This window comes from Saimiri boliviensis, chromosome 4 (assembly GCF_048565385.1).
Source record: "Saimiri boliviensis isolate mSaiBol1 chromosome 4, mSaiBol1.pri, whole genome shotgun sequence".
NCBI lineage: Eukaryota > Metazoa > Chordata > Mammalia > Primates > Cebidae > Saimiri > Saimiri boliviensis.
This window is the reverse complement of record NC_133452.1, coordinates 20,538,559-20,668,779: the sequence shown is the minus strand read 5'-3', so window position 1 is coordinate 20,668,779 and position 130,221 is coordinate 20,538,559. Positions and strand designations below refer to the sequence as shown.

General features: G+C 37.1%; 2 protein-coding genes and 1 pseudogene across 6 annotated transcripts; 2 read left to right on the top strand and 1 right to left on the bottom strand.

Annotated features, from left to right (window-relative positions):
- The first annotated feature begins 33,894 nt into the window (after window positions 1-33,894).
- Window positions 33,895-125,780, top strand: TAB2 (TGF-beta activated kinase 1 (MAP3K7) binding protein 2). Of its 5 annotated transcripts, none has more exons than XM_039467587.2 (8): window positions 33,895-34,295; window positions 59,045-59,193; window positions 79,675-79,865; window positions 88,102-89,602; window positions 112,274-112,434; window positions 112,644-112,737; window positions 113,767-113,847; window positions 123,820-125,780. In XM_039467587.2, the coding sequence occupies exons 3-8, from the start codon at window positions 79,764-79,766 to the stop codon at window positions 123,960-123,962; spliced, it is 2,082 nt and encodes a 693-aa protein (XP_039323521.1). In that variant the 5' UTR covers window positions 33,895-34,295; window positions 59,045-59,193; window positions 79,675-79,763; the 3' UTR covers window positions 123,963-125,780. The 5 variants fall into 5 exon arrangements, with proteins under 5 accessions (XP_039323521.1, XP_074253397.1, XP_074253398.1 ...); XM_074397295.1 differs by lacking the exon at window positions 33,895-34,295 and adding an exon at window positions 66,719-75,972 and having other exon boundaries at window positions 42,587-59,193; XM_074397296.1 differs by lacking the exon at window positions 59,045-59,193.
- Window positions 108,378-109,798, bottom strand: LOC104650174 (GA-binding protein alpha chain pseudogene; annotated as a pseudogene).
- LOC101040559 (small ubiquitin-related modifier 2) lies at window positions 113,854-115,439 on the top strand. Its single transcript, XM_074397299.1, is given in 3 exon segments — window positions 113,854-115,196; window positions 115,199-115,342; window positions 115,345-115,439. Coding segments are annotated over 3 exon segments (336 nt in total). The 5' UTR covers window positions 113,854-115,099.
- Window positions 125,781-130,221: the final 4,441 nt, after the last annotated feature.

Genomic DNA, 130,221 nt, shown 5'->3' with positions numbered 1-130,221 from the left:
ACAACTAATAAATCACAAAGTGGGGACAAAGAATGTCATTTGATGGTATAGAAGAAACTACAACAGGGACCAGGCATGGTGACTCACACCTCTTATCCCAGAACTGTGGGAGGCCAAGGCAGGCAGATCGCCTGAGGTCAGGAGTTCAAGAGCAGCCTGGCCAACACGGTGAAACCCCATCTCTACGAAAGATACAAAAATTGACCAGGCATGGTGGTGCATGCATGCAATCCCAGCTATTCAGGAGGCTGAGGCAGGAGAATCACTTGAACCAGGAGGCAGAATTTGCAATGAGCCAAGATTACTCCATTGTACTCCAGCCCAGGTGACAAGAACAAAACTCTGTCTTAAAAAAAAAAAAAAGATATTACAAGAAGAAACAACTTAAGGAGAAGTGGTGACTTTTGGGGAATAATACTAGAGTTGAATAGGGGTGGGTAGGGGACTCTGACTTATAACTATGCGTGTGTATTACTTTTGATTTTTTAAAAAACATTTTAAAAGTATAATAAAAATGACTAAAATCAGTGGGGCGCATAGTTCAAGATTTCAGGACACAAATTATGACAGTCTTGTCGGTGTGTTAACAGTAGGTGCTACCCACCAATGATTAACTGCAACATCCTTCCCTTCCATTTGGTTTCCTCAAACTTACACTCCTTTGCCAGCACGTACACCTAAAATGCAAACTGACCCATACATCTTCTGTTTCTAGAGCATTTAGTAGCCTCCTGTGGCCCAAAGCAGAAAACCAATGCTCTTCAACACAGGGTTTCAAAGCATCACACCTCTCCTGTGAAGTTTCTCACCATTCTCTGCATCCCACTGGCTTTGTGCTGCGGCAACACCAAAATGCTTTATCCCCCCACACAGCCAGCCCGAGTGCCTCTTGCCAGTCTCTCCCCTCTGACCTGTATCCATTCTTCAAGACTGGTCCAATGGGTGACTTCCACCACCGGGAACCAATCTCAGACTTTCCCAAGGCTGGCTGGGTGCCTCTCCTGTCTTTCCCATAATTCCCAATGAATATTTCCATCACAGTCCCAACCATGTTATAGAGTGTTCTGTGTCTAGAACCCCACTAAAAGGTAAGTTTCTCGAAGTCAATCTTGGTATCCACAGTGCCTATCATGAGGACATATTAGGTGCTCAATAAGAGCTTTTTTAGTTAGTTCTGATCATGCTTATCAGGACTAAGAGGAGGTTGCATCTAATAAAAAATTAGATCTAATTTTCACTCTAAGTAAATTCATAGCTACCACAGAATGATCTCTTTACACGCATATACACGCACACACACACACACACACACACACACACACACACCCAAGAATATAAACAATGTATCCCAACTCATGGACAGTTGCCTGAGGGGCATGATCTAAAATGTTACTGGAAAGTTCCTCTTAGTCCAACATACCTTATTTATCCATCTAGCTGCTATACTGCTAGAAAAGCTACCCTAAATTAACATCTAAAGAACTGCCTCTGTAAGCTTTTAATTTTTAAATACAAGTAGCCCTGCGATTGGTTAAGTTGAATTATTGTCACTCTCTCCTTGGTGTGGTTTCTCCACGTCCATCATCCCAACACCTAATGTCCACAGAGCCAGCAGCCTCTAGGATAACAACCTCAGAGGTGCTGCAAGGAGCAGGAGAGCACTGTTTTGGAATCTGGGGCACCATCACCTAGAAATGAAAGATGTACCTGCTACATACACATGCTTTAGGATCACATGGTTTGATTTCTGTTCAGCCAGGGCGGGTTATTTTACCTCTCTAAGTCGTGTTTTTCAGAGGCTACATTCTCCTGGTTTGTTGGAGGACTAAATGATGTCATCTCCTTTGAGTTCTTCAAAAGGCTATGGGTTAGTCTCCCAGGAAATGTCAGTTATTATCCACAGTACCCTAATGGGCAGACCAAAAGCAGGGGACCCCTGGGGGTAAAGAGAGAAAGTTAGAGGACATCAAAGACAGCCCTCAAATACTTCCCAATTGTGCCTGGAGCTTGAAGTCTTGTATATTTAACTCAGCCTTCCTTTACAGGGTAGTGGTCTCCCATATCATCCAGAGGTAGGACTAAGCCCATCCTATACAAAGTGATCTACCTCCTCCTCAGCTTTTTTTACATTTCTGCTTGTTGCCCCACCTAATTCTGCAAAATCTGGAAGCAACAAGGAAGCCTTCCACCACATGAGGTGTGAAAGACAGAGATGGTTCTGAAACTTGTGTGTTATTTACATACGCTCTTTGTCACAGATAACCACGTACTAGGTACACTGAGTGACTTCTCCAAACATGTGGTTAAGGAAGGCCTATAAGGCAGAAAAACCCCTTCTATACCTCAACCTGGTTGCCCATGGCTTCAGGTGAAAGTGATTGGGGTAGGTGGACAAACTAACTTGCTTGTAAATCTTAAATTAATGGTTTTCAGACCCAGGCATGCATCAGAACCACCTGAAAGACCTGTTAAAACATGGATTGCTGGCACCTCCCTGGATTTCTGATTCATGAGGTCATGGGGCCTGAGAATTTGCATTTCTAGGAAGTTCCCAGGTGATGCATCTACTGCTGGTCTGAGAAGGCTCATGAAGTTTAAAACAACTACATTTTAGTTTTATTTTCAGAGAAAGAAAGGGACCACAACATATTTTATAAATTGAGTGTTTCTTTAAAATAAGATATTGTTCTAAAAAAACGAGGTATACACTACCAAAAAAGTCTCTTTTTATCAATAAGTAGTTCCAATCAAGTTTTTCAAACTTAATTACACCCTGCTATTTCATTGTTATTAATGACACAGTCTTAAGATTTGAGAGTTGGAAGAAATTCCAGTTGGTATCAATGGACTTCCATATGCAGTATATGCACAGAACTTGAAAAACTATTTTCAAATATTATTGATATGGTGCACATTACTATTCAAGCTGTTACTGTAGATCTAAGACAACTATTTTCTTTTTATGGTAATTGAATTTTTCTAGGTTACTCGCAATACTTGATATTATTCTACTTTGCTTCTTCAGACACGATGAGAAAAGCATTTTTTAAATCTCTTTTAAATTAAAGCCAGAGAGCCCATCATCTTTTGAAGCACTTCCACAGGCGAGAACTGGTTCAATCTTTTTGGAGATAACTTTACCAATATGTATCATAACCCCTAAAAGGTTTCAGACATTTTGATTCATAAATTCATCTTCCAGAAACCAGTCTGGAGGGAATAATCTGACAGAAGGTTTACGCAAAAAAACTGCATTATTTATAACGGCAAAACCTGTAGACTCAATTATCACAGTAGGGGATTTATTGAGTAAGCTATGATTCATACATACATTGACATATTTAGCAGCTCTTAAAAATGAAGAACTTTTAGTAGCATGAGAAAATACTTATAATATTAAGGGGTGGGGAGGAGGTTTAAAAAAAATAGATATTGGCTGGGCATAGTAGCTCATGCCTGTAATCCCAGCACTTTGGGAGGCTGAGGCAGGTGGATCACCTGAGGTTAGAAGTTCAAGCCCAGCCTGGCCAACATGGCGAAACCCTGTTTCTACTAAAAAATGTAAAAGTTAGCCAAGTGTGGTGGCAGACGCCTGTAATCCCAGCTACTCGGCAGGCTCAGGCAGGAGAATCGCTTGAACCCAGGAGGCAGAGGTTGCAGTGAGCCAACATGGAGCCACTGCACTCCAACGTGGGTGACAAAGCGAGACTCCATCTCAAAAAAAAAAAAAAGAATGTAGATATTGTTTAACTTCAACTATGTAACCATAAAAAGCGTAGACTGAAAAAAGACTCAAAGCAAAACCCAACATACTGACCTGAGTCAACAGATGAAAGGAGTGAGGATAGGTGAGTTTTGTTTGCTTCTTTATATTTTTCTACATTGAGCATGTATTACTTTTATAACAGAGAAACAATAAGCACGGTTTTAAAAACAAATAGATTAAGCTGGAGAAAGCCCTGAACTATGTACATTTATGTCCAAACTAGAAATGCTTCCAGAAATATTAAATGGGTAGAAATAATAAGCTCACCCTACACATAAAGTTGCAAGATAATACAACAAGCAAACTTTGTTTTACGTTTTTTTTGGGGGGGGCGTTTAAGAAAGTATTAGGAAATTGGGACTTTCTCAAATGGTCAGTGAATTCTGCTTTTTAAAAGTTGTTGTAAAGGCATTTCTTTAAATGCAAACTTCTGATGTGTATATTAACTTCCTAGCCAGCAGACAAAACACAGGGCCAACTCTCAGTCAGCTTGTTACTGAACTTGCTTTCAATGTGGTACTGTGCCTAGTTTTATTTTTTATATGTGTTAAAAATAAAGACATTGTACATGCTTAAACTGCCACATATCACTATTCTCTGGGGAGAGAAATTCAGGAAAAGGCAGGTTAGTACTGCACATTTGCTCAAGTGGGTTCATAAATAAAAGCCCTGAGCACCTATACATTGGGGCATGTTATTTATAAGGAGGTGTTAAGCATTAATCTCAATATGGCAAAACTTCACTAAATCGTTTCTCACTATATAGTATTTGGAGTTTTGATTCAATCCTTAAAAAGTGAAATGTTTAAGATCAATCCCAAAATTATGTTAAGGAAATAATTAAATTATGGTTATGATTTGTTAGAACTTTTTTTTTTTTTTTTTTTTTTGAGATGGAGTCTCACTGTCGCCAGGCTGGAGGGCAATGGCATCATCTCGGCTTACTGCAACCTTCACTTCCAGGGTTCAAGCGATTCTCCTGCCTCAGCCTCCCGAGTAGCTGGGACTATAGGCGCGTGTCACCATGCCCAGCTAATTTTTGTATTTTTAGTAGAGATGGGGTTTCAGCGTGTTAGCCAGGATGGTCTGGGTCTCCCAACCTCATGATCCACCGGCCGCAGCCTCCTAAAGTGCTGGGATTACAGGCGTGAGCCACTGTGCCTGGCTGATTTGTTCCATTTTTAAACACATAAGCAATAAAGAAATAACAAGTATTTTTAAGCCTATACTATAGGCCTAGTACTATGCAAACTACCTTATGCAGACTATCTTATAAATGCTCAAATCATTTTACAAAGTGGTAGAACCTGAGGTGCAAATATCCCAGTAAAATGGTCCTTGCGTCACTCAGTCCCCACACCATGATCTGCTTGGTAGAGTAGATGTTATCATGGTTCTCTCTGCCTTTCCATTCGCCTCAATGCAAAATAGCAGAGAACAGAGTTACACGTGCACAGAAACTATGGGCCTCCTGCCCCTTCGAAGACTCTACACCCCTCCAGGCAACGGCAGCAAGCAGACATGGCTCCTCTGCGGCCCCACATCCTGTCACCAGCTCATTGTCTCTGGTCCTGCCCATCTCCCGGGCCCTAGAGCCATGAATGATAAGTGAGGGGCATGGGTCACTGTCACAACATCAGGAAAAGGGCCTTTTCCTCTTTGTTCCCCAGAACCTCACCAACCCCAACTATGGCAGAAAAAGTAAGTCCAATTAGTGAAAAGCTTACTTCCAGAACACTTCTCAAATAATGCAATTATACTGTGAATGAAGGAACTTGAAGTATACTTTATAAGTATTAACAATAACTGATATCAGGACTTACAGGATGTCTTATCGTATTCCGATGAGTCACTTGAACTAACATTAGTTCTTTGTAAGACTGCACACAAATAGCTTTATTTCAAGGCCATGGGTTCCCTGCTTCTGCTCTTGCCCTTCAACACAAGGATCAGAGTGATTCTTTCCTGGGTTCAAGCGATTCTCTTGCCTCCACCTCTGGAAGAGCTGGGACTACAGATGTGCGCAACCATACCCAGCTAATTTTTTTGTATTTTTAGTAGAGATGGAGTTTCGCTATGTTGGCCAGACTGGTCTCAAACTCCTAGCCTCAAGTGATTCACCCACTCAGACTCCCAAAGTACTGAGATTCCAGATGTGAGCCACCATGCCCAGCCAAAGTGATTCTTTTTAAAAGATAGATCACATATCTGCCCAAAACCATCCAATGGCCTCCATCTAGCTCAAAATAAAAGGCAAAATCAGGCAGACTGCAGTGACTCATGCCTGTAATCCCAGAATTTTGGGAGGCCAGGGCAGGAGGATTGCTTGAGCCCAAGGGGAATAAGGTCATAGTGAACTAAGTTCATGCCACTGCACTCCAGTCTGAGTGAAAGAGCAAGACCCTGTCTCTTAAAAAAAAAGGGCCAAAGTCCTTACCATGGCCTAAAGGCCCTCCTTGATCACTGGGGAGACCTTTAAAGCCAGAGAAAGTGAGTCAGGGCCTGGGCTTGAGTCCTTGAAAAGCTCCACAGGTGTTTCCTACATGCAGCCATGTGGAGAATCACAGTCCTGCCTGACCTGACCTCATTTTCCAACTCTCTCCTCGCCCAGTCCACTCCAGCCACTGGGCCCCTGGCTGGGCCTGTGCCTGGAAACTACACACCTCGCTGCTGTTGATGAAAAGAGTCAAACTCTGTAAAATATTTGAGAAGATTTATTCTGAGCCAAAGAAGAATAACCAATGGCCCGTGACACAACTCTCAGGAGGTCCTGAGAACACGTGCCCAAGTTTGTTGGGCTACAACTTGGTTTTATACATTTTAGGAAGACATAAGACATCAATCAATACCTGTAAGATGTACATTGGTTCTGTCTGGAAAGAAGGAACGACTGAAAGCATGTGGGGTGGGGGGGGCACAGTGGAGGGTAGGGAGTTCCAGGTCATAGGTGGGTGGCAGTTATTATCTAAAGACCTGGAATCAATAGAAAGGAATGTCTGGGCTGTGGGTAAGGGATTGTGGAGACCAAGATTTTATCATGCAGGTGAAGCCTCCAGGTAGCAGGCTTCAGAGAGAATAGATTGTAAATGTTTCTTATTAGACTTAAAAAGAGTCTGCCCTGTCAGTCTTAAGTGCTCTGTGTTGATGTTTATGCTGGTCAGCTGTGAGGCAGGTCTAACTTCCGCTTCCCATCATGGCCTGAACTAGTTTTTCAGGTTAACTTTGGAATGTCCTTGTCTGAGAGGAGAAGTCCATTCAGAGGGTGGAGGGGCTTCGAATTGCACGTCTGGCTTACACTGCTTTTGCAGGAATCTGTGACTCAGCCCTCACTCTTGCATGTCTTTGCTCAAACATTGCCTTTTCAGAGGATGCTTATCTAACCACCCTCTGCGCCCTTCACCGCTCATATGTTCTCTATTTCCCCCGTTTTTCTCAATAACAATTATCATCCTATAGATTTACTAATTTTTAATTATATTTTATGTCCCACTCGACTTCACTAGAATGTAAACTCCACAAAGGCAGAAATCCTTGTCCCTTTTGCTGTCCTATACATCCCAAGAGTCTAGAAGAGTGTATGATATTTAAGCTGGGCATGGTGGCTCACACCTGTAATCCCAGCACTTTAAGAGTCCAAAGTGGATAGATTGCTTGAGCTCAGGAATTTGAAACCAGCCTGGACAACATGGCAAGATCCTGTCTCTACTAAAAATACAAAAAAAAAAAAAAAAAAAAAAAAAGCCAGGTGTAGTAGTGCACACCTGTGGTCCCAGCTACTTAGCAGGCTCAGGTGGGAGGATGGGCTGAACCTGGGAGGTGGAGGTTGCAGTGAGCTAAGATTGTACCACTGCACTCCAGCCTGGGCAACAGGAAACCCTGTCTCAAGAAAAAAAAAAAAAAAGAGTATGTGGTATTTAGCAGGGACCAAATAACTTGCTGTAGAACAAATGAATGATTTAAGTTTCTTCACCTTCTTTACATTAATAATTTACAGGGTAAACCCTATTTTCATAGCTAGAACAAAGGTATACTTCACTTTACTCCCTGTCTGACATTTATCACAAAGTACAAAATAATGGGATGTAAATTGAAAAGCTTTTCTTCTATTTGGGGGTTTTGTTCCGATTTGTTAAAATCAAACACAAGCTCTGAGTTCCTGCTTTATGCAGAACACCACATAGTGAACTCTTGTGTATTCGGAATGACTGGGGATAATATACTCTGGAATCTGAAAATGAGGACATACGTTTAAAATTCAAGGTTGCTGAATTTCAAAAAATTGGACTATAGCATGAAACTCAGTTACATTTTCTTTGATTATTCAGAAAACACCCCAGAATTTTCCTGTGACTGGATGTCATCATTAGAAATATTATTTTAAGCCAAGCACGGTGGTGCCTGCCTGTAGTCCCAGCTACTCTAGAAGCTGAGGTGAGAGGATCGCTTGAGCACAGGAGACCATATTTGATGCCAAAGTTAGTGCAGACACATGATCGGCCAAGGCCAGGCTGGAATTTGAGCAGATCAAACTCTCACCCTGAGCTGGGCACAATTGTTCACACCCCTCTTTATAAATGAGAAACTTTATAAAGGGGTAATTCCAATACCTTGGGAGGCCGAGGCAGACAGATCAATTGAGGTCAGGAGTTTGATATTAACCTGGCCAACATGGCAAAACCCCATCTCTACTAAAAATACAAAAATTAGCCAGACATAGTGGTGGGTGCCTGTAATCCCAGCTACTCCAGAGGCTGAGGCAGGAGAATCGCTTGAATCCGGGAGGTGGAGGTTGCAGTGAGCTGAGATCACACCACTGCACTCCAGCCTGGGTGACAGAGTGTGACCCTGTCTCACTGTCTCAGTAGTAGGATCACACCTGTAAACGGCCACTACACTCCACCCTGGGCAACATAGCGAGATCCTATCTCTAAAAAAAAAAATCCATATATATTATTTTAGATTTCTAGATGAATGGGTGCTAATCACAGTGATGTTACTGGTCATGTGAATAGCAGAAGACATGGTACCAACCCTTGAAGGTTTATAGTCTAGCTATGAAGACAGATCATAAGAACTAAATAATTAGAAAAGTTATAAGGCAACATACCAATGAACATTCATGAAAATTTTTGCAAATTAAGATCTAAACGAGAAAGTTTATAAAGGGGTAATCTTAGAAGCCTTCTAGAGATGTGATCAGGGACTGGGTTTTGCAGAATGTAAGTATAAAAATATTAAGCAGATTGAATCACTAGATGGAAGCATGATGCCTCTAATAGTACAATGCTCTGTAAAGAGTAAATGGTTTAGTACATGTTTTACAACAAAAACGGATTCCCCTCATTTTCCAGTGCCTTGGAGCATCAAAAAAAAAAAAAAAAAAAAAAAAAAAAAAAAACCTCTTTCATTATTGGTGTGCAGGTGAACTGAACAAGTCAAGATAAAAAGCACAATTTTAGAATGAGTGATTGATGCAACTAAAATTATTAGTAAGCAACAGATTGGCTCTAAAGTAACAAGTTTAAACAATGAGACTATGCCAGCAAGCATTTCTAGAATTTCTCCTTACTTTGAAAAAGATAATAAAATCAACTTTGAAGAAGGAAATTTTAAAAAATTGTTTTGAATGGAAGAAAAACCAGTCATTAAATTTTATTTTTGAAAAAACACTAAACTACATTGTTGACAGTATTCAAATAGGTAAATTAAGGAGCATAAAAATGACATATAAAGAAATACAACATATTTTTTATTTGTAACAAAAGCACCCCTAAAGTTTCTAAAATCAATGTACTGTACCTTAATCAAGCAACAGTGAGCTTTCTCTGGAGTTTTTTCATAGCTAACCATATGACCTATTTCTTTAATGTTCTTAATCTTAATTAAATTCCTTGGTTTTCATTAATAAAAGTACCATATAAGCTAAGCTAATTATAAATGTTTTTATTGTTACTCAATATATGAGTAGTAAATTAAAATTCTTTGGCCAGATGAACAAATTAATTTCTCCAGGTACATATCTTCACTAGTTTTCCTGATTGAAATGTTGGCAAGTTGGGAGTTTCCCACTAAGATTTGCTTCCCATGAAAAGAACCATGTGAACTACAGAAATTGCCTTTTCAGGCCAGGCTTCATAACTTCAGGCTTTCAGTTAGAGGGGCCCAATAATGGCAATACATTAGAAAACTTCTGATTTCTTCTTTTTAGAATTGGTGAGAGAGAAATTTGGGGGAAAGTGTAAATGGAATTATTTCATTTTTTTAAAAATCACTGAGTGGCCGGGCGCGGTGGCTCACTCCTATAATCCCAGCACTTTGGGAGGCCAAGGCGGGCAGATCACGAGGTCAAGAGATCAAGACCATCCTGGTCAACATGGTGAAACCCCGTCTCTACTAAAAATACAAAAATTAGCTGGGCATGGTGGCGCACGCCTGTAGTCCCAGCTACTCGGGAGGCTGAGGCAGGAGAATTGCCTGAACCCAGTAGGCAGAGGTTGCGGTGAGCCGAGATCACGCCATTGCACTCCAGCCTGGGTAACAAGAGCGAAGCTCCGTCTCAAAAAACAAACAAACAAACAAACAAAATCACTGAGTATAAAATGTTCTGAAATTTTTTCTTCTTTGTTATACAGTATAAATTTGTTTTACATAAATCTACCATTTCATTCAGGATGATTAGCAATCTACCTCTTTTAACCTTGAGAGAAGGCTGGAAACTGCAATTGAAATTTTTCTCTTTTTGGGTCATCTCCAGTAAGCTGTCATTAATTCACTTCTTCTCTGTGTTGCTGTTGTTTATTTGCTTGGGTTTTTTTTATTTCAAAATAGAACTGGTCTCAGATGCAGCTGTCCTGGCTTGTTTGAATCTTTGCACATTCCAATACCATTTTCCGCTGGAATGTTGAATTTAATGAATGAAAGGCCAGATGTTCCAGGTACATTCAGCCTGGGTAGAGAAGGGCATAAATGACAGAGTCCCGATACTTTTTCAGGTGGTTAACAAATTAGCATTTGTGTTAACTCTTCAAAAATATCTCCCCCTAAATGTGAACATAATATGTTCTGTTCAAGTGAAATGTTCATCTTCCAAAATGCTCTTGGATCACTTCACAGATCATATGACCTCATTTACATCATCTGATAATATGAAAATAACCATCAAAGAAGTGGCTATTCTGCTATAACATAATAACCATGAAACCTCAATTGATCCAATATATAATGTTATGAAAAATTTGTTTCAATAGTAAAAAAGTAGAGATTAAAGAGTGTCAAATACTCAGTAGCAAAGTTCTTTTCTCTGAACAAAATTAATGGAAGGTTTTGAAGGTTACAAGTGAAGAGCTAAAAAACCTAAGCACTGCTGTATAAAGCTAGTATCTGATTATATCTCGCTTTGCTAGAGAGAAATGGCCTTTATTTTCTTTTAGTCAGTAGCGATGTTAGCTTGCTGGGGCTGCTATGGCACAATACCACAGACTGGGGTCACTTAAACAACAGAAATGTATTTTCTCATGGTCCTGGAGGCTGGAAGTCTGAGATCAAGGTGTAGGTAGGGTTGATTCCTACTGAAGGCTTTGGGGAAAGGGTGTGTTCCAGACCTCACTCCTTGGCTTGTAGACGGCGTCTTCTCCCTGTGTCTTCACATGGTCTTCCCTCTGTGCCCATTAGTGTTCAAATTTTTTCTTCTCAGGACACCAGTCATATTGCATTGGGGTCTATTTTAATGGCCTCGTTTTAACTTTACCCCTTTAAAGATCCTATCTTTAAATAGAGTCACATTCTGAGATACTGAGGCTTAGGACTTCAACCTATGAATTTTGGAGGAACACAACTTAGCCTATAGCACTAGAATATACTTTGAGCATCTCCTCTTTTCATAAGCAAAGTAAAACAGCTGCTTTGGTTAAGTTACAGCTCCTTCCTCGTATCTAATTCCATGGTCATGTATAGTTTGGAATCACTTTATAACCACCAGCACACCATGTAGTATAAATTATGTTTCCCAAACAAATGGATTACTTTATGAACAGCTGTCATTAAATTGAATGCCATAGGAAGATACCTACAAACTGGGTTCTGGTGCAAATTCTCCCACTTGCCAACTTTGTGACTCCACTTCTTTGAACTTTAGTTTTCCTCAAAGAATTGTGACAATCAAATAAAATCATTATTCTAAGAGTGCCTTGAAAAACCATAAAAGGTTATGAAAACATAAGGCTGTTAAAACATTTTTAGTGTAAAATCTAACCGAGATAAAGAAAAAGACACAGTCATATCGTTTTCTTTCTTCTTTCCAGTCATTATACTTTCATATTTCCTTCTCACCTGACTGTACTGCCAAAATCTCCCATACAAAGTTGAATAGCGTTTTCATCATGAATGAAGTTTAGGTGTACACCTAAAACAGGCCCAAGAGCCTCTGGAAGAATTTGTGAGAGACCTGATTTCTTTCATAAATGTTTAGTAGAGCTGCCAGTGAAGCTATCTAGGCCTTTACTTGGTCCCATTATCACTCCTTTGAAGATAATCTGTCTTTTTTTCTGTACTAAGACTTTTTTTGTCATTGGTTTTCTGCTGTTTCACTGCAGTGGGTTGGTTCTAAGTAGGGATTTTTTTGTTGTTGTTTGTTTTTGTTTGTTTGTTTTACCTGGCTTGAGATTCATTGGGGATCTGTAATCTGTGAATTGGTATCATGAAAGATACCATGAAAGGCTGGAAAATTCTCAGCCATTATTTCTTTAAATATTACCTTTTCCCATTGTCTCTGTCCCCTCCTTCTGGAACTCCAGTTAAACCTATGTTAGATCTTCATACAGTTCTTTTATGTTTATAATCCTCTTTCATATTGTTTCTATATGATTTTTCCAGAATCATTTCTTCTGATCTGCTTTATAGTTTGCTGATTTCATCTTTAGTTGCCTCTAATGTTAAAATCATCTGCTAAGCTCAAAACTTTGAGTTATGATTTTAATGTGCTTTTGGTAGTTACATTTGATTATTTCAAATGTGTCATATTTACTCTTCTCAGTTAGCACTTATCTTTGCTCCTGGTTATCTTTTTTTTTTTTTTTGACACAGAGTCTCGTTCTGTCACCCAGGCTGGAGTGCAGTGGCAAGATCTAGGCTCACTACAACCTCTGCCTCCAGGTTTCAAGCAGTTCTCCTGCCTCAGCCTCCTGAGTAGCTGGAACTATAGGCATGTGACAATATGCCCAGCTCTTTTTTATTATTATTATTTTTAGTAGAGATGGGGTTTCACCATGTTGGCCAGGCTGGTCTCGAACTCCTAACCTCGTGATCTACCCACCACGGCCTCCAAAAGTGCTGGCATTATTGAGCCACTGCTCCTGAACATGACTGGTTATCTTTGATGCATTACACATGCATTTTTAAAGGATTTATAGGAATAATTTGAGGCTTATGGTGAAGGAACTTTGCTTGAGAAAGGATCTGTGCTTGCTCCTGCCCGTGAGGGTCAAAGGCAATTCAAACTGACTAGGGGATTTGAACAAAGCTGGTTGTCTCGCTTGTGCTTCACCCCCAGGTTGCAACCCTTTGAAGTCTCAGCTTATTGTGAGAGGCATCACTGGTTCAAACCCCACTCTGAGCAAGCTCTGGACTTTGGTTTTTGTCTTTCAGGTCCTCAAGCCTGTCAAATGAGGGTTCTAATATTAAACAATTATAAGATGACCTCAATGCAAAAATGACTTCTTTCTCCATTTCTCTCTGGGTTCTCATTTTCCGTCCATGTTTGGCCTTAAAAATGTCTTACTGTCTTGTCATTTCTTCCATATTTCAAGAAATTTTTTAAAATGTTATTTGCAGACTTTTTAGTTGTCTTCCACTGGGGGAAGGAGAAGGGAAATTGATTTGAGTAATTTAGATTAACATTACTGTAAACAGAAAATTCTCACATAAGTTACTATTAAAGAAAATGAGGCCGGGCACGGTGGCTCACGCCTGTAATCCCAGCACTTAGGGAGGCCGAGGCGGGCAGATCACGAGGTCAAGAGATCAAGACCATCCTGGTCAACATGGTGAAACCCAGTCTCTACTAAAAATACAAAAATTAGCTGGGCATGGTGGCGCATGCCTGTAGTCCAGCTACTTGGGAGGCTGAGGCAGGAGAATTGCTTGAACCCAGGAGACGGAGGTTGTGGTGAGCTGAGATCACGCCATTGCACTCCAGCCTGGGTAACAAGAATGAAACTCTGTCTCAAAAAAAAAAAAAAAAAAAAGAATGGTTCGAAAGATTTAACAAGATATAAACACATAAATAATGATGTGGGTGAGGAAGAGAAACTCAAACTTTTTAGTTCATACCCTGCTGCATTTAATTTTTTTCAATTAGCATGTTAAATTTATGTAATTTTAAAATATATATATATGTATATATATATACACATACATACACGCACACACACACATATATGTATATGTATATATATATATATATATACACATACTTTTTTTCTTTTTTCTTTTTTTTTTTTTTTGAGATTGGGTCGTGTTCTATCGTCCAACCTGGAGTGCAGTGGCATGATCATAGCTCACTGCAGCCTTGAACTCCTAGGGTCAAATGATCCTCCCAGTTCAGTCTGCTGAGTAGCTAGAACTATTGGGGTATGCCACTACACCTGAACAATTCTTTTTATTTTTAATTTTTGGGGAGACAAGGTCTCACCATGTTGCCCAGGCTGATCTCAAACTCCTGGCCTCAAGTGGTCCTCCCACCTCTGCCTCCCAAAGTGCTGGTATTACAAATGTGAGCTACCATGCCTGGCCTTAAACCAATGTATGTTTTAATGAAGGATCACTTTTTAAAATAATTTATGATGTTCATGAAGTATTGATATGTCTGCTGCTTAGTATTTTTCTTATTATACTACAGGTTTCCTATTTGCTAAAAAATATTTTATTCTCTGGGACAATACATTTGATTATGAAAATGAAAATTCTGAACAATTACTTTATCTTTCACAGTATCATTATAAATTTAGTCTGTTTTGCCTAAAAAGTAGAGTTAGCAATTTAACGTACTCAAAGCATCCATTACTAAATCATAATTTAATTGAAAGAAATTAAGCAATCTTAAAGGATTTCAGGATTATATTCAAGCTACTATAGCATTTTGGACAAAGAAAAAATAAAAATAAAATCAGAAAACATTATTTCAATCAAGACGCCACTATTCGCCTGGCATGTGGCTCAGTCAAGTGTAATTACAGCATGTTGGGAGGCCAAGGTGGGCAATTGCTTGAATCTGGAATTTGAGACCAGCCTGGGCAATATAAGGAGACCCCATCTCTACAAAAAATTAACCAGGTGTGGTGGTGCACACTGAGTAGCCCCAGCTACTCAGGAGGCTGAGGTGGGAGACTTGCTTGAGCTGGAGAGGTCAAGGCTGCAGTGAGCCGTGATCACACCACGATGACAGAAAGAGACACTGTCTCAACAACAACCAAAAAAAGACTCCATTATTTACTACACCTGTGACCTAGAAGAGTCATTTAACCTCTTTGGACTTCAGGGTTTTTTTTTTTTTAAATAAATTGGAGATTATAGTATTTGCTCTTTAAGTTTATTCTGAGGAAGAATTAGAATGTAAGAGACATTTTATAAAATCTAAGACACACGCATGCACACACACACAAAGAAATGTTAATTTTTCTTATTTCAGACACTAATTCTATAAAATGATATTATATTCTCCCACTTGACAGAACCTGTTTGAAAATTTTGAAGATAATCTCAGCTAAAGGGATTAATTCCATAACAGGCTAACTACATTCCTTCTGCTTGTGTTAATTTTGAATTAAAAACGAGCTTATCTCTATTATTCCTATCAACCACAACTTTTCACTTGGGGATTTGCTTAAAGAATCTTTTTCATGCTAAATGAACATGGGAGTTATTTTTCTTCCTTGATTGCACAACTATTAACATTTTTATGTATTTCATATATAGCAGAAAATGAAAGTATTACAGTGGAAGAGAAAAACTATGTGAAGAATCTGTCTGATTTTAGTGGAAAATTTTCACAGTACAGCATTGGCTTGAAATATTTAATTCTGGTCAAGAGACTATAGGAATTACATCAGTGTCTATTGGTCTCTGGTCTTACCAGCAGCCATTATAATTCACATGAGGGGCCGGGTGCAGTGGCTCATGCCTGTAATCGCAACACTTTGGTAGGCTGAGGCAGGCAGATCACTTGAGGCCAGGAGTTTGAAACCAGCCTGGCCAACATGGCGAAATTCCGTCTCTACTAAAAATACAACAATTAGCCAGGCATGGTGGCACGGGCCTGTACTCCCAGCTACTCAGGAGGCTGAGGCAGGAGAATAACTTGAACCCAGGAGGCAGAGGTTGTAGTGAGCTGAGATTGTTTCACTGCACTCCAGCCTGGGTGACAGAGAGAGACACTGTCTCAAAAAATAATAGCAATAATAATTCACATCAGAAAGAAAGTGAATATACCTGATAATGTGGTATAAATTAGGGGGAACCTATTCTATCCTGTACTTAGGTATTTGTTAGGTTAAAATGAAGCTAAATAGCCGGGCGCGGTGGCTCAAGCCTGTAATCCCAGCACTTTGGGAGGCCGAGGCGGGTGGATCACGAGGTCGAGAGATCAAGACCATCCTGGTCAACATGGTGAAACCCCGTCTCTACTAAAAATACAAAAAATTAGCTGGGCATGGTGGCACGTGCCTGTAATCCCAGCTACTCAGGAGGCTGAGGCAGGAGAATTGCTTGAACCCAGGAGGCGGAGGTTGCGGTGAGCCGAGATCACGCCATTGCACTCCAGCCTGGGTAACAAGAGCGAAACACCGTCTCAAAAAAAAAAAAAAAAAAAAAAAAATGAAGCTAAATAAAGCTAGATAAACTGGATAAAATTTTCACTATACCAGGGGCAGGGCTCATACCTATAATCTCAACACTGGGAGGCAGAGGTGGGAGAATCACCTTAGGCCAAAAGTTCGAAACTGGCCTGGGCAACGTAGCAGTTTTACAAACAATTTTTTTTTTTTTATTAATTGGCATGGCAGTGCATACTTGTAGCCCCAGCTACTTAGGAGGCTGAAGCAGGAGGATCCCTTGAGCCCAGGAATTTGAAGTTACAGTAAGTGCCACTGCACTCTGGGCAACAGAACTAAAATCTGTCTCTAAAAGAGGAAAATATTTTTAAATTTTACTAAATAGAGACTTCTGGATAAATTTAGAAATATATCTTTTTTCTTATTATTTTTGAAGAATTTTCACTTCTATGTATTAACAATATAAGAACAGTATCTTGTATAGGACTAGGAAGATGGTAAACTAAAGATAGAGTCTGTAATCCTGGTGAATCCAGGTAAGGGATCCATCCCAAAATATCTACATATCGTTAACAGTTATTCTGATTTTAAAAAAAATTTAAAGTCCTTATTTGTATGTTTGATTCTAATAAAAGTAAAATAGACCAGAGTGGTTTGATTAATCAGATGTGTTTGCTGAATTGTGGGTGTGAGGTTGACAGAGTCTGATAATTTTGGTTGTAGAGCTGGTGCTCAATAACTCTGACCTTGAGCAAGTCACATCAGTTTCTGCAGAGAAAAAATAATGGTGTTAAGTGAAAAAGTCTTTAAAATCCCCTCCAGTTGTCAAATTACACAGTTCTGTGAGGTATTTTAAAATTTAATATTGGACTGAAAATGACTCTTCGGGATCATTCTCTTTCCTTCAGCCTTTTCCTGATTTAGTGTTAATCCTTGAGCATAGCTTAGTGTTATGCAACATAACCTTTTGTCAGTCATGGGTTAGGAACCATCTTTTTCCCCACCCTCACCCTCACCCTCTTCCCCAGCACACACCTTCCACTGTGGTTAAAAGAAAGACCCAATGTCAGACTGGGGAAATTCACCCTAAGGAGGCAGTGGCAGGGAAGAGTAGGCTGAAGACCAGGAGAGCATTGAGGATAAAAGGAATCAATACCAATGATCACTGGATGCAACTTAGCAAAAATGAACCTATGTGCAAATTGAAATTGCTGTATTAGGTGCCATGCCATTCAGAGGTTGGGGAGTTTTGCTGTGGGATAACCCTGGTAGAATTTGGATGATGACAGGAGGCCATCTTCCTTCTCACCATTGGAATTATCATGAACTAGACTAATAGGCAGAGGTCCACATTGGGATGGCTGGAGCCACATCTCTGCAGAAGAGTGGAGGCTCTTGGTTGGGTGGTCAGCAACCACTGAATATTTCCAGGGACAAATCCCTCTCACTTAGGACAATCAAAAACAGAAGGCACACCGAGGAGCCAGCAGTTACAGAATTTCGCCTCAAGGGACATTTGGGTTCTCTCTCCACCAATAGACAATAAAGGGGGAGCTAGAACAATGCTAGAAGAAAACTGGAAAGCCTGCTAGTCAAGCAATGGGTGCTTGGGGCCATTATAAAATGGAGTATTAAGGGAATGATAATCTTATCTCTACATGGAGATTGTTGAAGCCTGCATATCATATGTAGATTACATTTTCAACTATAAAAATGTCTTTTTTTTTTTTTTTTTTTTGAGATGGAGTTTCGCTCTTGTTACCCAGGCTGGAGTGCAATGGCGGGATCTCGGCTCACCGCAACCTCCACTTCCTGGGTTCAGGCAATTGTCCTGCTTCAGCCTCCTGAGTAGCTGGGATTACAGGCACGTGCCACCATGCCCAGCTAATTTTTTTGTATTTTTAGTAGAGACGGGGTTTCACCGTGTTGACCAGGATGGTCTTGATCTCCTGACCTCGTGATCCACCCGCCTCAACCTCCCAAAGTGCTGGGATTACAGACTTGAGCCACCGCGCCCGGCTATAAAAATGTCTTAATGTGAAGGCCAGCAGGAAGTTAATAAGAAAATGAAATCATTATTTCTGTACATTACACATATACATTCATCAAGAAAGCATGATTGGGAGAAATAACAATTCATCCTTGTAGGTCCTAACTCAATGACTACCAGGTCACATTTTTAAATCCTTTTGCTTGTTTGTTTCATTCATGTAAAAGTTGTTTCGTATCACAAGAACTGTATTTTCATTTGAAGTTTCCATATAATATTTCATCTTCAGTCATGTACATTGTGACTAAGAGCTCTAGGTATTCAACCACTACTTTTTGGCAAACACTATTTTACTATTTACGTATATACACATATATTATGATCATATATATTTATATTTTGTATTTATGTGTGTACACATATTTATATATGTGTTTATATATGTATAAATATACACAAATACATGTGTATATATGTGTGTACACACACAAATACATAAGCATACATAAATATATATATGATCATAATTTTCTAGCATTTGGGCAAATGATAGTATCTGCTCCTCAGTCTATCTTGGACATATTTTATGATTATATACATACACAAACATAAATACAAAATATGAATATACATATATGATCATAATCTATGTGTATACATGTAAATAGTAAAATAGTGTTTGTTGAAAAGTAGTGGTTGAATACCTAGAGCTCTTCTTAGTCACAATGTGTATGACTAAAGATGAAATATTCTGTGGAAACTTCAAATGAAGATATAGTTCGTGTGATATGAAACAACTTTTACATGAATGAAACAAAAGGATTTAAAAACATAAACTGATGTATATACACACACACAAATACATAAGCATAGAAAATATATAAATATATAAGCATATAACATTATACATTAGCAAATATATAAGCATATAACTGCATATATACACTTTAACCTGAAAAGGCATATATCAAAATGTTAACAGTGGGTAATTCTAGACTTAGACTTACTTATAAGTTTTATCTTCTTTCAGTTCATTTTCCAGGTTTTCCATAATATCTGTGTATTATTTGTGAAGCATAAATATTTATTGGAACCCTATATATGAATATTTTATGGCTTGGAAAGATGGTCCTAATAAAAGGTAGTTAATTCGTAGTGCACTTCCAATTACAGGAAGTATAATTGCCCAAAGGCCTCTGCTGCTGTTCTTCAAAAATCTGTCCCTGTATTTGTGCCAAGTTACTACTGGACTGCAGTTACTATTGCAGTCCCATTCTTGGGAAATGTAGACTCTTCTGATGGTGGAGGGAGTCCACATCTCCCAGTCCTTTTACTGAAGAATTCCTCAAGGCCTTGCTGAACTTTCTCTGCACTACATGGCAGTCCAGGATATTATCAAACATCCTCATCTCTCTTTGCTTCACTTGGGGTCAGACTTATTTCCCCATTCAATTGATCTATCCATCTATCTATCTTCTAGCCTTTCCCCACTTTGTCTCACAGATTCTTATCTTATCAGGGGTCCCCAACTTCTAAGTCACAGATCAGTACCAGTCTGGGGGCTGTTAGGAACCAGGCTGCACAGCAGGAAGAGAGAGGCAGGTAAACAGTGAAGCCTCATCTGTATTTACAGCTACTCTCCATTGCTCCTATTACCTCCTGAGCTCTGCCTCCTGTCAGGTCAGCAGTAGCCTTAGATTCTCACAGGAGCATGAACCCCATTGTGAACTGTGAATGCAAGAATCTAGGTTATGCACTCCCTATGAGAATCTAATGCCTTATGATCTGTCACTGTCTCCCATCACCTCCAGATAGGATTGTCTGGGGTTGATGAGAGACTGTCTACTTACAGAAAACCAAGCTCAGGGCTCCCACTGATTTCTACTGATTCTACATTACGGTGAGTTGTATAATTATTTCATTATATATTACGATGTAATCATAATAGAAATAAATGTAATGCTCTTGTGGCCTTGGCACAATAAATGTAATGCTCTTGAATCATCCCAAAATCATCCTTTCCACTGTCCCATGGTCTATGGAAAAACTGTCTTCCACAAAACCTGTCCCTAGTGCTAAAAATGTTGAGGACCACTGCATCTAATCGTGTCTTGATGTCTGATACTCAGAGAAGATGAAATAACACAGGCTACAAGAAGGATAGCCCATTATTATATTTTGGTTGCAAAAATGTATATGTGTGTGTGTTCACATTATATATTTATATATATAAACACACATATATCTATGTATGTTTACAAATAGAAGAAAATGCAAAAGAGTGGCTTTCTCTTGATAGCATAATTATAGGTAAATTTTGACTTGATCTGTATTTTGTTGAAGTTCTACAATAAATATGTATTATTAAGCAATAAAAAAGTAAACTTTTACATGTTATTGATTTCGCTCAATCCACAACAGATTTATTTGTACCTAACTTTCCATTTTACTGGACTATTTAAAGAATCAATATATTCATTTACTTCTTCACTGAAACATTCGCTATGCCTACTATGGATGAGGTCCTGTGCAAGGGGCCACGGCAGATGGAAAGGTAAAGGTGAATCAGTGAAGTCAGGAAAGCAGGGCTCTAAATGGAGATGAGTGGTACGTGCCTCGAGGGAGGTGCAAAGCCAGTGCTGCAGCTTCAAAAGATGAAAAGAGAGCATCTTTCTGGAGGACCGGCAAGAATAAGTGCAGAGGTGGCATTTCAACTAGACACTGAAGGAACAGGAAACTTTCTTTTTAATTTGGAATTTTGTTTAAACAACCTCCGCAGTTTGGATCACAGCTTAGGAGTGCTTTAGAGTTTGAGGCTGAATTTGTTCATTCTCTCCTCATATCGTTCACGGCACTGGCTACCCCACTTTCTCACCCACTAACTTTCTCCCAGTGGGGTCTCCTTGTGATCCCTGTCCTGAACCTGAATCAGGGAATCATTATCTACGGTTAGGATACTCTTGATTTTATGGCCACCTGGTGTGGTTTCCTCAAATTCTTTTCTAGGTTTAAAAGCAATCTCCTTATTATTAGAGATGCTTTTCATTTTTGTAGAGATCACATCTCCATGTCTACTCATCGACAGGCAGCCCAGTTTCCTGCTTGCTCTTCCTATTCCTTCAGTAACAAAAGTCTGTGAATTCCATCTGAAAGCATCTGCTTTAGTTGGATCAGTCTGTTTCTTGAGCTTCCGAAGTGAGAGACATCCGGGCTCACCAGAAGAAGACATGTTACGGAGCAGGTCCTATTGTGATAGGTAGAAGTAGAAGAAATTTCTACCTAGGCAGACACAATGGCCAGAGCCTAGGTCCTGACACTCTGCCTTCACTTCACAAAGCAGTTGGCTTTACAAATATGCTACACACATCTGATTTCTCTGTGGAAAATAGCATCAGTATGCCATTTTCAGGATTGCCTATCATTTTATCTAAAGGACTAGAATCATTTGTTTAAAAGTGGCTTAGCACAGTCCTCTCACAGTATCCTCAGAGGATTAGTTCCAAGAATACCTCCACCTCCAGCCCCCATGGACACCGAAATCCTCAATTGCTCAAGTCTCTTAATGACATAGTATTTTCTTATCACCTACACACATCCTCCCATATATTTTAAATCATCTCTAGATTATTTATAATCTATGATTTACGGTAGCAAATACAACATAAATGCTACCTACTGTATTTTTACTTGCAGTAGTTTTTATTATTGTATTGTTACTTTTTATTGCTTTGTTATTGTTATTTTTATCGTGTATTTTCCATCCACAATTGGTTGGATCTGTGGATGTGGAACTCACAGATACAGACGGCGACTGTATCGCAGTCTTCCCAAGTTTGGAAACATCACTTGGAAAATGTTTTAAATTGTTTTGTCGTGGATGGAATGTCTTTCTTCCTGTCCATATGCCTGACTGATATATTGATTATTAGTATAAGTGGGATAGAGCCGGGGTAGGAGTGTGCCTTTTTAACATAATCTAGTGTCAAATTCTGCTACATAAGCCTATGTTACTTGGCTCACCACAAGCTTAAAATCAAAATCCTGCATTAGCGTGTCACTTTGAATGCATTTCCTTTTTCAAAGGGCCCTACCCAAATCTCACAAGATTGTTCAGACTCAGGAACTATTAAACATATAAAAGCACCTCCTAATTACTTCCTTATCTCAAATGACCTGCCTGTTCTTTGCTGTTAATAGATGAGTTGTTAGTAACTAAAAATCCTGACATTATCACATGGAAAGAAAAGTAGTTCGAAGAAAAAAAAAAATAGAACACAAAGTTCTTCAGTGAAATGCTGACTTTGAGAGTAACATAGACAAAGCAGTTATTCATAAATCTGAGGTAATATTCTTTTCACTTTTATTTAAAGAAATGCTATAGTAGCTGAAACTGGAGTCTACAAATGTTTCCTTCACATGTCATTTTTTCCTCCAATTCAGATACACAGACTTATGATTAGAAAGTTCTTCAGAATGCATAAGATTTTCCATTTTACAATAGCAAGTATTTTCACATTTATTTTGGAAAAGAAATGTTTAGAAAATGTTGTGAATTTTGCTAGTTGGTAAAGCAATGATGAGGCCTAGGAACATGAAGATGACCAACACCTCTCCTTTGTCCCACCTTTAAGCATCACCACAATCACAGTTTGTTTTCCTTTTTTTGTTATTCGTGTGCAAATTTTGTTCCAAGGGAAGTAAAATGAAGGGAAAGAAGTGGGTGGGCTGTTCTACAGTGCTGTACAATTTGGACTGAAGAGTCTTGTTGAAAACTTGTTATGTGGCCAGGCATGGTGTTTCACGCCTGTAATCCCAGCACTTTGGGAGGCCAAGGAGGGAGGATCACTTGAGGTCAGGAGTTCGAGACCAGCCTGACCAACATGGCAAAACCTGTCTCTGCTAAAAATACAAAAATTAGCCGTATGTGGTGGTGCAGGCCTGTAGTCCCAGATACTTGGGAAGCTGAGACAGGAAAATCACTTGAACCCGGGAGCTGGAGGTTGCAGTGAGCAGAGATCATGCCACTGCACTCCAGCCTGGGTGACAGAGTGAGACTTTATCTCAAAAAAGAAAACTTACTGTGTGCTGGGCATCATGCCCCTGCTGGGTTCACCAGGGCAGGAAAGTTGGAGGTGGGGATGGGGACAGGGAAACGGCATGTACAGAGATATAAATACAGGAAAGGCCATGCTAAGTTTATTGTCTTACTTTGTAGTTAGTAAACTTTTGAAAATAAGAACTCCTTTTTAATCTGTGTTTTAAAATGTGGGTCTCCACACGACAGTAATTGTCTTTTTGTCTACTTCGTTTTTGAAACTTGGGTCCTATATAAAATTATAGATTCCTTACAGTCACCCCATAGTCCCCAAAGGCTGCCCCTCCTGCAGCCCCAGATCTGGAGCTGAGATATCCTTGTTGTCTGTTCATGGATGGGTACTGTTGTGAGTCACAGAACATTTCTATTGCAGATATGATCAGCATTAGGCCCCCAAGTCACACAAAAGACTGGGTTGAATTGGGGACTTTTTCTGCCACCTTAGTACAGTTGCAAAGCCAAGAGAACTCTATGGCCAGATAACAGGGCAAATAAGATGACATTCAAACAGGATGGGAGAAGGGTGACCAGGACAAGGGAAGTAGTTCTCTTGCACCCTAAAGCCTACTATTTGGGGAAATTTATGAAGCTTGGGGAAATGTAAGGCCAACAGCAAACCAAGGAAGACATGAAATCCTCATTTATCTTCCATCCTACCACACCCCCACCCTAGCCAAGGAACCTATTTCAGAAAGGTCAGTGCTGCTCAGATTTTTTTTGTCTGCTGCCCTCTCAAGATTTCTTTTTCTTCAATACTTTTAACTGTTGTGGAAATGAGGTCAGTACTCTGTGATTGTCATTTTGTTCCAAATTCTTGAAATATTTTATTATTTACAAAGGTTTCCCTACTGACTTAGGACAGGAAAAAATATGAATGTGTAAAACCTGAGAGTCCGAATAATAAAAATTTCAGTTATCATGGCTTTGGTTAAACCAAAGTTATTCCCAGAGAGTTTTTCAGAAATATTTAAGGAACAACTTTTGAATAATTTTATTTTGACATATTAGTAATGTGGTCATTGCTAAAAATTCAGAAAATACCACCAAAAAGGTAGAAAGAATAAAACAAAGATTTTACCACTCCAAAGCACTCTGTCATGTTTGAGAATCTATCTCTCCAGACTTTTTTCTATACATACCCACATTCAGACATATACCCACATTTTTTAAATGGGATTACAGTATTTTTGACAATCTGCCAGGAAATCTACCTCCTTCACATATTATATTATGACCATTTTTCATGTCAATGTATATAGATCTACATTCTTTTTAATCACTATATCTTATTCTATTGTACCAATGCACCATAATTTAACTTGTTACCTATTAAGATGTATTAAGCTTATTTTCTTTTTCTTTTTTTTTTTTTAACTATTATAAGGAATGTTGAGGTAAGCATCCTTTGACATACATCTTCAAATATACATCCAATTATTTCTTCTTAGGAGTGGAAGAGGTCAAACAGTTTGCATATTTAAAATTCCAATACATGTTGTCAAACAGCCTTGCAGGCGGCTTACACTTTTTATACACCCATTCCCAGGATACAAGAATGCCTGTCTCCACCATGCCAACACTGAAGTTTTTCTTTTAAAAAAAACTTTACCATTAATAAACAAAGAAATATATATTATTAGTTTTGTTAGAGTGAAATTGACTACATAGATTGAATTTATTTTCCCTATGTTTTTAAACAATAGTGATTTTTAAAAAAATTCTCTATGCCCTGTGTGTTTTTTCTCTTTTATGATTTTTAATAACCTTTTGTGTATTAAGAATATTAACTCTTATTTTCTGTAGACTATAAATTCCACGAGGGCCAGACCATCTCTTTCATCATCGTATATATAACCAGCCTCTAGCGTAACGCCTGACCCAGAACAGACCCTAAAAAAATATTTGTGGAATGACTGACTTTGCTCCTCATACATGCTCTAAGTTTATTTTCCCCATTTGCTGTATTTCATCTTATTTTTTATTTTTTCCCTTCCAAAAGTTTTTAAACTTTATGTAGTAAAAATCTATCCAGATACTCTTTTGTGATAGATGACATTTAAGTCATATAGTTAACATTTCAAGGTTATGACAATAATAGTGACAAATATAAAGAATTAGAGGCAATGTAAGCAAAAAATGTTTTAAAAAGCAACAAATATTTATGTGATACTTCATGTGCAAAGCACTTTTACAAACCCTTTACATATGTTCATTCATTTAATCCTTGTAACAAGCCTTTTGTGTAGTCAAGTATGTTGTATCAATGTCTCCCCACCCCCAACACCAATTATTCCTCTTCAGAAAAAAATGGTCTAGCTATTTTTCTTCATTGATTTCATTAATTTTTATAGATAATGTGTTTACATTTTACACATTACATTGATTTCATTAATTTTGATATGTAATGTGTTTACATTTTACACATTATATAAGTCAGAAATAGGAAAGGGGATGAAATGAGATCTGTCTCTCCTTTATCTTAGTTACCCATTTCCCTTCCCAGTACACTGCGTGTGTGTGTGTGTGTGTGTGTGTGTGTGTGTGTGTGTGTATTTTTCTTTCTTTACACCATTCATAGCACTCAATACACATTGTTCTGCAACCTGATTATTATATTTCACTTAATAAAATATTCAGGTGCTTTTAAAATCATTTTGTCAACTTTTGACTGTGACAGTTAAATTTATAAACGTGGGGCAGGGCATGGTGGCTCGCCCTGAAATCCCAGCACTTTGAGAGGCTGAGCTGTGCTGACTGCTTGAGCCCAGGAGTTTGAGAACAGTCTGAGCAACATGTTGAAACCTTGTCTCTACCAAAAATACAAAAAAAATAGCCAGGCATGATAGCAGGCACCTGTGGTCCCAGACACTCAGGAGGCTAAGGGAGAAGGATGGCTTGAGCCTGGGAGGCAGAGGTTGCAGGGCAGGGAGATTATGCCACTGCACTCCAGCTTGAATGAGAGTGCGACCCCATCTCAAAACAAAAACAAAAAACATAAATGTGGGGGCAATTTTCATCCTTAAAATATTAAAACTTTCTATTCAAGTAGATGTTATTTCTATTTCTCTCCAGCTTTCTTTCAGTAGGCTTTTTAGATTTCTTCTTATAAATCCTATATTTTTCTTAAGTTTACTTCTGAGTAGTTTCTCTAGTTTGTTTTCTTAATCTTGATGTGATAGGTTGGAAAATAATATATTGTTTTAAAAAAAAAGAACTAAGAAAAAAGCGGAAAAAAAGAAAAAAACTTGCATTTATGTAATTACCAAGGAGGCTGAAGTCTTTTGTACGTTTATCCACCATTTGCATTCTCTGGAAGTTGAGCCTGTCATTCTTCTACATCTGAATGACAGAGAAGGCTCAAGAAGGTCCCCAAAGAACTAAAATCATTGTACAATACATTAAAAAAAAATCTAACTCATCATTCCCATCAAAAGCAGTATCTCTACGTTACTTCATTGTTTTTGTTAATAGAATAACAATTCTTCCTTATTCGGGCTCAAAATCAATAGTCTTCTTTGATATCTTTTTCCCTCGCCCCGTATTTTCCTTCATTTGCCTAAAGTAATAAAAAGAAAAAAATCTACCATGGAAATTTTTCTTGCTTCTCACTCTTTTTATTGCCACAAGTGTGTTTGGTTCCTCATACCTTTGCCTAGTGATGATTGACACCATGGTCTCCCCACTGCCTTGCTCTTCCTTCTCTACCTCGATAGAGGATAGATCAAGCGTAGATCTAATTATGTTCCCTCGTTCGTTAAACTTGAATGATACACCACCACCCACCAAATTTAGTTCCCACTGCTACCTGCATTGTCTTGTCTCCCACCACTATCCTACATTTTTCCTACAGTTCTGCATAATCAACTACTTCATGTTCCCTAAATATGCTCTATTTTTTTTGTCTGATCTTTTTTCCAACTATCACAGACACTGGAAATGCCCTCCTACTTTTCCCGTCAGTTGAAATTTCACCTCTGCTTCAATGTTCATCTGGAATATCATCTCCAATAACCCTCTCCTGTGGTCTCTCAGAACTCCCAGAGTAACCTAATTTCTCTTAAACTCCCTACCCATTTTATTATTGCCATTTACAGTTGTTCGAAAATTGTTAAAGCATGGAGAATATGTCTTGCATGATGGTATGGTGAAAGGACCCAACGTTTGGGGTCAGAAGATATATTCAAAGACCCACTGTTCATTTACTAGTTGTTTTAGATTATACGTCACTTAACCTCTTAAACCTACCTATCTTTAGTTGTGAATTGGTGGTAGTAGCAGTAATGATACCACTATCAATGCTAGTGGTAGTAACTAGTTTATAATTAGTAAATAGTATATGCCCCAAATTCTTATCACATTTGTGCTTTATACCCATTTATCAATATGCCATGTTCTACATGAGACAGTAGCAATATTTTCTAAGGTCTTATATTGGAATTTAGTTTCAAAAATGGAAAACATCATTGTTGGCCAATTGGGAAGATAACAGAATTTTTAAAGAATAGTTTGATAGCCATCCAAAGGTGAGGAAGAATCTTAAATATATTCAGCACCCAAGTTCAGCTTAAGGACAGGTGATGTTATGACAGATTGTAAATAACTGCCAATTATCCTGACCAAAACCATTCTGAATGAAACATATCGTTATGAAAAAGACTATGTCATGAAAGGAAGAGGCAGAGATGAGAAGACAGCTCATTCCAATTCTGTCTGTTTTCAAGTCTAGTCCTAAAGCAAAGGGTAACTGAGTAGGCGAACAAGACTGTTGATTTCTCATGGACCTCACTGTTAGTATTCTCTGAAATAAAATTTTTAATCATTCATAACAACTTCAGGTGCTTCTCCCTACAGTAGCATCACAACACATACATATCACATTTTGTGCACATAAGAGCATGCGCACATAAATTACCTCATTTATTTTAGAGAAATAAGACAAAAATGGATGAATGACATTCTTCCTTCATGTCACGTCTGTTGATATCGTCTTTCCATGTGTTTTTATTTTTGTGTATCTATTTATTTATTTACTGAGAGAGAGTTTCACTTGTCACCTAGGTTGGAGTGCAGTGGCATGATCTTGGCTCACTGCAACCTCAGCCTCCCGGGTTCAAGCAATTCTTGTGCCTCAACCTCCTGAGTATCTGGGATTACAGGTGTGTGTCATCACATCTGGCTAATTTTTGTACTCTTTTGTAGAGACAGGGTTTTGCCACGTTGGCCAGGCTGGCCTCGAAACTTCTGATCTTAAGTGATCCACCTGCCTCAGCCTCCCAAAGCTGGGATTATAGGCATGAGCCATCATGCCCAGCCTCCACGTGTTTTGAAACTCCTTCCTAAGATTCTTTGCTTTTCACATATTTGAGAGGATGGAGGCCACCACAACCTCTCTACCACTGGGTGAAAAATTCTGTGTATCGATCACGTACAACGCAGTGTCTTGAAGTGCATACCTTGTGGAATGACTGAATTGTGCTAATTTATTTTCTGGTGAGAACACTTAAAATCTTCTCTCCGATTTTCAAGAATACAATATTTTTAATCACTGCAGTCACCATGTTGCATAATAATTCTTTTAAATTATTTCTCTCATTTAACTGAAATTTTGTTAACTGTTATCTCATCTTTGTACTCTCAATCTTTCATCTTACTTTGAATTTTACTCCAAGCCTAAAACCATGGCAAGGGCTTCTTGTTTCCTGACTAAACAGATCATTTTTAGCCTTACAGTTCCATCAGATTACCACCCTCTGTCTTTGCCACCTAATATTTTAAAATATATGTAGATTTTCTACTTTTCTTTTCTTTCTTTCTTTCTTTCTTTTTTTTTTTTTTTTTTTTTTTTTTTTTTGAGATAGGGTCTCACTCTGTCACCCAGGCTGGAATGCAGTGGCACAATCACGGCTCACTGCAGTCTTAAACTCCTGGGGTCAGATCCGCCCACCTCAGCCTCACGAGATCCTCCCGCCTTGGCCTCTCTCCCCGCAGCTCCTAACACTGTCGGCCTTCCTGAAACTCCGTCTGTTGCCCTGGATCTCTGTACAATACATGGCCCAGGTCTGCCTAGCTCTCTGACCATGCCTTTTCCATTTCCATCTCTCCCTCCAGGGTTGTGTTGTGGGCCCTCACCCTTCCTCTCCTTTGGAAATCTCATGGCTTTATTTATTTTCTTTCTGCAGATGACTTCCAATGTACATCCCCAAGTTTGATCTTCACTCCGAACTCCAGTCCCATCTTTTCATCTGCTGGTCGTATTCAGCTATACATCTGGACTATTACAAAAATCACCTTCTTTCCTCCCATAACTTCTTCCCTCCTCTTGTTCCCTAGTCATCTTACTCAAACCCTCAGAGTCATCTTTAACTCTTACTTCTCCATCTTTGACTCCTTGACATTTGTTCCACCAAGGAGACGAGCGACTGATTCAGGAAAAAGCATGCAATTCAACTATGGCCTAGAATATGAGAGAGGAAGGGAAGGGAATTGAGTCAGGAAGAATGGGGAGCGGTTCCGGGAAACATTTTCCCTCTCTTGAGATGATCTCTCTTTTTCTGAACATTATGGTTTGGATGCTTGGAATGGCCACTACCATCTTCCATCTTGTTATTAACCAGACAATGATCCCTGCACCCAAGATAGCAAAGCAGAGATGGAAAGGGCCTGGTCCTTGATGATGTTATTGAGTTCCCGAATCTTTCAGACCTGGAGTCTATGCTACTTTGGAATTTCCAAATTTGTGAGATGTGAAATTCTTTATTAAGCCATTACAGATTGGGATTTAAATTTAAAGTTAAATACATGAAATAGACCACACAATACCAACTCTCCATTATCTCTCATTTGGGTTATTACAGTGCTATCTGGTCTTTGTGCCTTCAAACCTAATCTATTTCATATACCTGCTAGATTATCCTTCCTAAAGAACTATTTGTTCATGTTGTCTTGTCCAAAGACCTTTTATAAACTTCCTATTGCCTAGAGAACCGTCCAGGCTCAGCAGCTCAGCATTTGTGGCTTTATACAGCCCTACCCTCCTTTACCTACCTCCTGTTACAGGTACACAGACTGAAGTGCTGTCTCCCATAGATCTCTCTCTTTTTTCTGCTATGTTCATGTTTTCTCTGCCTAGAAAAATCTTGCTTCACTTTCACCTGTATATATGCAATCTTCTTGTAACTGTCCCACTTCCACCCTGTGCAAAGTAATCCCTCTTCCCCTAAGTTTCAATGGTGTTTATTGCCAGCTACCTTGTATCAGTGCTATTTATATAGAGCAGTCTGTTCTACTACAAGCCCTGTTCCATAGAACAGATGGAACACATGGTTTATTGAGCACTTTAAATGTGGCTAGTGCAGCTGAGGGCCTGAATTTTAATTTTGTTTAATTTGAATTCAAACAGCCTCAGGTAGCAAGTGGCTACTGTATCAGGACCATACTAGACTAAAAAGCTCTTGAATGTAGTATATCTTTTACCTTTTTCCTGTAATAACTACAGAAAGCACCCGAAAGCCAGTTTTGTTTTTCCTTCTTTTCTCCAGTCTTGAAAATAAAAGACACAGAATATTTACTGAATCAATAAATACAGAAATTACATTTATCAAATACACAAGGACTCCTATTTTTGTCCCAAATTCAAATAGATTAAATAAGGAAGAAGAAAAAGCTGAACGACCAAAATTCCGGTTAGTTACTCAGAAACAGATGGACAGTTCCATTGTAAAAGGATTTATCATCTCTCTGTCTCATATACCTCCTCGTAGTGCGGTATAGGAACTCTCTGAGGTTTAAAGCTCTTGGGTTTCAAAAAAGAAAAAACAAAACTGTTTACTTGGCAATAATTTCATGTTTACTAAAAAACTGCAAGAACAGTACAGAAACATCCAGATCCACCAAATTTTAGTTTTTTTATTTTAAAAATAACCCAGATTCAACACCAAGTTTTAAATTGTATCAATCTCTTCTTCCTGTATATGTGCATAACATACACGAGAAATGTGTGTGTGTGTGTGTGTGTACATGTATATTTTATTTTTTCTGAATCATTTGGGAGAAAATCACATATATCATGTTCTTTCACCCCTTAATATTTCAGTGTGTTTTCTTATAAACAAGGATATTCTCATGCAAACATATTCAGGAAATTTAACATTGATATAATTATTCAATCTACAGTCCATATTCCAATTTCATCAATTATCCCAATAATGCCCTATATAATGTTTTTCTCCTCCAGTAAAGGATCCAGTTCAGGGTCACATATTGGATTTTGTTGCCACGTCTTTAGTTTCTTTTAGTCTGCGGTCTTTGTCTTTTGTGACATTGACAATGATTTAAGAATACAGGCTAGTTATTTTATATTTTATTTTATTTTCCTCTACTTAGGTTTGTCTGACGCCTCCCCATGACTAGATAGATCTAAGTTAAAATTCTTCACTGCTGGTGAAAGGATATATTTGTTATACATACCTTCTCTGCCCCACACTGGTTTTTGAACTTGACCTACTCATAAGGCTATAAAGCATTATATTTCTATTAAAATATGTACATGTACATCCCATAAATTTTTTTTAAATTTGCATAAAATACATAATCCTACCATTTCAAAAGCAATTGTTGGCTCTGTGCTTTATAATGGTTTCAAAGAGAAGTGAAATTTACTTAATGGATTCAATCTAAAATTATTTAATCAACTATTTTATCATTGAGTATGGAAATAATTCCTCAGAGAACTGCTATAAAGTATTAAAGTTTAATGATTTCTTATTGCCAGTGAATAAAAGTAGAATCTTTCCAATTTTGTAAATCCTAATCTACTTTTACTTCTCTTGATATCACTAATGGAGAGAAAATAATGAAATTCTGATATTGTAAATCATAAGCACTTGCAGCTTTTGGTGGCAAAGTATTTCAATTGGTGCTATAGCCTAGATTTCAGGTATTTTTAAAGGATGAGTGAAAAAAAGGAAATGGGGAGAAAGAACTTTGTGGGGGAACGCTCTACTACTTAAAAGATGCTTAAAAAAAATCTCACTGTAGCTATACCGCTTATACTAGAAATAAAAGAATAAAAATGGTCCTTTAGGATTTTTCTCGGGAGTAAGGATTGCTTCAAGGAAGAAACTGGCAGGGATATGGACATTTTGGACAGGGGCAGAAAAATGCCCTAGTGTTTTGGGCACCATGAAAGCGCTAGAATTTTTAAATAAATATTTTACATTGTGAGAAATGTCTGAGTGTTAAACACGTTTTTTTCTCCCCCTAGGGGAAAACTAAACAAGTCTCTTAAGGAGACAGAAACTTTAAAGTCCCTTCTCCCCACAAAGCTAAAGTGTCTTTGGCTCTGTTTCTAGGACTTCTAGGAAAGTGCAATTAAAATAAAATCGAAGCAAAGAAACCCTCGCAGCATTTAGATTTATTTTCCCCCCGAACTGCTCAAGAAAAGTCAGAAGCGGCCACTTTTTCGCGTCTACAAGCTGCCAGCTGCGCGGCTCCCAAGACGTCTCCCGCTCGGGTCCCTCCGTTAGCCCGCGGCCTCGGTGCGGTCCGGCTCCAAGGGGGTGTGTCCCGGCCCGCAGCGCCCCGGCGCCGGCCTCCGCCGCGGGCCCACCTGCTCCCCTCGGCCGCCGCAGCGCCCCGGGGTCCCGCCAGGTCCTCGGACCCCACGAGCGCGGCGCCGCCGGCCGTCCGGCAGGTCCTGCCACCCGCTTCCGGACCCGGGCAGCCCCTCCGCGAAGTGCGGCTGGGACTCGAGCTCAGTTCCTTTCTTCCCTCAACTCAAACTGCTAGCGGCCCCCGTGGCGGGGGGTGGGACCCGCACCCCACCCCCAAGGATGGGGGCCCGGTCGAGCAAAGGGGTCGGAGCCCTCCCCGTGCTGCCGGCACCGGCGTCCCCTCGCACCGCCAGGCGGCGGCCCGCGTCCTCCCTCCAGCCCTCGCAAGACGGGCATCGAGACTGCGAATGTCGGGGGAGGGGTGCGGGGCGGAGGAAGAGCATCCCCCGGCCGCTGCCGTCGCCGCCGCCGCCGGCCGCTCCCCAGCGGCTCTGCCGGGGGAGGCCTCGTCACAGCCGCCGCCTCAGCCGCGGCCGCAGATCTCGCGGTGTTTGCCGGCCGCCGCGCCGCCATATTGTGTGACAGTATTTTGATTTGGACTGGGCTGGCGGAGCCGCGGCGAGAGCGAGCGAGAGCGAGCGAGAGCTGGGGGGGTGGGGGGAGGGCAGGCGAGCGCGAGGGGGGTGGGGGCAGAGGGAGGTGGGGAGGCCGAGCGGGCCGCAGCGGAGGATCGGGGAGCGGCGACGCCGCCCAGCCTTCGTTTTTGATCTGCTGCAGCCGCCGGTTGGGCGACCCAGCCCGACCCCCTCCCCTCCCCCTCAGCCACGAGCGGCGGCGGCGGCGGCGGCCGGAGGGAGTTGGCGGCGGCGGGCGAGCGGAGGGGGCTGAGCGGGGACGGAGGGAGGGTTGAGGTGTCCCCCCTGCCGGGTGGAACCGGAGGCGGCGGCGGCGCTGGCGGTGGCCGCGGTGGCGGAGGCGGCGGCGGCGACGGTGGAGACGGCTGCCCTAGTGGGAGAGGCGGCGGCGGCGGCGGCCGAGGAGGAGGAGGGGGAAGCGGCGGCGGCGAAGGGTAAGCGGACAGCGCTGCGGGGCCTCGGCGGGATCCCCCGCCCGGCTCTCCCCTCATCGCCCCGCACCCCACTCCGTCTGGAAGGGGCTCTGCCGCCTCGCGAGGCCCGTGCGGGGCGCCCGCTTCTAACTCGCACTCTTTTTCCCTCCGCCTCTTTCCTTCCCCCTGTGGCGAGGCGGAGAGGGAGGCCCCCCAACTCCCCCAGTCCGGCGGGGGTGGGGAGCCTCGGGCCAGGCCTGGGCAGCGGGGCGTCCGTGCAGGGGGGAGGGGGAGCCCCATTGGAGTCGAGCGCCGGGGAGAGCCCCGAGTGGGGGAGGGCGCCAGGGGCTGGGGAGGGCCCCTCCCTGCACCGGCGCCCCCGACCCGCCCCCAGGCATGTGTGAGGCGGGGGCGGGGGAGGAAAATCTCCTTTTGGGGAGCCGAGGTCTGGTTAAAGATGACTTTGGGGCGGGGGTTTTGGGGAGAGACACAGGTCAGTTATGTGGGGGTCAGGCGGAGCGGGGGGGAGAACATCGTTTCCTTGCCGATCTTGGTTTTCTGCAGCCGTCTTTGAAGTGGGGGGCAAGCCCTGCTTTGAGTATGTGTCCCCTTAGAACTCACTGGATGTTTCCAGTTTTCTGTCCCGTCAGCCTCAAACCCTACGATTTTGGTTGGGGCAGGGAGGCTGCAAGGGTCTCTTGGCGTTGCTGAGCAGGTGGCAGGTGGATCTTTCTGTTGCTGATGCTGTGGGATGTTCAGGCAGAGTTGTACACCGAAGTGTCAGAGACCGTGTGAGTTTGTATTTATGTGTTTGACCATGTCTCATTCCATATATAGTATATTTGAGATGTTAGGGTTCCATTCTTCAAGTCAGCTTAATTGTTGTGGAGGAATTCTTCAAATGTTTCTGATAAGAGGAGTTTCCAGGAGAGTGGAGGGAATTTGCAGCTTCACAGGGGTTTCTCCGTAGTTCATGAAATTCAGGCCCCCAGTGCAGGCTGTTGAGTGCCTTTATTCATTGGAAAGTTCTTGAATACTAAGATCGTATTCAGAGCAACTGTACGGCAATATAACTTTGCATCCATTTTGTCTGTTTTAGGTAAGTTTGTAAAGTGTCGAATTTTGGGGTCCGTTTGATGCACATTTGGGGAATTTTGTTTCCACTTTAGCGTAAAGATTATAATGATCATTACGCAGTTGCAGATTTGGCCGGGAATTTTGGTGGACATAGAATAGGGTATTTGCTTTCCGGTTTTTTTCACTTCTGCTTACCACGCTCTTCATACAGTAGCAGAGAATTGACACCTTTTCATAAATATCTTTAAATTCTTTGTAACAATGAAGCGACGATTTTAAACTTCGACGATTTTAAACTTTAAAATTTGAAACCATGGCAGTTTCTAATAAAGGAAGACTTGCTTTTCTTTTATTGTATGCTTTGGCTGAGCATTTTAATTAGAAACAATGGGAAGAATTGTTAGGCAAATGAGCTCTAGGCTAATAGAGTACAGTTAGTTTAAGGATTCTACAGCTTTTAAAAAACATGTATGGAACGAATATGTTGAAGGATGGTACTGTCAATGTGTTAACAGGAAATAGAACAAAAATTCCAGTGATTCAGAACTTCTGTTTGGGTTTTTCCCCCATAAGTCTATAATCAGTTTCTAACAGAGGGTGCTTAAGTTTTAAGTCTTTCAAGAATCAAACTGAAAGTTGAATATGTCAGTTATAGATAAATAAGTCCCTGAGTGTACTCCATTTTTTTTTTCTCTTTCTCTTGTGTGCATGGGATGACTTTTCCTGAGTTTAAAAGTATTTTCTTAAGGACACCCGACGAAATGCTACTGTTTAACTGTCTATAGTGAACTGTCTCATAGTAGAACCTGTGCTTTAGTGACTCACTAAGAAGATGATCAGAACCTACTTTCTGAAAAATAAATTTTAACCTAATCCTATTTGATTAAAATTATACCTACACTTGGTCCTTTATTTAGTGGAAAAAAGGTGCTTGCCTTCAGCTAAGGGTATTACTAAGACTGAAATATAGTTATTTATTTATTTATTATTACTATTTTGAGGCAGTCTCGCTCTGTTGCCCGGGCTGGAGTGCAGTGTGATGCTGTCTTGGCTCACTGCAACCTCCGCCTACCGGGTTCCAGCAGTGCTTCTGCCCTAGCCTCCCTAGTAGCTGGAATTGCAGGCGCTCACCACCACACCCGGCTAATTTTTGTATTTTTAGTAGAGATGGGGTTTCACCATGTTGGTCAGTCTGGTCTCAAACTCCTGACCACAGGTAATCCACCTGCATCAGCCTCCCAAAGTGCTATTACACCTAATGAAATGAGGAGGTTTTTAAACTCTGCAATTATGTAGGCAGACCCCTATTTAGGTTATTACTGAGAATTGCTTCATTAGCATTATTAACGTCTTACACTTGGGTAAATGTTTTATGACATTCGTGTCTTGGTGAAATAAAAGTTTATTCTACTTCCATAATTTCCCCAGTAAGGAAAATTTCTTTTCACAAAATATTGTTTAGAATGAAATGCACATATACGTATCTGTGAACCTACTGCATTTTGAAAAATACGTATAATGTAAGCTGTTTTACTTTATGAGTTACATGCAAAAAAATTCCTTGAGGAATGTCTGTTTTCTAAAACAGCATTTTTTTGACTTAGATAAACAGATCAAGACTAAAAGTTTATTTTTTATCATCATACTTTAGAAGAGAATTTTTGCCTCGTTATAGATGTTTTGGGGAAAAGTTCCTGATAATCTTTACAATATGTAAAGTTTATAAATTAAACTGTAATTCAAAAATCAAAATTTAATTCCATTATATCTCTGGCCAGGTTCCCGTGACCCAGAGAACACTAGTAGCACTTCTCCTTTGTTTCACTTATGTCATCTTTATTTGATCTAAGATTGGGTCTCTTTAGAGTAGAAGGATTATGAGGTAATAATAGAGGCACATGTGAAGATTGGGCAAAACAGTAATAAGGAGGAGGAGAGACAGAAGATAAGACGCTAGTAGAGAATTAGATGAGCAGTTGTAGGCAGCTAGGAATGTGGAGATGTGGGTAGCGGTGGCTGCCAAGCACAGGAAGATGATCATGCTGAGTTGTATGAAGGAGATTGTCTCTGAACCATTTCATAGGTTCTGACACTCTGTGTATGTCATCTTATTTAAAACCCTCTGTATTAAAATGAGAAGGATTTGGAGACATTGAAGTTATATCAAATTTAAATGTACGCATGTTCATATGTATTTCCGCCAGCTGATATTTCCAAAAGACTTATTAAACATTTTGTTTCTTGTGATTCTGGTCCTAAAAAATCAAGGATGCGGCTTACTTAGGAAGCTAAAATCTAAACCTGAGTAAGTACTCTTAGGAGTTAAACTTTTTATGTTTTCTTTAATCACTAAAGTTGACTAATCTTGATAAAACTAAAGAGTTCGAGATTGGCAGGAGAGTGCTATCTTTTTCTTAGTATCCCATCTCTCAAAACAGCCTGTGTGCTAGTTAGTGGTACTTTACCTACATTCAGTCAGCCTCCTAGGATAAGAAAAAGATGCCAGAATAATGATAACACAGCTACTATATTGAGGTTATGTGTTTCACTTAGATTTTCACTTGGATTTTTATTGACTCATTTTATAGAATATGCTTGCTTGCTTTCCTGTTCCTTAGAAAAGGAGCGCGCACAGTGAGAAGCGTTAGCTGAAAAGTGATGTTTCAGGACATACAAGTCAGAATTATCACAAAGTAAATTGCATATGGTTTTTTGTTTTGTTTTGTTTTTGTTTCTGTTTTTTTTGTTTTGTTTTGTTTTGTTTTTTTAACAGTCTCGTTCTGTATCCCAGACTGGAGTGCAGTGGCGCAGTCTCGGCTCACTGCAACCTCCGCTTCCCGGGTCCTAGTTCAAGCAATTCTCCTGCTTCAGCCTCTTGAGTAGCTGGGATTACAGGCGCTCACCACCATGCCCAGCTAATTTTTGTATTTGTAGTAGAAATGGGGTTTCACCATGTTGGCCAGGCTGGTCTTGAACTCCTGACCTGGTGATCCGCCCACCTTGGCCTCCCAAAGTGCTGGGATTACAGGTGTGAGCCACCGCATCCAGCCAATTGTGTATGTTTATATTAATAAAAGATGTCTATGAAAATTTTGGCACTTAAAAGTGCATTTGTTCAAAATTTAATTTACATACACCCCCTTACCTTTATGCTTCATAAATGAGGCTTTGCTGAGAATATGACTTTTTGATTTGCCTTATTCATTTTTAATTTTATTTCATTTCTAATCATGTATTCCAGTTCAGATTATGGTACCCAGGGAGTGACAGCCTACATAATAAAGAGAAAGGAACTACTATTTATTGAGTGCCTACTGTGTGCCAAGTTTTTCTTTATTTCAAAAAAATTTATTGAGCACTTATTATGTGCTAGGGACTCTTCCAGATGCTGGAGGTGCCGTATTGAAGAACAGACAAAAATAGCTGTTTTCATATAGTTTACATTTAGTGGTGAAAGACTTAATAAATGAGTGCAATGTAATATGCTTGGGAAGAAAAAGTACTGTGCAGGAAAAAACAGAAAAGGGAATTATGGAGTGAACCTTGCTTACTGATTTTTTAAAAATCTCTGTAATGTGTATTATCCTTGATTTCAAAAAGCAAAACCTATCCTATACATAAAATTTTTCCTCTAAGAATACACTTCAGATTTCAGAACACGATTGTGTTTGTGCTTGAGTTATAGAGTTTCAACAGCTATTTTCTATTGTTAGTACTTCAGAAAGCTGTTTTATGACTGGGTAGAAATTGGAATTTTGAATCCTGGTTTTACCACTTAATAGTTTTGGGACTAGATTTGAGATGGTTACAATTTGTTAGTTTCTCTGAGCTCGTTCTGTGTAAATGGATACAATATCTTTTTTTGGTGAAGGAACATTGTGTCATAGCTTGTTGAGTAGGTTGATGAGCTAGATTTCAACATTTTAACCAGTAAACAACAAATATTGTACAAAATTCCAGTTCAAGTAAATACTTGTAAAACAGTACAGTGCCTGGCACATAGTAAGTATAGAGTAAATGTTTGCTTTTGTCCTTATTTTACTTGTTAATTCAAAGATTCTATTATATGAAGTATTAAGGAAAGTTTTTACAAAGATAAGATAACTCAAATTGTGAATGAGATTTTTGAGGGAAAAGTGGAATAACCATGCAAGTTGCAATACTTATTTTTAGATTGGAAGATCTACGAAACAGCATCTCAAGGGCAGAGCATGTCTTCCTTTCAGTCTTTACTTCACAGTATTTTCAGTGGTTGGCCTGTAGTTAAGAGCTCAAGAATTACTATGTGTTAAATGTTGAGTGGTTCTTAGTGATAATTTTTCTGTAAATTACAGCTCTTTTTGTAGTTAAACTCCTGAGTCTGAAAGGTGGCTGCACTGGAATCTCTACTTTTAATTCTAAGCACTGATTAAGATATTATTATGCAAAGTCTTTTAAATGCTGTTTTTTGAATCTAGCCAAAAATTCAAAAAATATTCTAGAAATTGAGAGAAAGAAATCAATTATTGGTAGCTAGATTAGTCTTCATTAATTAACTATTTCTATGATGTTGGCATCAAAGTGAAAAAGTAATACAGCAGTTTTTTAAAGAGTAGAAGAAAATTCATGAATAGTTATTTGCTCAACTGTTAAAGAACAGGTTTATCTTATCTTTTGAATATTATTTCAATGAAAGTGTAGATTTGTCCTGGCATTTGGATTAAATAGCTTGGTCATTTACTTACATTTCTGTGATAACAGGAAATGTTGATGTTTTCATTAGAAAGTGAAAACATCCCACCACCATCTCACCTCCCATCTTCATAGTAACCATTCTTTAGATGCTTATACCTTAGTACAAGTCAACTTTTTCCTGTTTTGTTGGAAGTTGCCCTCTACCTAAAGAATAATAATTTTCGCTTCAAACTTAAAGTCTTCTGACAAGTTCTGAGGCTTTTAGTAATTTACCCAAAATATTTCTTGGATTTTTAAAAAGTTCCTCACAAAGCATGTATAGTCTTCTACTGTCTATTCAAATATGAACAAATAGGATGAAAAGTATTTCATTCTAGTATTTGATATGCCACAGTCTATTTTGGAAATGAGATAGAAATACTTACAACTGAGTATTTTATACTCTTGTAATTTCTTTGTTTGCTTGTTTTGAACGTTAACAGTCTACTACAGGAAAGAAATAATTCCTACAAGGTATCAGTTTAAGTGGCTTCCGAGAGGAAGTCTGATTTACCTACAAACAAGTACAACAGAAAAGAGCAGTATAAGAATTTGTAGTATTTTAATTGTTTTGTTAAAAGAAAATGGAATTCTTATTTCACTTAAGAAGAAAAACAAAAACCGGCCTAGTACCAGTGTTCCTAGTACAAGTCGCAGAAGCCAGTTAATAAAGTAGAGGTTGGAAAAGTCCTGCAGAGAGAGAGAGAGAAGCAGCAAGAATATCGGACTGGGGATTTAAGCAGAGATTTTGGTGGAAATATGTGAATGCCTATTGTTATTAATAGAATTGTCTAAAATAATCCATTGAAGTGTGTGTGAAAAAGTAATTTTTGATCTGTAAATTTTTGTTCCCCAGTTTATTAGCCATCATCTGAATCATTAAATATTATTAATATTATTTTGAATTTTCACTTACAGTTTTACTCTTATATTGCTATTAAGGAAAATTGTTTTTGACCTTTAATATCTTAATGCTTATTTTTTTAATGTTAGCAAAATTGAACACATCACAAGTTTGCTTCCTGTCAGTTTGCCAGTGAAGCAAGCCGAACATACTGCTTGATTCATCACTATAGAGCCAGTGGCAGTTAGGGAAGTGACTTTCCATTCCTCATCAATGAGAGAAAATACTTGCTAATGCAGATGAAAGCTTGAACTCAGCAACTTGACCTTGCAAAACATTGTTCTCAGGCCAGGCAAGTTTTGGTTAGTCAGAGAAATCAACCAAAGCAATAATTCTGATGTGAACTGAGGCCACAAGGGTAGAAGAGACTTTACCTGGTTTTAAACTGGAAAATACTGCTTCTTTTTTTTTTAAGAGTGCAGTGACACAATCATAGCTCACTGCAGTCTCAAACTCCTGGGCACAAGCCTTCCTCCCACCTCAGCCTCCCGAGTAGCTGGAACTACAAACGTGTGCCACTGTGCCTAGTTGATTTTAAAAAACTGTTTGTAGAGACAGGATCTCACTTTGTTGCCCAGACTAGGAAAATACTACTTTTGATTTTGAGTTGATCTCTTGTTAGTTTGTCAGCTGCTTGGCCTCCACCACTTTAACTAAAATTAATTTTACCATGTTCAGAGTCAGTGAAGTGTAATAAGAAATGTTCTGGGCTTTAAAATCAGATGAGCCCAAGTTCAAATCTGAATTATCTTGCTGACTATAGCTATGTGGTCTTAGATATCACTTGTATTCTTTGAGCCAAGGAGTTTTCTTTAGAAAAATACATATAGTAATACCTGCCTTACATAGAACAAGGTAAATTCTTGTTCTAGTTACATTAGGATATGTAGCTTAAATAATGGGAAGTAATTTTACATGTGGAATTTTGCTTTGTTAGATTTTTTCTTCAGGGTATCTATCCACTTCATTTTTCTTCAACAAATAGAATGAAAAAGAATTTCTATATTATTTAATTTACTATAACTTGTTAGACCAAGGGTGAAATAAACAAAACATCACCATTGTTTTTTAACTACAGAATAAACATGCAGATAATTCTTTGTATTTTTCTTGCCTGTGCTGCATTTTCAATTAGAAGATCTATAATTTAGTTCTTTTGTAGGAAAAGCATTAGAAAATTGGTATGGATAAGATTTTGAAACCATGTCAAATAATGAAGTTCAATATAATACTACAAAACTTGTGCCACTTTATCTTTGTAAAATGATCTTTGTACTTTTATATTTCTTTTTTTAAGACAGTGTCTCACTCTGTTGCCCAGGCTGGAGTGCAGTAGCACAGCTCACTGAAGCCTCGACCTCCCAGTCTCAAGCAATCCTCCCACCTCACCCTTCCAAGTAGCTGCGATTACAGATGTGCACCACAACGCTCAGCTTACTTTTTATTTTTTTGTAGAGACGTGGTCTTCATATTTTGCTTAGGCTGCTCTCGAGCTCCTAGGCTCAAGCAATCATCTTGCCTTGGCCTGCCACCAAAGTGTTGGGATTACAAATGTGAGCTACCACACCCAGCCTGTTTTAACAGCACTTACAGCAGTGGATTTATATTTTGGTAATAAGTTATCTGTATTACTGTAGTACCAGAAAGAATAAACAAATGGTGTTATTATCTTTTAAAATATTACTTATACAAATAGCATTCAATACTGATTATTACAGCAAAATATTCTACAACAGTTACACTGGTTTATTCAATAGATTAAGAAAAATTTTTATCCTGGATGACAAAGCAAGTCCCCATCTCAAAAAAAAAACAGTTTAAAAAACTCATTGTGTTTTATTAAGTTCATAGGCTTAGAACATTCTATAAGGTATATACCTGAAATCTCTTAGCCTAGAGGTAATAAATACCCTTTAGTCTTAGACATGTGCAGTTTTTGTGCAATCTGTAAAATAAAACCAGAAGCACAAATAGTGAGGAGATCCAACCATTAATCATAGGATAAATGACATGTTATTATGGTAGAAAGAATTTTAAGGTACATATTGGTCTTTTTAGCCGTGTTTTTTTAGAGCTGTTTTTAGCTTTTGCTGTTGCAAAAGTCAACATGTAGTGTGAAGTATTATGCACAGAAGTTTGATTTTTGTTTTGATCAAATACCATTATTTAGAAAACCTAACATTTTCAAGTCTTTTTGATGGGTCACTTAGTATCAGTAATAATTAGATCAGCAAATTAATTTTGCCTTTTTGTAGTTAGCAAGAGTTTATTTTCAGCAAAGTTAATAATTGCATAAAAATTTAAGTGGGAAAAACTGCCCTTTCAACATTAATATTCAGATCTATGGCATAAAGCGTATTATATAGATATTTGCATTCATATTCTTGACATTCTATGGACTATTTTGTCTTTTATGCTTTTCTTTTAAACTAGCCTTTCCTGAGTGTAGGTTTCTTTTAGTGTTAAGTCATCATTATAAAATACAGGCAAGAAGATGGTTGTTTTTTTAAAAATTTAGGACAGAATAAACATTCCATTTAATTCATTGAGCTCAAATTGTGGCATAGTTGCTTGGTTAATTTTATTTATTGTTTTGTTATTTATTTAGAAATGGAAGTTTTGTTATGTTGCCCAGGCTGGTCTTGATTCTTAGGCCCAAGCCATTCTCTTGCCTCATCTTTCCAAGTAGGTAGGAGTATGACATGCCACTGAGCCTGGCAACTTGGTTAATTTTTAAAAGACAATTAGTGACCTGATAAACATGAGCATCTGCTCTTCAGAAGTTAAGCAGCTCTATGTTGCCGATGTACATAGGTGTCACAGTTGTTACTAGAATTGTGAGAAAATATGCTCAAGGAAACATCCAAGGGATCCATGTCAAAAGTTGCTAGAAATACAGACATTTTATGATTTGAGGTGAGAGTAACTGTTACTGTTTACTCTGTGTGATTAGCATGTACCTGAATTGTACTTGACCAAAGTACTCTTTGCCCACCTTGTGATGATTTTACAGGGCATGGAAAAATAAGCACATGGAAATGGGGATTTCAGAAGAAAATTTCCACTTCCGCATAGGGCGATTCTGCTTTTTGGCATATAAATGTGCATTGACACATATTGAATGCCCTTTGAGATTTGTCTAGCTAAGGTAATTAGCCTGCATGAGGCATACTAATTCTCTTCATGAGATTTTTTTTCCCCTCATGAACAGTGGCATACATTTAAAAGATGGCAGAGCCATTGCTTTAATTTAAATGGGACAAGAAGTACTCTTTTTTTTTAGACAGAGTTTCACTCGTTACCCAGGCTGGAGTGCAATGGCGTGATCTCGGCTCACCGCAACCTCCGCCTCCTGGGTTCAGGCAGTTCTCCTGCCTCAGCCTCCTGAGTAGCTGGGATTACAGGCATGTGCCACCATGCCCAGCTAATTTTTTGTATCTTTAATAGAGACGGGGTTTCACCATGTTGACCAGGATGGTCTCGATCTCTTGACCTCGTGATCCACCCGCCTCGGCCTCCCAAAGTGCTGGGATTACAGGCTTGAGCCACCACACCCAGCCAAGAAGTACTCTTGTTGAAGGTAACTGGTTCATGGGAAGTTTGAAGTGGTCATCTTAAACAAACCAAGCTATCAGTACATCAACTTTTATAGACTATCGTGATTAAAAAAAAATTAAAACTCCATAGAGTATGTTTCATATGCCCTCTGTGACATGCCTGTGCAGAATAGCTGGCTAACCCAAGAAATGTTGCCTTACTCATTCTTCCATTGTGTCTCATCTCTGCCTTTTGTGTGTGTGTGTGAGACAGAGTCTCAGTCTGTTGCCCAGGCTGGAGTGCAGTGGCACAATCTCGGCCCACTGCAACCTCTGCCTCCGGGTTCAAGTGATTCTCCTGCTTCAGCCTCCTGAGTAGCTGGGACTACAGGTGCATGTCACCATGCCTGGCTAATTTTTTAAATTCTTAGTGGAGACAGGGTTTCACCGTGTTAGCAAGGATGGTCTCGATCTCCTGACTTTGTAATCCACCCGCCTCGGCCTCCCAAAGTGCTGGGATTACAGGCGTGAGCCACTTCACCTGGCCTCTACATTCTTTATTATTCAAACTACGTTACTTACCCAGTAGTTTTGAGTTCCTGATGTGTGCTAGTAGTTTGCTAGGTCAAAGGGGCGGGCAGATGTATAAGATACAATTCTTGTCCTTAAGAGATACAGATACAAACACATGTGATCTACTGCGATAGATGCTGTGACAGGGTTAAACAAAATACTTTAGGAATCCATAGGAGGTAGTTATCTCCTATGGATAAGGATTAGACAGTATCTCCTATTCAGCAAGGGTTGAAAGGATATGACAGGGAAAATTTCCAAGGAAAACTGACAATAGGCAAGGAATAAAAACACAGGTTGCAGATAGAGAGGTCTTTTTTAGACAGAGAGAAACACCATGCATAAAGGATGGAGGTAGGAAAGTCCACATGTGTATAGTAACTGTGAGTAGTTCTACCGTGCATTAGGTACCAGTGGTGGGTTAGCTGGAAGTAAGGTGGAAAATAAGAAAAAAAGAGCATTTAGATGCCTGTATATTCCATAAAGGAGATTTGACTTCATCTTTCAAATGATGGAAGACAAGTTCTTAACTTAACATTCTGGAAAGATTCTCTGACTGTAATGTAGAAAATACTTTAGAAAAGAGCCAGGCTTGGGAGGAAGAGGTAGGCATGTAAGTATCTATTTGAGACTTGATTAGGACCCAAATTAAGGCTCTGATAATGGAGTAATTAAGAAGAGTAGGTAATGTGTTTGAGAAAAGAATATTGCGTGTGAAGTAGAGCTGTGAAGATTGCACATGCCCTGGCTTGAGTTCCTGGATAGTGGTGATGGTGATGTTCACCAATACAGAACAGACCAGGGTCGCAACAGGTGAGGAAGATGTTTAAGTTCTGTTTGTTCTTTATAAGGCTCTATGGAAGGAGAAAGAGGAAGACTTTACTTTATATGGGGGAGACAGAGAAGGCTTCTCTTATTAGATAACATTTGAACAGGTGCATGAATGAAAGTAGAAGCAGTAGCAAATTTAGTGGCCTTTAGGTGGAATGTGCTTGCCATCTTCTAAGAGCAGGAAGGCCAATACAATTGGAGCTGAGTTGGGGAGCTGGGGGAGGTGGAAATAGGGTAGATGAACTGTGTATATGCTGTTCATGTAGGGTACTTAGATTGTAACAAGGACTTTAGATTTTAGTCAGGATGGGTAGGAACTCACCAAAGGATTTTAACATAAAATCTAATTTGTGTCCCCCCACGCCCACTTCTTAGAACATGATTGGCATTTATATGTATATGGTTCTATAACATTATTTATATGTATAAATTCATGTGACCTTCACAATTAGGCTATAAAACTGTTTCATCATCATAAAGAGACTCCTTTGTGTTACTCCTTAAGTTTTACTTTTCCTTCTAGCCTTAAGTCCTGGCAACTACTCATCTGTTTCTGTTCTGTATCACTATAAATGTCACTTCAAGAATGTTACATAAATGAAATCATATATGATGTTTCCTTTGGAGATGGGCTTTTTTACACTCAGTATAATCCCTATGTAATCCTTCCAAATTGTTGCATGTATGAATAGTTCATTCCTTTCTAATGCTCAAGAGTTAACCATTATGTAAACTCTTTAGCATTATGGGTGTACCACAATTTGACTTTTGAATTTCCAGCTTTGTATGGATATACCACAATTTGACTTTTGAATTTCCTGCTTTGGGTGTAAAAATAAAGCTGCTGTGAACAGGTACAAGATTTTATGTGAAAATATCTTTTCATCTCTGTGGGATAAATTCCGAAGAGTGCAGTTATTGGGTTGTGTGATAAATATATGTTTAAATAAGAAACTGCCAGACTTTCAGAGTGGCTGTACCATTTTACATTCCCACCAGCAATATGTGAGAAATCTGTAGTTTCTCTGCATCCTCCCCAGCATTGGTATTGTCAGTATTTCTTATTTCAGCCAGTCTAATAATATGTAGTGACCATTAATTTGCATATCTCTAATAGCTAATGATATTGAACATATGTTTATGTGTTGCTTTGCTGTCTACATATCCTCTGTGGTGATGCGTGTTCAAGTCTTTTGCTCATATTCTTTTTTTTGTTTTGTTTTCTCGTTGAGTTTAGGGAGTTCTTTATACATTCTAGATCCAAGTCCTTTGTTGAATATGTGAGTTACAAATACTTTCTCCTGGTACATGGCATGTCTATATATCCTCTTAACAGAGTCTTTTGCAGAGCAAAAAAAAAGAAAATTAGCTTTGATGAAGTTTATTTTATGTATTTTTTATTTGATGGATTATACCTTTCTTGTCAAGTTTGCGAACACTAGCTAACCTTCGGTCTCAATGAAAAAAAGACTATTGTTCCTTTATTTAATTACTTTTGTACCTTTGTCCAAAATCAGATACCCATAATTGTGAGGATCTATTTCTGGATTCTCTGTTCTATTCCATTGATCTTTGTGTCTGTCCCTCCACCGGTACCACACTGTTTGATTACTGTAGCTATATAATTAGATATTGAAATTTCTCCAACTTTACTCTCCTTTTTCAGAATTGCTTTAGCTATTCTAGTTCCTTTCCATGTATGACTTAGAATCTATAAAAATGTCAGTTTCAGGGAAATTGACATTTTTATTTTGCTGAATCTTCAATCTATGAATATGGTATGTCTCTTATTTAATTATTTTTTATCAGCATTTTTTAGTTTCTAGCATAAAAATCCCATGCATGTTATGTTAGATTTATACCCAGATGTATATTTTTTGGAACAATTGTAAGTGATACTGTGTTTTTACTTCTGATTTCCAATTGTTCATTTCTAATATGTGGCAGTATGGTTGGTTGATTTCTGTGGGTGGACCTTATATTCTGAGACTTCACTAAATTACCAGTTTTAGGAGGTTTTATTTTGTAGATTCTCTGGGTTTTCTAATGTGCTCGTGCATACAGTTTTTTTAGATTTTTTTTCTTCCCAATCTGTATGCCTTTTATTTCCTTTTCTTGTTCTACTACTTGCAGTGCTATTTCATAATAGTGGTAGGAGCTGGCAAGCTTGTTTCTGATCTTAATGGAAAAGCATTCAGTCTTTCACCATTAAGTGTATGTTAGCTGGAGGTTTTTTGTAAATGCTGTTTATCAAGTTGAGAAAATTCCCTTTTTATTCCTAGTTTGTTACGCGTTTTTATCACGGGTGGGTCTTAAAGTTTTTCAAATGCTTTTTTCTACATTGATTGATGTGATCATATGGCTTTTCTTCTTTAAGCCAGTAACTAGTGGTAACTTCTCTTTTTAAAGATTCACTCTGACCGCTCTGTGTAGAGCAGACTTTGGAGATAGAGCAAAGATTTAAACAAGGAAACTGTATTAGAAATTATTGTCATACTCTGGATAAGAGATAATGGTGGCTGGGACCAGGACGTTAATAGGAAAGGGTGAGAAGAGATCAGATTTTGGATATATTTCAAACTCTGTGTGGGAAGGAATTGCTGACAAGTTGGATCTGAGGCATAGAAGATAATTCAAGGGTGACAGAGATTTGTGGCCCAAGCACTTGGAAGTATGGAGTTGCCATTGACTGATTTTGGGAATGTGGTAAAGTAGCAAGTTTAAACCAAGCAATCAGGAACTTTTTTTTTTTTTTTTTTTTTTTTTTTTCTGGACGTGTTAACTTTGAAATGCCTTTTAGACATATAACTGGTGATACCAACTAGGCAGTTCATTCAGTATAATGGAATTCAGGCAAGAGATTTGGACTAGAAATATGAATTTGGGAATAATCAGTGGAATTGATGTGAAAGAAGCTATAGTGTTATTTGTTGAAAACTATACCTGTAACTGCTTACTAGTTACTATAATTTAAGATTTATTAGCAAAAAGCCAGACTCTTCTAACATGTGAAAGAACTTTGTGAGAATTTGGATTAGTTCTGCTGTGTATGTGACATGAAATGCAACAGAAATTATGTGATTGGGAGGTGATTTGGGGATGGATATTTTAATATGTACTTAATCATACTTGATAAGTAGATGGCTGTGATTGTGGTCATCTAATAGTGTCTTACTAACTTAGAGCTTTGTTCCAGATTTTAATAAAATAAAGTAACTGTGTTGTGGAAGGGCTTTGACACTGTTACTAAGTGCCAAATGACTTTCTGTGGCAACATTTGTCTTACAGATGAAAACAGCCAGAGAGATAAATGAAAAAATAAAGATTAAAAACAGGAATGTAAAATAGCTAGCAAGGAGAGACTTAGAGCCAGAAATAAATCAGTAAAGAGAAACAGGTGAGTCTCAGTCACAGAGATTTTGTAGAAAGGCGTATCTTCTGAGTCCCACTCTGATAATGTTTACTTTGTATTAATGTATTTTGGAAAGTGTATTTTAAATGCCACAAGTTTTTTCTGTTGTAACCGATTATTAGCTCCAGTGATATTTCCTTATTGATAATTTGTATCTTTCTAGCACTTTGCTTTATCTACCCCATTGCAAGATTACCATGTTGTATTATAGTTATGTTTACTTTTCAGTTTCTCCCTCTAAATTTAAGTTTTTATAGCATGAGTGTGATACCTTGGCACTTGAGTGCTCAGTAAATATTTGTGAATGAGTGGACACACACTACTAGAGTTTAAAGCTAGTAAACTTGATTATTTTTAAAAGTAAATGAGTTTTTGGGATTCTGGAGTACAGCTTGTGGTTGAATGTCTTTCTGATGCTTCCAAACAAGCATTCTACCACTAGAGATTGCACCCATACATAGCAGCATCATCAACCCAGGGTTGGTGAGGCATACATTTTGCCTCTTGCTCTTTTTTCTCTTTTCTTTAGTGGTAATGGATTTATGCAAATTTATCTAAACTTTGGCCCAGACTTCTTGTGTTGAGTGGAGTACATATTGCAAATAGTAGACTAGACTTAGAGTTAACTCCATAATAGCATGTCTCATAGGAAATTTCTTGTGCACATTTTAAAAAGAAGGAGTGTTTATCTGTCTGCCTTCTACCCAGTCCTTTTACCCATTTTCAGGTAGATGGTTAGAAGTATAGGCCAAGTTTCTTTTCAGTACTTTTATATGCCTTTTCACTTTTGAGCTTTACAAGACAAAAATACCCTTTGCCCTTACTATTCCAGTGCAGATTTAAATATTAGAATATTAGGAGATTAGGTATTTCTAAAACCATATATTCTTTTATTTCCAGATTCATTGTGTGTGTGTGTGTGTGTGTACATACACATGTGTGTGTCTACATACACGTATGTATGTCTATATGTGTGTACAGATACATATATTGTGTTAGTCCGTGGCAAATTACTAAAGTTTGTAAGAAGAATGGCTTTCTATGGTATTGTTGACACCAACAAAGTAAGAATGTTGTAAGTGCTCTGTTTTAAGTTTCTTGGGGAATAAGGAAAGGGAGCTGTATAAAATCATTCTTTTTCTAGTAGGACAGAACTATGTAGTTAACTGAGTCTCATATAGAAGTACCTGGTCACGTGATTATTGGGAGCATTAAATGAGTGAATGCTTTATAAATCATTTGACCTAGTACCTAGCACTTAGTAAATGTAAACTATTAATAGAAAATTTATTGCTATAAAATACTTATATTATAAAAATAATAAACTTTATACTTTATAATTATTTTTGTTACAACTCTTCGTTTGCCTTTCTTGATGCCATTCTTCCCTGCATTTTCTCTGCCTAATTTTTCTGACTTTAAATTCTTCATCCTCTGGTCTCCTCTCTCTTGCCTTTTTTTCGTTATTCCCTACATCAGTGTCAACATCTTCTGCTGAAACTCAATACAGCATATCTCTACAAAATCTCTTGCCTTTCTTAGGAAGGAAAGTGACATGATTCAGCCAGTATTTTAGGAAGCTAGCAAAGTTTGTTACCACTGTGAAATACAGTTTAAAAAGGCTTAGCCAGGCATGAAGTCTGTAATACCAGCATCTTGAAAGGCCAAGGCAAGAGGATTGCTGAAGCCAAGAGTTTGAGACCAGCCTGGGCAACATAGCAAGACCCCACCTCTACTAAAAATAAAAAACTAGCTGGGCAGGTAAGATGCACCTGTATAGTCCACCTACTCAATAGGCTGAGTTGAGAGAATCGCTTGAGCCCAAGAGTTTGAGGCTGCATACCTATGATTATACCGCAGCACTCCAACCTGGAAAACAGAGTAAGACCTGGTCTCCTAAAAAAAAGAGAAAGAAAAGCTTGAGAGTAGAATAAGCAGTCTAGAGGTCATGGTGTTAGGTGATTGTCCAGGTAACACATGCTTAAACAAGGAATAGAGAATAGAGGTGGTGGAATAGAGAAGTTGTTGTGAGAGTAATCAGTGAAATTAACAGAGAAATATATTAGTGAGTAGGAGGCAGTGAGTTGAGTTTTGGACAAGATGACTTTAGGTTGCTAGCATGGTATTGTCAGGTTATTAGTTTACTTGTTCCATCCCCACCCCTCCCTTCCCCCTCACTCACTCACTCACTCACTGAATTCCGTTGCTATTAGTCTAAGAACTTCCCTTAGGAAAAGTAATTTTTTTTTTTTTTAGTCACAGCAGTAGAACTTGAAATGTGTGGAGAGCAATTCTCCATTTCCTACCCACATTCTCATTATCCTCTTTAGGTCCATTCCCCCAGGGAAAAAGATTTAGATTATTTAGAATAATATCTACTGCCATCATTACTACCTCACTACCCCACCTCTAGGAAATTGGTAAAAAAGTTTATGTATGTATTTACATGCATATATTTGAGACAAGGTATTACTCTGTCACCTAGGCTGGAGGGCATTGGTACAGTCATAGCTCACTGCAGCCTTAACTTCTTGGGCTCAGCCTTAACCTCCCACCTTAGTCTCCCAAGTAGCTGGGACTTCAGGCATGAGCCACCATGCCCGTCTAATCCTTTTTTTAGAATATTTTATAGAGGCATGGTTTTGCTGTGTTGCACAGGCTAGTCTCGAACTCCTGGGCTCAAACGATCCTACTGCTTTGGCCTCCCAAACTGCTGGTATTACAAATATGAGTCACTACACCTGGCCTAGTTTTTTATTTTTATATCAAATAAATGAAGCAACTTGTTAGGGCTCTTTGAAGAAAAATAAAACTTTTTAAACTGTTTGTGATTAAAATATTAATAAGCAGAGTAACACCTCATTCATCGAGTATCTTTAGTTAATAAGTAGGTAAGGTGACTGAAACTTACCCCTTAATCTATTTTAGAGATTTTGTAATACATATATCATGTATATGATACATATATATATATACATGATATATATAATATATATATCATGTATAGTAGATACTCATAGCTCCAAATCTATTTCTTTATAATGTTTCACATACTTTGCTGCTTTCTGAAATAGTGACACCTCCTCCCCTTTCACCCTGCATAGTAAACCTTTTCTGGAAGATAAAAACAACTTTGTTTCAGAGCTTCAGAATGAGTCAGGAACCTCAGGTTCCAGTCCAAGGCCTGGCACTAAGTTGTTATTTGAGAACTGAATTATAGACTCTAGAACAGTGCCTGGCATGTAGTAGTGCTTAACCAATATGTTTGGAATGAATCATTGTCTTGTGCCGAGTTTAGTGCTCCTTCCTTGATTTATTACTTGAATTCATTGCTGCCTAGTAAATAAGCTTCTGGGTTCTTAATTAAACAGGAGTATCTAGGTTCTGATAGAGGTGAACTTTAAGCATAACTTACGTCCATTTTAACTGCTTAGTGGAACTTTTGGCCTTATCTTGATGTATTTTCTGGTACTCCAAGTTGCCAAGCAGATGATTTTCTAGTGCTTGGTTTATTGGGGGCACTTGCTGAGTACTTTTTATGTGCCTACATTAATGTATATGCAGTGTTCTACACTTAAGCACATAGCACATGTCTCCAAGGATCTTGTGGAGACACAGAATTGGAACTATGTAAGAGAATAATTAAATGTTGAATCATAAACCATTGACCTATTGGTATATTAGTAGTTCTAGGAAAAGGTCCATGTGGGCTGAAGCAGGATAAAAAGGATTCAAGTAGAAGGAGAAATTGGAATTGGATTTGAAGAGATGGTTAAGATTTTGATAAGCCTCAAGGTGAAGCCGTAACATTCTAAGCAAGGGCAGTAACGTAGTAAGCAAATAAAGGAAAGTATGGGTTGAACATGTTCAGACAGGCCTGCCCAGATTTCTAAGGGTGTAGGGACTGCTGGGAAATAGAAGCAGGTGAATTTAATAGAGTAGTTTTAATCTACATGTCCCTGAAGGAATCCAGGGATAGTTTAGAGGGCTGCATGTATTTAGATGAGAAAACAAATGATATCTTTATGTTTTGATTAACTTTGAACTGAAATTTAGCATGTCCTTTTAATAAGATTTTAAGCGGCAGACTACAGTAGTATTAGCAGTACCTATGTCTTTTATTACTAATAGCAAAAGCACAGATAGTTTTAGATTACTTTACAGTTGTGAGTATCTCCAAATATAATTTATGCATATTACTACTTCAGAATTATGGTTTTTATTAGACTCTTGCTAGATTTTATTATATTATTACTAAAGAAGCATGTGTATATCACATATAAGGTTTTTAAAAACATTTGATAACTGTGTTTCAGTATAATTGGTTTTCTTGGTAATATTTTATGCACTTAAAACCATATTTTCAAAAACAATTAACTATATTTTAGTAAAATTAGCTTTTTTTATAATCCTAGGTATTGCATTTAAAACCTTTCTGAAGGGAACTCTGTAGTTTCCTGCAGACTGCCAGAGGGATTCATGACCCCTGATCTAGTGGAACCAAACTGGAGAAGGCAATGAAAACCACACTAAGGGGTTTTAGCCGAAGTGATAAGCAGGAAAGGAGCCTTGCCAGTTTTGTTCATTTGTTTGTTTTATTTCCATTACAGAATAAATACGTTAATATGGAAAATTTCAAAGTTTCAACAAGTTTAGAAAAAAGTTCAAACTCTTCTTAGCTCACAACTATAGATAAACTGTTTAAAAAAGTAGCAGAAACTCATCTTGTAATACCACAGTCACTATCCTCCCTCTTTTATTATTTATTTGTTTATTAAATTCCTGTGCAATTGAGTGAAATACTTGAAGTGGTTATATAGGAAAATTTCTCAGTCTGTTGTACTATACTTACACAGCAGTTGGGAAGACTGTGGCAGTGAGGTAAGCAGTGAGTCTGGTCATTTATGTTTTAGAAGATAGGGATAGCATGGTAAATAGAGGTAGAGTAGAATTGCAGAAGATGTTGGAAAGAAAAAATTACAGAATTTGGTGGTATGGGAGCTGAGATGCATGGAGTCAGGTAAAGGAGAGTATCAGGAAGAAAGTTAAGTATAGGGTGCCTAAATTAGGATTCTTAGAATAATATTATACAGATTCACAATGCCTTATCTGAAACCCTGAGGCCAGCTGCGTTTTAGAGTTCAAATATTTTTGGATTTTGGAAAGGTAACATGTATATTGTATATCATACAATTCACCCAGCAAAGTCTGAGTGATCATCCTGTAACTAGACACTACTGTTTCTGCAGTGAAGGTGAAAATATTCATTTTCACCTTCAAGTAAGTGAAGTGGGCTAACTCAAGCCTATAAATAACCTGTATCAGTTCAAGTCAAATATTTGCCACCACCAAATGAGTTTCCCTATGAAGCTTCATGGAATAATCTTGTCCTAACTTTTTAGATCTCAGTACTGTGGAAATGACTGTGGACTGTATTGACTGTAATAACCAGTGAGGAGAGTTTTAGGAGTTGTATTTTGAGGAATGTTAATTACAAAATGGATGAGATTTGAAGGAATTAGGTAAAGGTAACGAAAGAGAAGAGAGAAGAGTTAAGGTAACTTCACTTTTCAGGATGAAAAGAAAACTGCTACTTCTGACAAAAATGCAAAGTTGAGGAGGGAAACTAGTCTTGGAAGAGGGTAAGTTTAAACATAAGTACAATTAAGAAGAAACAACATATTTTTACTTCACATGAAAGCTTGGAAGTTGTTGGAGTGCAAAATTTACTTTTAAAATGAAACCTGCAAGGAGCCTAACAGCAACCTACAAGGAGCCTAACAGACTGATGTTGAGATCTTAAATTGTTTCTGAATTGGTAACAGAAATTATCAGTTGAAAAGGTGTGCCTAAATAAGTGAGGGTTGTGACCCTACTCATGGAACTAAACCTGGAAAATAGCATAGAAAAGGTGGAGTGAGATAATTCACCCTGTAACAGGATTCTTTTCTGTATGGTTGAATCATTCCTATGGCCATATTGATTATAATGTGACTATATTTAGAGTAGTAATTGTTCAGCAGCAGTGGGAGCTGCCATGTGCCATCACTGTTCTAAGTGCTGTAGCAAGCAGTCCATGCTGTTTTTGTCTTTTGGACTGGGTCAGGACATGAACTCACGTGGGAAGCATTAGCACAGGTAGCAGTGTAATTTTGTTAGAACATCTAGGATATAATTAATGCATGAATAGGTAAGATTGAGTAGGTTTTAACTTTTTTATCTGCCATTCTGTAATTTTAAAATTCACTCTAATAAATGGACTCAAACATTGACACTGTCATATAAGTAAAATCCTTAGAAATAAGGATAAGTATTCTTTAACAGAAAAGCATGGCCCAATAATTACTTTTTATTATTATTATTATTATTTTTTTTTTTTTTGAGGTGGAGTCTCTGTTGCCTAGGCTGGAGTGCAGTGATGAAATCTTGGCTCACTGCAACCTCCACCTCCCAGGTTCAAGTGATTCTCCTGCCTCAGCCTCCCTAGGAGCTGGGACGCCAAGTGTGCGCCACCAAGCCCAGCTAATTTTTGTATTTTTGGTAGAGACAGGGTTTTGCCGTATTGGCCAGGCTGGTCTTGAACTCCTGACCTCAAGTGATCCACCCACCTGGGCCTCCCACAGCACTGGGATTACAGGCATGAGCTACCATGCCACCCTCAGTAATTACTTGTAAAATTCATTTAATTGCTTAGTTTATTTTATATAAGTGTATGCATTTATTTTATGATTCATAAGTAATAAGACTAATTTTTTGTGTTAACTTTTATTCAGATTCTACTGATACTATTTTGAACATTGTTTTTCTTCTATTAAATAAGGGTGTTGGACTAGATAATCTATAAGGTTTCTTTCAACATCAGATCTATGATTTGGAATCTTAAGTTTCATCAAGTAGAATAAAGAGCTTAAACTACAATTTAAAGGAGATGCTCCTTAGAGTATGCTATGAGTTTAAGATGCCAGAGGAACAAGTGAGAGAATGAATGTTATAACTTTGCACCTCCATCTTTTTGGCAAACATTAAGAAGAGACATAGAAATAAGAATCCTAAGAAACTAGAATGCACAGTGTTGCCTGGAAGAAAAGTTTTCAGAAGAAAATTATCAGTAATGTCGAGTTAGTACAATAAAGAAGAAAGCTTGGACATGAGGTTAGAAAGCTACAGATACAATTCTGGTTTTAACTCTGCCGCTTATTGGAGTTTTGATAATCAGTAAAAATTACCTTTTTTTTTAAAGAGTGAAGGCAGATTCATTATAATTTGTAGATATAATTTGAATACCTGGAAAAACCGAGAGAATCAACTGAAATATTACTGTGAGTAATGAGATTTCAGTATGATGGCTAGTTATAAAATTTTTAAAGCAATGGTTTATCTGAAGTGGTTTTTTTTCTTGATGTTCTTTAAACTGAAAGCCCATCCATATGGGTCACTAAATGGAAATCCTTAAACTTAAATACCCTTTCGCCTTCTTTCTAAGGAGTATAGTAATTCAAATCATATCATCTAAGTTTTAGTATATTTTGAATAGGACACTTCCGTGTTAACTTCTTAAAACTATTTTAAAATAAAGTTGTGGCAGAGAATACATTTTAAATGACTATAAGGAAATCATTTTTTAAAATTCCTTGTGGTTTGTGATACTTACTGTATTACTTGGTAGTGTTAGAGAGGGTGTAATCTGATCTTTGAGCCATAGTTGGTAAATAATAATTTTGTGTGGAACCCACTGTTCTATCAGTAAGAGGAAAATTATTGGCCATATATAAGGCTTTTTTTTTTTGACCTTAAAACATAACCTGACTTAAAGACCAAGTTATATCATGCATTGATTGCTTTTATGTTTTTTTTAATAAAAAGCATTATGCCAGATCTATATATAACTTTTTAACAAGAGGTGTGTTGACAGAAGTATTTTCTACTTTACTTGAAGGAGAAGAATTATTTTTATATACTAAATATATATTGTTATTTATTTATCATCGGCTCTCAAAATTGACCTCTCTCATATACTCACTTCATGGCTATTCCAGAAGATAATTATTTACATATCTTAGAATGTGATGTAGATGAATTATTTAAACCTAAATCCTATTACCTAGTTGTTGCTTTAGCATTTGTGAAAATGAAAACTTTTTTTTTTTTTTTTTTTTGAGACAGAGTTTCGCTCTTGTTACCCAGGCTGGAGTGCAATGGCACGATCTCGGCTCACCGCAACCTCTGCCTCCTGGGTTCAGGCAATTCTCCTGCCTCAGCCTCCTGAGTAGCTGGGATTACAGGCACGTGCCACCATGCCCAGCTAATTTTTTGTAATTTTAGTAGAGACGGGGTTTCACCATGTTGACCAGGATGGTCTCGATCTCTTAACCTTGTGATCCGCCCGCCTCGGCCTCCCAAAGTGCTGGGATTACAGGCTTCAGCCACTGCGCCTGGCCGAAAATGAAAGCTTTAAGTATACCCACATGTTTAGAAGAAGAAAATGTGTTTCATTTTTTAATAATGCAGAAAAATATACTGAATACCTTTATGTGCCACACTGTTAGGTTCTTTACATACACTTCAGCTCAATCTCATGACATTAGGGTAGGTAGTGATATCCCATTTAATAGAAGGGAGATTTCTACAGTTTAAATTTAATGCTGTTCTGAAGTCAGATCTGAACTTAGACTTCTCTCTCCCAGAATATTTTTGTCCTACAGTGTGCCTTTACAAAAGATGGAAAATTTACATTTTTCACAAAAACTTTTACTCTTTATATTGCTAGTTACTGGAAATGCAGGGAGTTCAGTTTTTGGATTTTTGTCTTCACTGCTCTTTTTTGGCCTGTTACAATTTTCACAATATCTATGATCATTTGAGTGCAGCAGAAAGTTCTGTTTTGACTCCTGTGGGATTAGTTTCTTAGAGAAATTCCTAAGGGTACCAGCCTAACAAGCATAAGGACATCACTTCCAGGCTTTAATAATCAAAATAATATAACATTCTACTATTTGTAATATCCTATGATTTCTGTAACCTTTGTAGTTGCAAGTTTGTTCTTGGTTTTTGTTTTATATGGGCCTAACAAAAAAAAAAATTGTTTTTTTTTTTTTTTTAAATCATTGAATCTATTTTGGTAATGGAAAAAAGATTTTCCAGTGTGGTTAAGAACCACATCTTATGAGCTGTTCTTTGCCTCTCTTTAAGAATTACCAAGTATTTTTAAAAATTGGAACTTGACATTCAGTTCATTGCTTGGATATATCTTAAAGCATTTCTTAAGAAACCTCTGAGAATTGATCATAGGAAATTGGGGGAGCAGTTAGAAGATGATTGGAAATACGATAGTGAAAGGGAGGAGCAAAATGACCTGAAAATGAGGACTTTACAATTCCAGTTACAGATTTTGTTGTTGTTTTTCTCTTTCTGTTAGAGTTACTCTGTGGTCTCCTGTTGGACAGTCTGTTGCTAAAAGCCATTAGAGATTTTATAAAAACTACTCTTTTGAGTTTCTGGAATTGAGAGTCCAGAATAGGGTTTGGTAGGTTAAAAGAATGACTTAACTAAAGTAAACAGCATCCTTTGGTAACTTGCAATTTAAGGGACCCATTTTCCCTTCAGAATATTTTATGTGAGAGACTTTGGGGACTACCTTACTGCTGTTACATCTCATTATGTTATCTGGTCACGTTTCTTGTTCTGCCTACCTATAGTTTACTCTAGTTTCTCTTCTGCTTTCAAGGCTCCAGACCCAGTTCCTGGACCTGCCCTGGAAAAGAAGTATCCCGTAGAGATGAGCTCACTGCAGTTACTTAATTAACAATCTGTAAGCTGCAAAAATGGCAATGGGCCAACCAAGAACAGCTACAGTTTGAATTTTTCTATTTCCAGGTATGCTAAAGTCCATGGCACCAGTCAAGCTTAGCCTGTGTAACTGCCTTATTATTAAATCTATGGTAACTAAAACTTGACTTTCAAAACTTACAGTCATCTTGCTTTAAAGTATAGTAACATCTCTAACATCTAGGTAACATGCAGCTAGTATTGAGTTTAACAAACCCTTTGCTTGAATATTTCTAATTTAACTTGTTTGCTAGTAATAGCAAACTAATGCAAAAATATTTTAAGAAAAATAAATTTGAAATGCTATTGAGTGAAACCTTATAGACATACAAAAAAAAAAAAAAAAAAACCATTGAAAAACAAACAACAAAACTGCCTTCCTTTAAAAGGTTACATTGAGTACACGCAGTATAAGGAATTCAATTAATGAAACTACTTCTCTCTTCCTGAGATCTGTTCTACGCTATTAATGCCTTTACCTAAAGAGTTAATAGATTCTTATATGGCAAAACCCCATCTCCACTAAATATACAAAAAAATTAGCCAGGTGTAGTGGCATTCGCCTGTGGTCTCAGCTACTTGGGAACCTGAGGCACAAGAATCACTTGAACTCGGGGAGTCAGAGGTTGCAGTGAGCTGAGATTGTACCACTACACTCCAGCCTGGGCAACAGAGTGAGACTCTGTCTCCAAAATAAAAAGGTTAATACATTCTTCAGTAATTGGAAATTATAAATAGTATTTCTGGATAGAACCGAGCAATGTATTATAGTACTTTGCCTGAAGAATTTAATTATATTTTTAAACTAAGTGTGTAACTAATATTTGCTAATTTTTTTAACTTAATTACCCAAAAGAAGCCAGCCAAGGAAGTTAGAAATAGTAGAATCATCCTGGAGTGTAACAGCAAAAGCAGAAACTGAGGTTTCCTAATGCCTTAGATTTTTAACCAAGAGAAAGCTACCCATGAATGGCTAGAGGGCTAAGATCAGATAGTTTTTAAGGATATTTATTGCTTTTACCAATTTATATAGATGTAGAAACAGAATTAATCCTTGAAAGATGAGTTTATTTACTAAATGGGTAATCATACATGTCTTTTGATTTTAAAGTTCATCTAGGTTAGAGATTACCCAAAATTGAAGAGGATTGTATCCCAATTGTGAATTTAAAAGGCAGTCCTAATATTCTAGCATGTGCTTAACTCCTTCCTTTTATGCCTTCCGGCAGTATTAATGCATAATGAATTTAATATCTGGCAGTATAGTCAGCATTAGGTCACTGATTATGTGCCACATTATTTGTTTGGTGTTGAAAGAATTATGTGTCACTGAGTGTTGAATTATAGCTCAAAAGGGAGCTACTAATTAGAATCATTACTACTGTTATGTGAATTGAAGTGGAAATTAAAGAAAGAATTACATATGAATATCAAGTCTTGATAGTTATTTTCAGTGGTGCTATTAGTAATGGTGAAATTTTTCTCCATTATTCAATGTAAGTTGTGTGTAAAACAGTATGCTAGACACAGCAAGGATGTAGAAATGAATAATCCTTGTTTTAGTGAGCTTATAGACGAGTAATATGAAAGTATCATAATAGAAATGCATACAACATAAGAGTACTGGAGAGAACCAGCTTTGTGGAGAAGGTAATGTTTCTACTGAACCATGAAGGATAGATAGGATTCTTTAGAGAAAGTGGCAAGAGTATTTTTTAAGTAATAGAGATGAAAGTATATGATATATTATAGAAATTGTGAGCAGTCCAGTGTGCATAGAGAATAGTTGGATAGAGAGAGGTGTGATGGGAGATGAAGCTATGTCGTGTTTTTGAATGTCAAAAAAGGAGTTTGGACTTTAGTAGTCAATGGGAATCCATTGAAGATTTCTTAGAACTGGTATCTGTTAAGTCAGTGACTCTTTTGAAAAACTGACTACCATAGTGTGAGGGTTGAACTGATGAAGTTAGAGATTAGGCAGTAGTAATGCCTAATAAAGGACATTTACTTTATTTGTCAGGTATTGTGTAAAGAGTTTTACCTGCAGTTTCTCACTTAATCCTCACTACAGGAATGTTTTAAGAAATAATTAAAATAATACATGTTTAAGGCATTTAGCACAGGACTTAGCTCATAGTAAGTGTAGAACCAAAGTGATTGTACTCTAGGCTCAGAGAAAACAGTGTGTCTTCTCCACCTTTGTGTATTATAGTGCAATAACTTTCCATAAAGGTATTATGTTTATTGGGGGACTCTTCTATTTAATAGTAACAATAAACCTACTTATTTTTCTACCACCCCTTACCTCTTTCCTTTAGTTAATTAAGCCATTTCATTGATGGATGTGTAATATTTAGTTTGAGTGATTGAATAATAAATAGTTCACCTTGAGTTAGCCTTTGGTTAAAAAAAAAAAAAAAGTTACCTGGCTTCTTTGTTTTAACCAAGGATTACAAATTATGAGACTAAGCTTAGACATGGTTAATCATGGATGGACCTACAGATATAAATTCATAAGTGACATTTAAATTAAAAATTAACTGTAAATCTCATCTATTAAGCATCTTGATAATTGGTCAGTGCTGCAGCTGTTAACTGCACTCAATAACAGTTTCAGCATAGACAATATGGGTTTTGAGTTATTTGAAAGTACCTGTGGTTGGCTAATACAGATTCTTTCAAATAACTCATTCTGTTCTACTCTTACTCTGTCTGCATATCAGAATACAAGTCATGTTATGGGGAAATACATAAGGAATAACTTTAGTAATGCATGAGTATGTATTATGAAAATTAGGACAAATGACTAAACCTCCTTGGACTACATTCCATCCATGTGTCCTCCTACTGAGCCTCCTCTCCAAAATAATTAGTGTGTGTATACCTTCAGAATCTTTCCTATACAATCATATAAAAATATCTGTTTCAAAAACATCTATTTTCAGCATCATAGGAAAGGACAAAACAATTTTAAATAAAATACATCCTTGTATCTTTATTTTTACACAAAGGGTATTATACATGGAATCTGCATTTTTTTTCAATCAATGTCTTATAGGCCCGTATAATTATTTGGACATATTTGTCTGTATAATTATTTGGATATCGTACTCCACTAAAAAACAACAACAGCAACAAAGCTGCATAATGTTTCTTAGTGTGGCTATGCAATAATGTACTTATTTAGTTATTCATTCCCCTTAGATGGGCATTGAGGTTTTTAGAGGCTCACAGTGGGGTGGCCATCCTTGTATACTCCACTTTAAAAACATGTGTTTTTTCTACTTTAGATACTTTAATTCATAAGAGCTGGATAGATAAGAAGAGAGGGAGGAAGGGATGGATGGATAGAAAGCTAGAACTCTGGTACTTAGTAGTAACAAATATCCATGTACACTTTATATAACTCAAGACCTTAATTGTCACACTCCTAGTGCTATTGCGCATGCGCACATACCATCTTCCTTAGCAACTGGCAAATACTCCACTATGGGAAAAATTCAGCTGAGGGCCATGACATTAGAAAGAAGATGAGCAGTCTGGGCACCGTGGCTCACGCCTGTAATCCCAACACTTAGAGAGAATGGCTTGAACCCGGGAGGCAGAGGTTGCAGTGAGTCGAGATCACACCATTGCACTTTAGCCTGGGCGACAGAGCAATACTCTGTCTCAAAAAAAAAAAAAAAAAAGAAGAAAAGAAAATGGGCAGAATTATATGAGATGAACAGAAAAAACAATGGGACCAAGTAAGGGATTAAAACTACACATGGGGATTCAGTTGTTTTTTTTTAATACACACACACACGAGTTTCACTCTCATTGCTCAGGCCACTGCAACCTCTGCCTCCCGGGTTCAAGCGATTCCTGCCTGTCTCAGCCTCCTGAGTAGCTGGGATTACAGGCGCCAGCCACTCTGCCCGCCTAATTTTTGTATTTTTAGTAGAGACGGGGTTTCACCGTGTTGGTCAGGCTGGTCTAGAACTCCTGACCTCAAGTGATTCACCCGCCTTCGCCTCCCAAAGTGCTGGGATCACAGACGTGAGCCACTGCACCCAGCCAATGATACTCCATACTTATAAGTTTCTCTGAATATTAAAGTGCCGTTTTAAATTAATATTTAACCAAATTATTAAAATTTCTACACATTATTGAGTTAATTGGTTTGTTATAAACGTTTATGGTTGGTGTAAGATGAAAATTAGTTCTTTCAAGTGCTTTTACTCTCTTTTCTCCTTGTTCTCTTTTACCCATAAATAGGAACTTGTTATCATGCTTAGCTCCTGTTTTCTTTTATAGATGATATTTATGCATAGGATAGATTATCCAAAATTTAGAGTGAAAGAGAGCAATGAATGATAACATATTGGAAAACAATGAGATATGAATTGTAAAATACACAAAAGGTAGTCAATTATATAATATGTTTTGATGAAGTATAACTATTCCATCTTAGATTTATTGCATTTTTCTTGATCCTTAGAAAATGTAGTACCTACCACAAAACCACAATACATAAGTTGCCAAGTGTGGCCAACTTGCACATTCCTTTTGGAAGGACTTATAACTGCTAAGCCTTTTAACCATCAGAAGTTGTCAGCATTCATGGCCTTGAGGCAATGCATTAAATCAGAAAATTGGGAAATTTTCTCTTTAAGAGGAATTATACTACTTTATTAATGTTTATTGTTATTCTTTAGAAAGTAAATTATAGGCTTACAAAATTGAGAAATCTAGTTTTTTGTAACATCATTTGCTCCCTTTAAATTTTAAATCTCTTTAAATCTGAACATAATAGCTAACTTAAAATAAGTGGCATTTGGATTCTGTTATTTTTGCAGATAACTGATTATCTCTGTGAAATGATTTAGTATTATAACTTTTGTGATAAAGTTTATGGTAAAGATTGATTGTAGTTATCTTATTTTTATCGTAAATGGAGATAGTAAAGTTTGCTTTGCCTTGATAGAATTGTAACATCATGCTCCAAGAAATATAATTCCAGTGATTTACTATAAATATAAGTAAGCTCTAAAACTTTATGTTAACATTTGTAAATTATTTTAAAGTGTATTAAATGTGACGTGCAGTAAGTACTTCCTAACTGGTATATTATATGATACTTGTATAATGTGTCATAATGTAAAAGATACTTAAATCATCTATGTACTTAGGTAATATGATTCTTTATGTTTAATTTTTGAAATCTTCACTGAAGTCAAAGCTTTTCAAACTTGCTTTAATTTAAAAAAGTATAGCATCATTCAACTATTCTGACTGCATTATCAACACTTCTTTCTGTGGTAAAGATATTATTTAAGAGTAATTCATGACAGTGTGATAATGTCAGCCAATTCACAGAAGAGATGGAAATTATAATTAATAATAAGAACCTGGGACATGCACAGTGGCTCATACCTGTAATCTCAGCACTTTGGGAGGCCAAGGTGGGAGGATCACTTGAGTCCAAGAGTTGAAGACCAACCTTGGCAATATAGGGAGACACTACAAAAAAAATATATAAAAATTAGCCAGTCATGGTGGCGTGTACCTAATAGTCCCTGCTACTCAGGAAGCTGAGGAGGGAAGATCCTTTGGCTCAGGAGGTTGAGGCTGCAGTGGGCCATGATTGTGCCATTGCACTCCAGCCTGGGTGACAGAGCAAGACCCTATCTCAAAAAGAAAGAGAAGGAGAAAGAAGGAAGAAAAGAAATTGTTAGCATCAAATTGACAACTAGGTAGATAGGTTTGAAACATTCGGCCATCCCATTTGGCATCCTGGAGAGGTTAATCTTAATAGTCAGTTGTTGAGGCAGAGGCATGTTCCTAAATATCACCATGCTGTACAAAGTCACACAAACATACACGGCTTATGGGGGAAAAATTGGAATTATGGGTACAACACTTGGAAACGTCAGCTGTGAACATTAAAAAAAAGGATAAGGCTGGGCATACCTGTAATCTCAGCACTTTGGGAGGCCAGGATGGGTTGATCACCTGAGATCAGGAGGTCAAGATCAGCCTAGCCAACATGATGAAACCCTGTCTCTACTAAAAATACAAAAAATTAGCCAGGCATGGTGGTGGACGCCTGTAATCTGAGCTACTCAGGAGCCTGAGGCAGGAGAATCGCTTGAACCCAGGAGGTGGAGGTTGCAGTGAGCCAAGATTTTGCCATTGCACTCCAGCCTGGGCAAAAAGAGCGAAACTCTGTCTCAAAAAAAAAGAAAAAAAAAAGATAACTTAAAGATAACAATTTTATTCATGTTAAATGGTTAAGAAATATGTAAATACTATAATGAGTATTACACTTTTCCTTGAGTTTGCTTATGGAAGGGGAGCATAGGAAGAGTTGCAGCTTGTGAGTTATTGTAAAGTAGTCAAGAAAGGGTTTTTTGAAATCAGTAATGTAGTGGGTGTGATTAATGACATGCAGATGTGTTAAGCTGAGATAGCTGGTAAATGTTTCAGGTCTGTTCATGTTTACTTTTTGTATATTCATATGCGGTTTGTTGCGGCTCGATATGGCTTTCTGTGTATACCTAGTGTTTCTTATAAATGAAATTACAGCAAAATTAACTTAATGTTCAGATTGTTTGCTCATATATCAATCGTGATGGAACATATCTACATTTTGAAAACAGATACAGCAGCCCTGACTTATAGCTGAGGTTAAGGGAAACACTTGAGTTTGGGGGTATAGAAAACCGTAGTCTTCAAAAGCTTTCTGTATTCTGATGTTTATTTAGAGACTTACCGTAACGAATATTTACTGAGCATCGATTTGACATATATTGTCTAAGTACTTAGGTTATGCTGGTGAACAAAATAGTCTCTCTACTTGGGAACTGACATTCATTCATTTCATTCATCCATTCATTCATAGATGGAGTCTCTGTCGCCCAGGCAGGAGTGCAGTGGTGCAATCTCGACTCACTGCAACCTTTGCTTCCTGGGTTCAAGCGATTCTCTTGCCTCAGCCTCCTGAGTAGCTGGGATTACGAGTGCCTGCCACCACATCTGGCTAGTTTTTGTATTTTTAGTAGAGACAGGGTTTCACCATGTTGGCCAGGCGGGTCTCAAACCCCTGACTTCAGGTGATCCATCTACCTCAGCCTTCCGAAGTACTGAGATTACAGGCATGAGCCACCACATCCCGTTGGGAATTGACATTTCTCACGTAAAGAATTTTGTTTGTGACCAGGGCTTGGATTTAAGAGGTAAATTGGATTGACTGGGAGAAGAGAAAGTCTTTAACAAGGAGACGACTGGACAACAAGGCATTTTTCAGAATTCTTGAATTGTACTTTTACAAGATAACTTCCTAGAATTAGGTCCAATTCAGAATTTTATGGTTTACAGAAAAAAATTATCATCCCTAGTGATTACTCTGGAAACCAGAATTTGCTTGTAGCATATGTTGAAATGGAAAAATCTTCTCCTTACATTCTTGTCCATAAGCTAAGGAAGAATCCTAATGCAGTTGAGAAGTGAATTTTATATAGTTCTTCCTACTACTGTTTGATATTCAACATGAACATATTTCATGTCTTTTTTTTTTTTTTTTTTTTTTAAGATCGCAGTCACCCAGCTGGAGTGCAGTGACGCAATCATAGCTCCTTAAACTGGGCTCAATGGATCTTCCTTCCGTAGCCTCCTGAGTAGCTGGGACTACAGGCATGTACCACCATGCCCAGGTTACTTTGTTAACATAATTAAATTTGTTCCATGAAAACTCATAATCATATAAGAATGGGGCAAAGATAAAATTATTTATATACACACACACACACACACACAAACACAAACATTTATATGTATGTAGTTTTACATGTATTAAAACCTTAGCATTAGTGTGTCTCAAGGTCATCTCTGATAAAGACCACTATACCTAGAAACCTTTATTCATCTTTCTCATCTTCTCCTGTAACTACTCCCCATCCTGAGTACCTTCTGTATAATCCCCTTCTTTCCTCTTGGTCCCTCCTTTCTTCCTCCTGCAAGACAGGTGACACTATCCCCAGAATCTGCCTTACTTATCTTCCTTTATACTTTAAGTTTCGATGTTTCAACACTTCCCCATCTCCTCCTTAGCCCAGAGATATCTCTTTAAACACCTATTATAGCACAGTTTATGCCACTTACCTAGCACTTTGCACAACCAAGTACTGTTGAGTTTGTCATGTAACTTTGTCAGAATTCCCCAACTGCAAGTTTTTTGTCCCATACACATTGAAAAGGAAGGCATTAAAGATTTAATCCACCCCTACATTATTCTGCAACCAGGATAATATGTAGCCTTGTAAGATTTTGTTTCTTTGTACTTTGTGGAAGTTCGGGACATTTAGAATATATAATTACTACTACTACAAGTTTGTGCTTTTTGCTGTAGTCAGGACAGATATAATGCAATTGAGTTTAATTATGTTATCACTAATCCTTGAAGCTCTTTGAGTTGTTTTCGCCATTTTACAAAAAATGAAATAATAGTATTGATATTTTATTTAGATATATACTTACCATGTGCTCTTTTTTATTATCTTACATGGATTACTCATTTAATTCTCATAACAATCCTATGAAGTAGCTACTCTATCACCACCATTTTATAGATGAGGAAACTGAGGAACAGGGAAATTAAATTATTTGCCCAAGAGGTTACTGCAAGTAAGTAGCATATTCAACTTCATAAATGAACCCATGAAATCCTAGAATTTATACTTAACCAGCTATCACTATGTATCAAATACTGTTTTATATACATTATATCATAATTGTCTCATCTAGTTAGATGAGACAGTGTGCACTTACGACGCTGAGGTTGAAATATTTAGCAAACATTAGGTTATCTCTGTTTTAAACTATTAACAAGTTCTTGCATCAGCAAATTTTAGAAACATGCATGGCTAAGGTAGAATACTGTTTCTTTCAATTCTACTCTTAGGAAACTCTACTCCTCAGGAAAGTTTATGCCTGTCTCAGAGTAACATTTTATTTATTCATTGGTTCCTTTTCTTTGTTAAGATTTTAATAGTAAAGGCCAATACTTTGTCAAGTTTAAATTATGTAAATGAAGTAGTTTATGTGAGATACATTACTAGTTATTCTTTTTATTTGTAAAAATTAGATCTCTGGGAATTTAGCTTTGCTCCACCATTTACTTTGCATGGTACCTTCTTGATAGTAAAAGATTTTTCAGAAATTGACCTGGCCAAAAACAGTTTTTATTTTATAATAAAGAAGCTTCATTTTTAGCTGACCTATGGTAATCCATATGTGTTTATTGTACAACTACATTTGTCCTGTGCTCTTAAATATGTAGTAGTTGCAGAACCTGTTTTTGTATACTTAGGTAATTTTTTCTTCCCCCAGTTACTTATTTCCCATTGAATCAAGTTACATAAAAGTTTCTAACCATTCCTATTATAGGCTTGTTGGTAATTGACTTCATTTTAATAATCTTTTTATTTCATTGCCTTTCACCCGTTTTTTTTAACTCATGAAATTCCACACCCCTTTTTGTCTCTCTTTTCCTCCCTTAAACCAATACTTTACTACAAGCTCCTCTTATATGTGATCCTTTGACCATAGTCATCTTGGTTTTTGATTAGTCCCCTCCCTTCCCTGCATTTCATTTACTGTATATCAACTAGAAGTTTTGTAGGAACTGGAGTAAACTTTACTTGAAGAAACATTCAGATGAGCAGTTGTCATGAGAGGGCGCATCACAGTGGATTCAGATATGAATCGGAGAACATACTTGGGCTTTACACTGGGGACTTTGAATCAGAAAGTCCAGGATGAAGCCCAGTGATTTTGTTTCAGGTGGTCCACAGACCAAGCTAAAAAATGCAGGCCTAGAAAACACAGCCTTTTCTTGATGAGGAAAGTCGCTGTTTTTGTACTATCTTAAATCTTAAGGAGCTTTTAAGGTTTGGCACCGTTTTCCTCTCCTACTTATACACTAATTTTGTTTGCTCTAAGATTTACCTGTTTTGAACATCGTCAGCCTCGTGAAATGGAATTACCAATTCCGTGGTTCTCTACCTTGACTCATTTTCAACATGATGTTGTTTTTCATTTTTTACCTCTAGAACACCTTTGCTTCCTGCGTTAAAGAAATAAGATTCGATAGTAGCTTTTGTTTCTGCCAGAAATCCTATGGCATCACCAGCCTCAGACCAGTTTTTTTGTTAATTTCTATTTTGAGTTTCTTTTCTGTACCTGTAGCATAAATCTGGATTCCACACCTGTGCATGGTGCAGGCTTGTGTCTTTTAATTTTATAAGGGAGACTTCCCACTCATGGCTCTAGAGAATTTCGGCTGTTCTTGTGGCTTCTGTGTTGCAGTGGTTAGAAGTTTAGCTGCTTTCTCCTAGTAAGGAAGGACTTTGCAGAATCAAGGCTTTGTACAACTATTTCATTTAAATAAAGATGTCTTCCTGGTATGGTCCTGTAGTGTGTCTGCTTTCCACATAGCATTAAAACTTGAGTTTCAATATGTCTAGTTCTGATAACTATATCTCTCTCCTTCCAAACTCCTCTCCCCCACATATCGCCATAGTATTTTAACTTAAGCACTTATTATAGTGGTTTTTAATTCTTTGTTTCTAGCACCAGGGAATTTTTTTTTCTTGCAGGCTCTGCTGTTAACAAACAAAGTCAATCATTTTTCAGTATTTCTGGTTGTTCAGAACAGAACAGGTCAGAACTAGCTCAGTACACTGTCATTCTAGAACTGAAATTAAGACTAAAATTTTTCTCGGCCAGGCGCAGTGGCTCAAGCCTGTAATCCCAGCACTTTGGGAGGCCAAGGCAGGTGGATCACGAGGTCAAGAGATCGAGACCGTCCTGGTCAACATGGTGAAACCCCGTCTCTACTAAAAATACAAAAAATTAGCTAGGCATGGTGGCGCATGCCTGTAATCCCAGCTACTCAGGAGGCGGAGGCAGGAGAATCGCCTGAACTCAGGAGGTGGAGGTTGCGGTGAGCCGAGATTGCGCCATTGTACTCCAGCCTGGGTAACAAGAGTGAAACTCCGTCTCAAAAAAAAAAAAAAAAAAAAAAAAAGTAAAATTTTTAAACTCGGATACCTATAATAAATCCAGCTCTGTAGTTTGTATGCTTTGTTCCTAATCATTTATTCAAAATGTTTGCCAGTTTTTTAAAGTAAATGCTCTTGGTATATAGGGATTTTGTTTGCTTTATTTGAATTTAGGTTTTTACATCAGAAGATGATAGGCTTTTTTTTTCTGAAACTTTTTTTTATGATAGCCTATGTTTGTTCTTGCATTGCTATAAAGAAGTTCCCAAGACTGGGTAATTTAGAAAGAGTAGGGGTTTATTTGGCTCCTGGTTCTGCAGGCTATACAGGAAGCATGTTGCCAGGCATCTGCTCACCTTTTGGCGAGACTTCAGGAGGTTTACAGTCACGGCCAAGGCACAGGGAGAGCCAGCATGTCATGTGGCAAAAGCAAGAGCAATGAAGGAGGAAGTTTTAAACTTCTAGATCTCATGAAAACTCAATCCTGAGAACAGTGCCAAGGCAGGTGGCACTAAACCATACATAAGAAATCTACCCCCAAGGTCCAGTCACCTCCTACTAGGTCCCATATCCAACATTGGGGATCATAATTCAACATGAGGTTTAGAGAAGCCAGCATCCAAACTATATTATTCCATCCTTGCCTCTCAAAATCTCATGCTCTTCTCACATTCTAAGATATAATCATCCCTTCATAATAGTCCTCCAAAAGTCTCACCTCATTTCAGCCTCACTGAAAAGTCCAAAGAATCATCTGAGGCAAACCAAGTCCCTTTTACCTATGAGCCTGTAAAATCAAAACAAGTTACTTACTTTCAGGATACAGTGGGGTTTGCAGGCATTGGGTAAACATTCCCATTTCAAAAGGGAGAAATTGACCAAAATAAAGGGACTACAGGTTTCATACAGATTTAAAACCCAGTAGGGTAGTCATCAAATCTTAAAGCTCCAAACCAATCTCCTTTGACTCCATGTCCCACATCCAGGGATTCGGGCAGCCCTGCCTCTCTGTGTCTGCAGAGTTCAGCTGCCACAGGTGTTCTCATGGGTTGGAGTTGAGTGTCTCCAGCTTTTTCTGGCACAAGGTGTAAGCTGCTGGTAGATCTACCATTCTAGGGTCTGGAGGTTGGTGGTCCTTTTCCCCAGCTCCACGAGGCAGTGCCCCCCGTGGAGACTCTGTGGGGACTCCAACTCCACATTTTCCCTCCCTACAGCCCTAATAGAGGTTTTCTGTGAGGGTTCTGCTCCTGCAGCAGGCCTCTGCCTGGCCACCCAGAGTTTCTCATATATCCTCTGAAATCTAGGTGGAGGCTGCAAAGCCTCCTTCACGCTTGGCAATATGCACACCTGTAGGCTTAACACCGTATGGAAGCGGCTGAGGCTTAAGGTGGCTTGCATTCTCCAAAGCAGCAGCCCAAGTTGTTCTTGGCCCTGTGAGCCACAGCTGGAGCTGGAGTGGCCTGGTGCAGGGAGCAGTCTCCCAAGCTATGCAGGGCTGGAGCTGTGCAGGGCTGGAGCTGTGCAGGGCTGGGCCTGGACGCCAGAACCATTGTTTCCTCCTGGTCTCTGAGGAAAGATCTCTGAAATGCCTTCGAGGCCTTTTTCCCATTGTCTTGGCTGTTAACACTTGACTCCTTTTTAGTCATGCCAGTCTCTCTAGCAAATGGTTGCTCCACAGCCTGCTTGAATTCCTCTCCTGAAAAAGCCTTTTCTTTCTCTGCCGCATGGCCAGGCTGCACATTTTCCAGACTTTTATAGTTCTACTTCCCCTTTAAATATAACTTCCAACCTTAAGTCATTTCTTTGCTCCAACATCTGAGTATGGGTTGTTAGAAACATCCAGGCCACATCAGAAATTTCTTCTGTAGATGCCCTAAGTCATCACTCTTAAGTCGTCTCTCTTAAGTTGAAACTTCCACAGATTGTGTTCTAGGGCATGAACACAATACAGCCAAGCTCTTTGCTAAGGCATAACAAGGGTGAATCTGCTCTGGTTCCTAATAAGTTCTTCATTTCCATCTTAGACTTTGTCATTCTGGCCTTCCCTGCCCATATCACTATCAGGATTTTGATAACAAGTATTTAAACAGTCTCTAAGAATTTTCAGATTTTCCCCCATCTTCCTGTCTTCTGAGTCCTGCAGACTTCTAACCTCTGCCTGTTACCCAGTTCCCAAGTTGCTTCCACATTTTCAATTATCTTTATAGTGGTGCCCCATTCCGAGTACTAGTTCTCTGTGTTAGACCATTCTAGCATTGCTGTAAAGACATACCTGAGATAAGGTAATTCAGAAAGAAAAGAGGTTTAATCAGCTCATGGTTCTGCAGGCATACAGGAAGCATGGTGCTGGTCATCTGCTCAGCTTCTGTTGAGACCTCAGGAAGCTTACAACCATGGCAGAAGGCAAATGGGGACCCTGGATATCACATAGAGCAGGTACGAGAGACAGGAGGTGCCACACACTTTCGAGCAGCCATATCTCACAAGAACTCACTATTGTGAGGACAGTGCCAAGAGGATGGTGCTAAACCATTTATGAGAAATCCATCCCCATGATTCATTCACCACCAGGCTCCACCTCTAACACTAGGGATCACAGTTCAGCGTGGGATTTAGAGGGGATAATACCCAAACTATGTTATAACCTTTTAAAGTAAATTGAAAACTGAAATCTGTCTAGACTCTGAAACAATTTAAACAACACAAAAATTACCCTTTTTTGGAAAGTTTTAGAAAACTGTCCCGTCTGGCTTGGTGTGCTGGGGAAGGGGAGACAAGGCAAGAGCAGTTAGCTTCAATCTTTGACAGACTTTGCCATATTTTTATAGTCATTTTTTTGGGTTTTTGTTTTGTTTTTCATATCAAGGCAGCTTGCTTTCTAGGAAGTAATACATCTAATATAATCTATAACTTAAGTAGAATAGTAATATTTCTCCTTTACCCCTCCCTCCCATTTCTCCCCATTTTCCCTAGTGTTAGAATTTCGAGAGCTTTGTTATTTTATCAGACTTAGTTGAATACCAGCTTTGGTCACATATGATTAATATTCTACAGTTTTTAAAATTAAAATTAGACTTTTCTTCCCTAAATACTACTACAGGAAAGGACCTTGGAGATTTAGTCCATCTGTCATTATTGACTAAGTATCTATAGGGGGGAAAAAAGTAATTTATAGGAAAAAAGTAATTTATATTTATAGGGGGAAAACGTAATACAGGCATTGAATATTGATTAAACAAAAATTATAAAATAAGTGACTGGGCAGTGGAGTATAGCATTGCAGAAGTATGGTATATATATAGGGTAGGCACTAAGTTCTAAAGCTAAATCTTTATTTTCTCGTAAATGGCGCTAAACCATTTATGAGAAATTTACCCCTGTGATTCATTCACCCCCAGGTCCCACCTCCAACAATAGGTAAGAATGTGGAGAAGGAGCTCAGTCTTGACCATGGTTACCTCTGCAGAGTAGGAATCAAAGGCGCAGAGGCATGAGGCAGGGGAAGTTTCCCTGATCAGCTTCGTAGCACTTGCAATTTTTTAAAATTATTTACATGTTTTCTTTCTTAAGCATTTCTTAAAGTTTCATTACAGGATGATGCCACATCAAAATATTTTCTGAACAAAAGAATTCATTAAGATACTTGAAAATCCATCTTTAAACGTAGTCTTCAGTTTTTTTGAGGATAGAAAGAATGTGACCATTCTGAAAAACTTAATAATTACTATATAATGTCTTATCTATAATATAATTAATGACATATTTAAATTATATGGAAGGATTATCTCATTCATACTTAGTTTTTAATTAACACCAGTACTAAACATGCCTCTCACATTTTTATCTGCAGGTGAGATCTGTCCTTTGAGCGCTATACCCATATATTGCAACTCCCTGTGTGATATCTCTATTTGGATGTTTTAAAGGAACCCTAGATTCCACAGTTTCAGAAACAAACCAGTAATCCTCTTTGTTTGTACTCTTGGATTTTTCCCATTGTTTCCTAATTGGAAATCTGACCACGATCCAGTTGAGCAAATCAGAAATCAACCTTGACACCTCCTTCTCTTTTACCCCAATTTCTAATCTGTCATCGGATTTCTATACATTTTTACTTCCTAAATATCCTTTAAGGTTTACACTTCTCTCTACCTAGTCTCCATTGCTATCCGCAGTACAAGCTATTACCATTTCCTGGCTGGACTACAGCAGTAGCTTTCTAACTAGTCTTCTCATATATTCTTTTGCACTTTTTCCATAAATAGCCATTTTTTTATACACACATGATTTCTTCATCATGTCACCTTTCCTACCTCTGAGCTTTAAATCCTTCAGTGGCTTCCCAAATTTTAATGTCCTATGAGACACTTCATGATTTGGGCCCTACCTGTTTTTCTTGATCTTTGCTTTCTACGATTTCTTCTAGTGTACCATGTTCCTATGCTCTACTTTGGAATGATGTGAAAGATAAAAACAGTGGCTGTGGTAGCCACAAGAGAGATGGCAGACAGCAGACCCAATAGCAGAAGAAGGTAGACAGAAGATAAAATAATGGGCAAGTTAAAATAGTTACCTAAATTATAAACTTGTATTTATGTGCCTTTAACCTAGCAATTTCTGTGATCTGCAGGGCAAGGACATTGACTGTAATACTTGCACTATCTTCAGCATGGTATCTCTGCATACTATACACTCATTAGATGTACGGTTGATAAACAGGTGATGATAGTCCCTGTTTTAAACACTCTTATCTAGTTGCCTCATAAATATTCAGATTTTCATCAGACCTATATATTCAGTTGCGTTGTTTTTGTTTGTTTGTTTGTTTAATCTGGAGACTTGGTCTCGTGTTAAACAGTTAGCTTTTGTATACTCTTACGGTCCTAGAAACGTCAACTGTGATAAACCTTGCTGAATATAAAGCATAACTTGCAGTCTGAGTAAACCATTAACCAGTGCTTAGTACTCTTCACTGTAATAGTTACTGAGAAATCAAAAATTGTTTCCATAATCTTTAAGAAAGGAAATAATACAGCACATTTTATAAACCTTTCCAATATGTTTACTTATGTTTTGTAGTCCTGTATATACTCTGCTACTATTTAGAATCCTTAAGGATCCTCCTAGATCATTTTAGCTGGTGGAAGGTTAGATGCCAAAACCTTATAACTATTGCTCCAAACATTTTATAAAGTGTGATTTTTTTATTCTGTTTCTCAGGAGAGAAGTTACTTTGCATTTTAACATAGCAAATATATGTCTGTTTATTATGAGAAATAGTTTTACAGAGGAAGCTTACAAGATATTGGTTTTTGTTTTGCAATTAGTTAATGCCTGTTGTTTCAATAATGTGTTTGAGTTGTCCATACAAATGACTTATTGCTCCACAAAGGCTACATTTTCAAATAGTTATCTTGCCTTCATTCTTAAAGTTTACTTTTGCTGGCTATAGTATGTGGGTTGACAGCTTGGTTTTTTCATCTTTCAGTACTTATGTTACGTCATTTCACTGTCTTCTGGCCTACATTGTTCCTGATGAGAAGTCAGCATTCATTTCAATTATTGTCATTCTGTTTCTTTGGTTGTTTACAAGATTCTCTTTTTGGTTTTTAGCAGTTTGGCTGTCTTGTGCCTATTGTAGTCTGGCTTTTTCTGTTGGGATTTACTGGTATTTTAAATCTGTAAATGTATATAATTTACTAACAAAATGTTTAGCCACAATTTATTCTAATTTTTTTTCTAGCTCATTCTTTCCTCCCCTTTCCTTCTGGATCTCCAGTTACAGGTATGTGAAAGCTTGTAATACCTTGCCAAAGGTCCCTAAGGTTTGATTTCTCTCCCTCTCCACAGTCATATCCATCCTTCATATTGGATAATTTCTATTGCTTTGTCTTCAAGGTCACTGACTGTCATTTCCCATCCATGGTTAAGTCTACTCATGAATTTTTTCAGATATTTTATTTTTTAGTTCTTAAATTTTTATTTATTTGCCATATATATATATATATATATATATATATATATAATATTTCCATTTCTTTGCTGAGAGTTCCAAGCGTATTTGCACTTAAATCCTTCAGCGTAGTTAAAATAGCTGCTTTAAAATACTTAGGTGCTAATTCTAGCAGCTGCCTCATCTTGGGCATGATCTCCATTGGTTGCCTTTTCTCTTGAGTATGGGTCAGTTTTTCCTGTTTATGTCTCACAATTTTGGATTTTATTTAGGAGATTCTGAATGTCATTTAGAGACTCTGCATTCTGTATTCCTCCAATGAGTATTGATGTTTGGTTGCTAACTGTTTTGAGCCAGATAACTTGACTGTACTTAAAGTATAAGCTCTGAAATCTCAGTTTACTTATTTTAACCTTAGCCTGGTTGCTTGAATGGAATCTGTCACACATATGTATAGTTTGGAGATCAAAGATACAGAGTTTATACACAGAATTTAGGGCTTCCTTCTGTGGTTCTCTCCTTCCTATGATTTACTCACTAAGCTTTCAGCTGTTGTGATCATGCCATCATCTGTCCTTTGGTTCATCAAGCAAGTAAGACTGCAGGTATTTTATATGAGTTTTAGCTACCCAAACTAATTGGGGCCTGTTTGAGTAAAGGCCATTTAAAAAAAAAAAAACGGAGAGTTACCCTTGCTCTTTGCTTCTTCGAATTGCTGACCCCTTCTTCTTCCCTTCTTCCATTTGTTTCTGCTGTCAGGCAGTTTTTTATGCATTTCTACTCTTTATAGTTGTTATTCATGAAAGATTTGGTCTGGTAGGAGTTACTCAGTCATTACAGGAAGTAGAACCCATAAAGTAAAATTGTACAATTGAAGAATGTTATCATTTGTGTACTTAATAGTCTTCATTAGAGAAGCAGGCAAGTGTGGTGAGAGATTTCAGTATATGTTTTAATATTGAGTAGAAATTTGTTTTCATGATTCATCCTCCTTTAAATAATAAAATTGTGTCTCAGTCAGACTATTTGCCTTTCCCTCAAACTGTGTATAAATAATTTTTCCCCAAATCTAGACTATTTGAAATATGTTTTAGAAGCCTTATAGAAAGAAACTGTAAAGAAACCTCATAATAAAATATTCATTATATCCAACAAATGTTGCATCTTCTGTGAGCCAGGAATAATGTAGAACCTGGAGATAGAACAGTTAACTTCAGTGTCCTTGATCCCGTGGAGCTAATGTTTTGGGGATGGAGAGATAATTATCTCAGGTATTGATATATGCTATGAAGAAAAAGCAGTATGAGGATGCGATGATGGGAGATGGAGAAGAGGTATGGCATTGTTTTAGATAGAGGGGAAACTGGTCAGGGAAACTGTCTCTGAAGAAGTGGCATTTTATCAACATTCTTAGTGACATAAGAGAAGGGAGCCATTCAGGTGGATCTAAGGGAAAACTGTTCCAGTAGTAAAGGAGCAGTAAATCCAAAAGCTCTAAGGGAATTACAAGAGTGACTTCTTTGAGAAATCACCAGAGTGCCATTTTGAATTAAGGGAACAAGGAGAGGGTAGAAGATGAAGTTAGAGGGGTGGTAGATAGCCAGGGGCTTTGGAGTTGGAGATGATAATTGCCAAGCATCATTTGCTTTTATTTAAAGCAAATATTTGAATGAAATTATCTTGAAGAGGAATGTAGATACAGTTGAAAAGAAATCATAGTTCTGAACTCTACCAGCCACCAGCATTCAGATGTCCAGAAAAGGAAAAGGATCCAGCAAAGTAAATTGAGAAGAATCTGCCAGTAAGTAGAAGGAAAACCAGAAGTGTATAAACCTCAGAAGTCACATGAAGAAATTGTTTAAAGAATGAGGGAGTAGTGGTTGAATGAGTCCTAAGCTAGAGAGAGTTGTAGTAAGTTGAGGACTGAAAATTCACCATTGGGTTTCATAACCTGGAAGTGTATAGTGGTTTTGATAAATGTGGATTCAGTGGAGAAAAACTATGAAAAAGCCTTACTGGAGTAGGTTTAAAAGAGATTAGGAGGGGAAAAATGAAGACATTTACATATAAACAACCTTTTCCAGGAGTTTTAGCCCAAAACTGGGGGGAAAGGGGAGAAATGAGCTGATAGAGAGGAGTCTAGGAAGGCTTCCTTAAGGTGAGCAGTTCTATAGCATGTTTATCGCCACTTAAATTATTTTAAAATATCATTTACTAATTTCTAGTACTTTTTCTCCTGCAACCCATTTATAGAAACACTACTTTTGTATAGAAACACTAAAATGATATGTTTACATAGAAATACTTTTGGAAAATCTATAATGCTTGATAACTTGATTTGATTAAATAACTTGATTTGGCAGTGATTTTATCCATGAGATGTAACTAAGCTAAAGCCACACAGACAAAATAATTAAGTACAATTTAATCAAGTGATGATAAAAAACTAAAAGACTTATTATTACTATTTGTGATGTCTAAGTGAGCATTTAATTGAACACTGAGGAGTTCTACAACTACTCAGAACTATTTTAAATATCTGCTATTATGCCGAAGACTTTTTATAAAGTGCTAGATACACAATAATAAATAAAAGAGACACAATTCCTACATTCATGGAATTTGTAGACCTGTATTTTTTTAGGCTTATATCAACGAGGTTAAAAGAGAAATACCACAAATAAAAAATTAGTTTTAAAGAGATTGTCTTCTTATGGAATTTGTCCTAATGAAGTGTATTTTCAAATAGCAAGATTTTAAATGTCTTAATATTATGTTTAGGTTAATGTACTTATTTCCTATTTATATCTCCAAAAGATTTTTCAACATTAAACATGGTTTACATTAGAAACAATAAAAATAAGGTAGGTAGTTTTCAACTTTGACCACACATTAGAATCACCTGGGGATCTTATAAAACTCCATATGTCCAGGCTGCTCACTCTTCAGCCAATTAAGTCAAAACCCTAAGGAAATATTAATATTTTTTAAATACTGATTTAACAGCAGAGGGAATAAAATGCTACTAAGTTCTTGAGAATGAATTGGTTGTGCATTTAAGGATTAAATATATCTGAAAGATAAAGCAAAACATTGAATGTAGTGGGTTTTAAATCATTAAGTTTTAGATAAAACATTCAGAGTCATTTGTAGTGCCAAATTTTATTAACATCCAATTTAGATTACTCACCTCAGGCTAATCATTAAGAAAAATATCAGTGATGTTATTCCTTCTCCCTTTTTAAAAGAATCTGGGAAGACAACCTTGACAGTAATTTCTTATTTGAATGCCTTTTGGCTCAGCCGTTACGGAGCATATAAATACATAGGAATTAGACAATGTAAAAGTTTACCATCAGAGGTTATACTGAACAGATAGTATAACTATATGGAAAGCATTTTAGGTCTAAATATTTTTCTAGTTTGTAATGTTAAGTGCTAAAGCACATATTCTTTTGTACTGAAATTTTAAATCCACAACAATATTTCTTCTATAATCAGTTCTCATTAAAATTTTTTTTCTTTCTTTCACAGAAAATGCTTGGACAGAAGAGATGAGTACTGTTTCCACTAAGGCCTAGAATTGCCTACTTTACAAATAGTCCTGATCAGGCAATATACGAATGGCCCAAGGAAGCCACCAAATTGATTTTCAGGTTTTACATGACCTGCGACAAAAATTCCCCGAAGTACCTGAAGTTGTTGTATCCAGGTGCATGTTACAGGTCAGTGTTAAATGATTTCTGAATTTATTAATACAAACCTGGTGTTTCTTTAAACATTGGAAGAAGACTCTTTTAGGTTATGTTCTTGTTGGCGTTAGTGTGCTATGATTAACAGAGATAAGCTTTGGTGTCTAATAGTCATGTGGAGCTTTCTGTACCCATCTGTGTAGTACAGGTGATACTTATAGAGTAGATGTGAGAGTTAAATGAGATCCGCATGTAAAGCATTAATAATATTTGTACTTACTAGATATGAGCTTTCTTAACTTTTCTCCCACCTGTTCTGCCAGGAGAGCTAATTTCAGATCTTAGTATGAAACTGAGAAAAATGATTAAGGAGTTAGGAAACTTGGGTTATAATCCTAAATGGGCATCCTGAGCATATCTGATACAGAATATGCCCGCTTTGTGCTTTAGGTTTTTTAAATCTGTAAAATCAAAGAGTTACTAGACAATGCCTAAGGTCCCAATTCCAAAGAGTGGGGGGAAAGATCTGTTTTTATATTTTTAAATTTAATTTGTAAGTTTTCCAATTAATATCACTAACTCTCTAATTTGTACATTGGTCTTAGTACACACAATTTTAGAAATTCACAATTCCAATTATTAAGTCATAGTTGTGCCCTCTTATTTTATTAAACTGGATATTTTTGTATCAAAAGGTATTCAAGGTCATGTGCTGTGGCTCACACCTATAATCCCAGCACTTTGGGAGGCCAGGAATTCAAGAGCAGCCCAGCCAACATGACAAAACCCTGTCTCTACTAAAAATACCAAAACTAGCTGGGCGTGGTGGCCCATACCCCTGTTCCCCAGCTACTCACGAGACTGAAGCACAAGAATCACTTGAATGCAGGAGGCAAAGGTTGCAGTGAGCCAGGATTGCGCCACTGCGCTCCAGCCTGAGCAATACAGCAAGACCCTATCTCAAAAAAAAAAAAAAAAAAATGTATCTGGGGCTCAGTCAAGCATATTTACAAGTGATTTTTAAAGTTTGAAAATGTGTGAAATTTTTATCAAATCTATAAAATGACTATGTTTTGTTCACATTCATATCCCCTTTGTCACCTTTCAGTTGGTCTACCTGCCTTTAACTTAACCCAGTTTTGGTCTCCAGTCTATCCTCTTACTTCTGCCGTAGTGCAGAGCTGTTCACACATTTAAAACCTGTTGATTGTTCCCTGTGCTCTTCTGAATGAAGCCCATATAGCTTGACCAGGGCATACAAGATCTGTGATCTAGAATCCTGGCTGCTTCTACACCTGATCTTTTGTCCAGTCCTTCCTCTTCATACCCTATGCTCTAGTCATCCTGAGCTGCATGGAATTCTTCCACCAGTAGTGCCTTTTCTTATAGTATAATGGTTAAGAGCCTATCTTTTGGTGAAAAACCAGACTGAGTTCAAGTTTTGACAGTTACTAGCAGTAATTTAATTAGCTTAACTTGACTCATTTTCTGACTTTCATTTCCTTAACTGTACAGTGGAAATAAAAAAGGCTTCACAGAGAATTAAATTTGACATTGTAGATAAAACAACCAATAGGATACCTGATTCATAATGAGTATTCAATAAAAGCCAATACTAAAAGGAATAATATCAGCAAAAGGCCCATAATAAATATTTGGTCAATGAATCAGTAGTTTACATTTGTTAATATAGAATGTGAAAGAAGAAATGAGAGAATTAAAAAAACGTAATAAGGATGGAGTCAGAAGTTAAAAGAAAGTGTGGGAAAGGAGCAGAGATAGTGGGGGTAAAAGTCTCCCCCTAGAATCCAAGTACTTCTCCCTAACTTTTCAAATAAAAGAAAATTTAGTGGTAAAATAAAGCTATGCTGTTCAGTGGGTTATTAAAAAACTAACAGGAAGATAATGTAAGTCAGATTAACATAGTGAAGTTCTTTGATAAAATTCTGTAGACTTCATATTGAAAGAACTGTCCAGAGCACTTCCCTACGTATGACACAGGTATAGAGATTTTGAAATACCCTAACTAGGAGTAAAACATAGAGACTTTTGTAGAATTACTTTAAAATATTTTTTAAAAAATAATAATAAAGAGCTCTAATGTACTCTTACAGTATGATCTCCAGTATGTGTTAAGAAAAACAAGAAGCAGAGCAGAGTATATAGATATAGCAAGACAAATAAATATCTACATATCCATGTATTTGTCCCTGTTTGCACAAAGAAACATTGGAAGAATTAAAAACAAAATTAATAAAAGATGGTTATCCATAGTAGGCAAGAGGGAACAGACTAGATGGGACAGAAGAATTAGGACTCAGACTTAACCAACTATCTTTTTTTATTGTTTTGATCTGTGTCTGTAAATTACCTATTTAAAAATAAAATAATTAAGCATGTGTTCAGCTTTGCTCAAAAATTAAAAATAGATGATTTTGCATTTCTTTTGGGCATCTAGTAATACCACCTTCACTATGTTAATCTGACTTTGCAAAAGCAAACTCTACTTAGCATGTTTCCAACACCTGGTGTAAACTAAAATGAAATGTTTTGCTTGTATGAAACAGACCAGACTTTTCAAAAGTTAGTTGATAATAATTTAGGGTATCCAGGTAATGTACTTTTTCGCTGATATAACAAGAAATCTGACAAGAGAGGAACAAGAGGGGCTTCTTCCTCTGTGGTTACAACTAGGGTGCAAGTTTTCCCAAATTTAGAGAAATAATTTTAAACCGAAAAGACAAATTAAGCTACCACTGAATGACAGCATCTCTTTTGGGGCTGCTCCGCATTTCTCAGTTGGGTGGATTTCTGTTCTTTCTCTCGACAGATCCTTCCTACAGTATACTGGTTCAGAACTTTTTTTTTTTTTTTTTTTTTTTTTTTTTTGATATGAAGTCTTTCTCTGTCGCCAGGCTGGTGTGCAGTGGCGTGATCTCAGCTCACTGCAACCTTCCCCGGGTTCAAGCGATTCCCCTGCCTCAGCCTCCTGAGTAGCTGGGACTACAGGCACCCACCACCATGCCTGGCTAATTTTTGTATTTTTAGTAGAGACAGGATTTACCGTGTTGGCCAGGCTTATCTCGAACTCCTGACCTCAGGTAATCCGCCTGCCTCAGCCTCCCAAAGTGCTGTGATTACAGGTGTGAGCCACTGCATGTGACCGGCTCAGAACTTTTTAAAATTAATGAAGGATTATGACATGCTACCAACTCTGTGTACATGTTCTTTTTAAACATCTTGCTTCTCAGGAAGAGAACAGAAGTTTCTATCCTCTGTTGTTCTCTTCTTAAATTTATCTGTTGCACAGTTCCCTCTTTTTGGAACTATTCATATCTTTTCCTTCTGTATGGATTCTCTAAGACAGCTTATAACCAGCAGGTGTAATTTGTATCTTCAAAGTTTATTTTTATATTTGGTACTTAAATCTTAAAACTTAGAAAAATATGAAAATATTGCATAGTTTTCACTTTGATTTTTAACTGAGTTTTTTACTGTTTTTAAATTCGTTTAATATGACAATTGAATCTCTAAGTTTAAAATTGATATTGTTTTTCAAGGTACTGTGTTAAGTATTGTTCATTCAGTATATGTAATACTTAATATTTAAGTGCCATATACTTAGTGGAACCTTCCCAGATGACCTTCACCCATCATTCTTATCCATATTTCTATTGTAACACCTACCATGTTGCATTTTGTTTGTGTTCACATTAATCTCCTCCACTACACTGTGAGATTCTTGGGATCAGTGATCATATTCCTTTCCACTTGCCTAATGGATGCAGCTCGTCTGAGAGGACTTTTTTCTAGGTTCTTGGTCTCCTGCCCTCTCAAGAATGAAGAGAGGGGACCATGGCATAATGTGCAGTAAATGCTGGACAAAAAAAATGTTTGTAGAAAGTGGTTTATTTAGAGAGAGAGAGAGAGAAACCAGAGGAGGAGAGAGAAACAGCTAACTCTTGATGGAATCCAGGTGAGGAAAGCAGCTTCCACACTGAGTAGAAGGGAAGAGAGAGAGGTGGAGTTTAGGAGGGGAAGACAGGCTTCCACGAGAGAGTGTGGAAGGGGACTCCAGAGGGGAAATCCAGGAGAGAGAAAGATGGCTTCCACGAAGGGAGTGTTGGTGGAAGGGGCCCAAACATGGAGTCCAAAGGGGTGTGGGAGAAGGGGACTTTTAACCTAGGAGGAACCCTCAACTTCTGTAAGACCCCAGGCCAATGAAAGGAGTTCCTTAGAACTTCCACTGGAGTGATTTGACTCTTTCTAAACATAAACCGTTAAATCTCCCAGATGAAGAGAGGTAGGAAGGGGGCATGAGGCTGGGAAGTTCTTGCCCCTAAAACTATGCCCCCTTGTGGATCCGGAAAGAGAACACATTCCCTCGATACAGTGTACTCACTGTATATACTTTGATACTATCTGTAATTTCTGTGTCTGTGCAGAAATTTGGGGAAAAATGAAAGAACTGGAAATAATGATGCAGACATTTTATAGCTTTGAAGAGAATGAAGATTTATGGCTTTATACCAAAAAGCAGTGATTTTTCCACCTTTTAAAAACTCATATATCCCATCCCTTTTGATATACTTCAAGAGAGTCCTCTACCCTTTCTCACTAAAAGTAACCAGGGCTTTTTTGAGAAATGCCTGATTCTAAGTCTGGAGTAGATGCAAATGATGAGCTGGAACATCTTGTCACATCAGAAAACAGAGAAGCTTTGAAAAACTACTGGATTCATGTTATTAACCCAGGAGCCAACTTGAAGCTGTTCCCAGTAACATAAAGAGGGATCACAGTGACCAAAACTGATCGAAACACATCAAAATATTAAAGATACACGAGTTTATAATGATACTAAAAATAATCATAGTCACCTTTGGAGGTTGCTGAGGACCAAATTTATTATTCTGAAAACTGGAGAAAAGAATTTTCTTCTGTGCAGAATGTAACCAAATAGTTGAAGAGGGCAAGTATTCAAGGAAGAAATGCTGCTAAGAATTGAAGATGAAATCCTTTTTATTTATTTATTCATTTAGGAGACTGGGTCTTGCTCTCACCCAGGCTGGAATGCAGTAGTGAGATGATCGTGGCTCACTGCAGCCTCAGCCTCAAGTAGCTGCGGCTGCAGGTCTACTGCCATGCTGCCTGCCTAATTAAAAACACAAATTTTTTTAGAGACAGGATCTCACTATGTTGCCCAGGATGGTGTCAAACTCCTAGGCCCAGTGATTGTCCCACCTTGGCCTCCCAAAGTGCTGAGATTACAGGTGTGAGCCACTGCACCTGGCGAAAATCTTATAATTGGGACATTCTAATATTACTGTTTAGCACCCCTAATAAAATAGTGTTTCTAAGCAGTAATCATCAATAGGGGCTAAAAATCATTAGTTGGATCAAGCTGACAACATCTGAATCTATCAGTCAGTTTTAAAATCACAAAAAGACAGGCAGACTTTGATGTGTCTCCTTGTGTGATGTGACAGTGGACATCTATGAATGGTCTTACCAAAAATTCAAACATGAACTTGCTTACAGTGAAATGCAGGGGAAATTAACCACAGGGTGCAGTCCAGAATAGGGGAAATTCTATACAAATACCAAGTTTTCTCAACAAACAAATGGCTTGAAAAAATTTTAAAAAAGGGAAGGGGTGGATTATTAGAAGAAACCTAAAAGGCTTATCAGCCAAATGAAATATGTGGGCCTTATTTAGGTCCTGATTTAAGCTAACTGTACAAAAACATTTTTGAGGCAGGGAAATTTAACACTATTTGAGTATTGCGTGATACTAAGAACTACTGATTATTTTAAGGTATGATCATGGCATTGTGGTTACGTTTTTAAGGTCCCTGTCTCTTACAGTACATATCAAAGTATTTGCAGATGAAAAGATGAGTCTGAGGCTTGATCTAGTTTGGTAGGGGGAGCAGCTGAGGCATATACATCGAATGAAAGAAGACTCACCTTGTTAAAGATGGGTGATGAGTATGTGGGAGTTTATTTCCTCTCTTTTTATATATGTTTAAAATTTTCTAAAATAAAAATTGTAATTAAAAAGTACATTTCCTCTTTTCCTACTTTAATCTTCCCCTGTAAGTTCTTTATGTTTCGCTGTTAAGAAAGTAGTATCTGTAGAGCATAAATAACGTGAGTGCACATAAATTATGGTATAGCTGAACTAGAATATTGCTTTTTAATATGAACATATTGAATAAGTACAGAGATTATAAAGAATTAAAGGGATTTTTGAGAGCTCAAGAGAATTAAAGAGGAAGACTAAATATGAATATCAAGCTTTTACAAAGGAAGTGTGGAATTGTATTTAATAGGGAATATAAATTTTAACCTGAGAATTATGACAGAGAGGAGGTGAGAGGAAGATAAAGTCTCCAGGCTTTGGCTTAGAAGGAAGAAGAATTTACTTGGAATGGCAATAAATTTAACTTAAAGCAAAAGCACCAATCAGGTTTGGCAAAAGATAAGGTCTAAACATAAGGAATCGTTAATAAAGATTGCAATTAGCTTTTCAACTTTATTTGAAAAATTAGCATATATCAATTCAGAGTTATAAGTAGGATAAATGGATTTTTATAGCATGTGAGATTTAAATTGTTGGTTTTAAGAAGGGAGAAGTCAAACCTTGCTCACTGTCCTTTTCTTTTGGATTACCTGTTCAAACAATGTGAACTGTCATTTTCTTAACAAGGCATCAAGATGCCTTTTTGTCCGCTTCTTTCTTAACATGATTTTATCTCATATCAAACTGCCTCTGAACATTTTAACTTGATTATTTCTCTTTCTTAAGTCTAAAACTCCCTTTCTGTCAGGGTCTTAATCTTCCAGGCTTATTTGAATTCTTTCTCTCTTGTGACCAAATTATGTTGACAATTTTATATTTTTAAAAAATTTATTTGTATCATCAAACTCTCGTTACTTCATGTCTTCTAACTGGCCATTTTGTCAAATGGTTTTTCATCTTTTTATTCATCATAGGTATCAATAGACTTCTCTTCCCTGAATACCATTTGTGTCTTTACTTTTCTGTTCATCTACTTTCAGTAGCTCTCCTCATTTCTTATAATACAGTCCAAACTCTAGTGTGACTCATTTTTCAAAACTCTTTCATTATTTACTTCCAATCTGCTTTTGCAACAATTTGTTCAACAACATTTTGAATACAAATCTTTAGCTCCAGCCAGATCTGTTCCAGCCACCTTGTGTGGAACATGCTTTTACCTAACTCTCACATTTATGTTCTTGTTTACTTGTGCCATTCTCTTCACCAAGAATTGTTGTTGTTGCTGCTGTTGTTCAAGTTCTACATATCTATGAAAACCATCAGGCCATACCTTCCTCATTCACCCCATCCCTTCTTTAGTAGCCTACAATATGAATTCTCTGAACTTCAGTACCACTTAATATTTGAAATGTACTCATGTTACCTTTTCAGAAATCTGTGGTTTGTCTCCCTGAGATACAAACTATTCTAGGGGAAAAGTTTGGTTTTGTATGTCTTTGATTTTTCCACAGGCTCACAGTGCTATGCATATAGTAGGTGTTTGGCAAACATTTTCATGGATAATTTATGACTATTGGTTAGTCAGTGTCTTTCGAGAATTCTTTAAAACAATCTGAGTTTTGGGGTTTTTTTAATTTCTCTGGAGTAGATTTTTATGATGTTATCTAAAGGCAGAGAAAGGAACTAGTTCTTCTGGAGGCTACCTTGAGCTTCCAGAGAAAGAGAGTGAGTGAGTTTGCACAAGTTAAGAGGAAGCATGTGAGGAATTGAGATGACTTTTGTATGAGTTTCAGAACTTTAAATGCTACAAATGTAACTTTAAACATTTTTTAGTTTAAACAAGTTTGTATAGCACTTGAATGTGCAAGCATTATTAGACGATTTTTTCCATTTAGCTTTTTAAAAATGTTTATATAGTATTATATATCAACATTAAAATTGCCTTTTTAGTTAGGTTATAATTTTACCTGTCCGAATCCATTTTACTCTTTTTATCCATTGTAGCTGCTAAAATGGAACCATGATTTGATTCATTTTGTTAGAGAGAGCTTTTCCATTCCATTGGTAATGAGAATTTTTAATTCAATTATTTGCATAAAAATACTTCTCAAATCTAAATATCCAAATATATGTTGTAATTGTAATTGTATTAGCCAGTTACTTGTTAATCATGCATTTGTAGAGATGCAAATGTAAGCATTAGCTTCTGATTGTTAATACCAGGTTGTTTTTATTTTGTTTTCATAGAATAATAATAACCTGGATGCCTGCTGTGCTGTTCTCTCTCAGGAGAGTACAAGATATCTTTATGGTGAAGGAGACTTGAATTTTTCAGATGATTCTGGAATTTCTGGTCTACGCAATCACATGACTTCTCTCAACTTGGACTTGCAATCGCAGAACATTTACCACCATGGAAGAGAAGGAAATAGAATGAATGGAAGTAGGACTCTAACGCACAGCATTAGTGATGGACAACTTCAAGGTGGCCAGTCCAATAGTGAACTATTTCAGCAGGAGCCACAGACAGCACCAGCTCAAGTTCCTCAAGGCTTTAATGTTTTTGGAATGTCCGGTTCTTCTGGTGCCTCAAATTCAGCACCACATCTTGGATTTCACTTAGGCAGCAAAGGAACATCCAGCCTTTCTCAACAAACTCCCAGATTTAATCCCATTATGGTAACATTAGCCCCAAATATCCAGACTGGTCGTAATACTCCTACATCTTTGCACATACATGGTGTACCTCCACCTGTACTTAACAGTCCACAGGGAAATTCTATCTATATTAGGCCTTACATTACAACTCCTGGTGGTACAACTCGACAGACACAACAGCATTCTGGCTGGGTATCTCAGTTTAACCCCATGAACCCTCAGCAAGTTTATCAACCTTCACAGCCTGGTCCCTGGACTACTTGTCCTGCATCTAATCCTCTGTCACATACCTCATCTCAACAGCCAAATCAGCAAGGCCACCAGACCTCTCATGTCTACATGCCAATCAGTTCACCTACTACTTCGCAACCACCAACCATTCATTCATCTGGTAGCTCACAGTCTTCTTCCCATAGCCAATATAACATTCAGAATATTTCAACAGGACCTCGAAAAAACCAGATTGAAATCAAACTTGAACCCCCACAAAGAAACAATTCTTCAAAACTGCGTTCTTCTGGACCTCGAACTTCTAGCAGTTCCTCTTCACTCAACAGCCAGACCTTAAATAGAAATCAGCCCACTGTTTACATAGCTGCCAGCCCCCCAAATACGGATGAGCTGATGTCCCGTAGTCAACCTAAGGTCTATATTTCAGCTAATGCCACCACAGGAGATGAGCAGGTCATGCGGAATCAGCCCACACTCTTCATATCCACAAACTCTGGAGCATCTGCTGCCGCCAGGAACATGTCTGGGCAAGTGAGCATGGGTCCTGCCTTTATTCACCACCACCCTCCCAAAAGTCGAGCAATAGGCAATAACTCTGCAACCTCTCCTCGAGTGGTAGTCACTCAGCCCAATACGAAATACACTTTCAAAATTACGGTTTCTCCCAATAAACCCCCTGCAGTTTCACCAGGGGTGGTGTCCCCTACCTTTGAACTTACAAATCTTCTAAACCATCCTGATCATTATGTAGAAACAGAGAATATTCAGCACCTCACAGACCCGACATTAGCACATGTGGATAGAATAAGTGAAACACGAAAACTGAGTATGGGATCTGATGATGCTGCCTACACACAAGGTAATATGAATACTGAAGGTGGGATAGTTTTCCATGCTGGGCTTGTTGGTGTACATTTTCCACAGCAGAAATGGGTATTAGCATTATTATTGCATTGTTTAAATATTGACCCAAATAATGTTATCTTAACATTTGAGAGTATTCATATACATTTTAATTTAATTTTATTATTATAAAACTGGAAGTTTGAATAATTGGCTTATCAGCTCTTCAGAGTAATCAGTTCCAGTTGGTTGGTTTGTTAATGTTTATAACCCTATTCAGTTAATCTTATACCTGTGGTAATGCTGACTTTCCCTTTAAATTTTCTGTAAAAATTTCTGGAAACATATTTTAATAAGCAACTAGTTACCTCTCTTGACTAATATGGTAACTTGCCTTCTTTGACCAGGTATTTGAAGAATAAGTAATTCTTGGCTGGCCATGGTGGCTCACGCCTGTAATTCCAATACTTTGGGAGGCTGACATGGGAGGATCATTTGAGCCCAGGAATTTGAAACCAACTGGGGCAACACAGGAAGACTCTGTCTCTACAAAAAGTTTTGAAATTAGCCAGACATGGTGGCACGCACTTTTAGTCCCAGTTACTCGGTAGACTTAGGTAGGAGGATAGCTTGAGCCCAGGAGTTTGAAGGTTGCAGTGAGCTATGACCATACCACTGTGCTCCAGCCTGGGTAATAGAGTGAGACCCTTTTCTCTGGGGTGGAGACTTAGGTAGGAGGATAGCTTGAGCCCAGGAGTGTGAAGGTTACAGTGAGCTATGACCATACCACTCTGCTCTAGCCTGGACAACAGAGTGAGACCCTTTTCTCTGTGGTGGGGGTGGGCAATGCTTCATTTTTCTAATAACATTTTAGTCTTATTTTATATTAAAATCTATTGCTGCTAAGTCTTAGAATAATTTACCTCAAAGAGAAATTTGAATCTTGTTCCTGGTATTTGTACCTTTCATCCTCCCTTAAATGCTGGTTAAGATATTTCTTTTTATTTGGAATTACAAGGACATTACTTTTAAATCTATTTTGATTGGTTATCCTTTTCTCAAATAGACTAGTTGATATTGACATAATACTAAATTATATCTATATTAATTCAAATAGAGAAATTTCTGCTATATGTTTTATCTGACTACTTATGTTACATGATTTTCAGTAGGAATGTTTATTTCATTTAGATAAGAAGGTGGAAGTTGTTCGTTTTCTTGAATATTTATGTCAGTCTGTAGATAAACTGAGTCTTTTAGAGTAAGGGCATATCTTAATCATCTATGTATCTGCAGTGAATCTTTTGATGTATCAGATGTAAGTTGGAAAATACATCACCCTCAGGCAGCATGCAGCCCCTACTATCACTAGTATCTTCATCCATTTTTACATTTCTGATACAGTGATTTTACTGCTGAGTCTCTTAGGGGGTCCTGATTGTTTTGGCTTATTTTATGTTTTTAACATACTGTTAATCCAAGCTCCGTATGGTGCTTTCAAATTCCATTATCATTCATGGAACTTTAAAAAAATTAGCTGGGTACAGTGATACCCCCCAGTAGTCCCTACTTCTCAGAAAGCTGAGGTGAGAGGACTGCTTGAGCCTAGAAGTTTGAGGTTGCAGGCCACCACTGCCCTACAGCCTGGGCAACATACCGAGACCCCACCTCTCAAAAATAAAGTACCAGGGCTCAGCCCAAACTTAACTTTAAGCCTAGGTATGCGTGTGCATGTTATTTGTGTGTGTGCATGTTAGGGGTACCTGAGTGATACCACAGTCTTCTGCCCATAGCCAATGGGCAGAATTGCCCTAGAAATTGTGTTAAAACTTTGATTTTCCTGGCCAGGCACAGTGGCTCACGCCTATAATGCCAGCACTTTGGGAGGCCAAGGCAGGTGGATCATGAGGTCAAGAGATCGAGACTAGCCTGGGCAACGTGATGAAAGCCCATCTCTACTAAAAATACAAAAATTAGCCAGGCATGGTGGCACATGCCTGCAGTCCCAGCTACTCCGGAGGCAGAGGCAGGAAAATTGCTCGAACCTGGAAGGCAGAGGTTGCAGTGAGCCGAGATCATGTCTTTGCACTCCAGCCTGGTGACAGAGTGAGACTCCTCTCAAAAAAAAAAAAAAAAACTTTCATTTTCCATATATCTGCGATTAACTACAAACATTTTTGTGTCATTACAGCAATTTATAAATGTTATATACTTTTTTTTTTTTTTTTTTTACTGATAACTTATTTCTCCTCTTCTCCCAAAGTCGTCTTCTCTTCCTCTCCTTCCATCAAAACATCAGGTTTCCTATGTTTGGATAGTTGCTGATTTTTAAGTAGCAATTTTTTAATGACGATAATTTGGTAAGGGAAATTTTCAAGTAAAGTAGGCATTCACATTTCATAATATTAAAAAGGTATTCATATTTAACTAGGATGTGAAAGTATAATGTTTCTTACACTTCTTATCTCCAATTCCCCTCCTCCTTTTTTTTTTTTTTTTTTTTTTTGAGACAGTGTCTTGCTCTGACATCCAAACTAGAGTGTAGTGGCATGTTTGCAGCTCCCTGTAGCCTCAGCCTCCTGGGCTCAAGTGATCCTCTCCCTTTAGCCTCCCTAGTAGCTGGACTACAGGTGCACACCGCCACATCCAGCTAACTTTTTGTATTTTTTTGCAGAGACAATGTCTCCCTATATTGCCCAGGCTGGTCTTGAATTCCTGGGCTCAAGTGATGTGCCTGCCTCAGTCTCCCAAAGTGCTGGGATTACAGGTGTGACCTCCATACCTGATCTGTGACTTCTTACCACGCCCATCATTACTACTCTGGTCTAAGCCATCATCACCTTTCATATGGATTATTACAGTGGCCTACCTGGTCTCACCCTTGCCTTCTGTGGTTTTCTTTCAACTCAGAATCCAGGGAGATGATATTAAAAACATGCATCAGATCATATCACTTTTCTGCACATAATCACTTTCTGTTTCATTCAGAGTAAAAGCTATGAAGCCTTACAGGATCAGCAGCTTCTCCCCCCATCTCTTCTCCTTTTGCTCACCACCTGCTCACTGTGTTCCAACCCTCCTGGCCTTCTTACTCTCTTCCTTAAACATAGAAGGCAAACCTTAGGGCTCTTTTACTTGCACCAGTATTATTTTTCAGATTAAACCATTGAAGAACAGATACGTTAAGTAACTTGTCAAAGAACAAGTGGCTTAGTCAAAATTCTAACTAGAAAGTTAGCAAAGCCCACAATCTTAACTACTACAATATAATGTCTGTCTTTACCAATTTTCAAAATACACTCTCTGGAAAGACACTTCAAGTATATCTTGTAGCTTCATGCATAGACAGTGTACAACAGACACTGTGGGGGCCACATGTGCCTCAATTTTGAGAGCTGAAAATCCATTAATTTAAAAAAAAAAAAAAAAAACAGGCAACCATAAGGAAAGATAGGACAGTAAATAGATAACAACAAGTAGAAATAACTTGAAACAGTAAAAACACCTAGATAGAACTAGAGAGCACCTTCGGGAGGTACTTGAAAGTAAAGATTAAAAAAACTTTCTATTCAGAGAAATTTCTGGTTTGAGAGCTTAAAGCCTACCGAGAAAGCAGGTTTCTTCAGAATCTGCCACTCAAATTACTTCTCTTAACTAACTGTCTTCAGACAACTCTAAACCTTGATAATCATCTTCTTTAAACATACATACAGAATTTTGTAACATTTATATGACTACATAGTCTTACACTATCTGTGTGTGTGCACACTGTTTGGGGTTGGTGCTGTTTTCCAACTCTTCCCCTTGTGTCTGTTTACTATGTAACTGGTATTGATCCAGATCGACCTATCACCCAGTGACACAAATCTTTTTTTTTTTTTTTTTTTTTTTGGATATGGAGCCTCACTGTCACCCAGGCTGGAGTACAGTGGCACAGTCTTGGCTCACTGCAACCTCCGCCTCCCAGGTTCAATGCTCCTGCCTCAGCCTCCTGAGTAGCTGAGATTACAGGCGCACACCACCACGCCCAGCTAGTTTTTGTATTTTTAGTAGAGACAGGGTTTTGCCATATTGGCCAGGCTGGTCTCAAACTCCTGACCTCGGGTGATCCACCTGCCTCAGCCTCCCAAAGTGCTGGGATTACAGGCATGAGCCACTGGGCCCAGTTTAGTGACACAGTCGTGATCTAGTGTTACATTCACTTAATTCAAGACAAAAGAGGCCCTCGCTGGAAAATACGTCTTTTCTGCTTTTACCTTACGTAGTTCACAAACACTCAGCAGTTATTAAATGGGGTGAGCTGAATAATCCTGATCTTTAAGCAAGGATCTTTTCTAAGCTCTGAGTGGTATGGGTAAGAAAGAGAAAAGAAGTATCTCTGTCTCCTGCAGTAAAACTGATCTTTCTAATTCTCCTGGAAATAACTGTTTTAGAGTAGAAAAATAAGTTGAGCCAGGTAGTAGAGTCATAGGAAAATATTTTTTCCAAATTGAGGAGGGAGCATACATACATAAATTTGGTAACCAAAATGCATTATTTTTCTTTTAATCCACCATTTGAAATCTAAAAATACTCTGATAAAAATTGTTAAAAATGAAAATTTCTGTGGGTGAAAGAAATAGTTTGATACACCCTTTGCTATAGAGGGAGCTGAAGAAAAAGAAGTAAATTAATGAAACATCAAGACCCCACTAATCTCAGCACTAAGCCTAACTATCAGCACCACCATCTCTCTAAAGGAAATAAATTAAACTTGATTCCTTAACGATCGAGTACTACAGGAATCAGACAAAAACGAGTATTATTAAGGTTAAAGAGAAATTTTCAGTTTAAAGTTCGTGGATATGAAGAAAATTCTTATTTTACGCATTAAGAACATAAATAGAAGTGAAATTTTCTTACTGGTAGTCAGTGGGCACATATAGCTACATTTTCCCCCCTTGAGTCATACCCCCCCAACTCTAGCTTCCAAAAAATATTGAAAACTATCATTCAGCATATTCTGAGACATTCGAGTGTCGTCTCGTCATAGTGATATGCCTGTTATAACACTGGCAACTTTTATAGGTATGGAGGACAAAGTGCATTATGTTTTCCAACAAATTTTCATGGTGGAGAGAAAAAAGGCCTACTTTCTTATTTTGCTGCAGGAGCCAGGAACTCTTAAAAAAACTAACATTACTGCCAAATACGATTTCCACAGAAATCCATCTGTGGTATTGACTTAGCTGGTAAACTGTTTTTATTATTTAAAGAAAAAAATTACATGTATGAAATTAAAAATATTTTTAATGATACTTTAATTTTTTTTTTCCTAGTTATGTTTAAGGTCCTACCATATAGTGTTAACCAGTAGCCTTGACTTTGAACCTAAAATACAAATACAAGTAAGAAAAATTATGAGTTGAAAATTAGCTTCTTGGACTTTGTGTTTCTCATTCCTTACTATTTTACACTAGTACGTCTCTCCAAATTACAACACGTTTCTTTTTAATGAGATTTAATTAAAAATGCTCATTATGGCACAAAGTCAGTGAGCAAGATACTCTTTTCAAGAGAATTTTACTTAGTTCAGATTCTAAAACATACACTTTGTTTAACTTCATGTATCTGTCAATTGGAAATGCCTTTTTGTTCTATGTTGACACTGAAATCACATTATTAAATAACAGCCTGGTTCAAAAGCATGTGCCTGTAATTCCAGCTACTCAGGAGTCTGAGGCAGGAAGACTGCTTGAGTACCTGAGTTCAAGATCAGCCAAGGCAATGTAGCAAGCTTTTGTCTCTAAAATAATAAACTCAATAATTAAGACTAGTTGATATTGGACCACTTACAGAATATTTTTTTTTCAAATTATCCCTAGTAGTTGTTAGTTGTAAGTTCTTTCCAGTCTTAAGACTAAATAGCTTTTTAATTTGGGATAAATGTCAAGGTTAAAAGAGACTTTAAAGGGCATGAAGAATTCTGGTCCAGAGCTTATCCAGTCGATGTACCCATGCAGCCTGTCAAGTGTATATCCATTCTATACTTTAATTCCTATGAGACACAAGCTGCCTCTTAAGGTAGCATATTCTGTTTTTGGAGAGCTCTACCTACTAGCTAGTTATTTCTTACATTAAACCAATACCTTTAAAAAGTGTTATGAAAATAACACACATAGTAAAAGAAATTTTTAAAAACAAATAGAATAAAAATGTGTCTCCTTTCAACCTTTGACCTGTTACTTCCTCTAGCTTTTCCATTATTTAACTATTAGAGGTTTTCTCTATTGGCAGTTGTTTATTGCCTTCCCATTATATTCACTCAATCCCCTTCCCGTTATATTCTCCTTCCCATTACATTCATTCCCCTTATATTCACATACACATCTGTATGTGTATGAATGTATGTGTATACACATACAGTTGTTAAAGCAGGAACACACTATGCCCATGGGTCTGTGAGCATGTGGGATTATACAGTATATACATATTCTACATGTCTGACAGACATTCACTATAAATGTGAGAACAATACACATTTTGCTTAATATATTAAGATATTTAAATCTATTTTATTCTTTAAATTTTTTTAATGTTTAGTCATTTTAACAGCTTTATTGAAATATAGTTAAAATACAGTGCAGTTGACTTAACGGTATATGTCAGTTTTTATTCACCCATATGTACATCCGTCACCAAGCCAGTAGAACACTTCCATGTCCTCAAACGAAACCTCATAACCTCCCTATCCCATTGCCCCCCACCCTCAGCACTAGGCAACCATATCTACTTTCTATCTCTGTAAATTTACATATTCTTGACACTTGATATAAAATGGAATCTGATCTTTTGCGACTCATCCATGGTGTAGCAACATGTTCGTTCCTTTTCTATGGCCAAATATGCCATCATGTAAATATATTGCATTTTGTTTATTCATTCATCAGTTGACAGACTTTTTTTTTTTTCACCTTTTCAGCAGTGGAATTGTTGCCATACTGTTTTCCAAAGTGACTGTACGATTTTGCGCTCTCATCAGCTGTGTATGAGGGTTTTGATTTCTCTACATTTTTACCATCACTTTTTTCTGACTTTGTGTCACTTGCCATCCTTGTGACTGCAAGTATTTCATTACGGTGTTGATTTGCATTTTTGGCTAATGATGTCAAGCATCATTTCATGTGCTGCTTATTGGCTATTTGCATATTTTATTTGGAGAAATGCCTTTTCATAGCTTTTGACTATTTTTAAATTAGGTTATTTGTCTTTATTATTAAGTTCTGTGTCTTTATTGTTAAGTTCTATGATTTTTTGTACATTCTAGAAATAAGTACCTTAAATGATTTGCAATTTTCTACCATTCTGTGTATTGGCTTCTCACTTTCTTGATAGTGTCTTTTAAGCACAAGTTTTTTCTTTGGCTCAAGTACAAACGCTATGCATTTTTTCTTTTATTGCTCTTGCTTTTGGTGTCCTAAGAACCAGTTTCTAAATCTGAGTTCATGAAGGGAAAATAGGGTAAATCTTTACCCCTATTTTCTCTCCTAAGAGTTATATAGTTTTAGTTCTTATATTCTGGTCTTTGATCTTTCATCCATTCTGATTTACTTCTATATCATGGCATGAAGCATAAGGATCCAGCTTAATTCTTTTGCATGTGACTATCCAAGTATCTCAGCAGCATCATTTGTTGAAAAGACTTTTTCTCCTCATTGAGTGATCTTGGCACCCCTGTAAAAAACCAGTTGATTCGGCTGGGCGCAATGGCTTACGCCCTAATCCTAGCACTTTAGGAGGCCGAGGCGGGTGGATCACGAGGTCATGAGTTCGAGACCAGCCTGGCCAACATGGTGAAAGACAGTCTCTACTAAAAATATAAAAATTAGCCAGGCATGGTTGCAGGCGCCTGTTATCCCAGCTACTCAGGAGACTAAGGCAGGTTAATCACTTTAAACCAGAAGGTGGAGGTTACAGTGAGCCGAGATCCCGCCACTGCACTCCAGCCAGGGCGAAAGAGCAAAACTCCATCCCCTAAAAAAGAAAAAAAAACAGTTGATCATAAAAATGTGAGTTCATTTCTGGACTCTCAGTTCTTTTCCATTGTTCTATATGTCTTAAGTAGTTGCTAATTTTGTTTTTACAAACAGTGCTGCAATAAAAATCCTTGTGTATACATATTTGTACCCATATCCAAGTCTCTTGGCAGACTGTGAGATTACTAGGAGTGACACTGCTGTATCCAAGGATATATGTGTTTTTAATTTTGATAGAAAGGCCGTGTCTTAAAAATAACAAAGGTTTATTTCTAGCTCACATTTCTTGTCCGGTATAGATTAGCTGGTGGCCTCTGTTCCTCATCATTCTCACCCAGGGACCCAGGTTAAGGGAAGCTCCGTCTCTGTGCTTCCATGACCAAGGAAACATAGCAGGTAAGCAGTGGCTCTGTAAGCCTCTGCTTCAACGCATGTTACTCTGTAGCTAAAACAAAGCACGTAGCCACACGTAATTCAGCGGCAACAGGGAAGCACAGTCCTACCACATACATGTCAGTTTAATAGGTAAAAGTATATTGTTGCTTTGGGTTTTTTTAATTTTTATCTTTTTGGGGGGAGCTTAAATAAAATTTTCATCTTTAAATATGATTGAGGTTGAACATCTTTTCATGTGTTCTTTTTCCAGCGATTTGTATTTATCATCTTGTGAACTTGCCTATTTTTGTAAAATGCTTAGTCTATTCTTTCTACTTTGTTATTACTTTTAACTTAGTCACTAAAATTTTTCTGCCATATAAATTTTTTACTTTTACGTATTCGGACTTTTCAGTCTTTTACTCTAATGGCTTCTGGGTTTTCAGTGTTATTTAGAAAGCCTTTCCCTATTCCAAGATTTTGAAAAAAATAACAAATCTTATGGTATATTTTCTCTTTAGTATTACCTTGAAACCATATTGAACCGGTCTCATGGCATCCCTTCAGAAACTTGGAAACAGCTACCGTATCTTCTTTTAAAGCATAAACCTTCCTAAGCCATAAACACTCCCACTTCCCATATGGTTCATCCTGTTACATTGTTTTGAGGTTCTTGATAACCTCTATCCTGTTTTCATTCTGTCTAAAATAAAAGTTTTAGATAATATCTGTATCTTAATGCTGTAAGATTACATGCACAGTCTTCATTATGTAAAATAAAGGCCAGCAAATTATTATCTAGCAAGAGCTCTCACCAGTTATAAAATGACAAAAATTTGTCTCTTATTAATATCTTTTTATAATTTAAATTTCTGAAAAATAATTACAGAGATGAAGCATCATTCCTCATACTTTTGCTTTACATCTGTTGCCCAAATTACAGGCCTAGTTGCAGCACTCTTACAAGATCTGACTTCAGACTACCTTTAAAAATGACAAAATAGATTAAAACAGTTTGCTTTAAAGTTTATATTGCCATCTTTGAATCTTTTGTGACTCAATCACCAAATAAGTAACTATGGTAATACAGTGATATATAAAACAGATATGATTCCTGTTGTCAACAAAGTTACAGCTTAGAAAAATCTTAATTTATTTTAGAAGCTGACATTGTACTTTCCTAGGTACAATGACTTAGGTATGACTTAGGCTTGTGTCTGACTTAGACATGTAAAATTGTCATCACAGACAAAAAACCAAAAAGATACTAGAAGTAAGTACCTATTAGATTCTTCAAAACTTCTGGAGAAATTTGATATTATTTACAGTAAAGAATAACTAAAATTGAGCCGGGCATGGTGGCTCACGCCTGTAATCTAAGCACTTTGGCCAAGGTGGGAGGATCACCTGAGGTCGGGAGTTCAAGACCACCCTGACCAACATGGTGAAACCCCGTCTTTAAAAAGAAAAAAGAATAACTAAAATTAATAAAACTAACACCATCTAGAACTTAGAATGTGTTTTTAAAATTTCAAATAAATTCAGTAAGAAATTTTCTCCATTGTTCATGAGCTGACAAAAGTTGGGTAAGTACTGAGCTTTCTGTATAAAACATTTTGAATCCTTGCAGCAGTGTTTAAGAGCCCTGGTGCTTGAATTCGCTTAGTACTCACTTATTTTAACAACCACAAGAGAGTGTTACATGCTTGAATTACCTTTATCCATTAAAATTTAACTTTGAAAGATTTAAAAGATACTGAATATTTTTTTCTTCACCTGCAATATATAATCAAGGTGTTAAATATACCACTTACTTTATTTCCTTGGTAGAACCAGCATTATGTAAAAAAGCCACCTATCTGCAGCATCAGCATCTTAAAAGTCTTGCCATATTTTGTAATGCATTAAATCTTGTTAAGTGAAAAACAGTAAAGCTAAGGAGACATCAAAATAAATGTCAAGTTTTTGTTTTATCAGTTTCTATTTCTTGGAGTTAAAATTTCTATTTTGCTCTATTCATTAAAAACCAAATTGTCAGCCGGGCGCGGTGGCTCAAGCCTGTAATCCCAGCACTTTGGGAGGCTGAGGCGGGTTAATCACGAGGTCAAGACATTGAGACCATCCTGGTCAACATGGTGAAACCCCGTCTCTACTAAAAGTACAAAACATTAGCTGGGCATGGTGGCGCGTGCCTGTAATCCTAGCTACTCGGGAGGCTGAGGCAGGAGAATTAACCTGAACCCAGGAGGCGGAGGTTGCGGTGAGCCACTATCACGCCATTGCATTCCAGCCTGGGTAAGAAGAGTGAAACTCCATCTCAAAGCAAAACAAAACAAAACAAAAACAACAACAACAACAACAAAAAACCAAATTGTCATTATTTTACATTTAATAGAGCTTTATCTAGTGCCTACAGTTTTCAGGGTGTAAGACTAGATGTTAAGTGGCATAAAATTGTATTCAGTTTTTACCCTCAGAACTTCAGGTTTAATTGAAAAATATATTTGATAATGAAAAACCTGAAATGCTCAATTTTTCCAATTGCAAGATGAAATGAACTAGTCTAACAAAAAAAGATTATCTTTTAATGTGGTGATGATTTATAAATACAAAGTAATAATATATAACCTCTTGAAATTGTTTCCTTAACTTTATTTCTGTCCTTCACACTTCACTCATGATAATTTAATTTAATGCTTTTTGAAAAGGTACAAAATTTAACTTCATTACTTTTCAAATTATCTTGAATTTCAAAATAGTGAAAACTTAGTATATTTGGCTGAATAACTAAAACATCATTACAGTGTAAATATCACAGATGAAATTGTAGCAAGCCTTTATGCCTTACTATTATGGTTTAACTACTTGTATATAATTAGATATTTTAATTTTAACAGGGTATACATATTTTTATACATATATTTATATATACTCTATATATTGTAGTATATTTCTACATGTAATTACACATACGTATTATAAAACATAAATAGATCTATATCAAGCTTCAAAGTGTAGCTTTTTAAATATATTTATGCTGTTTTATCGCCTTTAATTTGTTTTCTGCTAACTTCTTGCTTCATAAATAAAGCTTTCACTGACAACATGAGGCTTTCACTGACAACACATAGACTACCAACACCTCTTATTTTCTCTTCACTTCTCTTCCCAACTTGTGTCATCTTTATTTTTACTTCCGTAATATGTATTCATAGTAGGTAATGTCCACATTTTGTTTGTAATTTTTGTCTCAGTCTGTTCAGGCTGCTGTAACAAAGTGCTGAGTAATTTGTGAATATAAATATATTGTTCACAATTCTAGATGCTGGGAAGTCCAAGATCAAGGCACCAGCAGATTTGGTGTCTGTTGAGGGCCGTTTGCTCATAGTTGGTATTTTCTCTATGTCCTCATATGGCAGAAAGGGGAGAGGGGGAGAACAAGCCACCCCAGGCCTCTTTGATAAGGGCACTAATCTCCTTCCAGGGCACAGAGCCCTCCCTACTTAATGACTTCCCAAAGGCCTTAACTTCTTAACACCATCACAGTGCGGGTTATGTTTCAACATGCAAATTTTGGAGGAACACAAACACCTACACCATAGCAGTTATATATTGTACTTAGTTTGTAGGTTGATTATAAAAGCTGAAACTTAATAAATGGTGCATAGATGTGTGTGTGTGTGTGTGTGTGTGTGTATACACATACATACATACATACATACGTGTGTGTGTATGTCAGACCATTAAATGTTCACAGCAGAGCCCAGTCATTTATCTGTTTTCCTTGGAATTTTTAATTTTTGTTGTTGTTCTTGTTTTCTGCTTTTATCATATCCTTATCACCACCTCCAAGATACCATCTGTTCCTTTTTCCTGGAGTCCTTTCTTCCCTGTTATAAATTTAGAGTCACCATTCTTGGATCTTATGTTATCATACTTGGTTTTTGCCTTCATTTTGCTAGAATGTTTCTTTAAGTATTTTCCTAATGAGACTTGGGAGATAAATTCTCTTAAGTCCTTAAATATCTGGAAATCCCCTCATATTTTTAGGTAGATACAGAATTCTTGGTTGAATATCATTTCTCTTCAGAAAAATATTGTGATTTCTTTATCCCTGAGGAAATCTGATGTCAGTATGATTCTTGTACCTTTGTATGTGATCTACTTTTTTTCTTTCTGGAAATTTTTAAGATCTTTCTTTGTCTTTAGTAGTCTGAAATTTTACAATAGTGTAGGTTGTTTTCTCTTTTTTAATCATCCTGTCCTACATTTAGTGGACTCTTCCCTTTTAGAGGCTAGTATCTCCCTTCAGCCCTGGGGAAATTCTTTTCTGATCCCCAATGTGGTTTTTCCATTGTCTCTTTCTAGATCTTCTCTTGTTCAGCTATTTAATGCTATCAGTTTCTCATTAAATCTTCACTATATTTAATATCTTTGTCTTTCTTAGGGGTGTCTGGGACAGGGTGTCACTGTTCCCCAAGCTGGAGTACAGTGGTGCTGTCTTGTCTCACTGCAGCCTCAATTTCCCAGGCTCAAGTGATCCTCACACCTCAGCCTCTCAAGTAACTGGGACTACAGGCATGTACCACCATGCCTGGCTAATTTTTAATTTTTTTGTAGAGAAAGTGTCTCCCTTTGTTGCCCAGGCTGGTGAAACTCCTAGGCCCAAATGACTCACCCTCTTAGGCCTCCCCAAAGTGCTGGCATTACAGGCATGAGCCACCATATCTGGCCCCTCTTTGTCTTTCCATTCTACATTTTAGGAGATTTCCTTAAATTTTTTCGCAACTCACATATGAAATTTTCATTTTAGCAGTGATGTTTTTAATTTCCGAGAGCTAGTTTGATTCTTTTTCAAAGAAGATTGTTGTTTTATGGGTACAATAGCGTCTTAAATCTCTTAATGGTATTAATCAGAATTTAAGTTCTCATCTCTATTATGTTGTCTTCACTTAATCTGGGTTTAGTTTTTTTTCTTTGTTTATGCAGCCCTTTCACATTCATATCAGATTTTCTTCAAGTATGAGGTGATCCTTGGCTGTTAGTTTATATTTTAAGGATGAAGTACTATAAAGGCTGGCTGAAAGCCCTGGGTATGAAAGTGAGGCTTATCACTTGGCTGACTTGGCTTTATGATGAATAAGTGAAGACTCAGCTACAACAAGAGTTGTCCCTCATCACCACCTAGTGTTCTGTGTATAGGGGGGTCAGGGTGGGAAATGAGGGGGTGGAGGAGAGACTTAAAAATAAACCTGCAGCTACCTGCCCTTTAGGATAGGGAGAGGTTGACTGTTCCATAGACAGATAGCTAATTAAGCCTGTGTGTTCTGGCCAGGTCCTAACTTCTGCCTTCTGTTGTTTCCTGCACTTTCCAAAGTCAAGAGCCTTTTTAGGTTTCTGCAGGGCAGATGGGCTGCCATTTAGTCTACAGCACCCTCCCTGTCCATGAGACTTCAGCTTTCTCCATTCCTTCATTTGGCTGTCATTTCATCTACTTCTAGCCTTCCAGAAACTTGTTGACATCTGTTGTCAGTTAATTGCCTTTTTCTTAATTGTTGGTGGATTGTACCTTTTTAATTCATAGCTCATTTTTATGGGGTTTCAGGAGACAGAAGTTTCTTTCAGTATAATGCTCAATCAGCCATCTTTAAACGAAAGACCTGGCTAATGTAATTAAGTCAGTATTTTTCTATGTGTAAATAAATCACAAAGTTAGAGAATTTTTTTTTCTTTATTGAAGTCTGTGTAACAAATCATCCCTCTGTCTATCTGTTACTAGATTGTGCATGAGCCTAGTTCATCTATATGTATGGTTTGTATGATTTTGTTTATAACTTTTTCTTTATGTGCCAATACAAACAAAAACCAAAAAGCCAGTATAAGTGATTATCTCTTCACTATTTACAGTCATTCTTTATAACTTAGATATGAATTTCTAGTTTCACCTAATAATAGTGGCCCTTATTTTGTAAACCTGCCTCTCTTTCCAACCTGTCTTCTTTTGGGTCCTTGAAGTATAATTGTCTTTTTCTTTCTTTCTATTCAGCACTAAACCTTTTTTAATTTAGTGGAGGCTAATTAGAGCAAAAGTTGTCTTTGCTATTTAATTATCCTTCTTCAGTATGAGTCTAAAAACATTTCATAATGGATATTAGGTATTATTTTGTACAGTCAGGGTTAAATTTGCAGAGAAAACTCAGAAGAGTTTAGACTTAGCTGAATTTTTATAGTGATTTTTAGAAATTCACTTTGACCCCTTTTTTTCTGTGTAATTCATCTTTCTCAGATTCCTATCTAAAAATCTTAAACTGCAAATGAAAAGTGAACTAAAGACATAAAAATTCAGCCACTTAGAAAAAAAAAGTGCTGAGAAATAGATAACCAATTTCCTAGCATATTCATAGCATTTTTAGCTTGTTTATAACAGTCATACCTAGACAGATCAACCAACTAGGTATGTCATTTCTAAATAAAGTAGTCATTATAACTCTAAAATTTTGTTTAAACTTGAAATAAATGCCTCATAAATAAGTTGTAAGTAATTGTAAGTGGATTTGCAATATTTTACTTTAGATTTTCAGACTGATCATAAGAGATATCTTGCCTTTACTCCCAAAGGTAAGCCACATCTTCAGGCATTGCTAAAACTCCTTTCTCTGTCAATTTCTAAGGATGCAATACTTATTTCAGAAATATTCTGAAGAATTTACTCTTTAACCTCAAAACACCTTACAATCATATGTGTAGCAACTGTGGCTCCTTCAGGTCTCCTAAATCATCTTTGAATGAGATTTCTGCCTGCTGTTAAAGTTGGTCTCCTACTAATATTGGCCTTCTGTGTATCTCTCAAACTCCGTGCTTTACTTTCTTGTTTTGATAGAAACATTAGGAATATAGGATTGGGGGTTGCTGGTGGAGCTGTGACTGGGAGAAGGTTCAGCCTTACCCTGGAATGTATGCTTGATGATGTATTAGTTGGAAAATAAATCAGATTTTTAAAAACTGTATAATAGTTTTATTTTTCTCACTTTACTATTTTTACATTTTATGGACAAATATTCTTTATCTGCATGAAAATAGAAAATAACAGTTTTATATAAAATTAAAAATTAAAACTACAAAGAAATGCATAATTGTCATTATGAGAGTGTGTCGATGTCGTTATTTAAAGAGTAAAAATGTATGCAAATTTCCTCCTCCCTTTTACAAAAGATTGAGAATTTTTTTTTCCTGGCAGCAAGTGAAATATTGAAGTACTAATATTTTTACACTCTTTAGATCGGAAGACATTAAGTTAGTCACACATTTGTTTTGCAGTTACGAATTTTAAAACACTTTTGTGCTATATCAAGTTCTTTCTTAAAGACAGTAGCATAAAATCATGAATATGGAAAACAGCAGACCTCATAAAAATATTTGGTGATATGATTCTTTTTGTATCATACTTGCATATCACCATTAATCAGGGGAGAAAACAACTAAATTATTTTTTCCGAATTAAATGGCATAGACTGAGAAAAAATGGATATGATCAGTCATTATCTGAAGATCAACCACACATAGCAGTTCTGCCTGATGTGTTTGATTTTCTGATGCCAACACAGATATTTAGATTTTAGGCTAGCAAGATATGTATGAAAGTTGGCTCAATAAAAACTTCACATGGAAAACAAATTTTAAAACAAAAAAGGAACATTAAACTTATAAGGTACAAATGACGACCAATAATTTTATCTTTCTTCCTTTGAAGATACTGTAAATTCTATGAAAATGTCATTTGTAAAAACACAACAAAGAATGAATAACATGAATTTGACTTTCTTTTACAATATAAGTTTTTTTTTAATAGAAGAAAAAACTACCTGGCTTTCTGATAACTGTAACCTCAGTTAAGTAAAACAAATATGTATAATTTGAGGCAAAGTAATGAGTTTCTTGAATCAACTAGAGAAAGTCCTATTACTTTACCTATGTCATGCATAAATGATGGTAATAAGTGAAGAAAAAAGAAAAAGCATCTGATCATGTATGAGGACCGTCTCTATTCAAATTATGATGAGAAATAAAATGAAAATTGCCAAAGAAAATGAATAAAATATGATTTTTTAAAAAGCATATGGGAATCGCATGGATGAGAAAACATTTTCATTCTAGGGATCTAAAACAAATGTGTTTCTAGGTTTAAAAACACATACACACACACACATATTGAGATATGTCTGTCGTCTTGGCTAAAACTTTAATATATGTTTCCCTAAAAGCATTTTAAATATGAAAGCCAAGATTCCTCAGCTCTTGATGATATACCAGAAGGGTATACTTTATTATATTTTTAAAACTACAAGCATCTTGTCAACTCCCTAGGCCATAAGAGGATGGTGCAAAACCTTCCTAGCTGTTTGTCATCTGAAGCTAGAGCTTCTGTATATTATTTTAATATTGTTATTTTACTCAGCTACTCTTACAACCACAGTGTCCAAATTGTACTGATAATTTCTCACTATATTCTCTTTCAAAAAGTAAAAATGGAAACATAAATTTTACTATGCTTAGATATCCATTGCAGAAAGGACTTAATATAATAATATAAATGAATTAAAAGAACATGTTGTAGTAAAATTATGCTTTAAGATTACCAGAGAAAGAGATCAAAGATCCCTCCTCTCTCTTTCCTCTCTTCATTGTCCTTAAGATTTCTGTCTCTTATGATTCATTCCAAACCACTACCAGAATGGCTAACAAATCCATCTTGCCTGTATTACCATGCCCTTTGTCACCCAGGTTGGAGTGCAATGGTATGATCTCAGCTCACTGGAACCTCCACCTCCCAGGTTCAAGCGATTCTCCTGCCTCAGCCTCCCGAGTACCTGGGACTACAGGCACACGCCACCACACTCGACTAATTTTTTTGTATTTTTAGTAGAGACAGGGTTTTGCCGTGTTAGGATGGTCTCCATCTCCTGACCTCGTGATCTGCCCCCAACCTTGGCCTCCCAAAGTGCTAGGATTACAGGCATGAGCCACTGCGCTTTTTAAGGGGACAGATTTAAAGAAAACAGTGAAGAAGTGCATAAATATTTGAGAATCAACCTTCTCAAAACTGTAAGAGGATTAATAGCTGTCTGCCAATCTCATATAATAATTCATGCTTAATACCTTAACAAAAAGAGTAAAGAAAAACATCTAGCCATTTTTGTTTAGTGTTAGCTTATGTAAGCAATGTCATATATGCAAAAATTTGAACCTTAAAATTAGTTATTTAATAATTTTTCTTCTGCATATCTTTATGCCTTCATATGTTTATTATAAAATGATCAATTACATTTGTATATAGATATATATACACACATAATATTCAAAAGAAAAAACAAGTGGAAAAGTATTGTTTTAAAGAGAAGACTGCCTATAACAGAGGTCAGATTTTTCTTTTAAAACTGTTTGCAAGTAATTTGCTAGTGCCTTGAAAGCTAAATACTGCTGACTGATTTAAAGTCTTTACTAACCAGAAACACAGGAATATAAGCTGCTTTGCATAATAAACTGGCACTGTAGGATAATTTTTTTTTAAAAAAAAAGGAAGCCGTAACAAACCAAACCTTTATTTTTTGATTGATGTATATACCTTTTCAGTTTTTTAAATCTTTTAACAGGAAAAACAGATCATTTTAGAATTTTTGCAATTAGAATTAAATGCCTCTCTCAAAATAATTTAAATTCTTGGTCTGACATGAATAATCGGTACAGAAAATCCTTAAAACTGGCTTGAGTTAATAAGCCAGATTTAAACCTGGATCTCCTCCTTCAGCACTGTTCTTTTGCCAGTCAGTTTCTTACTGTCCTTTGCTTGCAAGTATATAAATAACCTAATACTCTCAGTTTAGTAATTTATTAAAATTTTATTCGATATGAACATTTTAGCTCTGCTTGAGTAGATGAAACAGGCACACATGCTTTAGCTGAGAAATTCCATTTTCTGGTTCTATATAAAGCAGCATCTAAAGCAGCAGAGAGGGAAGACAGTTACATTTTCAAAAATAGTTAAACCAGACTGTTTCCTGGAGATACTTCATTTGTTTTTCATTTTCAGATACTGCTGGCTCTTTTTGGTAGGGCTACACGTTACTACTGTCCAGTTTAGCTTTCCTGACTGTTAACAGACTATTCCACAATGAACCTGCCTTCACACTGCAGACACTGTGGAGATCCTGTAACATATACGTATTCTAAAACATATGCTCAAAGTAAAAAGATCCAAATTCACAAGAGTATGAAATATTTACTTTAAAAATCACGCATCAGATTGTACAGTCTAGAAATAAAAGAAGATTCAAATTCAGTAATAAAAGAGCTATTTTCTGTTAACATTTTAAGAAAGACTTTGGAGTCCCAGAATGTCCTGGGGCTCAATTACCCTTCTCCGTTTGCAGAGAAGCAGCAGCCAGAGCTACTGCTGTGACTGGCTGGGCAATTCCGTGGAGCTGCATCTTTGCAAGTTTCTTCTGTTCACCATTCTGCTGCACTGTATCCAGTAAGAGTCTTCAAGTCATAGACAAACGTGTACACAAATCTCTTGCCTTGAACTTTACAAATCATGCCCCCACTGTAGTAATACCTTAATGCATGACTGAGTTTCTCATAGTTCATCATAGGCTTATTTTTACATTGTCCCCATTTTTGTGCCACCAGTTCAGGCTGTTTTAGCTTAAATTCATCTTCATCACCAATCCAAGAAATAGAGTCTCGAGCATCCTTTATCAGTAAGAAGTTCTAGCAAAAACTGCCATAGTTGAATTTGACCGTTTTTTCCTGTTCTGTTCCCAGGTGAGCTTCTGTCTTCTCCTGAAATCCTCAGAGCTCGTTGTACTTTAGCTGCCTTTGCACTACTGTTTATAACTTGTAATAGTAGTAGGTGTGGTGGTTTGCACTGACAATGGAATAATTTGCACAGGTTGATCAGTTGTAACTATTTCATTCATCTGTTGTTCTTGACTTGTCAGTACATATTTTCAGAGAAGTTCCAGATGACTCTAGAGAATTTCTCCTGGAGGAACTCATTGAAAAAAATCTTGGTTGAGACTATATAATTCTCTTCTGGAAATGTTGAGTGTGGTGAGGTCTGTATCGGTTATGCTGAATTCCTTCATTACCCAAGCCATCCAATGCAGGACTTTGTCTGTGGACCACTGTGTGGGATCATAGGATATTCCAAGGCATTCTTGTTCTTTTCTATAGCCTTCCAGTGCAGCAGCCCATCTTGTTTACTTGTTCTGAAGTTTCATCTGAAATGTTTGTGATGTGTTCTGTGCCATCAAGAGTTCACTTGAGCTCCTTTAACAAGATGTGATTCTGATTGAGCATGGTGAGCATCTGGATCAATAACACCTTCAAAAGTGTCCACAGGTTTAACCGTTTCAAGGATGTTTAACTTTGGTTCAATTCTTTGGTAAAAAATGACCTGTACACAAAGCTGTGCAGTTCCATCTGTCTTCATTCCTTGATCAAATAAACTTTGTTCTGGATCCAACAAGGTGTCTTGCAGGCAGATGTCATGAGCATCCAGACAATACTCAACACTGTAGTCTTGGTTCTAGCAGTTTCTTTAAATTGCCTATTGGTTCAATGATGTCTATGGCCTGGCTTGCACATTCAGCTGGTGTGTAGGTTTGTTCTACAGTGCTTTCCTCGGTGCACTCTTGTTTCTCTGTTCCATTAATCTCAATTTCTGTCAGCTCCTCTGCTTTTCTTTTAGTCATGGCTGAAGTATTTCAAAGGATCTGTCCCTCCACTTCCTCCTCCTGTTTGGCTTCTGTCTCACCTAGAGCCATCCGCAGACTGTCTCTGAGACGCTTCCTGTCTGGTAAGCGTCAGATGACCATAAACTAGATTATTTTTATGATTTTCCATACAGAGAGTTGTATACCAGCATTTTTTCCTTTTATCATTAAGTAAAGTACATCTTTATCTCATTTATTTTGACCTTAAGTCAGATTTTTTCTGATATATGAAGCTGCCCTCAAGATTTTCTGTGTTTGGTTTTCGGGCTTTGACTATAATGTGTCTAGGTGTTTTGTTTTACATTATTTGGCAAATCTGTGTGCTTCTTAGATCTGTGATCTGTTGTATTTCATTAATGTTGGAAAATTTTGGGTCTTTATCACATCAGGTATTTCTCTTGCCCTTTTTTTTTTTTTCCCTCCTCTTTTGCCAGTTACACATAGACTGTTTGATATTGTTCTGTAACTCTTAAGTTTCTTTGTTCTTTTTTTGACTTGTTTCTTGGCATGTCCAGTTTGGGTAATTTCTGTCTTCAAGTTCACTGATTCTTCGTGTCCAGTGTGCTAAGTGTGTCCAAGGAATTCTTTATCTCTGATAAAGAATTTTTTTTAATTTCTAGCCATATTTTTTTATTTCTAGCATTTGACCCTTTCATGATTTCCACCTCTCTCCTCAGATTGTGAATCTTTTTCTACTTGTTGTCCACCTTTTAAACTAGATCCTTTAACATATTCATCATAGTTATTTTTAAGTTTTCTGTCAGGTAATTCCAGCTGCATCATCTTTGAGTATAGTTCTGTTGATTGCCTGATCTCTTGATGATGAATTTCATTTTTCTCTTGCTTTTCTGTACATTTCATAATTTTTTATTGAATGCCTTACATTGTGTGTAAAGGAACAGAGGAGACTGAAGTAAATAGTATTTACACCCAGAAATGAGGACATGTCTTTTTTCTATCAGGTTGTTATTATGAGGCATTGCATCAATTTAGTCAGAAGTGGAGCTGGGTTTGGTTTTTGTTGTTGTCTGTACCACAGTCTTCAGATACTTCCAGCAATTGACTGCTATTACTTTATGCCTCTTAGAGTGGTGCCTGAAGTGCAAGGTATTTATTTTACTTGAGTCCTTTTATTTTGAACCCTTCTGTGCTATGATGAATCCCCATTTTATTCAGTCCTTAATACGATCAGCAAGGCTCTACATGATCTGGTAGAGGACCAGATAGTAAATCATTTAGGATTTTGTAGGTCACATAATCTCTGTCACAGCTATTTAATTCTGCTGTTGTAAAATGAAAACAGCCATAGACAGCAAGTAAACAAATGAGCAAGACTGTATTCCAGTAAAACTTGATTGACGAAACAAGCAGTGGGCTAGATTTGGCCCATTGGCATAGATCTATCCAGGGATAGATCACAAAAGCTTGTTAACGGTATTTGTAGTTTAATATGGCTTCCCAAATAGTTCATTCATGCTACAAGACTGATTGCTTATTTTGTTTTTTTAAAAATCTTGGAAAATTTTTTCACAAAATATAATCTGAATATACAAAAATATAAGTGGTAGTTGGGATAATTTAATGCTAACATTGATGTGGTGTGAAATCAATCAGTCTGCCTGTTTAATTTGTTACATACATCAAAATGAATTCAACCCATTCCACATTCCCTTCTAGAGTATCTATAACATTTTCATATTAGAATGCTTCATTCATAGACCAAAACATGACACTGAAGTAAGAGAGCTTGTCCTTTCCTAGGGTTAAATGTGAATTAGATACAGTAAGTAGGTTAATTGAAAAGACTAGAACTGTTAGAGAAGTTGTAGCCTCAAAATGCTATCTTCATTCATAAAGTGAATTTCTCCAAATCCTAAAAAAATTTAGAACGTGACATTTGTTTAAATAACTGAAACAATTTTTAAGTTAAAATTTTTGAAATTTGGCTAGGCACAGTGGCTCACGCCTGTAATCCCAGTACTTTGGGAGGCCAAAGCAGGCAGGTCAGGAGTTTGAGACCAGCCTAACCAAGATGGTGAAATTTTGTCTCTATTAAAATACAAAATTAGGGAATTTCCAACTCTCTGGAATCCCCTTCCACACTCTTCCTGGAAGTCTTTCTCTTCTTTTCCTTTCCTTCTCTTTTCTCTACCTAAATAAAATCACCTTTCTGCAACAACAACAACAATAACAACAAATACAAAATTAGCCAGGTGTGGTGGTGGTTGCCTGTAATCCCAGCTGCTTGGGAGGCTGAGGCAGGAGAATCACTTGAATCCAGGAGGCGGAGGTTGTAGTGAGCCGAGATCATGCCACTGCACTCCAGCCTGGGCAACAAGAGTGATAATCCATCCCCCACCCCACCCCAAAATTGAAATTTTAAATGCTTACATTTACAATATTTTGTTTTAATGTGGCTTTGGGAGTTTTGACAAACTCCTGTTTATTTTGTTTTTTCAAGTCTGCTTAAAGGTTAATTAATTAAAATGAGTGAGTCCTCATATTTACTAATATGTATTGCAGCTCTGTTGGTACACCAGAAGGCCAGAATGGAACGACTTCAAAGAGAACTTGAGATTCAAAAGAAAAAGTTGGATAAGTTAAAATCTGAGGTCAATGAAATGGAAAATAATCTAACTCGAAGGCGCCTGAAAAGATCAAATTCTATATCCCAGATACCTTCTGTAAGTCTTTATGTAACTGTTGTGATCTCTGTGCTTGAACATGAGAGTAGGCCATCTAACCTAAGTGTAATATCTCGATCTAGTTTTCTTCAGATGTTCTTAACTCCTAATTGGTTTTTCTGGCCTTACTTCCCCTCAAACTCCATTCTTTATTAACTAATGACATAAGAATTCAGTGCGAATCTTACTTACATAGAATTATTTTTCAGCTTGAAGAAATGCAGCAGTTGAGAAGTTGTAATAGACAACTCCAGATTGACATCGACTGCTTAACCAAAGAAATTGATCTTTTTCAAGCCCGAGGTAAAGTTCAGTGCATACATAGCTGAAATTCATTTTATTAATTCACCAGCAGTTTTCTTGTGGCTAAAAACAGACTTATCAGTCATCATCTTACTGTCTCAGAACATGTGGCTTTGAAGCCAGACTTTTAAGAATATTATTTTAAAAGTTACCCCCATCTCAATGGCACTGTGTTAATTGATAAAATAGAGAAGATAATAAAAATAAGGTTTAGACATTCTTTGGACAATGATAGTTTTTTATACTTGATTTATTAATGGCAAGCAATGATTTCTTAATAGTAAATAATGTTTACAATTTAATTCAGTTCCATAGAGAACTAAAGGAATTTTGTCAACTTTAACCTAATTCTGAAGTTGAATAAATAATAAAAAGATATAAAATGGAAAAGACAGGAAGGGGAAGGAATCTAACCATAAGAGAAGTCTTTAATCACACTTTGGACTGTGTTTCAGAATCTACTAAATTGGAAGATGATGATTATTATCTCATTTTTTTTTTTAACGTTAAGCTGTTTAAACATTTATAGAAAAATACCATATTTTAACTCTGGAGAGAAAAGGTCAGTGCTGTTCTAGAAACTACAATTCTGGAACTTACTCTTTTTGTGTAAAATTTTAGCCATTCTATTACATTACTGCAAAATTTTTATATTTACTTGAGGTAAAGCTGTTTAGTTGCTTAAATCCATGTTTGAACATTTAAAATTAAATTTTAAATTGTGAAATTTTAAGTTATTTTAACTTGCAACATAGAACAAGGGTTTACTTCTACTTCTGTTACAGCATTAATTTGACTTCTTTCACAATTTACCACTTACCTGTGTTTATGAGTACTACATAATACCTAAGATAATATATTTGAAATATGTTTTGAAATCTTACACGTAATTTGAGATTAGAGGGGCAAAATAAATGAAAAGCATTTCTTATAGTTTGCTTTTTTTTTTTGGAAAGAAATGCTTGTTTTAAAAAGTAAAGTTGTTTTTGAGCTATAAGCATTGATATATTTACTTTTTATATATTTCAGGACCACATTTTAATCCCAGCGCTATTCATAACTTTTATGACAATATTGGATTTGTAGGTCCTGTGCCACCAAAACCCAAAGGTTAGTGTATCTATTAAGTGTGAAAACTGTTAGATTTTGAAAAGCAAAATTTTAGGAACTTTTTCCTGTTCAGCAACCTCCCTCTCTAGAATTGCTTCAGACTTTGGCATTCTTAAATGAATTCACTAAGAAGATGTTTGTTTATTTTCATTTGCATGCTTGGGGTTGGGGAGAATGCGAAAATTTAATATGCTTAGCTTTTTAAGAGTAATATGCATGAGCTTAGGAATCACTATATACTCCCAACCGATAATAGCAAGTCTTGGTTAAAAAGAAAATTAGTACAGACTGGGCGTGGTGGGCCTGTAATCCAAGCACTTTGGAGGCCAAGGCGGGTGGATCACCTGAGGTCGGGAGTTCAAGACCAACCTGACCAACATGGTGAAACCCCATCTTAAAAAAGAAAAAAGAAAATTAGTACAAAAATTTGTATTTAAAACTAGACAAATTGATAAGGAAGATACCTTAGGGAGGTGTTTCCCCCTCATGAATATTCTGTTTAATTTATAAATAACTTTAAGTAATCAAAATACTCTAAATTCCAGATGAATGGTTTTCTACCTACTATCATTTTACATTGATATTCTCAGAATATATTCACAACAAACTAAGACATGTCAAAATACATCTGTGTGTTTTGATCCAGGCATCAAAATGTATGTAGAAATGGAAACAGATACATAAGTATCACTGCTGAAGGTAAAGATATAGACATATATGCAGATTAACACTAATTGTGGTATATAATTTACTTTCAACTCTAATAAGGTTAAAAAGTAAAAATTTGTTAATGCATACGTAATATTATAAGAAGCAAACTGCAAGAACCCAAAAGTGTGGAAAGGTGGAGGTTGTAAAGATATGGTGGTAGTATTTTTGTATGCAACTGAAGGTGTTAACAACTTAGAAAAGTATAACCAAATGTCAACGTAAATCATGATTAAAAATCAAGTAACAAACGAAGATGATAGGAGAAAAAGGGGAGCAAAACAGTTGTCAAATAGGAAGCAACAAACTAGCAATAGTAAGTCCTCACTTATCAGTGATTACCTTAACTGTAAATGGATTAAACTCACCACTCACAAGGAGTTATATGCATGGATTTTAAAAGTGGGATCTGACAGCAGCCAATGGGAGGTACCAGTGGTTCATGCTCATGCACTCAGTGGGAGGGGAGGGAGCACATGACGTGCACACACCCTCTCCCTCATCCACCACTGCCACCTCCTGCTGCTACCTGTGCACTCGTTAGATGTGGACCTGCCACTTCTTTTGTGAAGTGGCAGCCGAGGAGATTCCAGTGCTCGCCATGGCCGTTGAAAAGCCCGTGGAAGGAGTCAAGACTGAGAACAAGATTATATTAATTTGAAGGTGGTGGAACAGGATGATTCCTGTGGTGCGTTTAAGATTAAGAAGCGTACCCCACTTAGTAAACTAATGAAAGCCCATTGTGAACAACAGGGATTGTCAGTGAGGCAGATCAGATTCTGATTTGACAGGCAATCAATGGAACAGACACACCTGGACAGTTGGAAATAGAAGATGAAGATACAATTGATGTGTTTTAATAGCAGACAGGAAGTGTCTACTGAAAAGGGAACCTGCTTCTTTACTACAGAACACTGCTTTAAAGACCAGGATTATTACTTCCTCAATTAGAAAACTTCAATTTGGTTCCACCACATCCTGACTACTACAGTATAATTTACTCTTTCATTTCCCACTTCCTCATTCCTTTATTATACATAAAGTAACTGGTATATGTGCATAAACATATTGATTTTTTTCTTCAAACTAAACAGCCAGTGGTATGTTTTGATTGACATCAAGTGGAAACAGGATGGGGAAAAAATACTTATTCTGTGAAAATACCCCCTTTCTCCATTCGTGGCATGCTCATTCAGCTCTTATCTTTATATTCCAGTATGTTATTTTGCTCTCACTATTAACAACAACAACAAAAATTCTCTCTTACCTTGTTCAATTGGAGGATTTTAATGTTTTTCATTTATCATTATGAAACCAAGGAAAATTCTGTAACTTTTTTATAGTTAGCTGTCACATGTAGGGCAATCTGTCTTTAAGTAGGGATAAATTACTTTAAAAAAAAAAAGAAAGAATCCTAGATAGTTTTCCCTTCAAGTCAAGCTTCTTGTTTAAATAAAATTCTGGTTTAAAATGAAATAAGAAATAAAAATAGGATCCAATAATACTATCTATGAGAGACTCATATTTAAAGACACACATAGGCAGAAAGTGAAGGTAAAAAAAGATTTTATATAAATGGTAGCTTAAAGAAATAAAAAGTGGCCATATTTATATCAGACACAATAGATTTTTAAGTCTAAAACTGTTGAGACAAAGAAGATTATTATATAATGGTAAATGGATCAATTCAGCAGGAAAATATAAAAATTATAAATACACAGCCCACAGCAGACTGCATTAATATGTAAAGCAAATATTGACAGATCTGAAGATAGAAATTAACAGCAATGGGAGACTTTAGTACCCCCCTTACACTAGTAGAATATCCAGACAGAAAATCAGTAAAGAAACAGCCAGTTTGAACATAATGTTAAACCAAGTGAATATAGCAAACACAGAACTTTCTGCCAACAGCAAAAACATATACATTCTTCTCAGGCACACACAGAACATTCTGTAGGATAGATCATATGTTAGTTCACAAAACAAGTCTAAACAAACCTAAGAAGATTAGAAATCATACCAGCTATTTTTTCTAACCACAGTGGAATGAAACCAGAAATCCGTAACAGCAAGAAAACTGGAAAATTTGCGGAAACTTATACTCTTGAACAATCACTGAGTCAAGAAGGAAATCAAAAGGGAATCTTAACAGTATCTTCAGACAAAAATGAAAACACAGCATACCAGAATCTATGGGAACACAGCTGAAGCAGTACTAAAAGATAAGTTTATGAAATAAACGAAAGGTACGTTAAAAAAGAAGAGAGATCTCAAACAATTACACCTTAAGAAACTAGTTGAAGAACAACAAGCTAAGCCTGATGTTAGCATAATGAAGTAAATAATAAGGATTGGAGCAAAAATAGAGAATTAGAAAAACACACCAAAAAAAGTAAAACTAAGGTTTTTAAATTTTTTAAATCAGCAAGATTGACAAACCCTTAGCCAGATAAATTGAGCAAAAAAGAAAGAAGACAAAATCAGAACTGAAAATGGAAACATTACAAAAGAAGCCTTGGAAAAATAAGGATTATAAGGGAATATTAGGAACAGTTTTATGCCAACAGACTAGATAACATAGAAAAAATTGATACATTCCTAGAAACATACCACCTGTCAAAGCTGAATCAAGAAGAATTAGAAAGCCTGAATAGGCCAATAACAAATAAGCAGATTTAATCAGTAGTCAAAAATCTCCCAACAAATATCCAGCATGGATTTAGAATTTTTTTTAAAAAACTCCCAACAAAGAAAAGCCCAGAACCAGATGGATTCATGAATGAATTCTGTCAAATATTTCAGTCAAGAATTAATACCAACCCTTAAGCTCTTCCAAAAATTAGAAGAGGAAACACTTCCAAACTCACTCTGAGGCCAGCCTCACCCTGGTTCCAAAACCAGACAGAGTCACTACAAGTGAAGAAAACTACCAGCCAATATTCCTGATGAACATAGATGCAAAAAATCCTTAGTAAAATACTGGCAAACCAAACTCAGTGCATTAAAAGGACCATATACCGTGACTAAGTGGGGTTTATCCCTGGGACTTAAGGATGATTCAACATACACGAATCAATTAATGTGGTACAGAAAACACTGAAGTAAAATGAAAGTAGTAACCATGTAGTCATCTTAATAGAGGTATAAAAAGCACTTGAAAAAGTTCAGTATTAATTAAAACTCTCAACACAATATGTATAGAAGGAACTTAACACAATAAAAGCCATGTATAAAAATCCCATAGGTAATATAATCAATGGAGAAAACTGAAAGCTTTCCCTCTAAGATTTGGCACAAGCAAGGGTGCCATTTTTGCCACTTATTTTCAACACAGTACTAGAAGTCCTATTGTAGTATCCATTTTTGTGTTGCTATAAAGGAACACCCAAAGCAGGGTAATTTATAAAGAAAAAAAGTTTAATTGGCCCACAGTTCTGCAGATTGTACAGGAAGCATGGCACCAGCATCTGCTCAGCTTCTGAAGAGGCCTCAGGGAACTTGTACTCATGGCAGAAGGTGAAGCAAGCAAGCAGAGGCATATCACATGGTGAGCAAGAAGGTGGGAGGTGCCTCACCTTTCAAACAACTAGATATTGCATGAATTCAGAGCAATATCTCAGTCATTATTGTGAAACCTCCGCAAAACTATGGACGCAGGATCCACCCCCATGACCTAGACACCTTCCACCAAACCCTACTTCTAACATTAGGGATTTACATTTCAATATGTGATTTGGAGAGAACAGGTATCCAAACTATGTCACCTAGCCAAAGCAAATAGACAAGAAAAATGTATCCCAATCAGAAAGGAGGAAGTAAAATTATCTCTGTTTGCAAGTGACATGATCATATATGTTGAAAACCCTAAAGACTCAACCAAAACAACTGTTAAAACTAATAAATGAATTTAGTAAAATTGCAAGACACAAAAACAATGTACAAAAGTCCATTGTATCTCTACACACAAGCAACTATCAAAAAAGTAGATCAAGAAAACAATCCCATTCACAATAGCAAGAGGAAGAATACTTAGGAATACACTGAAAATTTTAAAACATTGATGAAGGAAGTTAAAGAAGACATAGATAAATAGAAACACAGCCTATGTTCATGGATTGGAAGAATTAATGTTACTAAAACATCCTTACTACCAAGAGTACTCTACATTCAATGTAATCTCTATCAAAATACCAATGGCATTCTTTATAGAAACAGAAAAAAAAATCCTAAAATTATGTGGAACCAGAAAAGACCCTGAATAGCCAAAGCAATCTTGAGTGAGAACAACAGAGCTGGAGACATTACATTTCCTGATTTTTTTTTTTTAATATTACAGTTACAGTGATCAAAACAATGTGGTGCTGACATAAAAATAGACGCATTAACCAATGGAACAGAATAGAGAGCTGAGAAATAAATCCATGCACCTATGGTCAACTTTGACAAGGGTGCCAAAGTTATAGTGATCAAAGCAGTATGGTGCTGACATGATATTATAAAGTTACAGTGATCAAAACATTATGGTGCTGACATAATATTATAAAGTTATAGTGATCAAAACAGTATGGTGCTGACATAAAAATAGGCATTAACCAATGGAGCAGAATCGAGAGCCAAGAAATAAATCCATGCATCTGTGATCAACTTATCTTTGACAAGGATGCCAAGAACACACAATGGGGAAAGGATAGTCTTTTCAGTAAATAGATATCCACATGCAGGTGAATGAAATTGAAACATTACCTCACACTGTGTACAAAAATAAACTTGAAATGGATTAAAAATGAAAACATAAGACCTGAAACCATAAAACTCCTAGAAGAAAACGTAGGTAAAAAGCTTCTTGACCTGGTCTGGCCATTGATATTTTGGATATGACACCAAAAGCACAGGCAACAAAAGCAAAAATAGGCAAGTGAGATTACATCAAACTAAAACACATCTACACAGCAAAGGAAATAGCAGTGAAAAGGCAGCCTACAGAAAGCGAGAAAATATTCACAAACTGTGTAACCGCTAAAGGGTTTATATTCAAAATGTATAAGGAACTCATGCAAATCAGTAGTAATAGAAACCAATAACCAGATTTTAAAATGGGCAAAGGACCTGAATAGACATTTCTGAGAAGAAGGTATACAGATGGCCAACAGGTGTATTGAAAGATGCTCAACCTCACTAATCATCAGGGAAATGCAAATTAAAACCCAGTGAGATACCACCTTACAAACCTATGAGAACGGTTACTATGAGGAAGGTGAAAGATTACATGCATTGATGAAGACATAGAGAAAAGAGGATCCTTATACACTTTTATGGGAATGTAAGTTGGTACAGCTATTATGAAAAGAGGTTCAAAAAATTTAAAATTTTATGGTCTAGCAATCCCACTTCTTAGCATATATCCAAAAGAAATGCGAAATACGTTATTTCAAAAAGTTATCTACACTCATGTTGCTTTCAGCATTATTCACAATAGCCAAACTATGAAAACAACCTAAATGTCTGTATATGGATAATGAAAACATGAGAGGTACACACATACGTACTCACACACATAACACACAGTGGAATATTATTCAGCCTTAAGAAAGAAGGAAATCCTGTCATTTGCAATAACATGAGTAAACCTAGAGGATGTCATGCTAAATGACATAAGCCAGACAAAGAAGGACAAATAATGCATGATCTCACCTACAGGTAGAATTCAAAAATGTCAAACTTACAGAAACAGAGCAGAACAGTGGTTCTGGGAGAAGAGGGTATGGAAAGTTGTGGTCAAAGGGCTACAGAGTTTCAGCTATATAAGATAAACTCTGGAGATCTAGTGTACAACAATGTGACTGTAGTTAACAGTAGTTTATTGTATAACTGAAATTTGCTAAAGGAGATCTTAAGTGTTCTCACCACAGTGGGGTGGGGAGAAGATAAGCTATATGAGGTGCTGAATATGTTAATTAACTTGATTGTAATAAGTATTTCACAGTGTGTGTATACACATAACAAATCAAGTTGTACAGCTTCTAATTTTTAACTGTCAACTATATATCAATAAAGTTGTTGGGGGAGCAAAACAAAGCAAAATAACAGTTTTCATTCATACAAATTCTGATAAGTCAACACACATGGTGAATCAAGTCAGCACTCCTGGGGTTATATCATCCTCACTAGTGTGCTGCAACAAATGCTCAAAACTTAAAATTTGTTCCACATGTTTGTATTTTCAAATGTCTTCAGAGATCAAAATTATTTGTGTTACTTCTTCCTTCATAAGAAACATTAAGGTTTTTAGAAATATGAAAGTATTAATTATGGATAGGAAAATGTACATTTTTCCTGTGAAGCTGAGGACACCCTAAAAAAATGTAAGATTACTGTTACTGAGAAATTCAGTGCCTAACAGGGGAGGAAAAAGAGAGGTTAAGAATGAATCAGGCAGTTGTTCACATGCTTACATACTGGTAGGAATACCATGTTAAATTGGGTTTTAGGCTAGCAACTGGCAAACAGCGACCCATGGGCCAAATTCAGACTTCCATCTGTTTTTTGTCAATAAAGTTTTATTTAAAAAAAAAGAAAGAAGTGAGAACAAGAAAGAACTCGTATATTACTGGTTCTTCAGTTTGTTACAAGAATTTTCACGTTCTCATTTAGTATTGTGTTCTTTCTGCTCCTTCATTTTTATGTATAACTAAGTGTCGCTCTGTCCTCTTATTTTGTTTAAATGTTTTTTAACATAGTTGGAATACAATGAACAGTTATTACAGAGGATCATAGTGAGATTAGGGCATTTGGCCCAATAAGCAAATGTTCAGAGACTAATTACTATTTGGATGGTAAATGAATAAAGGAATAGAGATGACAGCAGTATAAGCACTAACTCTTTAAAATATGCAAGATGGGTATTTCAGACACTGAATGAGTTTCCTTAATATAATCTTCCTACTCTTTTTGAAAAATAAGAATTTTTTTCTTATGAGAAGATTTCTGTTTTGCTTCAACGTAATCTGTTACTTCAGATTAATAATAACCTGTTATTTTACATAAGTGAGATAAAATTGGTCTTGACAGTTGTTGAAGCAGGATGAGTACATGAAGGTTCATTTTGCTATCCTCTCTACTTTTATATATGTTTGAAATTTTCCATAAGAAAAAAATAAGAAAGGTCCAAGAAAAAAATCCTTTACTTAAAAGTTTTTACATCAAAGATAGAAGTTTGTATGCTGGCTGTTCTGGGAGAAATAAGGAATCAATAATTTTTTGCAGTAAGGCTAGAATACACATTAACTTCATGAATAGAAATGTATTTAGTCCTTGAAATCAGTTCTGCTTCACAATGTAGAGAGTTTTCTAACAGCTAAAATTAAATATATTTAGATCATTCTTTATGATCTAATTTCTTCTTGTTTTTTCTAATTTTGGTTATTTAGTTACAAATACCTCTAATAAGAAAAAAATTTATAATTCTAAGTACCAAGTGAGATTATAAGAAAACCACTGGAGATTTTTTATTTTAAAAAAATTATAGATCCCTTATTGATTGCCTTAGGTATTACTTAAATAAGGAAAAATATGCTGACATTTAATAATATGTTGAAGTGTAAAAAGGTACTTCCTTATGGTCATTCTCCCTAAAATTTTAACCTTTGCAGTTAAGCAGAAATAGTCAACAAAGTTTTACTAAAAACGTGCCAGCAGTTAAGCAGAAATAGTCAACAAAGTTTTACTAAACATGCCAGGTGAAAATATTTTCTAATGCCTAAGACCAAAATTCTGGTAAGTAGGATGGATCCCCAGATTAAAACAATTATTCTATAAAATATTTCCCAGATACGGAATGTGAAATGATTTTACGTGATAAAAAGTCAAATTTTTTCTAACTGTATTTCTTTTCATGTGTTTCAGAGCATAGTAACTAGTATTGTCAGACCCTTGATTTTTTTTAGATATTTTTACTTAGGATAAGACTTAGTGTGTTTGTTTTAAAATTATTTAATTTGGGGGAAATACTATATAAATACTATTCAAGTTATTCATGTGACAAAAATTGTGACAATGGAAAGCCAACACCTAAAGTTGAGGACTTAGTAATAACATTTGTATATGATGAATAAGTAAGGTCCTGCTAAAAGGGTACAGAGTACCAGATATCACTTAATTTTTTTAAATTTGTCATAAAATTTGACTACTGTGTTTTCGTCTACTTGTTGTAATAGTCTGTCTTTTGAAATAGCAGAAAAACTAGGACAGGTGGAATTTGCTTATTAATATACACTGTTTTAACATAGCTTTGATTCTTCAAGTTAATAAGCTTGAGAGGAAAAATTCAGCAACGCATGCACCTTTTACTTTAAACCTCCCACAATTAATTTGTAGGAATGCTGTATGGGATCCAAGTTTTTAAAAAGTCGTTTCATAAGTGTAATTGCTTATTAGAGACAACCTTTGAGGAATATAATTATTCTCTGTATTTAAGATACCACTATCCATTTAAACATTTTAGAACATTGGTCTTTTAGAGTTACAGTTACCTTTATGTTATAAGTAAGAAACATGAGACCTAGAATGTATATTATTTATCTGAGATCACAGAGCAGAGTAATCAGGAATTAGTAGCAGAGCCTGGAACAAAACTTCATTCTCACAACTCTGAATTCTAGTGTTCTTTCTACCCTACCATACTAAATGTGATTTTTAAATATAATTATGGTAAAATTTGTACAGATTTACTTCTCCAGAGTCTGTTGGTAAGATGTTAGAAATTAATTTATATTTTATTTGTGTCATCCAAGGCTTCCATTTTTGGCAGGTAGAGAACATGAACTAGCAGAAAAACTTCCCTTTCTGGTAGAACAAATATAAATACTACTCTACTCCAGTGGGAAATGAAACTCTAACTTCAGTGAGACTTACAGTACTGTTTTGCAGTAGGACACCTTTTTACAATCTTGAGTGCTATTACAGGAATCTTTGCTATTAGATACCATTTATTCTACTGTAAATTGGAGAAAATGATGCTGTTTTCTCCTTTAAGGAGCTACAGAGGTGATTACATCATATTCATGTTGTATTTCCCAGAGGGAGAAGTGCCAACTAGATAGAGGTTGGTAGTGATCAAGCGTGTGTGTCAGTTCCCGCTAGATGCTTCTTGGGGAGCAAACTGTTTCCGGCTGTGCAGTACAAATGGTGTTTAAAATTGCCTGTAATTTTTTAGACTTTGTGATTTTTTTTTACTTAAAAAATAGTTTTTTTTCTTTCTTACAGATCAAAGGTCCATCATCAAAACACCAAAGACTCAAGACACAGAAGATGATGAGGGAGCTCAGTGGAATTGTACTGCCTGTACTTTTTTGAACCATCCAGCCCTAATCCGCTGTGAACAGTGTGAGATGCCAAGGCATTTCTGAGCCAAATGGCCCTGTGTCTTCTCTAAAACCACATCTAAAGTTCCAGAAGCTAGTCTGCCATCGGGAAAAAGTTTCACTGCTACATAGGATTTTGTCAAATTGAAGGTGTGACAAGATGGTGTTGTGCTAATGGTAAATGTCAGCCCACAGAGCTAATAATACCTCAGTATAATGTCATGAGCAGTTGAAATTCATCACATGAAAAGTAATCTGCTGAAAGACTCGGTTGCCCACTGCCTAACTGTGTACAGTGTTACCAGTATCCCATTATGGATAATTCTCATATGTTAACGCCTGGGTGTTCCCAGTACCTTTTTCCCCTCATGTCACTACTGAATTTTGACAGGAGGAAGGAATAGAATGACAGCTTCTTTTATTTGTAAAGCTTTCAGTGAAACACTACATACACGAAGAAAAGGAACAAGGTTTAACTATTTAAGAACTGTTTGCTGCCACATAGTGCCATGGGATAGGGGAAGAACTTCAGAAATCTGTGGTACTCTTGGCCTTGTCTTTGTCTTCCCTGAACACGTCTCCACTCTGTGAAGCCAGCATCTAGGGGCTAAAGATGCAAAGGAAAGCAGCATGCATTCTCTGTACAAATGTGCGGTGAAATACCCCAAAGCTTTTCCTACTGTACAGATCTCTCGAGTCTGCTTTAAGTGATCTCTTTTCTTCTTGATTATTTTCTTATATTTCTATATGTATAGTGTAATAGCCTTTTGTTAACTAATTTTCTTTTTTCCTTTTAGTAATTAAGCACGATCATGTCCCTTTTTAAGCCTTACCTGAGAGGAACAATGCCTTAAAATAAAAAAGCATTAATGAGAAGAAACTATGCACAGAATAACTTTCCTCTACTTATTCTGTACTTTGCCCTCATGAGTTCCAATGTTGTGTGAAGACAGACAGATGCTGCACAGCGAATTGCAGATGATATTGCAGAAGTGATGTCTGTAGGGCACATTAAATACTGACTTGAGCAGTGGGTGACACAACATAGTGTTTTTTCTTCCACAGGGAAGCTTAAAACAAAAGATATTTTTAACCCACTGACAGAACAACAAGGTTAAGCTTGCTTCATCTGCTTGGTGTCCCACAGAACTTTCACAAGTGATTGTTATTGGGAAAGTACAGTTTCAAAACCAGCAACAGCAGCAGTACCTACAGCCCCTTTTTTGGAGAGAATTTTAAATGCTTTACTGTTGGGGCAGTCCATTTCTAAGCCTGACTTGGTGACAGTATCATGTGTATTTATAAAACAAGGCTAGTCATATTTAGGACAACTGAAGAAAAGCTGGAAAAAAAAGAAAAGCAAACTTGAACACTGAAGCAACCTCAAGCATCTCTTTATTTTGATGATATATTTTTGTAAAGAAAATAAATATTCAGATGATCAGGAATGTATATAAATGAAATCAAGAAAAAGAAATAACAGTATGCATTTAAAAAGACAGAATTAAGAAATTATATGAGTGCTTAGAATGGGGCTAAGGGAAGTGCTGATATAGAGCAAAAGATGGAAGATAATATAGACTATCACCCACTGTAAATGTTTGCCAGTGGCTGTGTTTTAAATAGGATTATTACAGTTGATCTCTATGAATGTCAGAGCCTTAACTTTCAGGCTTTGCATTTTGTATATGGGAAGAAATATGACAATCCTAGATAATTAAACCGTAGACCCAAAGCCCTTAACGTTTGATGCATTTTGTTTTAAAAATAGGCCTTGTTTTTCAGCTTCATCTGCAGTTCTATGTGAAGATTGGTAAATCAGTTTTTACTTGTTTTATTAATAAAACGTAATTTGGATATCTTGAGTTGATGGTTTTGTGATTTAGCTGGGTAAACTATCTTTGTAACAGATAAGTTATTTATAAAAATTAAAAAACTTATATTCTAATATGGATTTTGTGACTTGTTTTCAGTTTGTGGGACAGGAGATAATTTTATACATCAGCGGATCATTTAAGCATTAATGCAAATCAGAGAAAACTTATTCTCTAGAGTCTCCTTGTGACATTATGACGTCCAGGGCATTCCTTAGACTATTTTTATCAATTTCCCTAAACTTCTTTTTTCATAGTTTGTGATAGCTCTCCTTTTTATTTCCTTTGGATTTTTCAAAATTTTCCCTATTGTTAAAGACAAATATGAGTTACTGGGCCATTTAACCTGAAGTAGATGTTTAATTAATATTTGCTCTATCCCTTGATGTGTAATGAAGGTACTGAGGATGGTGGTGCTTCTCTTGAAGAAAACTTTTGTATTTACAGTTTTTTTTTAAATACGAAAACTCAGGTGTTTTTCTGAGCTTGAAAAGAACAAAGTAGCATTTGCTGATCTCCCCCCATGATGCAGTTGTAGAAAGGTCTGCCTCTAGTGGTCTTTTAAACCTAGTAAGAAGGAAATACTCTTTGCCAGTGAATATGAGGAGGACTGGACATGTTGGTCATCTGGAGACCACCTTTGGGAACTTTTAAGAATTCCTGGTTTAAGAACCTCCAATGGAAAGATAGACTTCTAAGTATTTTTATGACACAAATTATCCTTTGTATGTTTAAAGGGGTTCAGGTCAGGGGTGGAGGAATTGGCAGTTCATGTAAACTAGGTTTCTCAGGAAAATTTTCATATTAACAAAATAGCCAGTATCTTTTTTTTTTTTTTTTTTTTTTTTTTTTTGACGGAGTCTTGCTTTGTCGCTAGGCTGGAGTGCAGTGGCACAATCGGCTCACTGCAGCCTCCACTTCCCAGGTTCAAGTGATTCTCCTGCCTTAGCCTTTTCAGTAGCTGGGATTACAGGTGCATGCTACCATGCCTGGCTAAATTTTTTTGTATTTTTAGTAGAGACGAGGTTTCACCATATTGGCCAGGCTGGCCTCCAACTCTTGACCTCAAGTGATCCGCCCACTGCAGCCTCCCAAAATGCTGTGATTTTAGATGTCTTTATAGATTTATTCTGTAATCCTGGGGCAGTTCCTTGCTTTTATTGCCTCTCCTTGTTGAATGAAGGTAATTAATGCTAAACTCACCTCACAGGGGTGTTGCCAGGATTAATGTCAAACTATCATCTGAGCCAACCCCTTCTCTGTCACTAGGAACTGCATTTTCCTAAAAGTGGCTTGTGTTTTTACAGGAATGGGCTTTGTATTTTTCTGTCAACCATATTAACAGATAAGTTTGCTATTTATCTGAATTGGTCTAGGGATATCTCAATGGATCAGAATTTGATGTTTCAATCACTGAGAATGAATTTTTCCCTCTTAATGTCAAAGGTTGGTAGCTTTGTAAAGATTATAAAACTTCGAAGGCTGACCTGAAGATCAGGTATGTTTATATTTCTATTATATGTTCAGCTGTCTTAAGAATGTACATTTTTTGATGGAGTATAACAAACTATTTAGGAAAAACACTTAAAAGAATTTAGTGTTTGCATGTCTGCATATGTGTTTTAAGCCTAAAATGGACCCAAAGCATACTTCCCTAGTGCCTACCTCTTGACGGATCTCCTTCTTTACCCCCTTCTTCCTCTTCTGAGGGCAGCCTTCCTCTGACATGATGTGGAACCATTATAACTTACTGATCTTATTCCAGAAGTGTTTATTGATCCTCATAACCACAAACAAAGACTGCAGCATCTTCACCATGGAAGTGCTTTCCAGTGGTGTTTGGTTTTGTTATTTAGAGACAAGGTCTTGCTGTTTTACCTGGGCTGGCCTCTTTCTGGTTCAAGCTATCCTCCCCCCTTGACCTTCCAGCTAGCTGGGACTACAGATGCATGCCACTGCACTTGGCTCCAGGCGTTGTTTTTTTTTTTTTTTTTTTTTTTTTTTTTTTTTTTTTTTTTTTTTAATTTTCACCTTTGAACTCATCCATGGATTGTTGGTAGACTCCTCCCTTTCACACTGTGACCTAATTGATTCCAAGTTCTTACTCTTTCCTTGCACACTGCAGCTAGATTACAGTGTATTACAGAAATAACACTGTGCCCACATGCTCCTGTTCAGAAATCTTTATTATTTCCCCATTGTCCGCTGGACCTGCTTGTAAGACTGTTGTTCCTTACCCGTCTCTTCAGGATCATTACTTTCCAGCAGAGTCCTCTTACAACTAAATTGGTCTTGGCCTCATCACTTCCATTAATAGGCCTTGCACATCCCCACCAGTGTACTTTTGTCCATGCCATTTGTTCCGTCTCTGTACTTAAATTCAACCTTCCATTGATGAGATCAAGGGTCACCATCATGAGACCTTAACAAACTACCTTTTCTAGTAGCACTTGCTGTATTTTCTGCCTACTTGGCATTCATTGCTCATTGTGTGTCACTTGATTAAAACTCACAGATGTGTTTTTTACAAACTGAAGATTTGTGGTAACCCTGCATTGAGCAAGTTATTGATGACATTTGTTTCAACAGCATGTACCTCTTTATGTCTTTTATATTATGTTTTGGTGAGTCTCACAATATTTCAAACTCTTTCATTACTGTTATATGATTGGGGATCAGTGATCTTTGATGTTACAGTTGAAATTGTTTTGGAACACCACAAAGCATGTCCATGTAAGTCTTAATTGATACTTGAACCATGTCTGTGTGAGACTTACACTGATACTTGATAATACGTGTGTTCTGTTTGCCAACCAGTCATTCCCCTTTCTTCCTCTCCTTGGGCCTCCTTTTCCCTGAGACACAACAACATTGAAATTAGGCCAGTTAATAACCCTACAGTGTAGGCTTCTAACTTTAAGTGGAAGGAAAAGTCACACATCTCTCATGCTAAATCAAAAACTGGAAATTATTAAGCTTAGTGAGAAAGGCATGAAGCCAAGACAGGCTGAAAGCTAGGCCTCTGGCACACAACAGCCAAGTTGTGAATGCAAAGGAAATGTTCTCAAAGGAAACTGGTAGTGCTACTTCAGTGAACACAATTGGTAAGAATGTGAAACAACCTGTTGCTGATAAGGAGAGTTTTAACAGTCTGGTAGAAAGTCAAACTAGCCGGAACTTTACCTTAGGCCAAAGCTTAATCCAGAGGAAGGCCTTAACTCTCTCCAATTCTGACAGAAGTGAGGAAGCTGCAGAAGAAAAGTGACCATAACAGAAATTGGTTCATGAGATTCAAGGAAAGAAGCCATCTTCATAACATAAAAGTGCCAGGTGAAGCAGTAAGTGCCAGTATAGAACTGCAGCAAGTTATCCCAAAGATCAAACTAAGATAAGGTGGGTGGCTACATGAAACATTAGGTTTTCCATGTGGATGAAATAGCCTTCAAGTGGAAGAAGGTGTCGGGATACCATCTAGGACTTTCATAGCTAGAGAAATCAGTCACAATTAAAAGAACTAGAGGAGCAAGATCAAACAAATTCAAAAGCTAGCAGAAGACAAGAAATAGGACTAAGATCAGAGCAGAACTAAAGGAGATAGAGACACAAAAGACCCTTCAAAAAATCAATAAATCCAGGAGCTTGCTTTTTGAAAAGATAGATAAGACAGCTAGCCAGACTAATAGAAAAGAAGAATCAAATAGATGCAATAAAAAATGATAAAGGCGATGCCACCGCCGATTCCACAGAAATACAAACTACCATCAGAGATTCCTACAAACACCTCTATGCACATAATCCAGTAAATCTTGAAGAAATGGATAAATTTCTGGATACGTAACACCCTTCCAAGACTAAATCAGGAAGAAGTTGAATCCCTGAATAGACCAATAACAAGGTCTGAAGTTGAGGCAACAATTAGTAGCCTACCAACCAAAAACATATCTCAAAGCTATTTATGACAAACCCACAGCCAATATACTGAATGGGCAAAAACTGGAAGCATTCCCTTTGAAAACTGGCACAAGACAGGGGTGCCCTCTATCGCCACTCCTATTCAACATAGTATTGGAAGTTCTGGCCAGAGCAATCAGGCAAGAAAAAGAAATAAAGGATATTCAGTTAGGAAAAAAGGAAGTCAAATTGTCTCTATTTACAGATGACATGACTGTGTATTTAGAAGACCCCATCATCTCAGCCCAAAATCTCCTTGAGCTGATAAGCAATTTCAGCAAAGTCTCAGGATACAAAATTAATGTACAAAAATCACAAGCATTCCTATACACCAACAAAAGACAAACAGCCAAGTCATGAGTGAAATCCCATTCACAATTGCTGCTAAGAGAATAAAATACCTAGGAATACAACTGACAAGGGATGTGAAGGACCTCTCCAAGGAGAACCACAAACCACTGCTCAAAGAGGTAAGAGAG

What these genes read in the sequence shown, in the direction of transcription:
- TAB2 (XM_074397296.1), top strand. Translation starts at nt 79,764, where the DNA reads ATGGCCCAAGGAAGCCACCAAATTGATTTTCAGGTTTTACATGACCTG. An exon ending in TATCCAGGTGCATGTTACAG is followed by an intron (nt 79,866 to 88,101) that starts GTCAGTGTTAAA and finishes TTGTTTTCATAG; the next exon opens with AATAATAATAACCTGGATGC. An exon ending in CTATATCCCAGATACCTTCT is followed by an intron (nt 112,435 to 112,643) that starts GTAAGTCTTTAT and finishes ATTATTTTTCAG; the next exon opens with CTTGAAGAAATGCAGCAGTT.